Below are 144,179 nucleotides of genomic sequence, written 5' to 3'. Positions count from 1 at the left end.
CGCTGCCGGAATGAGCGGCGCATTTGCAGGATTTGCTTCAGCTGGCGATGATGCTGCTCGTGCAAATTATGTAATCACACCAACAAAGAGGGCTTACTAGTCTGGGGAACGAACGCCCACTAGCCAAAGCCTCATTAGCATAGGAAACAGTGACAGTAGAAATGATTTCGAAACCTTTTTTTCACTCAATAACAGTAGGGCTGGTTAGGCAGGGAATCTGCAAGGTCTATTGCCTGCTCTTATCACAGCCGTTCACCACACAGTGCCCCCATCTTGTAACTTACTATCCTGTTCTGGGCCGCCATTTTAGATTTAGCGGTTCTGGCCATCTCTGGATCTTCTGGCAGCAGAGGAAGATGATGTCTGTAAAAACGCAAAAAGAAGCACACACAAATCACAAAAAGCCGTTTTGCCACTAAACACGCAGCATTTGCGTTAAAACAAAAATAAAGAAAAAATTGTACACATAATTGGAATTGTCGCGTCTGAAACGACCAGATCTATAAAATTGTCACATTATTTAATCCGTATGGTGAACACAGTAAAAAAAAATAACACCAAAAATGTCGCTTTTTCATCATACTGACACACAAAAAATGGAATAAAAAGTTATCAAAATTACATATATAAAGAAAAATGGTATAAAAGAAAACTCAAAATTGTCCCACAAAAAGCAAGCCCTAATATAACTTACTCTAGAAAAAAATAAAACTTATAGCTCTCATAATATGGCGGTGCAAAAACAAATGTATTTTTGTAAAATATTGTTTTTAGTGTATAAAAGTAGCAAAGCATAAAAACTATATAACATCAAGCACGCAAAAAGAAATTAAAATTGCTGTTTTTTCTTCATTCTGCATCTAAAGAATTTGAATAAAAAGTGATCAAAAAAATGTTATGTGCCCCAAAATGAGGCTTCGCGCAAAAAATAAGCCCTCATGCAGCTGTGTTCACCAAACAATAAAAAAATACAGCTCCCAGAATTTGGCGATGAAAAAAATATTTTTCATAAAAAAGCATTTTACCCTGTGATGGCAGCAAAACATAAAAAATATATATAACGCTGGTTTCGCTATAATTGTACCGACCCAAGAATAAATCCACCTTATCTTTTATACCGCACTAGGAACTGCGCAAAAATAAGGACTATTGTACTGCTATTTTTTTGTTCATTCTACCTACCAAAAATCAGAATAAAACTCGGGTCACATTTATCCTGCACTCTCCATTGACCGCTTACATTGGGGTTTCCGCTTAACCCCTTCACCCCCAAAAGCCTGTTTTCACCTTACTGACCAGGCCAAATTTTACAATTCTGACCAGCGTCCGTTTATCTGGTAATAACTCTGGAATGCTTCAACGGGATCCCGGTGATTCTGAAATTTTATTTTGCTAACTTATTGTACTTCATGCCAGTGGTAAAATTTGTTCAATATGACTTGCGTTTATTTGTGAAAAAATCTGAAATTTTGCAATTGCAAACTTTTCATTTTTATGCCCTTATTACAGAGAGTTATGTCACACAAAATAGTTAATAAATAACATTTCCCACATGTCTACTTTACATCTGCACTATTTTTTGAAACTTTTTTTTTTTTAGTAAGTTAGAAGAGTTCAAAGTTGACCATTAATTTCTAATTTTTCCAACAGAATTTACAAAAACATTTTTTAGGGACCACATCACACTTGAAGTGACTTTGGGAGGCCTATATGACAGAAAATACCCAAAAGTGACACCATTCTAAAAACTGAACCCCTCAGGGTACGTGCCCACGATCCGTAATAGCAGTGCTGCGTCCAAAACGCTTTGTTCCATATTGGAAGCACAGTGGTGGGATTTATAGAAATCCCATGCCCACTGTGCTTCTATTTGATGCCGCGTAAACTCACCCGTGGCGCCGTTTTACGAGCCGCAGCATGTCAGCGTTTCCGCAACAGAAATTTCCCCAATAGAATGTATTGCATGCGTTTAATGAACACCTGCGTGATCTGTCCCAGCTTTTTGGATGCACCGAAAATACGTTGCGCCAAAAGCACTACTATAGCCTGATCGTGGGCACATAGCCTGAAAGTCCTCAAAACCACATTCAAGAAGTTTATTAACCATTCAGTTGCTTCACTGGAATTAAAGCAACGTGGAAGAAAAAAATTAACACTTTACTTTTTTTCACAAAAATGTTACTTGAGCCCCACATTTTATATTTTCACAAGGGTAACAGGATAAAATGTACCCCAAAATTTGTTGTGCAATTTTTCCAGAGTACTCCGATAGCCATGGCTGGCTCCAGTTTTTCGTGGGCCCCGGGCGAAAGAGTCTCATGGGCCCCTTTTACACATACCATGGTACACGATGCAGAGACACAGCAGACAAATGCACTGTAGGTATAGTACAATGCCAAAGATTTCACTTATTTCTTACATTACATGAGTGAGATCTATTGTAAATAGCTCAGAAACTGGTGAATTCCCGCAGCGCACAGTGCATGACTTGGGGGGATTCTAAAGTCTTCCTTTTACACCGGACAGTATAGTCCTCCATACAGTATTATGGGTACCACATATTCCTCCATACAGTATTATGGGCACCACATAGTCCTCTATACAGTATTATGGGCACCACATATTCCTCCTTACAGTATTATGGGCACCACATATTCCTCCATACAGTATTATGGGCACCACATAGTCCTCTATACAGTATTATGGGCACCACATATTCCTCCATACAGTATTATGGGCACCACATATTCCTCCATACAGTATTATGGGCACCACATATTCCTCCCTACAGTATTATGGGCACCACATAGTCCTCATACAGTATTATGGGCCCTATATATTGCTCCATGCTGAATAATGGACCCCATATAATGCTCCATACAGAAAAATGGGCACCATATAGTGCTCCATGCAGAATAATGGGCCCTATATAATGCTCCATACAGAATAAGGGCTTCCATATAATGCCTCATACAGTATAATGAGCCCCATATATTGCTTCATACAGTATAATGGCCCTATATAATGCTCCATGCAGAATAATGGGCACCATATAATACTGCATGCAGAATAATGAGCCCCATATATTGCTCCATACAGTATAATGGGCCCCATATAATACTGCATACAGTATAATGGCCCTATATAATGCTCCATACAGAATAATGGGCCCCATATAATACTGCATACAGTATGGGCCCCATATAGTGCTCCATGGAGAATGGGCCTCATATAATGCTCCATAGAGAATGGGCCCCATCAGTGGCGTACCTACTGGGGGGTAAAGGGGGCGTCACGTTGAGGGGCCCACCCTGTTAAGTAGAAGGCGACCGCGGCTCTCTGAGGTGACGCTGCTGTTCTCTTTCTGAGCTGAGACTCTGCAGGCTGCACAGCACAGCAGCCAAATGCAGAGTCTCAGTGCAGTGCACGGTGAGGGCTAAAGTGCTGCTAACCTGATCTTCTACAGGCTGGCAGCGCTGCGGTTAGCCCAACACCATCAGTGCTCTGATTGGTCCACGCTGGACCCTGGGTCCTAGTGAGCTGCTGCCATTAGGTTGTGCAACTTGTGCCAAGACAGGGCCTGGCCCGGACCAGTCACCATCACCTTCATATGGAAGTGCTGCTGGAACCAGTTTTTTTAGTTTTAAAATAAATGACAGCATATGATGTTACTGTGGAAGACAGTGGGGTGAATGTGAGGGGAAGAGGGGGAGCTGAATTGGGGTAGTGGGGGTGGGGGGTGGCGCTGGTGTTCTGAGACTATGTGCAATCTCATGTCATAGTTGCTGTCTGGGGAGGGTGGAGATAGGGAGGTAGGGGACTTAGGGCTCTGTCACATGTCAGGATCTCCGGTACGAGTGGTGACAGTTTCCACACGTACCGGAGACACTGACACACGCAGACCCATTCAAATCTATGGGTCTGAGCACATGTCAGTGTGTTTTCACCGACCGTGTGTCCGTGTGCTCCACACACTGACATGTCCGTGTTTTTGCAGATGCACGGTCCGCAAAACGTACCACACGGATTTTATTATATTATTCTTATTTTTACACAGGGACACTGCAGGAGCAGACACTACTACTACTCTCATCATTGTCACTGCTGGTGCTGATCGCAACGATGGCAGGGAACCATGATGAGGGCAGCGTTCGGCAGCGCAACCTGGACACTGATTCCCAGGCGCTCGTACGTGCAATCCTGATGCGGCACGCGGAATGCACACGGATGCACCATGTATAACACACACCGGCATGCGAGAAACTGATATCTCCATTACCATTTTTTCCGGCACCGGAAATATACGGGCATGTGAAACCGGCCTTATTATATTTACAGTTTAGGTCTTATTATAAGTCCCTGCCTGATAGTATAACAAGCCCCCACAAAGTAACCATGGCATGAGCTGTACAATATTTAAAGGGATTGTCTGGTCTAAATGTCCAAGTCTGCAGTTACTTTATGTGACTGCAGACTTGTGAATCCTCACATTGCACACACAGCACACTGTCTAAGCTCTCTGGTTCGGGGAGCGGGTTGTCATGTGACCTTAAGTATGTGATTTACATGCTCCTGGCCCCATACCAACTTCGCGGCCTCATTCAATACAAGTGTATTGAGCGAGACCGGAAACAGTCTAGTCGGAATGTGGCCAGGTGTATGCAAATCACATACTTGAGGTCACATGACAACCCGCTCCCCGAACCAGAGAGCCTAGACAGTGTGCTGTGCATGCAATGTGAGGATTCACAAGTCTGCGGTCACATAGTCACAGCAGACTTGTAGCTTCAGACTAGACAATCCCTTTAATAATAATTTCATAATAAGCAGCTTATTATTTGTATAAAGTTATTAAAGGGGTTGTGCGGGCTTGGGATAAAAATCTGCAGTCACTCTATGTGACTGCAGACGGGCAAATCATGACAGGGTGCGGTGCGCCTGCTGTCATGAGCCCCCAATTTCAACAGTGGGTTCGGGCGGTCATGTGACCACATGTATGCTATTTGCATATGTCGACTAAGTTCTCTCAATACAAGAGAATTGAGACAAGCTGTGAGAGTCTAGTGAACACATGCAAATAACATACATGTGGTCACATGACCACCCAACCACATAAGCAATGCTGGGGACTCATGGGTCATTATTACTGTACATGGGGGAATCAGTGGACATTATTAAATGTTAAGTGGGCACTTAAGAAGCATTATTGTTATAGGGGCACTTACAGTATTGTGGCCGTCAAAGGTGCAGCTGGGGCATTATTACTTTCTAGGGGCAAAATGTGGGCACTGTTTTCTAGGGAACTTGCACAGGGCAGTAATATTTTAAAGGAGTAGTTTTAGTATCTAGAGAGCACAAAGGGGGGATTTTACTTTGTAAGAGGCACAGTGTTAGCATTATTATGAGGGGGCACAGTGGTGGGCATTATTATTTGGGATAGTAAGAGGATCAGTAATAGGGACACATACTGCAGCAGCTCAGCATTGGGGTATCAGCAGGATGAGGGGTTTGTGCAAGTTGGGAATAGATGGGGATGGTGCTGTAAATGTTAGAAGCCTAATGTGTCTTTGTTGTGATCTCTGCAGATGAGTTGTGGCTGGAAAAGTCGTCATATCGGTCTGGGACAGGTAGAAAGATGGGAAAAGTGAATGACTCCAGCAGAAAGAACGTCACCTGTAAGGTACTATATATACTTGTACTGTAATCTCTTACATGCTCTGCAATACTGGTATCTTCTACTATATGGTCATCACAGTATGGTGCTAATATCAGCGTTAATCATTGTAGAAAGATTTCTTTTAGCAACAGCGCAGTCATCTGCTGAAGTTCTCCTACTTCCACTATTACGGTGCACCACCATATTTGTAATCAGGGTTACATAGTTAGGGGCCCACTCAGAAGTTTTGCCCCCCTGAAACCAACCCTTAGCTATGCCTCTGGGCCCCATATAATGCTCCATAGAGAATGGGCCCCATATAATGCTCCATAGAGAATGGGTCCCATATAATGCTCCATAGAGAATGGGCCTCATATAATGCTCCATAGAGAATGTGCCCCATATAATGCTCCATAGAGAATGGGTCCCATATAATGCTCCATAGAGAATGGTTCCCATATAATGCTGCATAGAGAATGGGCCCCATATAATGCTCCATAGAGAATGGGCCCCATATAATGTTCCATATAGAATGGGCCCCATATAAAACTCCAAACAGTATGGGCCTCATATAATGCTCCATAGAGAATGGGCCCCATATAATGCTACATAGAGAATGGGCCCCATATAATGTTCTATATAGAATGGGCCCCATATAAAACTCCAAACAGTATGGGCCTCATATAATGCTCCATAGAGAATGGGCCCCATATAATGCTCCATAGAGAATGGGCCCCATACAATGCTCCATAGAGAATGGGTCCCATATAATGCTTCATAGAGAATGGGTCCCATATAATGCGCCATAGAGATTGGATCCCATAGAATGCTCCATAGAGAATGGGCTCCATATAATGCTCCATACATTTTAAAAAAATAAATAAATACCTTTCATTGCTCGTGGCAGGTCGGGACTCCTCAGCGTTTTTTGGCTCTCTGCACTGTCAGAGCAGAAGGCGCGGTGTACTGACGTCATTGTGCCCTCTGCCCCTGACACATCAGAGTGTCAGAAGACATGGAAGACACCGGAGCTGCAGAGGATTGAGATGAGGTAAGCATAAGTGCCAGGGCCCTGAGCAAAGCATGGGGGTTCACTCGCGAACGCTGGCACCATGCTCCTCCGACTCACTGGCCCCATAGCGTACCATGGTCCCTGACGGTGAGTGAGCACCCCCGCTTGCCCAAGTGCTGATGCTGGCCCTGCCGATACCCCATAGGTGGGAGAAGACTACTGTATGGGCACATGGCAGGGCTCGGAAGGTAAAGAGCTCCGTTTGATTTTTTGAACTCAAAAATGGCTGGAATCGAGAGCGGACGCCATGTCACGTTTGGAAAGCCCCTGATGTGCCTAAACAGTGAAGAAACCCTATCAGTGACTTTATTTTGTAACTAGACCCCTCAAGGAATTTATCTTGATGTGTGGTAAGCACATTGAACCTCCACAATAAACACTATTTTATAGAAAAAATAATAATTTTTGCATCACTCTATTCTGAGAGCTCTAACTTTTTTATGTCTTTTCTGATGAAGCTGTTTGGCAACTTGCTTTTTGCCGGACAAAATGGCATTTTCAGCTATACCATTTTTATTTACATTCGTCTTTTTGATTGTCTTATTCCACTTTTTGTACGGCAGTATGATAAAAAAGCATAGTTTTTGCCTCTTTTTTAAAATATTTTTTTTATTGTGTTCACTAAAGGGGTTAACTAGTTTGACAGTTTTATAGGTCGGGTCGTGGCAATACCAAATATGTGTACTTTTTTTGTTTGTTTTTTTACATAAAAATACTTATTTATTGGTTTAATGTAATTTTTAATTATTATTTCACGATTTTTTTTTTATTTTTTTAAATATTTTTACAAGTTTTAAATTTTTTTTAAAAATCTTTCTACTTAGTCCGTCAAGTGGACTTTCACTTTGATCTCTGTTATAAAGCATGCCCGAGCATTACAGTGCTTTATCTGTCAGTGGTGCAGTGGTGCACTGACACAAGCCTCTTAGACCATAATCTGAGCATGGTCTAAGGGGCTTGCCATAGCCTGGATGTTGACCCAGATGTTGTCATGACGACCTCAGGTCACCATGGCAACGATCGGGCCCTCGCAATGACTTTGCAGGAGCGCGGATCGGAGGGGAGAGAGAGCACCCTACCTCTCCCTGCCTTCTAAATGATGTGATCAATATTAATTGCAGCATTTAGGGGGTTAAAGTGTCAGAGACCGCTCCTAGCAGTGAGAACCGGGTGTCAACTGTTATGTCAGATGAACACCCGGTGGCGATCGCGCGCACACAACTCCTGTGCGTGCAGAATCTTCAGGACATAGCCTTCCCTTCCATGACTTATGGATACAGTACAGACCAAAAGTTTGGACACACCTTCTCATTTAAAGATTTTTCTGCATTTTCATGACTATGAAAATTGTACATTCACACTGAAGGCATCAAAACTATGAATTAACACATGTGGAATTATATACTTAACAAAAAAGTGTGAAACAACTGAAAATATGTCTTATATTCTAGGTTCTTCAAAGTAGCCACCTTTTGCTTTGATGACTGCTTTGCACACTCTTGGCATTGTCTTGATGAGCTTCAAGAGGTAGTCACCAGAAATGGTCTTCCAACAATCTTGAAGGAGTTCCCAGAGATGCTTAGCACTTGTTGGCCCTTTTGCCTTCACTCTGCAGTCCAGCTCTCCCCAAACCATCTCGATTGGGTTCAGGTCTGGTGACTGTGGAGGCCAGGTCATCTGGTGTAGCACCCCATCACTCTCCTCCTTGGTCAAATAGCCCTTACACAGCCTGGAGGTGTGTTTGGTGTCATTGTCCTGTTGAAAAATAATTGATGGTCCAACTAAACGCAAACCGGATGGAATAGCATGCCGCTGCAAGATGCTGTGGTAGCCATGCTGGTTTAGTATGCCTTCAATTTTGAATAAATCCACAACAGTGTAACGAGCAAAGCACCCCCACACCATCACACCTCCTCCGCCATTCTTCACAGTGGGAACCAGCCATGTAGAGTCCATGCGTTCACCTTTTCTGCGTTGCACAAAGACATGGTGGTTGGAACCAAAGCTCTCAAATTTGGACTCATCAGACCAAAGCACAGATTTCCACTGGTCTAATGTCAATTCCTTGTGTTCTTTAGCCCAAACAAGTCTCTTCTGCTTGTTGCCTGTCCTTAGCAGTGGTTTCCTAGCAGCTATTTTACCATGAAGGCCTGCTGCACAAAGTCTCCTCTTAACAGTTGTTGTAGAGATCTGTCTGCTGCTAGAACTCTGTGTGGCATTGAGCTGGGCTCTAATCTGAGCTGCTGTTAACTTGCGATTTCTGAGGCTGGTGACTCGGATAAATTTATCCTCAGAAGCAGAGGTGACTCTTGGTCTTCCTTTCCTGGGGCGGTCCTCATGTGAGCCAGTTTCTTTGTAGTGCTTGATGGTTTTTGCAACTGCACTTGGGGACACTTTCAAAGTTTGCCCAATTTTTCGGACTGACTGACCTTCATTTCTTAAAGTAATGATGGCCACTCATTTTCCTTTTCTTAGCTGCTCTTTTCTTGCCATAATACAAATTCTAACAGTCTATTCAGTAGGACTATCAGCTGTGTATCCACCTGACTTCTGCACAACACAACTGATGGTCCCAACCCCATTTATAAGGCAAGAAATCCCACTTATTAAACCTGACAGGGCACTCCTGTGAAGTGAAAACCATTTCCGGTGACTACCTCTTGAAACTCATCAAGAGAATGCCAAGAGTGTGCAAAGCAGTCATCAAAGCAAAAGGTGGCTACTTTGAAGAACCTAGAATATAAGACATATTTTCAGTTGTTTCACACTTTTTTGTTAAGTATATAATTCTACATGTGTTAATTCATAGTTTTGATGCCTTCAGTGTGAATGTACAATTTTCATAGTCATGAAAATACAGAAAAATCTTTAAATGAGAAGGTGTGTCCAAACTTTTGGTCTGTACTGTACGTCCAAGGTTATGAAGGGCAAATCCCCCCAAAAAATGTGATTCAGATAGAACGCCCGACAGAGCTACACACTTATAAGGCAGATGGAGTCACTTTAGACTCAGTCTGGTCTCTGTTTCGGCAACGTCTTATCATTTTAAGTGTCTTTTTAGCGCACACATGTGGTCAACCACAGTTCTGTGCACGTCAAAAGACGGATACCATGAAACAGATGAGTCCAAAGTGTCTCCATCTGCCTCATTACAGTGAGTGGTTCCGTGGGGGATTTAGTTTATATCGCATTTTTGCGGGATTTACACGGAAACACCAACTTAAGTGCTCAGCGTAGAACACAAGAATGTGATCCCTCCTTACACTGAAAGCGACCAAAAATGTTATGTACCCCAAAATGTTACCAATAAAAACCCTAACTATCCTGCACAAAGCCAACCTCCACTCAGGTCAGTCATCTGTCACTGGAACTATAGGGGGTTCCCAAGTTTGTGGCAGGCACTGACATATTGCACTGCTGTGGCCGCTGCACTTTCCTCTTCCCCAGCAGTATAGGCATTTTCTCTTCCTCCTCAATGGAGGTGAAGTCTGGGAGGAGATCAGACAGTGTCCTGAAGTGAGTGTCCCTCACTGCTGAGTATTTGGGGCACCTCAGCAAGAAGTGGACCTCATTCTCCACGATCTCCTGGGGGCACTGCTGGCAGAGTCTGCGCTCTTCTGGCATGTAGTTCTGTCAGTGCCTCCCGGATTCGTTGAATAGACTGTGGGTGCTCAGTCTGTACTGGATCAAGATCTGTCGCTCTTTGGGGTTTGCTAGTTTCTCTAGCTATGGGGCCAGTTTGTATCCCTTCTGTAGGTTCTGGTATATCGTCAGTTCCTGTGATTTGTTTATGTCGTTCCTCCAGACACTGATATATTCCTCTTTGCCTTTGTGTACCATCTTCCGGATTTAACCTTTTGTCAGGCCATGTAGGTTGGTGGCTTGGTCAGGCTGGTTTGGGATGATTTGTGTTGGGGGTTCGTTCTCCTGGGGCTTCCTGATGTAGTGAGGCTTTGTGATGGTGGTTGCTGGGACTACTACTTTATAGATGAACCTTGAATGATATTGCCTTCTTCTGGGTCACAAGGTGTAATGGGAATATGCCCAGCTCTGCTCGGCAGGCGCTGTTTGATGTGCTCTGATGGACTTGGAGGAGCAGTTTGCAGATCTCTAGGTGGAATATTTCTGTTGGTCCAACGTCCCACTTGGATCAGTTTGGGTATGAGACTGGACCCTAGACTTCACTGCCATTCAGAAGGATTGGGGCAATGATCGTATCAAAGATTTTTAGCCAGATGGTTACAGGTGCCTTAAGATGGTAAGGACGTCCTCTAATGGCATAGAAGGCTTTGCACGCCTTGTTTTTCAGCAACTGTATGGCTAGCTTAAAGCTCCCTGATTGGCCGAGTTCAAGGCCCAGGTAGGTGTACTTGTTGGTTTCCGTAAGTAGACAGCTGAAGGGGGGGGGGGGTCTGCTGGTTTCTGCTTTCTTTTTTGGAACACCATGGTATTAGTTTTCTTCCGGTTGATTTTCAGTGCCCATGTGGTGCTGAAGGTCTCTAGGATTTTCAGATTATCTCTGTGTACAGTAGGTATCGTTTGGAGTCTCAAATGCGTTTCCATTTTTACTTAATTTATAGGACACCTACTAATTATCTGCTATCATTGCTCTGGAGGGAGGGAGGGCTTGGCTTCTATCTGTGTAAATATGCTTTTGCATGGGCAGCCATTTTAGGGGGTCTAGTGTGCACACATCTAACAAACGGTATTTTTTGCTTTTTTTAAAATGTTCCATGTATGCTCACTGTATGCTATTCTTTATTTCAGATGTCTTACAATAGCGAGGAATTTGTCCGTGAACTGATTGCGATGTATCGGTCCCTGCCCTGCCTTTGGCAGATTAAATCGGCCGAGTACAGCAATCGAAATAAAAAAGGGGAGGCATATCAGAAACTGGTTGCTCTCTTTAAGCAGCATAATCCCTGCGGGAAGGTGGATGAGAGTGTTGTTCGAAAAAAGATCCAGGGTCTACGCATCGTCTATAAAAAAGAGCTCAACTAGGTGGAGAAGTCAAAGAAGTCTGGTGCCGGCACAGATGAGGTTTATGTGCCCTCGTTATGGTACTATGACTTGCTTGGCTTCACCCGTGACCAGGAGCTACCTCACACAATGGTATCTTCGATGCGGCTGACCCTGGAACAAGACCCTGAGATCCCGACTGACACCCCTGTTGGAGATGTAAGTACCTTCTTTGCTTGCTTCCCTGTAAATAGCATTTAAACTTTGTATGTACATGCCATAGTTGAATAGAATATATTAACTAAGGTTTTACCTGCTTAATTCTGCAGTTTACAAAAGTTATCCTTTCCAGTTCAGATAAGTACACTCCTTTACTATTTTCGCCCCACTCAGTTCTCATACCGTTGAATGTCATTTCATATCCTGTACTGCTAGTTCCTCCCTTCACATTTGTTTCCAGTGCACGTTTACCCATGCTGGTCATGATATATCCAATGGCAACACATTTCTGTGGTGTGGTGCTTGATGTTGTAAAATAATTTTTGAGTTTAGCTTTAACATTAATTTTCTTTTCCCGCAGCAACATCAGCAAGGTCTGGCGACCACAAGAAGTGACGACATCCCGGGTAGTGAACCTAGCCTGGCTGAGGCTACTGAGGGGTCGAAGACTGTACCTCGGCGACTAATAAATTTGCGTAAAAGAAAGGCCACCTTGTCGTCATCAACAGATCTCATCTCTTCGGCAAAGCAAATTTTAATGCAGCAGACCAACACCAGCATGGACAGCTTTGCAAACTTCGCTGCTGATAGACTTCGGAAGCTGGATGACAGCCAGAGGATCTACGCCGAAAGGATGTCCTGGGTGCTCACAGCTCTCATAATCTCTGGCATCCACCTCTGCAACCAGGTAGCGCACCTCTGCATCTCTCCATGGTGTTGCCCGTCTCCTGACCTCCATGTTGCCGCCTCTCCTGACAAGCTAGGCCACATCAACGTCGTAAACCCCGCCCATGACGCATCAACGTCGCCCACAGGGACGCACTTATTAGAGGACGCTACTGCGTGCGCGAAGGAAGCGCCCTGAATTCAGAGTATCTCCCGGTCAGACACGGGAAGACTGGTGTGTTGGTGGTTTTATGTATGGATATATATCTATGTTTTTAGATAGGTATGCATACTTGTATATCTGTGACTATGTATGTGTATATGTAGGTATCTGTATATGTGTACGCATATATGTGTGTAGATTTGTGTGTCTCTGAAAATGTATGTGTATATGGATGTATCTGTATACATAGGAGTACACATATGTATATATGGGCCCTTACTACTGAAAGAATGAGAAACAAAGCTTTTGCAAAGTAAAACACACAGTTTATTAAACAAATCAGTACAAAAATGAAAGTAGTGTAATGTGAGTAGTATCCCACTATAAGTTCTGATGCTGCCAAGTAACAGCACCAGGACCGTTAAAATATTGGCTGTAGTTGTCTCGGTAGGTCTTCGCATCGTGGGTGTTTCTGCCGGGTCCCAATGGTTGAAGGCCTGCAATTGCGGGATCGTTTGCGCGCCATTCACCGAGCTGCACTTCCCCATTTGTTAAGGCCCACAGAGTCCACGAAGCCAGGTGGACAGTATGCCAATGCATCGCGCCGGCGAAGGAAGTTGTGAAGCACGCAACAAGCCAAAACAACTGAGTCTATTGATTCAAGCTTCATGTTAATAGGCGTGTGGAAAACTCTAAGCGATTGGCCATGATACCGAAGGCATTTTCTACAACCCGACGTGCCCTTGACAAGCGGTAATTGAAAATTCTTCTTTCCTCCGTCAGACTTTTTTGGGGGAACAGTTTGATAAGATTGGGATGAAGCGGGAAGGCCTCATCACCGACAAAAACAAAATTAAGGTTGCCTCTAGTCTCAGAGTTGGGAGGCTAGTGAAGGTCACAGTTGTTCAAACGCTCTCCAAAAAGTGTGTGCTCTAAAACACCACCATCGGAAACCCTTCCGTTCATGCCAACATCTACATTTATAAATTCGTAATTGGCATTAACAAGGGCCATCAGGATGATGCTGAAATAGCCCTTATAATTAAAGAAATAGGATCCGCTGTTCGGTGGTTGAGTGATCCGGACATGTTTCCCGTCCAAAGCCCCACCACAGTTAGGGAACTGCCAAAGCTGCTCAAAATCGGAGGCAATCTTTTTCCATTCCTCCTCCGTGTTGGGAAACTGCATGTAGCTACGTAGACTGTGGAAAATCGCATTACATGTCTCCGGAATTAGAACGCTGAGCAGGGTCCTTGAAGTGGCTGAAGAAAAATGCAAGTCTTGCAGTGAGCGTCCGGTGGCCAGGAATCGCAGCTTGTTTGCCAATCTTTCATCTGCTGGGATGGCAGCACGCATCGCTGTATCCTTCCGTTGAATAAGTGGAGTAATTCTTTCCAGTAAATGTATGAAGGATTCCTCTGACATCCACAGATAGTTGCGGAAATCATGAGGATTCTTCTCCTGAAGCTCTCTTACAAGTTGCATGTGGGACAAATCGGACCTCTTCTGCAGCCACTCTCTGGTCCACATGCGACGCTTTCGTTTGGAACGCCTCTCTAGCAACCGTGCCTCATCTTGACGCCGAGATTCCTCAACCAGCAATGCAGCAAACACAACAGCACACTGCGCATTGTTCATGATGGTGCAAACTGAAAAAAATAAAATGAAAAGATGAGAAAAGTTTCAAAAAAAATAAAGCAATTATTAAAACTGTACATGCGAAAGGTCATGGAAAACTGCATTCCATTCCGTTAGCGCGCTTACCAGAAAATGTGCTGTATGGGTGTGTGCACACGAGACCCCCTAAAATGGCTGCACATGCAAAAGCATATGTACACAGATAGAAGCCAAGCCCTCCCTCCCTCCAGAGCAATGATAGCAGATAATTGGTAGGTGTCCTATAAATCAAGTACAAATGGAAACGCATTTGAGACCCCAAACGATACCTACTGTACACAGAGATAGGTGTCAGAATAACCGTTGAAGAATAGATAAATCGATGTGGAGTCGCAGCCCAGAGAACTCTACTATGATCTGCAAACCAGCACGCAGTCAGGAATAAAGGACGGAAGCGCTACTATGTTGCCTTCTTTAAGGCAAGGCCGACTAATCAGAACGCAGTAGCGACCACCAATCGGAACTGAGGGGTGCGGAAAAGGCAACGCAAATGCACGCCTATGTGTCTCAGTTCTGAGTCGCCTACTAGGTCGTTGGTAAGGTGTCAAACGCACTGATGCATGCTACCCAGCGGGACCTCAACGGTCAAAAAAGGTCCAGGCCATTCCGACACGACCAGCGATCTCACAGCAGGGGCCTGATCGCTGCTTCGTGTCAGACGTAGCGAGATCGCTACTGAGGTCGCTGTTGCGTCACAAAACTTGTGACTCAGCAGCGATCTCGCTAGCGATCTCGCTTAGTGTGACGGGGCCTTAACTTGGAGGCCTTTCTTAGTTGGTGATAACAGCACGAGGTGATCAGCATAGAGCAGAAATTTCACCTCTGTGTCATGGAGGGCGAGTCCTGGTGCTGAGGAGGACTCCAGAGCCTGCTCCAGCTTGTTGATGTAAATGTTGAAGAGCGTTGGACTGAGGCTGATGCCCTGTATTACTCCTCAGTTCTGTTGGAAACAGGCCATCCTCCTTGCATTTACCCTCATGCTGCAGCTGTTCTCGGTGTAGGAGCTTCGAATAACATCATATGTTCTGCATCCTATTCTGCTCCCCAGCAGTTTTAGGACTAGCCCTGGGTGCCACACTGAGTCGAAGGCCTAATTGAAGTCTATAAAGCAGGCATAGATCCTCCCATGCTTTGTATTGTGGAAATGGTTCTTGATGAGGCTGTGCAGGGTGTAGATGTGGTCGGTGGTGCCAGGGATGGCGTCAGCACCCGGCGCACCCGGGCAAGTGCTGGGGTCCTGAGCAGGCAGAGGGGCCCACTGGCGGTCGCGCACCCCGCTGGGCTCTGGGCGGGGGAGAGCGGTTTCAGCACCCGCCCTTCCCCCCGCTTGCTCAGGGCCCCAGCAGCCGGATACCTACCTCTCCCCGTGCTTCTGCAGATCCGCTGTCTTCCTGGTGCGCGCTCCCTGTGACGTCTCAGGTCAGAGGGTGCAGTGACGTCTTTACACCACGCCCTCCCCTGAGCCGTCACAGGGAGCGCTGAGCGGGAAGACGCCGACAACGCTGGAGTCCGGACCCGAGCAGCAGGTAGCAGGTGAGGAGGAGGGAGGTGAATATTTGCTTTTTTTTTTAATGTATGGAGGCATGGGGCATTATAAAGAGGTGGGTGCATCCTGCATGGGGCATTATAAAGAGGGGGGGGTGGCATCCTGCATGGGGCATTATAAAGAGGGGGGGTGACATCCTGCATGGGGCATTATAAGGTGGGGAACAGCCTGCATGGGGCAGTATAAAGAGAGGGGGTGACATCCTGCATGGGGCATTATAAAGAGGTGGGGGGGTGACATCCTGCATGGGGCATTATAAAGATAGGGGGTGACATCCTGCATGGGGCATTATAGAGAGAGGGGGTGACAGCCTGCATGGGGCATTATAAGAGGGGGGGACAGCCTGCATAGTGCATTATGTGGGGGGAACAGCCTGCATGGAGCATTATAAGGGGGGGGCAGCCTGTATGGGACATTATGTGGGGGGTAACAGCCTGCATGGAGCATTAAAAGGGGGGACAGCCTGTATGGGGCATTATGTGGGGGGTAACAGCCTGCATGGAGCATTATAAGGGGGGGACAGCCTGTATGGGGCATTATGTGGGGGGTAACAGCCTGCATGCAGCATTATATGGGGGCCAGTATCCTGTATGGAGCGTTATAAGGGGACCGGTATCCTGTATGGAGCGTTATATGGGGGCCAGTATCCTGTATGGAGTTTTATAAGGGGACCAGTATCCTGTATGGAGCGTTATATGGGGGCCAGTATCCTGTATGGATCTTTATAAGGGGACCAGTATCCTGTATGGAGCGTTATATGGGGGCCAGTATTCTGTATGGAGCGTTATATGGGGGCCAGTATTCTGTATGGAGCGTTATATGGGGGCCAGTATTCCGTATGGAGCCTTATATGGGGGCCAGTATTCCATATGGAGCCTTATATGGGGGCCAGTATTCCGTATGCAGCCTTATATGGGGGCCAGTATTCCGTATGCAGCCTTATATGGGGGCCAGTATTCCGTATGGAGCCTTATATGGGGGCCAGTATTCCGTATGGAGCCTTATATGGGGGTCAGTATTCCGTATGAAGCCTTATATGGGGGCCAGTATTCCGTATGGAGCCTTATATGGGGGTCAGTATTCCGTATGGAGCCTTATATGGGGGCCAGTATTCCATATGGGGGCCAGTATTCCGTATGAAGCGTTATATGGGGGCCAGTATTCCGTATGGAGCCTTATATGGGGGCCAGTATTCTGTGTGGAGCGATTCACCGGTTTCTGAGCTATTGTGGAATTTACAATAGATATCACTCATGTAATGTATTTCTGGCAATGTAATTGGTGTGTTCAGAGGGTTTTGGAAGTCTTTGAATTTTTTCTCCATATCCTTCAGTTTATTCACAAACTCTTTGTGTGCCACATGCAGGTCATCACTTGGGATGTCTTTGTAAAGGTCCTTGAAGTACTTGAGCCATATGTTCCTGGTCTGGATATGGAGGTTGTAGCTTTTTCGGTTGGATCCTAGGTGGTTCCATAGTTCCCAAAAGCTGTTGTCTTCAATGGCATCTTGGCGTTGGAGGAGTTTTGTGGAAATGTGTTTTTTCTTTTTCCTTTTGAGGATGGATTTCTAATTTTGTTGTATTGTGTGGTAAGCTTCTCTCAGAGTGGGGTTGTTTGGGTCTCTGTGTTTTTTATTTGAGGTCGTTCTTAGGACCTTCCTTATAGCTTTACATTCCTTGTCAAACCAGTTGTTGGGATTTTCTTTAATCAACCTCTTGTTGCTGCATCTTTTTGGGTCGAACATTTCTGCCATGGCATAGAGTATGTTGTTAAGGTCCCTTACTGCTAGGTGTACGCCTTCTGCGTTAAGTTCATTCATGTAATTTTGGAAGCTCTGGAGCTTTTCCTTGATCTCTGGTCTGTTGATGGCATCTGTATATTTTGAGGCCAACATCTTGGATCAGTTGAAGGAAATAATAGTTTCCGACAACACATAGGGTATTACCGAATTCGGTAGAAATTGCACAATAAATTGTGGGTTCCATTTTTACCTATTAACCCTTGTGTAACTGACAAATTTGCAGCAAATACAAAAATGACATTTTTAGAACTAAAATGTTATATTTACACATCCCAATGTTATAAAATTCTGCGAGGCACCTGTCGGTTCAAAATACTCACTACACCCCTAGATGAATCCCTTAGGCAGTGAAGTTTCCAATATGGGGTCACCTGGTGGGGTTTCTGCTGATCTGGCACCTCAGGGGCTTGTCTCATGGACACACAATCTATAATAATAATAATAATCTTTATTTTTATATAGCGCTAACATATTCCGCAGCGCTTTACATACATTATCATCGCTGTCCCCAGTGGGGTTCACAATCTAAATTCCCTATCAGTATGTCTTTGGAGTGTGGGAGGAAACCAGAGGAAACCCACACAAACACTGAAAGAACATACAAGCTCCTTGCAGATGTTGTCCTTGGTGGGATTTGAACCCAGGACCACTGAACCACTGTGCTATTCAAACAATCAGAGTTCTAAAAGTCAAGTAGCGCTCCTTCCCATCTGATCCCTGCCGTGTGCTCAAACAGTAGTGTGCAACCACATATGGGGTGCTGCCATGTTCAGTAAAAATTGCATAACATATAATGGGATCCATTTTCTCATATTATCTCACGTGTAAATTATATATTTGGCACTAAAACAGTATTTTAGTGGAAAAAATAAATTTTTTTGTTTTCATATCTAAATGTTATAGTTTTGTGAATCGCCTGTAGGTTAAAAATGATCAATACACCCCTTTATCAATTCCTTGAGGGGTTTAATTTCCAAAATTAGTTCACTTATAGGGGTTTCAGCTGTTTGACCTGTCAGGGGCTCTGCAAATGCGACTTGGCATTAACAATCTATTCCAGACAAATTTATGCTTCAAAAATCACATAGCGCTCTTTCCTTTCCGAGCCATGCTATGTGCCAGTTTTTGTCACATATGGAGTATGTGTCATGTGAAAAAACAAAGGGAAAGGGAAAACGTATGTCAGCTCACCATGTAATAGCCAGACTCATCCAGTCCCAACGAAGTCTTGCAGCGGAGACTCCCAGGTCACGGGCTACCAAGGTTCAAGTAATGAGAAAGCAAGCAAAGATGTCTCCAGCAGGACCAGGGTTTAGCCGAAACGCGTTGGAATGTGCTGTACCTAAGAGCCGCTATATTGCTCATTCTGTAACTCATCCTTGGCTTTTATAATTTGAAATTAAAAGTGAAGTTTTACCAAGATATACAACAACCCTGGTCCTGCTGGAGACATCTTTGCTTGCTTTCTCATTATGTGTCATGTGTGTGTCAGATGTGACAGACAGTCGCCCTGGAGTTGTTTGCAGAAGATCTCTTTGTTTGGCATTACAGATACCTTCTTAGCTGTCTCACTCTAGGACCCAGCGGCTACCTCCCTCCAGCTAATTGACACCCAGGCCTGGCTGTTTCAATACTTGCTGTTTGATAGAGGGAGGTGCCGGTGATATTCACTTGTTCTCTTGAGAAGGCTTGGAGCTGTTGCGGTCTGCTTACTTTCTCTTTTGTGCTTGAAGGACGTTAGGAATAATCTCTCTGAAGTCGGCTCAAGCTAGGTTACTTTTCCTCGTGTTTGTTTCCCTTAATGTCTTTAGTTGTTAGTGACAGTATCTTCATGTTCAGAAGAAATTGCATAACAAATTTAGGGTTCTGTTTTCCCCTATTATCCACTCTGAAAATTTCAAATTTGGGGTGGGGATAAAACCATATTTTAGCAGAAAAAAGTAATTTTCATTTTCACATCCACGTTTTAAAAAGTTATGCGAAGCACCCATTGGTTCACCAAGCTCAACAAACCCCTAGATGAATTGCTTGATGGATCTAGTTTCCAAAGTGGGGTCACTTGTGGGGCTTTCTGCTGTTTTGGTACCTCCGGGGCTCTGCAAATGAGACATGATTTCTGCAATCCATTGTTGTCAAATTTACATTCAAAATACCAAATGTCGCTTCTTCCAAACCCTGTCGTGTGTCAAATAGAACTTTTTGACTACATGTGGGGTATCGCCTTGCTCAGAAGAAATTAGATAACAAGCCTTGCTGTCACCTTTTTTATATTACCCCTTGCAAAAGTAAAAATTTGGGGCTAAAGCAACATTTTCGTGCAAAAAAAAATGAACATTTTCAATGTGGAGACCAAATGTTATCAAATGCTGTGTAGTAGTTGTGGATTCAAAATGCTCACCATACCTCTGGATAAAATCCTTGATAGGTATAGTTTCCAAAATGGGGTCACTTCTAGGAGTTTTCTGCTGTTTGGGCACCCTAGGGGCCATGGAAATGCAACATGATGCCCACAATTTATTTCAGTCAAATTTGTGTTCCAATATTCAAATGGTGCTTCTTCCCTTCCGAGCCTGGCCCTTTCTCCAAACAGAGGTTTCTGAACACATGTGGGGTATCAGTGTGCTCAGAAGAAACTAGGTAACAAATTGTGGAGTTCATTTTCTTGTACTATTCCTTTTAAAGAAAAAAAATTGTGGCTAAAGCAACATATGGGAAATGGTGTTTGTACAGTATGACTAAGCTTTGAGCATATATACATTGAAAGTTCATCAAAATTATGATATTTTCACAAATAAACCCAAAACCTATCAATCTAAATTTACAACTAACAAAGTAAAATGTGTCACGAAAAAAACAAATCTCAGAATCACTGGGATACGTTGAAGTATTCCAGAGTTATTACCACATGAAGTGACACTGGTCAGATTTCAATTCTATGGCCAAGTCAATAATGTTAAAATTGGCTCGGTCACTTAAGGATTAAATTTCCCTCCTCCAGACTCGTTAACAGAACCAACATTTTTTTGGATGAGGGATGAAGAGTGCCGCATTCATTTATATTTGCATCTTTAAGACTCAAATACAAATGAATCTCTGAACGCGTCGGCACTTCCTGGGTGTCACGGGTGTGTCAGAGGTGAAATACAGTTGCCCTGCAGTTAGTTTCAGGAGATCTCTACATTTGGCCTTACAGACATCTTCTTGAGACTGTCTCTAGGACCCATGCTGTGTTTCAGAGGGAGTTGCCGCCGATATTCATTACTCCTAGTGAAGTCTTCAGTAAAAGCAGTAACTTTTCCTCTCTGGTGTTTGAGGATGTGTGCACATTTTTCTGGAGTCGACTAAAAGCTAAGCAATTTCCTTTTTGTCTTTAGAGTTCAGTGGAGATTGACTAGTGCTCATCTCCTCCCTTCCCTAGCCTTAGTTTAACACCAGGGAAAGGGGCAAACAGCAAAAAGGTAATGGTAGTTACTAGCCCTGATGTCAAGGAACATGCTCAACCGGACACAGCAGGCCCCCTTTTTTTAGAAGGAGGTAACACAAGTGCAGAATGAAGATAACGATAAAGTAGGGACTCACAAAATCGGGGGGACCCTTGACGGGGATTGCGAGCTTACGTATTTTGGCCAAAATATTAACTAATACCTCATATGATATTTTTGCACTTTTTTTATCTGATGGGGCGCAGCCAGGCCCTTTACTGGTGACCTTGTGAATTAGGGGCTGGCACCTCTGTGATGCACGGATAGGGTGCTGGGCATCCCGCCTAATCGAATAGTAGGGGCGTGTAATAGGATGCTGGCTAGGCACAGTGCTGCATGTGTGTGACCTGCACCTTATTCAAAGTTTCATCTGTGTGCAGTTTTAGTGCTAGGCAATCACCCCCTCCATGGAGTGAGAGGATGAGAGTGATTGTTCATCAGCATTCTGCACCTGTGTTACCTCCTTCTAACAAAAGGGGGCCTGCTGCGTCCTGTTGAGCATGTTTCTTGACATCCTGGCTGGTAACTACTATTGCTTTTTTACTGTTTTCTAATTTGATTTTGGAATTTTTAAAAAAATCTGTTTACTGTTCTGGCTGGGCTCTTTGTTTTTAAAGCCAGGGAAAGACAGGGCGAGGAATGCGATTGGTTAAGAGCCAATATAGGGTTGATAGTTGAGGCAGGGTGACACTAGACCAGACTAGGAGGTCTCCACTCCCCCCTTTCCCTAGTGTCAGGGCTCCCTTTCCCTCTTCCCACTGTGTTGCACTAAGTCTTTCTCACACCTTGCGTGACATTATCGCTGGCCGAGCACATTTTGAAAGGAGAAAAAAAGTAGAAAACTGACACTTTAGGGGAGGGGGAGGTTTCCTCAGTGTGTTTTTGGGCGTGAACCTTTTTTTTTCCTTTCTCCTTTGGTATGGGTTCAGTTGCAGAGCTCGCAGAGCGGCTGCACATGCTGTCTCTGGAGGTGAATGATGTCCGCTGTGAGGTACAGCAGCAGCATCAGCGGTTACAGGTCGCCAATGTGGGGTCTCTGCAGGTAGGCCTGTCCAGCCTGAACCCAAAGTTTCCCTCCTGGACAGGTTTTCAGGAGGTAGGGACAATTTGTTTGTATTCAAGGAGACATGCAAACTGTATTTCAAACTTCATCCTTACTCCTCAGGAAATGAGGAGCAACAGGTTTGAATTGTGATCGCTCTACTGCAGAGAGATCCTCAGTCGTGGGCGCTTTCTTTACTGCAGGACTCGTTTTTTTTCTCCAGTCTGTGGAGGGTTTTTCGGGGCTCTGACCCTCATCTATGATGACCCTGGCCGAGTCTACTTGGCTGAGTTTAGGCTACGTCGCCTTCAGCAGGGAATTGGTCAGTGGAAAATTAAAGTTCGGAATTCCGTAGATGGGCAACGGATTCCAAATGGAATGACTCAGCCCTTAGAAGTCAATTTTGTGAGGGGCTTACTGAAAGGTTGAAAGATGCCTTGGCAGTATATGAAACCCCTCAGTCCTTGCAGGCTGCCATGTCGTTGGCCATACGTCTTGATAGACAACTTTGAGATAGACAGGTGAGACCACCTTCTCCGGGGCCTTCTTGTGGGGGTTGTGTACCTCTGCCGGGGGAGCGGTCTGAGGGTGAACCAGTACTGGGGGAGGTGGAGGAACCCATGCAGTTAGGGGGTGTCTCTGCATCATACATCTCCCTGGAGATTCGCAAGATAAAAGGTGTATGTATTTGTTGTGGGAAAAAAGGACATTTTGATGGGACCTGTCCTTCAATTCCTAAACAAAAGGAGACTCAATTAACTCTTGGTAGTCTGGAGTTAGATAAACAAGGGGTGCATTTGAGGCCAAACTGCAGTTCCCGCTTTGTCCTGACAGCAGAGGTGGTGCTAGAGAGCAAAACCAAGAACATTTCTGTGTTTTTTGACAGTGGAGCCGGAGTCAGCATGGTTGATGCTGAGCTTGTGAAGACTCATGGTCTTGCTTGCTGTACTTTAGATAAACCTATTTCCATTCTTGCCATCGACTCGGCGCCACTTGCACAGAAAGCATTTACTCAGATTGTACATAATGTAAAACTGAGGGTGGGGTCAGTTCATTGTGAAATTATTCCTTCCTATGTCTTGGACAATCTTCCTACACCGATTGTTTAGGGTATTCCGTGGCTTGTTAAACATAACCCATTGGTGGACTGGCAAGCCGGGAAATTATTGAATGGGGAGATTACTGCCATGCAAATTGTTTAGATATTTCCCTTGCTACTGTCTCTACAGAAATATTACCTGCTTTTCTGTCTGGTTTTGAGGATGTTTTTTCTGAGAGGGGGAGTCAGGATTTTCCTCCTCGTCATGCTTAAAACTGTCCTATTAAACTGATCCCCGGAGCTTAACTACCGAAATCCAAACTGTATAATCTTTCTGGCCCTGAGAGATAAGCCATGAAGGATTTCATTGCAGAATGTCTGGAGAAGGGACATATCAGACCCTCATCTTCGCCCATGGCGGCAGGGTTCATCTTTGTGAAGAAAAAAGATGGCGGTCTACGTCCCTGTTTAGATTTCTGGGAATTACTTCAGATTACTTTCCACTATCCATACTCTCTCCCTCTGATTCCTGATTTGTTCAGTCAGGCTGTGGGAGCTAAGTTATTCTCCAAGTTGGATTTAAGGGGAGCCTACAATCTGGTTAGTTTCAGAGAAGGGGACGAATAGAGTTTGGTTATGCCTTTTGGTTTGACTAATGAACCTGCGGTATTCCAGCATTTCATAAATTATATTTTTCATCGTTTGGTGGGGAGGTTTGTTGTGGTCTATCTGGACGATATTTTGTTTTACTCACCTGATTTTGAGACTCATCGGGGGCATGTTAAGCAGGTGCTTCAGATGTTAAGGGACAACAAACTTTATGCCAAACTGGAAAAATGTGTTTTTGCTGATCAGGAGGTGCAGTTTTTGGGGTACTTGTTGTCGTCTTCAGGTTTTCGGATGGACCCGGAGAAGATCCATGCAGTCCTTGATTGGGAACGTCCCGAGAACCTGAGGGCTTTACTTATTTTTACTGGAAATTCATCCAAAATTACTCTGTAATTGTGAAACCCCTTACTGACATGACTAAGAAGGGGTTTGATTTTTCCAAATGGTCGGATGCCTCAGTTCAGGCTTTTTCTTCTTTAAAGAATCATTTTGCCACTTCACCTATACTCAGTCAACCCGATGTTTCCCAAACCTTTACTGTGGATGTTGTTGCGTCGGATGTCGGGATTGGGGCTGTGTTGTCTCAGGGTCCGTCCTCTGGTAAATGGCGTCCATGCGCCTTCTTTTCTAAAAATATTGTCTTCGGCTGAGAGAAATTATGACGTGTGTAATAGGGAACTTTTGGCGATCAAATTGGCTTTCAAAGAATGGCGACATTGGTTGGAGCGGGCTGTCCATCCTGTTACTGTTATTACTGACCATAAGAACCTGTCATATCTCCAGTCAGCTAAACATCTCAAACCTAGGCAAGTCAGATGGTCCCTGTTTTTTACTAGGTTCAATTTTGTTGTCACTTTTCGTCCAGGGGTCAAAAAATGTCAAGACTGATGCTTTGTCCCGGAGCTTCCCTGGTGGTAGTGACCATGAGAACCCTGCCCCGATATTACAGAAAGGGGTAGTCATTTCGGCACTGTATCCTGAACTGGAGGGTGAGGTGTTGGAGGCTCAGGGGGACGCCCCTGCCTCCTGCCCTTCAGGAATGGTTATTTGTACCATTACATCTGCACCACAAAGTAATTAAAGAGCATCATAACTCTGTGCTTGCTGGGCATCCAGGTGGTAAGGCAACCGCGGACCTCCTCTCTCGTCGTCATTGGTGGCCGGGGTTGCATCGGGATGTGATTGAACATATAGCTGCTTGTAGTATTTGCGCGCGTTCTAAGGTTTCGCATACCCGTCCGTCTGGTACTCTTCTTCCGCTACCTATTCTTAGTAGGTCATGGACACACATGTCCATGGATTTTATTACTGACCTACCGGTTTCTGCAGGCAAAACGGTGGTTTTGGTGGTAATAGATGGAGATAGAGGTTCAGTAAAATGGTTCCCTTTGTCGCATTGCCTGCACTTCCAAATCCCAAGACACTTGCTCAGATGTTCATAAATGAGATTGTGAAGCTTCAAGGGGTTCCCTCCGATGTGGTGTCAGATCGGGGGACCCAGTTTGTTTCCAAGTTCTGGAAGGCATTCTATTCTCGACTGGGGGTGCAGCTGTCCTTTTTTTCTGCCTTTCACCCTCATTCGAATGGTCAGACCCAGCGTGTCAATCAGAATTTGGAGACCTACCTAAGATGTTTCGTCTCCGAAAATCAGGAGGATTGGGCATCCTACTTACCGCTGGCAAAATTTGCCATTAATAATCATCGTCAAGAATCCACTGGCAGGTCACCGTTCTTCGGTGCATACGTTTATCACCCACAGTTTGGTACCTTTAGTGGGGGAGGAGCTTCAGGAGTTCCTTAGGCGGAATGGTTTGCTTTGCCGCTCTCCTCGGTATGGCAGGGTGTTCTGAGTAATTTAAAGATCATGGGAGACAGGTATAAAAGTATGGCTGATAGAAAACGCTTGCCAGGTCTGGACCTGAATGTGAATGACCTTGCGTGGTTGTCTACCAAGAATATAAGATTGAAAGTTCCTTCTTGGAAGCTGGGACTTAGGTTTATTGGTCCCTATAAAATAAACCGCCATCATTAACCCAGCAGCGTTTCGTCTTGAACTTCCTCAGGCCCTTAAGGTCCACAATGTGTTCCACAGGTCCTTATTCAAAAAGTATGTGGAACCTCTTGAGCCCTCACCTCTACTACCTCCCCCAGTAATAGTTCGTGGTAATCTGTGTTGCACAGCTTCTGGATACCCACAGTTGCAGTAGAAACTTCACAGAGCATATTAGATGGGATAACAAACTTTTACTTCTCAGAACATGAGGTAAAAGAAAAAACGCACAGTCACCCAGTACTGCACCAGGAAGTAAGAACAAAACAGAAAATACAAGAGAAACTTTTTTTCTTTTTACAATACAGTAAACAAGGAAACTTTACACAACATCGCCATCTACTCTCAGATCAGCACAAAGTCCTCCACACAAACAAAGAAGTCCACAACTGTTGCATATACCAACAACCTTTCTCAACAGTAAGGATTTATTCAGTCAAACTCAATTTCTTCATTAGTCTCTGATGTTTTTCAGCATTCAATGCCTGTGTGAAAATATCTGCTGTCATATCTTCAGTTGGACAATATTCTAATTTCAGGATTCCTTGTTCCTGATGGTCCCTCGAGAAATGATACTTCACATCAATGTGCTTGGTTCTTGGGTTAACTCTTTCCATCTGAGCAAGAACAAGACATCCCTGATTGTGCTTATTTATTTTTGTTGGTTCCAACTGTGCCTGTCCTAGGTCTGTTCGCAATTGTCTTAACCATAGAACTTCTTGACTCGCATGTGCTGCTGCAACATATTCTGCTTCTGTTGACGACAGCGTTACAATTGATTGTTTTTTACTAGTCGAACTAATTGGTCCACCTGAGAGAAAGAAAAGATAGCCACTGGTAGATTTTCTGTCAGTTGGATCTGCAGCCCAATCTGCATCAACGTATCCAGTTAAAATGCATTTATCATCACTTATAGGCAGTTTCAGTTTAACATTGCTGGTTCCTTACAAATAACGTATTACTCTCTTCACAGCATTCCAATCCGCTTTATTTGGCTTGGACACTTTTCTACTCAGAATTCCTACTGCTGCTGCAATGTCAGGCCTTGTAACAGTCGCTAGATACAGTAATTTTCCTATCGCCATTCTGCACTCTTCATTATTTGGTAACACATTTTTCTTACTACTCATCTCTTTAAGATAATTAGTTTCCATTGGAGACTTTGCTGGTTTTGCATCCTTCAATCCAAATGTTTTGGTTATGTCTTGAATCATGTGATTTTGATTAAGTAGGAAACTTCCATCTTCTTCTTTCTATCTGTATTCCTAAGTATTGTTTCACATTTTCCAAGTCTTTGATCTCGAAATGTTGATTCAGGATTTTTAGTATGTCCTCTTTATCCCTTTCTTTTTCAAAACAAACTAAAATGTCATCAGCATATATGAGTACATAGATCCATGTGTCCATTAGTCTTTTTGTGTACAGGCAAGGATCAGCTTTGCTTCTTTTAAATTTTTCATTTGTGAACACCTCCGTGATTTTATCATTCCACGATTTAGCAGCTTGTTTTAAACCGTATATACTTTTCTGTAATTTGCAAACCATGTTTGGGTTAATTTCATCTTTGAATCCTGGAGGTTGTTCCATGTAAATATCTTCTGTTAAACTTCCATTCAAAAATGCTGTCTTTACATCCAGATGTTTCAGTTCCATTTGTTTCATTGCTGCAACTGCAAACAAAGTTCTTATTGTAGTATGTTTGACAACTGGAGCAAATGTTTCATCATAGTCTTCTCCATATTTTTGAGAATAACCTTTAACTATGAGTCTTGCTCGGTATCGTTCAGCTGTGCCATCTGTTCAGTACTTTTACTTTAAAAACCCATTTACATCCTATAGCTTTTCTTCCTTCGGGTAATTCTGTTAGTGTCCATGTTTTTGAGTCATGCATGGATTTTATTTCTACTTATGTTGCCTCTATCCATTTATTGGCTTCTTCTTCAGGAAGTCAAGATATGTCTTCCCAAGAGGTAGGCTTATAAATTTTACTTGTACTTGCCTTGTATGAAAGGCGTATTGGTGGTTTTCTACTTATGTTGCCTCTATCCATTTATTGGCTTCTTCTTCAGGAAGTCAAGATATGTCTTCCCAAGAGGTAGGCTTATAAATTTTACTTGTACTTGCCTTGTATGAAAGGCGTATTGGTGGTTTTCCTTTGTTTTCTCTTATTGAACGTCTTGGTTCTGTGTCTGTTTGTAGTTGTTTCTCTTCACTTTCAGTATTCTGTTTTTATTACTTTCAACTTCTTTTTCATCAGATATTCCTTCAGCTATATCATTGCTGTTTTTCTCATTTTTTGTTTCCAGTGAAATCATAGTGTCTTCATTTAGATCCTCAATGAATGTCACACTGTTACTCACCATAATTCTGTCTGTTTTGGGATCTAGGATTCTATATCCTTTGCAATTTTCACTATATCCAACAAATATTCCTTCCATGGACCTATTTTGAAGTTTGGAACGTTTTCCTGTTGGAATGAATACAAAAAACTTTTAAATGATTTACACTTGGTTTCATACCTTGCCACAGTTCATATGTTTTTTTTTCAGTTTTCTAGAAAAAGTCGGTTCTGTAGATACAGTGCCTACAAGTAGTATTCAACCCCCTGCAGATTTAGCTGGTTGACACATGCGGAATTAACTTGGCATTGTGACATTTGTACTGTAGATCAGCCTGGAAGTGGGAAATGCACTGCAGCAAATTTTGTTTGTTTTTTTTTTTTGTTTTTTTTTAAAAACGTTAAAAGTTAATTCAGAGTGTCATTTATTATTCAACCCCTCAAACCACAAGAATTCTGTTTGGTCCCCCTAAAGTATTAAGAAGTAGTTCAGGCACCAAGAATAATGAGCTTCACATGTGTGGATTAAAGATCTCTTTTGCCAGCCTTTTCTGACTATTTAAGACCCTCCCCAAACTTGTGAACAGCACTCAGACATGGTCAACATGGGAAAGACAAAGGAGCATTCCAAGGCCATCAGAGACAAGATCGTGGAGGGTCACAAGGCTGGCAAGGGGTACAAAACCCTTTCCAAGGAGTTGGGCCTACCTGTCTCCACTGTTGGGAGCATCATCCGTAAGTGGAAGGCTTATGGAACTACTGTTAGCCTTCCACGGCCTGGACAGCCTTTGAAAGTGTCCTCCCGTGCCGAGGCCAGGCTTGTCCGAAGAGTCAAGGCTAACCCAAGGACAACAAGGAAGGAGCTCCGGGAAGATCTCATGGCAGTGGGGACATTGGTTTCAGTCAATACCATAAGTAACGTACTCCACCGCAATGGTCTCCGTTCCAGACGAGCCTGTATGGTACCTTTACTTTCAAAGCGTCATGTCAAGGCTCGTCTACAGTTTGCTCATGATCACTTGGAGGACTCTGAGACAGACTGGTTCAAGGTTCTATGGTCTGATGAGACCAAGATCGAGATCTTTGGTGCCAACCACACACGTGACGTTTGGAGACTGGATGGCACTGCATACGACCCCAAGAATACCATCCCTACAGTCAAGCATGGTGGTGGCAGCATCATGCTGTGGGGCTGTTTCTCAGCCAAGGGGCCTGGCCATCTGGTCCGCATCCATGGGAAGATGGATAGCACGGCCTACCTGGAGATTTTGGCCAAGAACCTCCGCTCCTCCATCAAGGATCTTAAGATGGGTCGTAATTTCATCTTCCAACAAGACAACGACCCAAAGCACACAGCCAAGAAAACCAAGGCCTGGTTCAAGAGGGAAAAAGTCAAGGTGTTGGAGTGGCCTAGTCAGTCTCCTGACCTTAACCCAATTGAAAACTTGTGGAAGGAGCTCAAGAATAAAGTCCACATGAGACACCCAAAGAGCCTAGATAACTTGGAGAAGATCTGCATGGAGGAGTGGGCCAAGATAACTCCACAGACCTGTGCCGGCCTGATCAGGTCTTATAAAAGACGATTATTAGCTATAATTGCAAACAAGGGTTATTTCACAAAATATTAAACATAGGGGTTGTATAATAATTGACCCACACTTTTATGTTTAAAATTTAATAAAATTCAACTGAGCAACATAACTTTTTGGTTTGTAAGATTTATGCTTCTGTTCATAAAACCTACTCTCGTTTGCAGTTTGAAGGCTCTAACTTATTTGCATCTTATCAAACCAGCTAAATCTGCATGGGGTTGAATACTACTTGTAGGCACTGTATGTAGCTGTCATTGCTGCTTCACCCCAATATTTCTCTGATAGTTTGGAATCTGTCAGCATGCACCTTATTATTTCAGTCAGAGTTCTGTTTTTCCTTTCTGCTACTCCATTTCGTTCAGGTGTGTAAGGAACAGTCTTTTGATGCTCTATACCATTTTTTCTTAAGTAGTTTTCAATTTGGTGTCCTGTGAATTCACCTCCATTATCACTTCTAATGACAATTGGCTTCCTCTGAAATTTGTTATTCGACTTTGTCACGTAGTCTACTAGTTTATTGAAAACTTTGCTTTTGTTCTTGATCAAGTATGTGACTGTGTATCTTGAGTAGTCACCTATAAATGGATGTCTGTGTCCTAGATGTCTATGCCACATGTGAATACAATTCTTGTGATCATGTGTACACAACTTCATCTGTTCCTTTAATGTGTAATGATATAATTGTTCATCTGCCTTGACATTGGTTATTACCTTGTTTCCTGCAAGGATTGTACACTCATCATCTTTGAATTTTACAGTAAGTCCTTTAGCAGTTAGACGTTTTACAGATAACAATCCTCCTTCTAATCCTGGAACATATAACACATCCTGTACAAGTATTTTTGAATCATGCCCAAACTTGTTAGAACAGTTTAGCATTCCCTATCCAACACCTTCTGCAGTTATTGTGCTTCCATCTGTAAGATAAATGGCTTCCTTCTTATTTAAATTAAGTTCAATAAAGAAATTTTTATTACTTGTCATGTGACTTGTTGCTCCTGAGTCAATAAACCAACCCAACGATGATTTCTTATCAGTCACTTTAAATGTGCCATTCCAATTATTTTCACATGAATCAGAAATTGTGTTTTTCACCTTCTGTGTATTCTCTTTATGATGTAATTTCTGTTGTTCTGCTTTCCATATAGTACAGTCTTTCTTTAAATGTTCTTTTTTCTTTTCACCTGAAATATTCTCTTGTCTCTTTATTATAGGGTCTTTTTGATTCTGTAGCTTTAAGAGCATTTCCATAATCTTTTTCAGTAGAAGAATCATTTGTTTGTTCTTTCCTTCTTTGATATTCATCTATGAGTCTGGTCTTCACAAACTCTAATGTAATGTCTGTTTCAGATCTTGTCTCTAGTGCATTTATCAAAGCAGTATATGAATCCTGTAAACTGCACAATAATATTGCTGCTTCATGGCTTTCCTTAATATCTTCACCAATTGATCTCAGCTGTGATATCACTTCCATAATAGAGAATATATGCTTCTGTATGTCATTGTCTGCACTTAGTCTCATACTGTAAAGCTTTCTTAGCAGAAATAACTTGTGATTTAAGCTGGGTCTTTCATGTAGCTTTCTTAGTGCTTCCCACATTCCCTTTGCTGTATCCTCATTCCTTATGTGGATTAATTGAGCATCATCCACTAATAGACTGATGGTAGCTCTTGCTTCTCTATTTTTCTTATCCCATGTCTGATTATCCTCATCAGGTCTAACTGTAGTGATTACTTCCCATAAATCATCTTTAGACAATAAGATTTCTACTTTGAACTTCCAGAACTGATAATTCTCACTATTCAGCTTAGCTACTGTGAGTTTTAGCTCTGTGCTACTTGTCATCTTTAACTTGTCTTACTTGTTTGGAGAGAATTGTACTGAAGAATTCTTCTGCATTCACCAGGGTCTTGCTGAGAGTTCTGGTGTCCTGGGTGTCTGGGGTCCTCGGTGCCTGGGCCCATAACCTGTTGCACAGCTTCTGGATACCCACAGTTGCAGAATAAACTTAACAGAGCAGATTACATGGGATAACAAGCTTTCACTTCTCAGAACATGAGGTAAAGGAAAAAACGCACAGTCACACAGTACTGCACCAGGAAGTAAGAACAAAACATAAAATACAAGAGAGACTTTTTTCTTTTTACAATACAGTAAACAAGGAAACTTTACACAACATCTCTATCTACTGTCAGATCAGCATAAAGTCCTCCTTCACACAAACAAAGAAGTCCACAACTGTTTCATATACCAATAATCTGGCATTTCAGATTTCAAGGATTGTAGATTCTTGTCTCCAACGTCGTTCTCTACAATACTTGGTGCACTGGAAAGGCTATGGTCCAGAGGAGAGGATGTGGGTTTCTGTGTCAGAGGTTGGTTCGATAATTCCACACCTCTTATCCTGAGAAACCTGGTCCTGTGTGTCCGGAGGCCACTCATAGAGGAAGGGGTACTGTCACGGGTGTGTCAGAGGTGACAGACAGTCGACCTGCAGTTGGTTGCAGAAGATATCTACATTTGGCATTATAGACATTTTCTTGAGGCTGTCTCTAGGACCCAGCGGCTACCTCTCTCTGGATAATTAACAACCTGCCTGGGTGTATAAATACCTTCTGTGTTTCAGAGGGAGTTGCCGGCGATATTCATTACTCCTAGTGAAGACTTCAGCAACAGCAGTACTTCCTCTTCTCTGGTGTTTGAGGACGTGTGCACATTTGTTTGGAGTCATCTAAAAGCTAAGCAATTTCCCCTGTTTGTCCTTCCTTTTTCTTTTTTGAGTTCAGTGGAGATTGACTAGTGCTCATCTCCTCCCTTCCCTAGCCTGAGTGTAACGCCAGCGAAAGACAGGGCGAGAAACGTGTGCGGCAATTGATTAAGAACCAAAATAGGGTTGATAGTTGAGGCTGGGTGACACTAGACCAGACTAGGAGGTCTCCACTCCCCCCTTTCCCTAGTATCTGGGCTCCCTTTCCCTCTTCCCTCTGTTTCGCACTAAGTCTTTCCCACACCTTGCGTGACACTGGGTGAGTTGAGCTCCAATCAGCTCCCTGACCCAATGTGCAGAGATGTGCTCATGCTGCTGATGTCACAGCAGCGCAATGAGGTCATCTCAACACCCTGCTGACGTCATTGCAGAGCACCATGAAGAAGGAAAAGCAAAATCCTGCAGCAGGTAATGACTCATAGAGCCAAAGATACTCGGGGGAGCCTTGGTATGGAGAATAGGGTGGGGACCACAGTATGGAGAATGGGGTGGGGGCCTCGGTATGGTGAATGTGATGATCCTTAGAATGGCGAATAGGGAGGAGGGCTCGATATAGATAAGGGGTAGCATGAGGGTGTTCGCTATGGAGAAGGGGTAGCATGAGGGGGCTTAGTATGGAGAAGGGGTAACATGGGAGGCTTGGAAAAGAGAATGGGATAGCATGGGCAGGCTCAGCATGAAGAATGGGGTAGTGTGGGGGCCTCAGTGTGGAGAATGATGTAGCATGAGGGGCTTGTTAAGGAGAATAGGATAGCATGGGGGCTTGGTATGTAGAAGAGGTAGCAAGAGATGAGAAGGCTTGGTATGGAGAAGGTATATCATAGTGGGGTTTGTCATGGAGAATGTGGTAGCATGGGGAGGCTTGGCATGAAGAATGGGGTAGCATGAGGGGGCTCGGTATGGAGTATAGAGTTGCATGAGGGGGCTCGGTATGGAAAATGGGGTAGCATGGGGCCTTGGAATGGAGACTGGAATAGCATGAGGGAGTTCTGTATGGAAAATGGGGTAGGAGGGGTAGTATTCATGTGGCATTATAATGACAATGTTATTTTTAATGGTACCATTTCTGGATGTGATGTAGAAGACCGGAAAAGACGAAAGTCTGCAGAGACGAACTGTGGATGTGAAAAATCATCATGGAGTCAGGTACTTAGATCTAATGTGCATTTACATTGGTCAGTTCCAGCCTTTAAATGATCGCTGATCTGCTATAAGAAGCCGATCAGCAGTCGCATAATAACCTGTTTAGACAGGATGTAATTTTGCTTTCATGTGCACAGAATGAATATTAACATGATCATCCTGTGCACAAAGAAAAGCACTGTTCTCAGCAGTACATGTGTACAAAGGACATTTAAAGGGAGTGTTTCTGTTAGAACCCTCCTGTTTGTTTTTTCCATCTTGTATTTTGCGGTCACGTGACCTTCTGCCTTTATATTCCAGCTCCGCCCTTTCGGCTGTGCTGGATTCAGTGTTTGACTGTTTCTCTAGCCAGGTGCTTCGGTGCCTTTCTCTGTCAGTTCACTTGGTCCTTCTGGGACCTTTGGTACCTTTTTGTCAGTTTGTCTTTTGGTGTTCTGCTTCTCTGTTTAGGAGGTGTCCCATTTTTTGTCCCAGTCCTTAGTTCTTTTAGGGACCCCTCCCCTAATGCTATAGGTCTTCGTTCAGACTAGCCGAGGACTAAGGCGGATCTGTTCGCTAGGAACAGGCAGCCCGCTACATCGTAGGGATTCAGCTTAGTCTTACTGTAGGGACAGCTTTCCCCTATCTTTCCTTAGTTCATGTTGCAGATCATAACAGTTTCACTCCCAAAATGCCAATTAATTTGCATACCCATTTCTATTGGAGACATAGCCCAAGTTATAATTTATTATTTAATTTTTTAGATGCAAATGAGGGCGCTTATGTGCACCCTTGGCTTGGCTTATTATTTCTTGTTGGACAATTACACCCTACCAATTTCATATTAAAGTCAGTCCCTTTTCTTGATTGACAGAGGTCCTTTGGTAATGCTGCAATATTGTACTCATTAATGTGCAGAAACTCTGAATAATATCCTTTGCTTCTATGATCAAGAAGTTGAATAAATAAAGTCCACGTCTCCTTTATACACGGAAAGTGTACATGTGACTACTCCATACTTCAGAGAGACGAACCCTTTGAATATTTACTCACTGCCAGAACAATAAGACATGCGGTTTTTACAGTGCTCCACTAATAAGCTCACGTTTATTAAGTTTTCTCGAATCAGATTGATATATTGATGGGCATAATCAATTTGATCTTTCAACTTTTCTCCCAAAAACTGCAGAATTTCTAAAGTAGACCAATGTGTATCCAGGTGCCGGTGGAGCAGATGCCAAGAAGCTGACAGGACCTTGTCATATTGTTGAGTGGAAAAAGCTTCAAGAATATGGTTTGGGAGATCACTGAGGCCTGCTATATACAAATTCAGTCCATGTAACTCTTCTAACAGTTTGGAGGGAAGGTGAGCTTTCACGTGCTCATAGGGATGAGCTAATGAACTTTCTGTCTGTTTTGAGGAATCCACAAACCTGTATAAAAATACTTAATGTAGAATCTTTGTGCACTGGTTTCTGATTTCTTCAGCCTCATTGCGAATGTTATTTACATGTCCAAAGTCAAAAGAAACAGACTTTGCTTATCTTTCAGGTGCATTTATTTTTTACCACAGCAATCCAAACAGGAGATAGGTGGATTCCACAAGTGAAGTCCCAGTCACCCACTGAAAGCCAAAAACCTCTACGTTGTTGGCCGGGGATGGATCAAGCTTCAATAAGAGCCTTTGTAAGCAGCCAGCCAGCACCTTTTAAAAAGGTCTAGTGCTAATCAGTCCAGAACCCTGAAGGACCAACTGCGGATGCATCTACAGTAGTGATGAGCGAGCGTGCTCACAACTGCTCGGCACTCGCCTGGACATCTCACTGTTTGAAATGCTCGGCGAGTACTTCCTGGATGCTCGGGCGGGAGCTCGAGTCCCTGATCCAGATGTTTGACGCTATTTAAACAGCGAGTAAACATACGGGGATTGCCTGCCAGTCACTGAAATGCAGCAGCCATGCTGGTTGTGGCATGACAGTGATTGGCTGGCCGCATAGCATCATCAGGTTTATATAAGAACCACTAAGCCTATGCTCGTCACAGTCTACCCTTCAGACAGGCAGGGTAGGGAGAGCTGCAGCTGAGTGAGGGAGAGAATTGGCGGTTTATTTAGTGAAGTATTCCACAGAAATATATATCTAAACTGACAGACCTTCTAATAACTAATCGAGATGCATATCAATTCTGGTGAGAGCAGGAGTTAGGCAGGCATAGTTTGTGGATAGCGTATAGAATAGAATATGGTCCATTGCACGTTCTGTCTGCTGCTATTACTGATATCCATAGCCCTAGATATCAGGGCTAATATTCCTTTTGCTCTGAATCCTGATTATTTGCTTGAAAAGCAATATAATACACCATATTTACTACTCCATTTGCTTGTTAGCAGCATTTAGCCAGCTTTGTTTGATTTTAGTAGCATTGCTGTATTGTGGAAGCAGAGAAACCATCATCTCAGGTGATCCGATAATAATGCAGTAATAATCCTGACTTTTTTGGAAACGTGACAAGTATTATACTCCATTTAAAGTCTGCCAGCTGTGTGTTGTTCAAACCTATTCACACTTGGTTGCTGACCAATGCCATGCCAATAAGGCCACTGCCTAAAACCGTGATCCGATATTACTGCGGTAATAATCCTGACATTTTTGGGAGCATGCCAAATATTAAACTCCATTTAAAATGAGCAAGGCGTGTGGCAAGGGACTGGAAAGTGGACGTGATGGTGATGGTGCACGCTAAGGCCGAAGACTTGGGCAAGCTGAAATTGTGCCTGCTGAGGGAGCACAACAAGCACCCACATCATGTCGCTCTATCTTCCTGTCCCACTTTGTGGATGGCCGCAGACACCACTATTGAAGCCAGAGCAGTGTGAAAAGGTTGCTGGTTGGATAGCAGATAATGCTTCCAGTTTCTTTGCCACCACCACCACCCTGTCTTTCACACAGTCCAGTCTCAGTAGCTGTGAGTCTGGACCACATATTTCTCACCCTGATCCTCGTTCCTCCCACCATGCCTGGTGCCCAGTGACAAGTGGTTCCAAACTTGGGCAGTCCGAAGCGCTGTTCACTTTTCCATTTATAGATTAAGGCCTCTCACCCGGCCCTCTTCAAGCCGTGCAAGAGGAGATTGCATGTAGCAGCCGCAGTCACATGAAGGCGACGGTGGGAAAGTGCAATCACTGTCGCAAGAGGTGAGTGATGATGATGAGACACAATTGCCAGCAAGTCAGGAGGAGGCCCAGGGTGTATACGTGGAAGATGACGTGGTGGAAGATGAAGTCACAAACCCAACCTGACAAGGTGACATGTGTGACCTGTCATTGCACACTTGCAACCACCTCCATCAGCGTCCACGTCCTTGTTTCAGCGCAGCATTCAATTGTCCCTACCCCAGTCCTTTGAACGCAAGTGCAAATAAACTGCCACATTTCTCAAATGCTTGCACTTGAAATGTTGCCTTTTAGGCTCATGGAGATGGAATCTTTCTGCAACCTCATGGCGGCAACCGTCCCTCGGTAATCGGTCCCCAGCCACCACTATTTCTCCTTGTATGCCGTCCCCACCTTACACACGCACGTGTCAAAGAGCATTAGCCGTGCCCTCACCAACGCAGTTACTGGGAAATTTCACCTAACCACGGACACGTGGACAAGTGCCTGTGGCCAGGGACGGTACATCTCACTGACGGCACACTGGCTTAATATAGTGGAAGCTGAGACACAGTCGGACCCTGGGACGGAACAAGTCCTCCCGACGCCAAGGATTGTGGGCCCTGGGTCAATCCGGGTTGTGTCCACATTCTACAGCACCTGCACCTCCTCCTCCTCTTCAGCCTCCATCTCCAAAATGACCACATCAGTCAGAAGCTGGAAGCACTGCAGCACTGCCTCAGCCAAGCAGCAACAGGCTGTGCTGAAGCTAATGTGCTTAGGTAACAAACTGCACAACACTGCACAGTTGTAGATAGCTGTAACAGAGCAGGCACATCTGTGGCTGTCACCACTGAACCTACAGCCAGTCATGTTCGTGTGTGACAATGGCTGGAAACTGATGGCAGCTCTGAGGCTTGGCAACCTCGCACAGGTACCTTGCCTGACCTATCTGCTCAACTTAGTGGTGGATCTGCCTGAGCAGTTTCTGACAGTATGCCGCGTGTTTGCCCATTTCAGAAAGTTACCTACAGCTTCTCTTGACCTCGCCGTGCTTCAGCAGCTTCCAGCTCATCGACTGGTGTGCGATGTCACCACGCGATGGAACTCAACGTTTCAGATGTTGGTAAGGACTTTTGAGCAGCAGAGGGCAGTAGTTGAGTACCAGCTTTAACACGTCCGTCGGAATTCAGGTCAGCCTCTGCACATAAGAGCTGATGACTGGGCATGGATGTCTGACATCTGTGCTGCACTACAAAACTTTGAAGACTCCACCAAGATGGTGAGCGGTGATGACGCGATAATTAGCGTCACCATCCGTCTTCTCTGTCTACTGAAACGCTCGATGCTCACAATTAAAGAGGAGGCATTACAGGCAGAGCACGATGAGATAGAGCAAGGAACTATACAGGGTGATGCCACACAACCCAGCCTCATATCAACGCGAATTGGGTGATAATGAGGAGGAGGAACAGGAGCTGTTTTCCTACACTACAGACGGTACTACCCACACAACAATCAAACCGTCTGTTCAGCGTGGATTGCCTGAGGAGAGGGAGAACGAGGAGGAGGACCAGGAAAAGGATGAGGATGGAGAGCATGGACATTCGTCCTCTTGGTCAAGACAGGGAAGTCTTGGCTGTTGGCAATCTGGCACACATGGCTGACTTTATGTTCCGCTGTCTTTTCCGTGACCCTCGCATTGTATGCATTTTTTTCAACACTAGTTACTGGTTGGTCACACTTCTAGACCCATGCTACAAGAAGAACTTTTTATCTCTTCTTCCCGTGGTGGAGAGATCTAATAAAATGTTGCAGTACCAGAAGGCCCTTGTTGAAGAATTCTTAAAAAAATTCCCATCTCAAAACGCTGGTGGCAGATGTCACAGTTTGTTGGACAACCAAGGAGTACAGGCGAGGGAGACACAAATACGATGCAGCAGAGACAGGGGAACACTGTCAAAGGTCTGGGACAGTTTTCTCATCCCCTCCCAGCGCCCAGGCCCTGATGCGGAGTACTCTGACAAGTAGGGAAAAGTTTTGGAAGATGCTGAAAAAGTACCTTGACGACCGTACCAACGTCCTCCATGATTCCTCTGTGCATTATAACTATTGGGTATCCAAGCTGGACACGTGGAATGAACTGGCTGTTAGAACCCTCCAGTTAGATTTTTCTATCTTGTGTTTTGCGGTCAAGCCCTTCTGGCTTTGCTGGACTTCAGTGTTGTTTGACTGTCTTTCTAGCCAGGTGCTTCGGTGCCTATCTCTGTCAGTTCGCTTGGTCCTCTGGGACCTCTAGTACTTTTTGTCAGTTTGTCTTTTGTTCTCTGCAACAACTTCTGTTTAGGAGGTGTCCCATTTTTGTCCCAGTCCTTAGTTCATTTAGGGACACCTCCCTTAATTCTATAGGTCTTTGTTCAGACTAGCCGAGGACTAAGGCGGGTCTGTTCACAAGGACTTGGCAGCCCGCTACATCGTAGGAATTCAGATTAGTCTTACTGTAGGGACAGCTTTCCCCTATCTTTCCATAGTATACGTTGCAGATCATAACAGTAAGTCCAGACAAAAAAAAACAAAACTAAAAGGAAAGAAATTCGGTGATCAGTATGGTTTCCGTCCAGGATTTGGCTCAGGGATTGTCTCTGGAGGTGGCCGAGCTTCAGCAACACGTGAGTAGCTGTCCTGGAGCGCATTTTGTCGAACCCAAGGTAGGACTGCCTGATGTTTTTTATGTTAAACAGCAAGATTTTTTTTCCTTTAAAAATGCTTGTTTGTTATATTTTCGTTTGAGACCAAGATCCTTTGGGAATGAATCACAGCGCATTGCTTTTATTATGTCACTTCTGCGCAAAGAACCACAGGGGTGGGCCTTTTCTCTCCAACCTAATGATCCGTGTTTAAGTTCTGTTGAAGAATTTTTTTCTGCTATGGGGCTATTATATGACGATCCTGATCGAATCTCATCTGCTGAATCAGAACTTAGACGTTTGAATCAGGGGTCTGATGATGTTGAAAATAATTGCACACACTTCAGGAGATGGGCCTCAGAAGTTAAATGGAATGATTCTGTGTTGAGATGTTTATTTCTTGCTGGTCTGAGTGAAAGGTGTAGCGTCGGCGTCCCTGCCTCCTGCTAGGCAGGGACGCTGTTCCCCTCACCTCTCCTCTCCGTGCCCGGCGTCTTCCTCCCGCTCTGCTGGCAGCGCGCGCTGCTTCCCGGCCACGGTGCTTAGAGCGCGCTCCCCCTCTCTTAATGGGGCCGCGCGCGCCGTCCTAAGGAGTCCCCGGCCAATGGCCGGAGGACTTCACCATATATAAGGCACCTCCTCCAAAATAGAGGTGCCCGAGCAATGCTGTTGCAAAGCCTTCACTCTGCTTCAGTCCTCAGGTCCCGCTACCAGTTACCTGCCAGATTCCTGCTTGATACCTGCCTGATATCCGCTTACCTGCTTGCAAGCCTGCGGTCCGACGGTCTGCCTTCCGACACCTGTCAGTCTGTCTATGGACCAGCCTGCCCGCTCACCTGGGAGCGCTCACCTGCTACCTGCCTGCTAGCCTACCTGGAGGCTCTGCCGTCACTTGCCGTGACCACCTGCCTGTCCAGAGACTCTTGCCCGCTCACCTGGGAGCGCTCACCTGCTACCTGCCTGCTAGCCTACCTGGAGGCTCTGCCGTCACTTGCCGTGACCACCTGCCTGTCCAGAGACTCTTGCCCGCTCACCTGGGAGCGCTCACCTGCTACCTGCCTGCTAGCCTACCTGGAGGCTCTGCCGTCACTTGCCGTGACCACCTGCCCGTCCAGAGACTCTTGCCCGCTCATCTGGGAGCGTCCTCCTGCTACCTGTCTGCTAGTCTACCTGGAGGTTCTGCCGTCACTTGCCGTGACCACCTGCCTGTCCAGAGACTCTCGCCCGCTCTCCTGGGAGCGCTCACCAGCCACCTGCCTGCTGTCCTTCTACCCAGAGACTGCCCCTGTCACTTGCCGTGACTACCTGCCTTTCTACCCAGAGACTGTCCCTGTCACTTGCCGTGACTACCTGCCCTTCTACCCAGAGACTGTCCCTGTCACTTGCCGTGACTACCTGCCCCTCTACCCAGAGACTGTCCCTGTCACTTGCCGTGACTACCTGCCCCTCTTCCCTGGGAGCCACCCGCTTCCTTACAAGGACCGCCCCCTTGTATAGTTGCTCAGAGGTTCCACCTCCCAGACCCGTTACAGTTTGCTCGGGCCATGGAATCCGGTGGCACCCAAGCTCCCTTGCTCTCGGACCTATGTCATGAACTGTCCCGTCAGAGGTCCCAACAGGAGTCCATCCTGAGTCACCTGCGGAATGTCAACTCTCGCCTGGACACTCTGACTGCTCCACCAGCAACCACCACTAGTATCATGACTCGCAACCCGGCAGCGCCGCTGCCCACCAATACCATGGTATTCTGCCCCGGACCCCGGCTTTCTGCACCTCCTCGCTTCGGAGGTGACTCCGCTCAAGCTCGGGGCTTCATAAACCAGTGCACCCTGCACTTTGAACTCTTGTCCCACCAGTTTATCTCCGACCGGTCCAAAGTAGCCTTTATCATGTCCCACCTTACCGGGGAGGCTCTGGCTTGGCTAAACCCTCTATGGGAGAGAGGAGACCCCCTGGTGTCCGACCTGCCAGCCTTTCTCACGGCTTTCCGGAAAGTCTTCGACGCACCCGGACGGAAGACCTCATCCGCATCGTCTCTGCTACGCCTCCGTCAAGGAAATCTCACCGTGGGCCAATATGCCATACGGTTCCGTACCCTTGCTTCGGAGCTGGCCTGGGATAACGACGCTCTGGTGTCTGTCTTCTGGGAGGGTCTGTCCGGCCGTATTAAAGATGAACTCGCCGGTCGGGACATTCCTACCACTCTCGACGACTTAATAACACTTGCCACCCGGATTGACATCCGGTTCCAGGAGCGCGCCAAAGAGGTCACCCGTGAGAGGAGGTTTCCACGTCTAGCCCCTACCTTCCAGAAACCCGTCACTCCCTCCGTTACTCCCCAGGCACACTCACCTGAGCCTATGCAGGTCGACTAGACCAAGATGGTCAAAACCCGTCAAGACTTACGCCGTGCCGAGGGGAGCTGCTTCTACTGTGGCAGTAAGGAGCACCGGATCCGTTCCTGCCCAGAGAGGTCGGGAAACGCCTGTGTCTGGGATCGCTCAGAGAGGTCGCCCTAGACAAAAGTAAACCCTCTCCATCCCTGATGCTGTAAGTCTCTATCATCTGCGGAGAGAACCGCTATTTCTAACTGGCTCAACTTGACTCAGGAGCTGCTGGAAATCTCATCTCTCAATCCCTGGTAGAGAAGTACCGCATTCCCACCAAACCTCTGGCCGTACCTTTATCTGTCGCCGCCGTGGATGGGGGCCTCTTACCACATCCCATCCAACTCATCACCGAATCTCTAACTCTACAGGTGGGAATGCTGCATTCTGAGAGCATCTCCTTTCATGTTCTGCCTGGACTCTCTCACGCACTCTTGCTAGGCCTACCTTGGCTCCAGAAACATGCACCCGTGCTTGACTGGCAGACCGGAGAAGTCCTTCGCTGGGGACAGGACTGCCATAAGACTTGTCTAGTTCCCGTTCATCCTGCTCGTCCTTCTCCTACCCCAGTCAATCTACCCGGTCTACCGGTTCCCTATTGGTCTTATGCGGATGTCTTCAATAAAAAAGAAGCAGAGACATTACCCCCTCATAGACCATACGACTGCCCAGTCGACCTGATACCCGGCTCTACTCCTCCCCGTGGGCGTATCTACCCTTTATCCGCTGCAGAGACCCGGTCCATGTCAGAATATATTGAGGAGAATCTGGCCCGGGGATTTATCCGGAAATCTACCTCCCCGGCGGGAGCAAGCTTCTTCTTCGTCAAAAAGAAGGACGGCTCACTCCGTCCATGTATAGATTATAGAGGCCTTAACCAGATTACAGTGAAGAATAAATACCCCCTCCCGCTCATTCCTGAATTATTTGACCGTCTGAGGGGGGCTAGAATCTTCACCAAACTGGATCTCCGTGGGGCGTATAACCTGGTCCGTATCCGTCAGGGGGATGAGTGGAAGACGGCATTCAACACCCAGGACGGCCACTATGAGTACCTTGTAATGCCCTTCGGTCTCTGTAACGCTCCTGCCGTCTTTCAAGAGTTGGTCAATGACATCTTCCGTGACCTTCTCTACTCCTGCGTGGTGGTGTACCTGGACGACATCTTGGTCTTCCTACTCACCGGAGGGATGTTCGTCAGGTCCTGCTCAGGCTCAGGCAGAACCACCTCTACGCTAAATATGAGAAGTGCATCTTTGAGCAGACCTCTCTTCCATTTCTGGGCTACATAATCTCTCAGACCGGCCTACAAATGGATCCTGAGAAACTGTCTGCCATCCAGAAGTGGCCCCGACCAGAGGGGTTGAAGGCTATTCAGCGGTTCCTGGGCTTCGCCAACTATTACCGCCTCTTCATACCGCACTTCTCTTCCCGGACTGCCCCTATCTCTGCTCTCACCCATAAGGGCACTAATCCCAGAAGATGGCCGCCCGAAGCTGAGGAGGCCTTTCTTTCCTTAAAACAGGCTTTCTCCTCCGCCCCGGTGCTGCATCGTCCGGACGGCAACAAACAATTCTTCCTAGAAGTTGACGCTTCCTCCTCCGGAGCCGGGGCTTTACTTACCCAAAAGTCATCTTCCGGAAGAATGGTAACCTGTGTTTTTTTCTCCAAACTCTTCTCCTCTTCTGAGCGCAATTATTCTATTGGGACCGAGAATTGTTAGCCATTAAGCTGGCACTGGATGAGTGGCGTTACCTGCTCGAGGGGGCTCTTCACCCGGTAATAATTTACACGGACCACAAGAACTTGGCTTACCTTCAGAGCGCCCAGAGACTTAACCCGCGCCAAGCCCGGTGGTCCTTGTTTTTTGCCCGCTTTGATTTTGTTCTTCATTTTTGCCCGGCAGACAAAAACATCAAAGCTGACGCCTTGTCCCGATCCTTCCTGGTATCTGATCTAGAGGAGGAACCTAAGCACATCATTGATCCCGCCAGAGTAATGCAAGTGGCCTCCGTGAATCTAAATCGTCTCCCTCCCGGTAAGACGTTCGTAACAGTACCTGATCGGAAGAAGGTCCTACACTGGGGTCACTCGTCTAAGCTAGCTGGCCAAGCCGGTCAGAAAAAGACCCTCCAGCTCATTACCCGGCATTACTGGTGGCCTACCCTGCACAAGGATGTAATAGACTTTGTTTCAGCCTGTGTGTCCTGCGCCCGCAACAAAGTTCCGAGACACCTGCCAGCCGGTCGCCTCCTTCCTCTTCCAGTACCTGCTGCCCCGTGGCAGCATATTGCTATGGACTTTATAACGGATCTCCCTGTCTCTGCCGGTTGTACGGTCATTTGCGTGGTCGCTGATCGCTTTTCCAAGATGGCGCACTTCATTCCCCTGCGGGGTCTCCCGTCTGCACCCGAACTGGCTAAAGACTTTATCCGCCACATCTTCCGTCTCCATGGCCTGCCCCTCCACATCGTGTCAGATCGTGGGGTTCAGTTCACCTCACGCTTCTGGAGAGCCACATGTAAGCTGCTTGACGTCACTCTGGACTTCTCCGCTTACCATCCACAGTCCAATGGTCAAGTGGAGCGGATCAATCAGAACCTGACCAGTTACCTCCGGCACTTCGTTAATGCCCACCATTCGGACTGGGTGGATCTCCTACCATGGGCCGAGTTCTCTTACAATAATCACGAGAGCGAATCTTCCTCCAAATCCCCGTTTTTTGTAGTCTTCGGTCAGCATCCTCGGATCCCATTTCCCGTCTCCACCTCGGTGGACAATCCGGCTGCGGAATCTCTCATTAGCGAATTCTCCTCCATTTGGGAGAGTACCCGATCCGCACTCCTTCAGTCGTCCGAGCGGATGAAGAAACACGCTGACAAAAAACGCCTGGATCCTCCACAATTCCGTCCTGGAGATAAAGTCTGGCTCTCATCCAAATATGTCCGGCTCAAGATTCCTTCCTACAAGTTAGGGCCTCGGTTCATCGGCCCACTGGAAGTTATCAAACAAATCAATCCGGTGGCCTATAAATTGAAACTCCCGGCCAACTTACGGATCCCTAACTCCTTCCATGTATCTCTCCTCAAACCCGTGGTACTTAACTCTTTTTCCAAGTCTACAGGTACGCCCCCTGCTCCGGTTTCCGCTGAGAACGAGTTTGAGGTAGAGAACATTCTGGCCACCAAAAGGGTAAGAGGAAAAACCTTTTTTCTGTTAGATTGGAAGGGGTTTGGTCCTGAGGAGAGAACGTGGGAGCCCCGGGAGAACATCCATGCCCCTCTCATCCTTGATAAATTTCTCTCTGGCCTAAAAAAGGGGGGGCCTAAAGGGGGGGGTACTGTAGCGTCGGCGTCCCTGCCTCCTGCTAGGCAGGGACGCTGTTCCCCTCACCTCTCCTCTCCGTGCCCGGCGTCTTCCTCCCGCTCTGCTGGCAGCGCGCGCTACTTCCCGGCCACGGTGCTTAGGGTGCATGCGCGCGCGCGCTCCCCCTTTCTTAAAGGGGCCGCGCGCGCCGTCCTAAGGAGTCCCCGGCCAATGGCCGGAGGACTTCACCATATATAAGGCACCTCCTCCAAAATGGAGGTGCCCGAGCAATGCTGTTGCAAAGCCTTCACTTTGCTTCAGTCCTCAGGTCCCGCTACCAGTTACCTGCCAGTCACCTGCCAGATTCCTGCTTGATACCTGCCTGATATCCGCTTACCTGCTTGCAAGCCTGCGGTCCGACGGTCTGCCTTCCGACACCTGTCAGTCTGTCTATGGACCAGCCTGCCCGCTCACCTGGGAGCGCTCACCTGCTATCTGCCTGCTAGCCTACCTGGAGGCTCTGCCGTCACTTGCCGTGACCACCTGCCTGTCCAGAGACTCTTGCCCACTCACCTGGGAGTGCTCACCTGCTACCTGCCTGCTAGCCTACCTGGAGGCTCTGCCGTCACTTGCCGTGACCACCTGCCTGTCCAGAGACTCTTGCCCGCTCACCTGGGAGCGCTCACCTGCTACCTGCCTGCTAGCCTACCTGGAGGCTCTGCCGTCACTTGCCGTGACCACCTGCCCGTCCAGAGACTCTTGCCCGCTCACCTGGGAGCGTCCTCCTGCTACCTGTCTGCTAGTCTACCTGGAGGTTCTGCCGTCAATTGCCATGACCACCTGTCTGTCCAGAGACTCTCGCCCGCTCTCCTGGGAGCGCTCACCAGCCACCTGCCTGCTGTCCTTCTACCCAGAGACTGCCCCTGTCACTTGCCGTGACTACCTGCCTTTCTACCCAGAGACTGTCCCTGTCACTTTCTGTGACTACCTGCCCTTCTACCCAGAGACTGTCCCTGTCACTTGCCGTGACTACCTGCCCCTCTACCCAGAGACTGTCCCTGTCACTTGCCGTGACTACCTGCCCGTCTTCCCTGGGAGCCACCCGCTTCCTTACAAGGACCGCCCCCTTGTATAGTTGCTCAGAGGTTCCACCTCCCAGACCCGTTACAAAAGGGTTAAGGATTTGCTAATTGCATTCCCTGCACCTGAGACTCTGCAGGAAGCTATGCAGTTAGCTGTTCGTGTGGACAGGAGACTGAGGTCCAGGGCTAATGTTGTAAAAACTCCTGTAACTTCAGGTCCTAATTCCCAGAAAATCTGCTCTGACAGCGGAGAACCAATGGAGGTTGGGGCGATGTCACTCAGCTCTCAGGAAAGAGATCGGAGATTCGCCGAGGGTTTGTGTCTTTATTGTGGTAAAGCTGACCATTTGATTAAGTATTGTGAGCGTCGTTTAAGTAAAGAAAAAAAAAAGGTCAGTTACGCCCGTGTAGCTTGTTTACGCTCTGCAGGAGTGTTTCTTTCTGGGAGTACTACTCTGCAGGGAGATTTGATTGAATTTCAGGTATTTGTGGATTGTGGTTCAACACTTAATGTGATTGATGAAGGGTTTTTGGAAAACCTTAAATTGAAATCCAAACCTTTGTCATCACCTATTTCTGTGGTTGCAATTGATAACACTCCTTTGACATGTATTACTCACAAGACTGCTGCATTTCCTCTCACTATCAATGGAGGTCACCAAAAAATTTTGGACTTGGTTGTTTTGGATAATTTGCCCTCTCCAGTTTTAGGTTTGCCTTGGTTAAAACTGCACAATCCTTTATTGGACTGGTCTACTAATGTGATTAAGTCTTGGAGTCCGAAGTGCTATGATAAATGTTGTAATGGTCGCATTGCGGCTGTGGAAAAAGGGGAATTACCGGTACCTATTCAAGATTTTTGGAGGGTTTTTTCAGAGGATGAGTCACAAGTTTTACCTCCTCATAGGGATTATGATTGCGCCATTGAGTTTGTTCCGGGTGCTACTCTTCCCAAAAGTCGCTTGTTTAATCTGACTATCCCTGAAAGAAAGGCCTTACAGGAGTACATACAGACTAGCCTGGCTGCTGGTCACATTAGACCTTCTAAGTCACCTGTGGCAGTTGGATTCTTCTTTGTTAAAAAAAAGGACGGCGGTTTACGTCCATGTCTGGATTTTTGTGAAATTAATAAGATTACCATACGCAATTCCTACCCATTGCCGTTAATTCTTGACTTGTTTAACCAGTTAGTGGGAGCCAAGTGGTTCTCCAAAATTGATCTCCGGGGGGCATAAAATTTGTTACGTGTGAAGGAGGGTGATGAATGGAAAACTGCTTTTAACACTCCGGTAGGTCATTTTGAGAATCTGGTGATGCCTGTTGGTCTTACCAATGCACCTGCATTTTTTCAGAACCTTATTAATGACATCCTGAGACCTTTGATTGGTAAGAATGTGGTTGTGCATTTGGATGACATTTTGATTCATTCACCAGATCTCGAGTCCCATTGGCAGAGTGTACGTGAAGTTTTGCAGTTATTGAGTGATAATTCACTCTTTGCTAAGCTGGAGAAATGTGAGTTCGCTGTGCAGAAAATTAGTTTTTTGGGCTACATTGTCTCCAGCGAGGGCTTTGAGATGGACCCTGTGAAGGTTCAGGCTGTGCAGGAATGGCCTAGGCCTATTGGTTTGAAATCTATACAGAGATTTTTGGGTTTTGCCAATTATTACAGGAAATTCATTAAGAATTTTTCTGCAATTGTTAAACCTCTAACCGATCTCACCAGGAAAAGTGCGAATACGGCCCAGTGGACTACTGAGGCCATTGAAGCGTTTGAGTATCTCAAAGAGAGGTTCAGTTCTGCCCCTATCCTTATGCAGCCTGATGAGACTAAGCCTTTTTTGGTCGAGGTCGATGCTTCATCAGTGGGGGTCGGAGCAGTTTTGTCTCAGGAGAAGAAGGGTGGAGTACATCCTTGTGCCTTCTTTTCGAAAAAAATTTCGGAAACCGAACTGAATTGTGATGTTGGAAATCAGGAGTTGCTGGCTATTAAACTTGCGTTTGAACACTGGCGTCATTTTTTGGAAGGCGCTAGATTTCCTATTCAGGTTTTCACAGATCATAAGAATTTGATCTATCTGGATGCTGCCAAGCACTTGAATGCCCGTCAAGCTAGGTGGGCACTTTTTTTTTCTCGGTTTCATTTTTCTGTTACCTATATCCCTGGTACTAAGAATGTTAAAGCTGATGCTTTATCTCGCAGCTTCTCTCCTACGGTCGGTGCTGAGTAGTGTTGAGCCACCCCCGTAGTGTTCGAGTTCGGTTCGGTTCGTCGAACACCCGTGTGTTTGCCGAACTGTTCGTCGAACTGTTCGTCGAACACCTTCGAACACCGTTAAAACCAATGGCAGGCAAACAAAAACACATAGAAACACATAGAAAACACCTTCAAAGGTGTCCAAAAGCTGACAAACTGCTCAGAAGACATAACTAACACATGGAAAAGTGACAAGTACATATAGTCATGCGAAAATAAAAGAGGTGGAGGAGTAAAAGGAGGGGGAGACACAGATATAGGCATGTCATGCCCTTCTAAAATCCAAAAAGTGAGAAGCCGACACGGCCAGTCCGCTCCTGCCCGTGCCACCTCCGTGTCGCCAGGTTTATGCCAGAGCCGCGGTGAACCCTGATGGCCAGCCCCCCTCTCCCAATACTGGTGCCTGTCCGCTGGTGGGTCGAGCGAGCCCCCCTGTGGTGGAGGCACAGTGTATTTGAATGAATACACTTTAAATCCATTTACAAGGATCTATTGGAGGGCAAGTCTCATGCCAGCAGCCGCGTAATTCCAGCTCCAGTAGCGTCCACTAAAGCTGCTGCAGTTAAAAAGCTTTTATAAGGATCGAGCTCGGCTGTCCACCGCAAGGCATCCTACTGCCAGTCCCAGCCCCTATGCCTTGGGGTGCCTCATGATGCTCTTCACTGAGTATCCCGTGGTCCCGAAGCATTTCCTTTGAAAAAATGAAGTGTCCAAACTACAGGTGGTGTAGCTTGCTTAACAGCCGGGATAATCCGCTGACTAGCAGACCCTGCTACTAGGCACAAAGTATTTCCTGGGCTAGATGCAGTTAAAAATTTGTAATTAGATACTCTCGTTGGATGCTGAGAAAGTATTCCATAGAGTCTCCTGGCACGCCATATATGATTCTCTTAAAAAGCTTGGGGTAGGGGTCTAGGGGACCCTTTTATAGTCAAAATCACGGCCCTGTATCGCAATACGTCACCTAGGCTGAAGATAAATGGAACTGTAGCACCCTGAGGGCTCGGTTGCTACAGAGGTATTGCACCTCACCCAGAGGTGTGATATCTCACTCTCAGGTAAGGATGTAGTGTGGATCAGGACCCGACACCTGCATGCATTACACCACATTGCCGTGGGGCAGGGCGACCAATATGCCCCTGAGATGGGCACGACAGTCCCTGTCCCTGGCTGGAGTGGGGGGAGGGAACACTGAGGAAGGGGAACCCTGTAGTGCAGGAGCAGGGAGGAAGCAGTTCCTGGGTGCATTGAGAAGGGAGTATAAAAGGTGGGCACCATCTTAGTTCAGTGCAGAGAAGTCTGAGCAGAAGTGGCAGGGAGCAGGGGCTCTGCATGAGCTCTGCTCCGGAGGCGGGCCTAGTAACAGAGGCCCAGGCCTGGAAGAGGGAGAAGGAAGGAAGAGGAGCGGAGAAGGCTCCAGGAACGAGGAACGAAGGGATCTCAGGGGTGCGGACGGGCGAGTCGCCACCGCACGCCAGAATCCACCTGCGTGGAGGGGTCAGGCCAAAGGGGGAGACCGGTCCCCGAAACTAGTGGAGGCAGGAAACGACCCTCAGCTAGAAACAGGAGGCTGTGACATTTTATGTGGCGCAGCCCCTCGCTACACCCGCTAGGAAGGCACCACATAGGGTCAGGGAAACTGGCGCCAAGTTTACCAAGAGGAGGCCCGAGGCAGCCGGACAGAAGGGTTGGTAAGAAAGGCCAGACAAAGGACACACAAAGGGGGTCCTGTGAAGCACTCCAAAGTTATCTGGGAGTTGTCTGAGCCCCTCACCTGGTGAGCACAGTACGACGTGGGCAGCCGTTACCTGCAGACGTGGTCTGGATAATAAGAACTGTGAGTAAAGGCCCTGGACTGCATCACTGACTCCGTGTCATTACTGCTGCTGCCCTGCACCATCACCCCCATCCTCCGCATACACTGCCCTGAGGCTATACTCCTCCCGTGGGGAGTTATGCTACGCTCTGCTGCACCCACAACACCAGCCTCAGCGGTTTGCCCTGGAGCGGCGGTTCACTCTGACCGCAATCCACGGGTGGCGTAGTCGGACATTTAAACATCAAAACCACATAAATAGTTCCGCCACTGGTTTGACCGCCCTGAGCCACGGAACCGGGTTGCCGCCACGGAGACTACAACCACCAGCATCCACCAAAAAGGGTCCGGCTCCGGGTGTCCCAAGGCCCAGGGGGCGCGTCAGAACATTTTCATCACCTTTCACAGTCACCAATGGGACAAGGCAGGGATGTTCTCTGTCCCCTCTCTTATACATCCTAGTGACGGAGTACCTGCTCTCATCAATTCGCCATAACCCCAATATTAGGTGGATTGAGGTGGGAGGCACCGAGTACAAGTGCTCTCTATTTGCTGATGATGTCCTAGTATATATCACTCAATCACATATATCCATCCATGCTGTTATGGCTGAAATAGATCACTTTGTTACATGGTCAAATTTTAAAATCAATGCAGCGAAGTCTGAGGCCCTCGATGTCTCCCTCCCCAAATCCATATAGGATTCCATCCAGTCCAACTTTCCCTTTGCCTGGCCCTCACAGGGTATCAAATACTTAGGAATTCCTATTCATAGAGACCTCTCCCATCTATGTTATCTTAATTTTGGGCCCTTTATTGAACAACTCCATACAGACCACGGTTGGCAAGTTAGAACTGTAAGATTCACTATGTGAACCACTGGTGTTTTGTGGAAAAGCACATGTACACTGTGTTCCAAATTATTATGCAAAAAGTCTTTAGGAGTGATAAGGGAAGAATTTGTTTGTTTGTCAGTTAAACTCATTGATGGTGATGTGTGTCAGGGCTCTTTATATCACTGTAAGCAATTGCAGACACCAGTGCTAATTAGTTTGGCAGGTGTGTCCAATGAAAGGCAAGACTACTTAAGAAGGCTCTCTCACATTATTCAGCAGCCTACATTTTCTGCCAAAATGGGAAAGAAAAAGGATGTGTCGGCTGCTGAGAAGCAACAAATTGTGGAGTGTTTAGGTCAAGGCATGACTACAATCAACATTGTGCGATGATCAGGATGAAGTGTCTTGGCAATCAAGAAGTATGTAGCTGATTCACAGTACACACGTGTGCGTGCTGATAAGGGCAAATTGAGGACTCTTTCCTACAGGCAATTACGTCAGGTTGAAAGAGCAGCGGCAAAAAAGCCTTGTCATAGCAGCAGACAAGTTTTTGAAGCTGCTGGTGCCTCCAACGTCCCCCGAACAACAAGATGCAGGGTCCTTCAGAGGTTTGCAGCTGTGCATACGCCATCCTGTCGACCTCCTCTATCCACTTCACACAAGCAGAAACGGCTCCAGTGGGCCAAACATTACATGAAGACTGATTTCAAAACTGTTTTGTTCACGGATGAGTGCCGTGCAGCGCTCGATGGTCCAGATGGATGGAGTGGAGGATGGCTGGTTGATGGACACCCCACGCAAACACGGCTACAGCGCCAACAAGGAGGAGGTGGAGTAATGTTTTGGGCTGGAATCATGGGGAGAGAGATTGTCGGCCCCTTTAGGATCCCTGAAGGCGCTAAAGATGAACTCCATAATGTATGTGGATTTTCTCAAACAGCACTTCCTACCATGGTTCAAGAAGAAGAACCGTGTATTTCACAGCAAGATCATTTTTTTGCATGATAATGCACCATCTCATGCTGCACATAAAACATCTGCATCTCTGGCTGATATGGGCATAAAAGGGGACAAACTTATGGTGTGACCCCCATGCTCCCCTGACCTCTACCCCATTCAGAACCTTTGGAGCATCATTAAAAGGAGTGTCTATGATGGCGGGAGGCAGTTCACATCTAAGCAACAGCTCTGGGAGGGTATTCTGTCCTCATGCAAAACAATTGAAGCAGAAACCATCCAAAACCTGACAAATTCAATGGACGAGAGAGTTCAGAAGCTCCTTTCGAACAAGGGGTCCTATGTGAAAATGTAACATCACCTAGAATAAAGTTTTGAGTTGAAAACTGTTTGATTTCAGTTTCTAACAACCTGCTAATGCTTATAATTTCAAAAATGACCATTTTTTTGGTCTTTATTAAAATGAAAAGGTTGATCGAAAAGTTTGGGGGATCTAAGAGTGTGGCAACCCAGTAGTCATGATTACTTCGAATTCTGACAATATGAGGGTCATGCTGCAGGTAGTGCAGCAAGAAGACACTTATGTGTCTTGCGCATCTCGGAGCCCCAAAATTATTTTCCGGGCTAGATGCAGCTAAAAATTATTTTTAATTTTAAATCTGGTGGAGCTTATTATAGATGGCCTAATAGGATCAGTGCTGCACACTGCTACAAAGCCCAAATTATTTTCCAGACAAGATACAGATAAACATGATTAGTAATTTGAAAGCTTAAAACGGTTGGTAGGGTGATTTTAAACAATCATCAAGCTTTTACTCTCCCCAGGATGACACAGGGGTAGAAAAGTCGTTTCGGATCCATGATTTGTTCATCTTTATGAACGTGAGTCTGTCTACATTATCAGTGGAGAGCCGCGTGCGCTTATCTGTCAGCACACCACCAGCAGCGCTGAACACACATTCAGACAGAACGCTGGCTGCGGGGCATGACAAGATCTCCAAGGCGTAAGTGGCTAGCTCCAGCCATTTATCCAGATTGGAAGCCCAAAAAGAGCAAGGGTCCAGTGACACAGTCGTGGCTTCAATGTTTACTTGGAGATACTCCTGTACCATCGTCTCTAGGCGTTGACTATGTGTCAGACTTCTTGTCTCCTGTGGCCTTGCAAAGGATGGGCTAAAAAAGTGGTGAAATGATTCCGCAAAATTGATGTTACCAGCAGATACTGTGGTTCTGTTACGGTTTGAGTGCTGAACACTTGACGGTCCCACGGTTGGCAAGTTGGAACTGTGAGATTCACTACGTGCACCACTGGTATTTTGTGGAAAAGCACATGTAAGATTCTGCAACAGTCTCTGCTGATACTCCTGCATGCGTGCATCCCTTTCTATGGCAGGAATAATTTCTGCAAATTTACTTTTGTACCGGGGATCTAACAGTGTGGCAACCCACTAGTCAGGATTATTTCTAATTCTCACAATTCGAGGGTCATGTTGCAGGTAGTGCAGCAAGAAGGCACTCATGTGTGTTGCGCATCCAGGAGCACCAAGTCCCTGTTGTGTTGGTGGCGAGGTAACAATCATGCTTCCTTCCTCTGTCCTCTCCCCCCAACCTCGCACAACAGAAATGTGATCAAGGTCTCCCTCATCTGATGAGTCTTCCATCAGTTCGTCCTCCACTTCTTCCTGGGCTCCTGCACCTTCCTCACTAGTTTGGCTGCTACCATGCGCCCTGGTAAAACCATCTCCCCCACCCTCACATGCCTGCCGCCTTGGTGCTGCCGACCGTCTGGACCTTGCAGATGTTAGCCCTTCCGCATACAACTCCTCCTCCTCTACTTCCTCCACCTCCTCTTGTGCCACCACCTGACTCCGAATTCTGTTTAACATGTGCTCCAGCATGTAAATCACCGGAATAGTCATGCTGATAATGGCATCGTCAGCACTAAACATCTTCGTCGCCATTTCAAAACTGTGCAGAAGGGTGCATAGGTCCCTGATCTGAGACCACTCCTCCAGCGTGATTTGCCCCACCTCTGAATCTCGTTGGCCCAGGCTATACGTCAGAACGTATTGCACCAGGGCTTGTCGGTGCTGCCACAGTCGCTGCAACATGTGCAGAGTTGAATTCCACCGGGTAGGCACATCGCATTTTAGCCAGTGAAGTGGCAGGCCCAACGACTTCTGTAGAGATGTAAGTCGCTGAGCTGCGGGATGCGAACGGCGGAAGTGAGCACACAGCGACCGTGCCCTCTGCAGAAGGCCATCTAGTCTGGGATAGTGGGCTAAAAATTGCTGGACAACCAGGTTCAACACGTGAGCCATACAAGGCACGTGTGTGACATTGCCCCGGCAAAGGGCCGCACCCAAGTTTGCAGCATTGTCGCACACGGCCTTCCCTGGTTTCAGGTCCAGTGGAGACAACCATTCATGAAATTGGTTCTCCAGAGCTGACCACAACTCCTCAGCTGTGTGACTCACATTTCCCAGACATTTCAATGTAAAAACCGCCTGATGACGTTGAGCCCTACTGTCAGCATAGTAAGGAGGTGTGCAGGATCCCTTCTGCGCAGTTAGAAAGCTTGTGGCATGACCAGACAGGCTTTGGGTGCAGGTGGAAGACCGAGAGGAGGTTGAGGAGGCAGAAGCAGTGGAGGAACTTTGACATAAAGAGGATTGACGCACAACTCGTGGGGACGGCAAGACTTGGACAGCAGCCCCTTGTCCTGCTGTCACCATAGTTACCCAGTGCCCAGTCAGCGACATGTAACGCCCCTGTCCATGCCTACTCGTCCAAGTGTCTGTGGTGAAATGCACCCTGTCACACACAGAGTTTCTCAAAGAAGCGGTGATGTTGTGTGCGACATGCTGGTGGAGCGCAGGCACACCTTTCTTTGAGAAGTAGTGCCGACTGGGCATCTGGTACTGGGGCACTGCGACGGACATAAGGTCTCGAAAACCCTCTGTGTCCACCAGGCGGAAAGGCAGCATTTCTGTAGCCAAGAGCTTGCAGATGGTGAAATTCAACCTCTTAGCTTTCTCATGGCTAGGAGGAAATGGTCTTTTACTTGTCCACATCTGAGGGACCGAGGGCTGGCTATTGTGCTTAGACGGGGTTGATAAGGGTGTCCCCGGCAAACTGCCGGTCTGTGAGGAAGATGCAGGCGGACATGTTAGGTTGCCTTGATCCAAAGGTGGTGCTATCGATGTCGGACAGCGCTCAACACCAGCTGGTGTTACCACCTCCAAAGAAAATGATGACCTGCCAATCACGCTGGCTGTTGCGGGTAAAGAGGTGGGAGGTCTGCGCCCCAAAACAGGTGTGACTGCTGTCCCCCCAGTCACAGAGGATGAAGAGGCCGCGGGTGCACAAGATATGGCAGACGGTGGTTGGCCCGGCCGGCTAGGCCGCATTGTAGCACACTGAGCTTCCCACTGCAACTTATGCTTCATGTCCATGTGCCGGTTCATGCATGAAGTACTCAAACTATGTATTTTTTGGCCTCTACTTAGCTTTTGCTGACAAATGTTACAGATAACACGAGTTGGGTCATCTTTATCGATCTGAAAAAATGCCCAGGCTATGCAAGGCTTAGCACCCATGCGACCTGAAGAGCCACCACGACTTGTGGTGAGAGGCAGAGTTGTGTTTGAGGATGCAGTTGTTGACGTGCTTCCAGTACTACGTCTCTGTCCAGGAAGGCGCAACCTGACCTCGTCGTCACTAGCATCTTCCTCCACCTCCTCTGCTGACCTCATCTCTTGGCTGACTGTGGGTTGACAGTAAGTGGGATCTCCAACCTCATCATCATCACCCTGTGCGTTATCACACCCGTCGTCCTCAGAGCCAACCTGTTCCTGCCCTGACAAAAAACTAAAGTTGTCGCTCCAATCAGGTATTTGAGTCTTATCATCGTCTTCCTCATTGTCTCCACCAACAGGAGTTACAGTTTGGGAATGAGGGTCTACATTATGGTCAGAACCTTCTGCGTCTGGTCCTGGATCCGACTCATAAAGATTCTGGGCATCAGTGCAGATCATTTCCTCGTCTGGATTCACAGAAGCGCTGGAGTCGACCTCTGATTCCCAGGCTATAGTATGAGTAAACAGCTCTGCAGACTCAACCATCTGTTCTACCTCATACTCAGACGGGCAGCTGGAGATTTGGGAGCTGTGAGGAAGCAAGTGCGATTTGGGTGACACCTTTGAGGACTGGAGTATTTGTGATGTTGAAGTTGATGTGGAGGAGAGCCCACTTAAAGGAGCACTTGATATCCGTTGAAGCACCTGCTGTTTTTGTGCCTCATCTGGAATTTGTAGCGATTGGCGTGGCCGTAAGAAAGGGATCTTATCACATTGTCCGCTAAAAGAAGTAGACATTTTAGTTTGGCTGGAAGATGGTCTTTCTTCTGCAGATGTTACTGTTGCTTTAACACCTACCCCACGGACACAACCTTTTTTCCCCTTCCCAACACGCCTATTCCCCTTTCCACCAGCAGTAGGCCTTTTTCCACTCATTTTGGTGGTTAACTAATTCACAACTCTGGAGTTGTTTGCACAAAAAAACAATGGATGGTAACCGAGCAGAGCTGAGTGGCCAAACTGTGGTATTAGGCCAAAACTATTGGCTGGGTTAGATGCAGAAAAAAATATATTCAGTTTGCAACCTGATGGAGGTCAGTATAGATGGACTAATACAACAAGTCCCACACACAGCTAGAAGCCCAAATATTTTTTCAGAGGTAGATGCAGAAAAAAATATATTCAGTTTGCAACCTGATGGAGGTCAGTATAGATGGACTAATACAACAAGTCCCACACACAGCTAGAAGCCCAAATATTTTTTCAGAGGTACTGTAGATGCAGATAAAAATTAGTTTTAATTTGCAACCTGATGGAGGTCAGTATAGATGGACTAATAGAGAAAGTCCGACACACTGCTAGAAGGCCAAATATTTTTTCAGAGCTAGATGCAGAAAAAAATGATATTCAGTTTGCAACCTGATGGAGGTCAGTATAGGTGGATTAATAGAACAAGACCCACACACAGCTAGAAGCCCAATATTTTTTCAGAGGTAGATGCAGAAAAAAATATGTTCAGTTTGCAACCTGATGGAGGTCAGTATAGATGGACTAATACAACAAGTCCCACACACAGCTAGAAGCCCAAATATTTTTTCAGAGGTACTGTAGATGCAGATAAAAATTAGTTTTAATTTGCAACCTGATGGAGGTCAGTATAGATGGACTAATAGAATGATGCTATGCCCAAAAGATTTTACTTCACTAGGTGCAGTAAAAAAATTGGTATTCTATACACAGGTGGTATATCTTGCAACACAGATAGGCTACTCCACTGACTAACACACTCTGCAATAGGCCAAAAAGGATTAGCTTTGCTAGATTCAGCCAAATGCTGTGAAAAAAACTTGCACAGCACTGGCACAGACCTGCCTGGCAAAAACTGATAGGAACTGATGTAACCTAGTCCTGAAAAGGACTCCAATTACAATTAGTCTTTACTCCCACAACCTATCTATTTAAGAGCACAGACCTCCCTGATAAAAGTCGTAGGAAATGCTGTAACCTAGTCCTTAAAAGGACTGCAATCACAACTATTCCCTACTCCCAAGCTATCTGTATATTTGTGCGAAAATTGGCTTGAAATTAACAAGGTATAGCGCACACAGCAACAGCGGTGCCGTCTAACACGCAGCTGCAGTAGTGAGAAAATGGTGGCGACGGGGAAAATGGCTTGGTCTTATAGGGCAAGGACATGTGACATACACTGCCAATGACACATGCCCTTGCTTGTGTGAAAAAAAGCACTTCGCTCCGTGTGTGCGCTGCTGATAGGCTGACAGATTGCACCTCCCCACTGCAAATGCGGGAAAGAGAAAAAAAAATGGAGATCTTCATTGTTCCTGCAGAGATCCATCCCCTGCCCCTCCCCCCACCCCGCTGTACACTCAAACTGCGTATTAACATTAATTTTCATCATTACTGAGAAAAAATCCAGTTATGATTTTGGTGCACGAACAGTTATCGAACATAACCTCGAATAACCGAATTTTTATCAAATTGTTCGTGTTCGCCGAACGGCTCGAACACCGCCCAAAACAGCTCGAATTTGAGATTGGCAAACAGTTCGAGTAGAACAACGCTCATCTCTAGTGCTGAGGAGAAGCAGAGCATTTTGCAGAAAGGAGTTGTGGTGGCGGCTTTGGACTCCGTTTTGGAGAATGGGATTCTGAATGCTCAAGATGATGCTCCATCTAACACTCCCCATGGTAGGTTGTTCGTGCCTAGAGCCTTTAGGAGAGATTTGTTTGTGGAGTGTCATGAGTCTCGGTTGGCAGGTCATCCAGAAGTTTCGGAGACTAAGAGACTTATCAGTCGCAGTTTTTGGTGGCCTGGATGGCAGAAGTAAGTCATCAAGTGGGTGCGTCAGTGTACTGTGTGTGCTACGTCAAAGGCTTCACATACTCCTGCTGCGGGGTTGCTTTGCCCTCTGGAGGTTCCTAGTGTGCCTTGGATGCATCTCACTATGGATTTTATTACTGATCTTCCTGTGTCCGAGGGTGTTACTGTCATCTGGGTGGTCGTGGACCGTTTTAGCAAGATGTGTCATTTGGTTCCATTCATTAAGTTGCCCAGCGCCAAGACACTCGCTAAGGCGTTTGTTAAGGAGATTGTCAAGCTCCATGGCGTTCCCACGGATATTGTTTCTGATAGAGGACCTCAGTTTTTGGCTCGCTTTTGGCGTGCTTTTTGTGACAGGTTGGGAGTCCATTTGTCATTTTCATCTGGTTATCATCCAGAGTCGAATGGACAGACTGAAAGAAAGAACCAGGATGTTGAACAGTTTTTGCGTTGCTTTGTGGCAGACAATCAAGAGGTGTGGTCTGAGTTTCTGCCTCTCGCAGAATTTGCTCTTAACAATCATACATCCTCCTCTGCTGGGTGTTCTCCTTTTTTTTGTTGTACTGGGAGACATCCATCTTTTGGTTCGTTCTCCAAATTGGGGTCGGCGGTGCCGGAGGAGGAGAATTTTTCCGGTGATTTGGAGAGAGTTTGGACTAATGTACGTTGTAACCTGCAAGAGGCTAACAAGAAGTCCAAGAAGTATTTTGACAGGAAACGTAAAGAGGATTTGTTTTCTGTGGGTGACATGGTTTGGTTGTCCTCGAAGAACCTGCGTTTGAGGATTCCCTCTAAAAAACTGGGTCCTAAGTTTGTGGGGCCATTTAAAGTGCTTCAGGTTGTTAACCCGTCTGCAGTTAGGTTGGATGTCCCTACTTCCTGGAAGATTAATCCTGTGTTTCATGTTTCCTTGTTGAAAACGGCTGACGTATCTAATAGGGACGCCACTGTCACAGTTCCTCCTGTGGTGGAAGACGGCGAATATGAAATTTCTCGTATTTTGAATTCTAGATGGCATAGAGGGAAATTACAGTATCTTGTCTCCTGGAAGGGTTTCGGTCCCGAAGACAACTCCTGGGTAAGGACGGATGATGTCTCTGCTCCTAGGCTTGTTAAAGTTTTCCACAGGAGGTTTCCGGATAGGCCTGGGCCTGGAGGATCCTGAGGATCCTCATAAAAGAGGGGGTACTGTTAGAACCCTCCTGTTAGTTTTTTCTATGTTGTGTTTTGTGGTCACGTGACCATCTACCTATATATTCCAGCTCCGCCCTTCTGGCTTTGCTGGACTTCAGTGTTGTTTGACTGTCTTTCTAGCCAGGTGCTTCGATGCCTATCTCTGTCAGTTCACTTGGTCCTCTGGGACCTCTAGTACTTTTTGTCAGTTTGTCTTTTGTGCTCTGCAACAACTTCTGTTTAGGAGGTGTCCCATTTTTGTCCCAGTCCTTAGTTCATTTAGGGACCCTTCCCTTAATTCTATAGGTCTTCGTTCAGACTAGCCGAGGACTAAGGCGGGTCTGTTCACAAGGAACAGGCAGCCCGCTACATCGTAGGGATTCAGCTTAGTCTTACTGCAGGGACAGCTTTCCCCTATCTTTCCTTAGTATACAGTATGTTGCAGATCATAACACTGGCACTCTAAGCCTTGGAGTTCCTGGCCAGCCCTGCAGCTAGTGTTTTGTCAGAGCGCGTTTTTAGTGCTGCCGGGGGAATTATAACTGATAGGCGCATCTTATAAAAATGAACAAGGGCTGGATTGGGCCAGACTTCTCAACACCACTGGATGATAGTAGCAGAACATAAAGTCAAATCCCTTGGGGTTTTTGGGGGGTCTATTCCCATTAACCTCTTCACACTCAGACATAGACAAAATCCTGAAGCGTATACCTATTTTATGTTGTCCTTCTACTCCTTATCCTCCACTATCATATCACCATGGTGACTGTGATGCAACACCCACATAATTTTTTAAGGGTGTTTATGATGCCCGTAGGGAATATTTTTAGAGGCACTGCGCTGGGACAAGGAAGTGGACTTGGTTGCTGATGATGGTGGTTACAAGTGTTTAATGACAGGTGCAGGGCGGGAGGCATCTTCGTCTGCGCCATGGACAGGGGTTTGGCGTGCATGCACAACAGCAGAACTGGCAGTGGTGTCACCCTTAGACATTGTTTCTGGACCCTGGCATTCGGCCCAACTAGACAGGTGCTTTGCTGTCATGTACCTGAGAATTCTGGTGGTGGTCAGGATGGTAGTTTTGCTGCCCCTGCTGATTCTGGCATGGCACACGTTTCAAATGGCCTTTTTGGGGTTAACTTGACAGTCTTTGGAAGACTTAACAGTTGAACTGGCAACTTCCCTCATATTGGTGTTCTGGGGAACAGTTGCCCACCTTGTGTCTGTGACCACCCCACTGCTTATTCCTGCCTGTTGTGGTGCTACACCTCCCTCCTCCTCTGTGCTGCCCTCCTCGCTATGCACATCACCTTGCCAGGTTTGGACAGTGACTTCATCGTCCACCACCTCGTCATCCACATACACACCCTAGGCCTCCTCCTGACTTGCTGGCAATTGTGTCTCATCATCATCACCCACCTCTTGCCACAGTAATTGCACTTTCCCACCATTGTCTTCGTGTAACTGTGGCTGCTCAAATATATGGGCATCGCTACATGCGATCTCCTCTAGCCCCGCTTGAGGCGGACCGGGCAAGAGGCCCTAATCTATAAATGGAAAAGTGAACAGCTCTTCGGAGTGTCCAAGTGTGGGATCAGTTGTCTCCAGGCACTCGGCATGATGGGATTAAAGATCAGGGTGAGGAATATGTGGTTCAGACTTATGGCTACGGAGACTGGACGATGTGGAAGACAAGGTAGTTTTGGTGGCAAACTTACTGGAAGCATTATCTGCTATCCAACCAGCAAACTTTTCACTCTGCTCTGACTTCAACAGTGGTGTTCCACGGCCACTTACAAAAATGGATACGAAAAGTAGAGTGACATGATGTGGGTGCTTATTGTGCTCCCTCATCAGGCACAATTTCAGCTTGCCCACGGCTTCGGCCTCTGCGTGCACCATCACCATCACGTCCACTTCCCAGTCCTTTGATATGTGCTTTGACCATTTTAAATGGAGTATAATCTTTTTCACAGTCCCAAAAATGTCAGGATTATAACTGCTGTAATATCGGATCATGTCTGGTTACCACAGTTTTAGGCAGTGGCCTTATAGTATTATATTGGTCAGCGACCAAGTGTGAATAGGTTTGAACAACACCCAACTGGCAGACTTTAAATGGAGTATAATATTTGGCACACTTCCAAAAATGTCAGTATTATTACCACAGTAGTATCGGATCACGTCTGATGACCACGGTTTTAGGCAGTGGCCTTATAGTATGGTATTGGTCAGCGACAAAGTGTAAATAGGTTTGATCCACACACAACTGGCAGACTTTAAATGGAGTATAATATTTGTCATGCTCCCAAAAATGTCAGGATTATTGCCACAGTATTGTCGGATCACGTCTGATGACCACGGTTTTAGGCAGTGACCTAGTAGTATTATATTGGTCAGCGACCAAGTGTGAATAGGTTTGAACAACACACAACAGGCAGACTTTCAATGGAGTATAATATTTGTCACGTTCCCAAAAATGGAATATTACCACAGTAATATCGGATTACTTGAGATGACGGACAAGTTTCTCTGCTTCTACAATACAGCAATGCTATTAAAATAAAACAAACCTGGCTGTATGCTGCTAACAAGCAAATGGAGCTGTAATAATTATGTATTATATTGCTTTTCAAGCAAATAATCAGGATTAAGAGCAAAAAGAATATTAGCCCTGATATCTAGGGCTATGGATATCAGTAACAGCAGCAGACAGAATGTGCAATGTACCCTATTTTGTTCTATACACTCTCCACAAACTATGCCTGCCTAACTCCTGCTATCACCAGGATTGATATGTATCTGGATTAGTCCTTAGAAGGACTGTTAGTTTAGATGTTTATTGCTGTGGAATACCTCACTAAATAAACCACCAATTCTCTCCCTCACTCAGCTGCAGCTCTGCCTGCCTGAACTGTAGACTGTGACGAGCATAGGTCATCGAGTCTTATATAGACCAGATGACGCTATGCGGCCAGCCAATCACTGTTACGCCACAACCAACATGGCTGCGGAATTTCAGTGACTGGCAGGCAATCCCCGCATGTTTCTTTGCTGTCTAAACAGCGGCAAACATGTGGGCGCGGGAACTCGAGCTCCCGCCCGAGCATCCAGGAAGTACTCACCGAGCATCTCGAACAGTGAGATGATTGGGCGAGTACCGAGCAGTTGCGAGTACACTCGCTTATGTCACGCCTCTGTTGTTGGATTACTTGGGGCCAGGGGCTCCTGCCCTGTCCTTAACGCTAGGAATGCTTTGCTATCCCTGCTCCCCTGATTACTTCTGATGGTGAAGACACCGGGGCCACATACCTTGCTGAACTCCTGAATCAGCCCTATATCTGTCTCTTGCACCACTCAGGAAAGTGGGGAGTAATAGTGTATGGATATATACAAATCAGACTAACAGGGGTGGACGTACAGGGATAAATGAAAATACCAATCACACAAGTATGCACTCACAGACAACAGAGAGGAACACCAGGGAGAAAAGTAAGGAAAACTAAATATGATAGGATGAGGAGTTACACGCAGCCAAAAGACCAAGCAACAGTCACAGATCAACACTCCAAATGCCTCTACCAATAAACGACACTTCCACTCCACACCAGGCAGTATGAAACTAATGCTGGCAATCCAGATTGCCAGAGGTGAGTATCATGGGTGGACCTATCGCCGGTGCAGCTATACTGGGGCCCAGAGGTGGAGAGGGGCCCTTGCCAGGCGATTAATACTGAGGGTAATCTGGCCTGCTTCTCGGAGCCCAAGGCTTCAGGGGCCCATGGCCAGATTGCCCTTATCATGTGCGGTGGGCAGCGAGCGATCCCTGCTGCTTTTCTGTCTACAGGACAAAATGGCAGCAGAGCTGAGGGAATCCGTCCTCTGCTTCCTCTCCCTGACACAGGCATGCATGGCTTGATGATGTCAGCATGCAATGCATGCCTGTGTCAGAGAAAAAGTTACAGGCACCGAGGGTCATTGATGGTGACTTTTATTCCATTTAATATCTCTCTAGTAGCGCAATTACCCACAGCAATGAATGGTTGTTAAAGGAGAACATAATATCGATATTTTAATATAATATTCTCCTTTTATCTGATTCTGAACAGTTGACTAGTTTCCCACATTTTTCCTAAGAGGGTTAGACAAAATGGACAATGCAGAAAAAAATTATTTTATTGTGCAAAACAAAGATCTGTCTAGTGAAACCTTTTCTTATACTACTAATTAAGTAGCCGAAAATGTTTCTAATGTCCGAATTCCCAGTGATTTGGCACAAAGAATACCACATGGCTTGAGGGTAAACTTGCAATCAACAATGTTTAAAGATAATGACAATTTTTGTAAAAGATTCGAGCAAGGTTTAAACAAGTGCTCTTTCGACTTGATGACTTTTACTCTCACTAATGTACAGCAGTCTATTGTTACTGTTAAGGAACGTGTTCAAACATCTGAAACACAGCTATCCACCGAGGACTTTCATTCTGCTCCTCGTATAAATTTGACTCGTTTCAATTTGATATGGATTTACAAAGGTTTTTTAGATTTATGAGACTTAAAGTTCATTTTAATCATAAGGAAGTTAATGTACGAGATAACTCTCAATCCATTCCCACTTCTCTTAGATTACAGGACTTTAATCTTCGTGTTAAAAGCCACTTCATGCCCCCCAAGATATATCCTCCTATCGAGACTTTTATTGAATTAGTTGGGAAGCCCAAACCCTTAAGGATGACATTAATAGAGGTAGATTACATTGCCCAACTAACATGACAACTCTAGAGAAACAATCTCTTCATACACTTATGAGAGAGAAAGACCTGACTATTAAGCCTGCAGACAAGAGGGGAGCAATTGTTGTTATGGACCCTAGTGAATATATTGGGAAAGTCATGAGACAATTATCTGATGCTCATGTTTATCAACCATTGAGTGGTAATTAGTGTTGATCGAGCACTAAAATGCTCGGGTGCTCGAAGCTCGGGCTGAGCTCGCCGTGATACTCGGGTGCTCGACCCGAGCAACGAGCCCAATGTTAGTCTATGGGAGACCCGAGCATTTTTGCGGTGGCACACCCGGCAATCTTTTAAAAGCCTAACAAGTGCCCAAAACGATAGTGACAGTGCTCAAATGACATGGAGACAGCATGGGGATCGCCCCAGGAAGCATTTCTGACCCCCAGGTCACTGCTGTCAACAACGTGGTCAGAGGTATTAAGCCACTTTTACGGGCTCACAATAAAACGTTCAAAAACTAAACTGAAACTTTTTTCCTGTGAAATATGTTAAGGAATTTCTTTTTCAGGGTAAAAACTTGTGTATAATGTAAAATAAATAACCAAAAACAAAAATACTCCTCCACACCTTGGGCTATGTTCACAAGTAGCATTTTTTATGCGTTTTTGCACTTTTGTATTGCTTTCAACTGTGACAAATGCATTCACCGGGAAATGTCATTTTAACATTTTACAACCTTATCTGGCCATGTGCTGTGTGACACATGCATAAAGTGCTGAAAAGACATGGGAACAGCATGGGGAAGACCCCTGGAAGCATCTCTGACAACCAGGTCACTGTCTAAAAGTGTGCCCATCATAAGTGATCCTTGCCGCATCAGAAGATGCAGACTTGCAACTATCCCCATGCAAGTTCTAGTCCTAGGGCAGTTTTCAATTGTACCTCCCCCATTCCTTGCAATACAAGCGCAAGTATGCAGCCTGACACCCACCCACCCCCAGGCTGCAATACTATACTGCTTGCTTGCTTGCACTTGAAATTGGGCCTTTTAGGCATGTGGAGGCGGAATCTGGCCGCCACGTCATGGCTGCGTTGGCAGCCTGGAATCCATACTCAGTCCCCAGCCGCCCGGCGGCCGGGTGTTCATGCTCAGTCCCCAGCCACCCCGCGGCCGGGTGTCCACACACGGTTCGCAGCCGCCTGGGGGCGGCCGGGTGTCCATACTTGGTCCCCAGCCACCCCTATTTGTCCCAGTAACCTTTCCCACACTTTTCTTAGCCTGGCCTGCTTTAGGGCAGCATTGGCCGAGCCTACTAGACAACCAGACTCCTCCGGTGGGACCTGGCTTCTCCATCAGGGGAGTTGAGAGTGCCAAGGTGAGGAGCATGATGAGGATGATAGAAGTTAGCATCTGCTTTGTTTTATTGGAATGCAAGCGCATGTATGTAGTAGCGGCTAGGCCTGAGGTGGTCAGCGTTTTGGCGCATATCCTACCTCCGAGGATTGCTGTATGTTTTCCTGCTACTATCCAAGTTCTATGACTCCCGTTAAAACAAAGCTTCAGGTGATAAATGATGGATGAGGTAGTGGCAAAGGAGAAAGAGCAGGAGGAACGGGGACCATTCACATCAATATCAGGCCAGTCAACCAGATATGTCTTGTAGGATATGTTTCTGTAACAAAAGGAGCGGTTCGGCTACACAGTTATTGGGCATACAGTGAGTGCAATGCCTACCAAAAATTTCGAGGCACTCCAATGCCCCTTGGAAATGACATGGAGGTCAGAGGGCCTTAACTAAACCTTTTTTTTCCATTTATAGCAACTGGGTCTCCTGTGCACTGTTGGCCTAAGCAGTGAATGGAAGGCTTTCCAAAAATTATGAGGAACTGCAATGCCCCTTGTAAGAGCCATGCAGTACAGCATATTACAAACATAAGTCCCATTATTGGGGAGTGGGTCTCCCATAGTATTTGCTTATGCCTTCCAAGCAAAAGCTTCCAAAAATTAGGACGGAGCAACTTGCAATGCCCCTTACAAGAACCATGCAGTACAGCATATTACAAACATAAGTCCCATTATTGGGAGTGGGTCTCCCATAGGATTTGCTTATGCCTTCCATGCAAAAGCTTCCGAAAATTAGGACGGAGCAACTTGCAATGCCCCTTACAAGAGCCATGCAGTACAGCATATTACAAACATAAGTCCCATTATTGGGGAGTGGGTCTCCCATAGGATTTGCTTATGCCTTTCAAGCAAAAGCTTCCAAAAATTAGCACGGAGCAACTGGCAATGCCCCTTACAAGAACCATGCAGTACAGCATATTACAAACATAAGTCCCATTATTGGGGAGTGGGTCTCCCATAGGATTTGCTTATGCCTTCCAAGCAAAAGCTTCCGAAAATTAGGACGGAGCAACTTGCAATGCCCCTTACAAGAGCCATGCAGTACAGCATATTACAAACATAAGTCCCATTATTAGGGAGTGGGTCTCCCACAGTCTTTGCTTATGCCTTCCAAGCAAAAGCTGACAAAAATAAGGATGGGGGAACTTGCAATGCTGGCACCCTGGTGGTATAGTGGTTGTGGAGGCTGAGGATAAGGAGAAGAACATAAAACCGCCGAAATGAGGAAGCGTATACCCATGTGTGGGTGTGAAGCGGTGCATGTGAATACACCTAGCAAAATAACACAGTGGATTTGACTTTATGTTACTCTGCTGTCATTTGGTGGTGATGAGAAGTCTGGCCCAATCCAGCCCTTGTTCATTTTGATAAGGGTCAGCTAGTCAGCATTGTCAGATGACAGGCGAGTGCGCTTATCACTTATAATTCCCCCAGCGGCACTGAAAACACGCTCCGATAACACGCTAGCGGCAGGGCAGGCCAGGACCTCCAAGGCGTACAGAGCGAGTTCATTCCAAGTGTCCAGCTTGGATACCCAATAATTAAAAGGCACAGAGGAATCACGGAGGAATCACGGAGGACGCTGGTACGGTTGGCAAGGTAATCCCTCACCATCTTTTGAAACTTTCCATTCCTTGTGAGAGTACCCCGCGCCTCAGGGCCTGTAAGCTGGGCGGGAGTCAGAAATCTGTCCCAGAACGTTGACAGTGTTCCCCTGCCTCTGCTGGATTGGAGTTGCATCTCTCTCGCCTGTACACCTTGGTTGGGCAACGAACTGTGACCTCTGCCGCTAGCGTGTTCAGATGGGAATTTTTTTAAGAGTTCTGCAGCAAGGGCCTTCTGGTACTGCCCCATTTTTGTAGACCTCTCCACCTCAGGAATAAGAGAGTGAAAATTCTCCTTGTAGCGGGGGTCTAAAAGTGTCACCAACCAGTAATGACTGTCACCCAACATTTTGATAACGCGAGGGTCACGGTTAAGGCAGCGTAACATAAAGTCAGCCATGCGTGCCAGACTAGTAACGGGCAAGATTTCCGTGTCCTCACCAAGATGACGACTGACCATACTCTCCTCCTCCTCCTCCTCCCTGTCCTCAGGCCACTCACGCTGAACCGACGGTATGACACTTGTACAGGTACTACCGTCTACAGCGCATGATAGCAGCTCCTGTTCTTCCTCCTCCTCCTCCTCCCCTCCCTCATTGTCCCCCAATGCACGTTGGGATGAGATGAGGCTGGGCTGTGTGTAATCGCCTACTACGGCTTCTTGTTCCATCTCATCATACTCTGGCTGCAATGCCTCCTCTTTAATTCTCTGCAGAGAGCGTTGCAAAAGACAGACAAGTGGGATGCTGACACTAATGATGGCGTCATGGTGGCCTCCTCAAAGTTTGTCAGGATGGTACATATGTCAGACATCCAGGTCCACTCCTGAGGTCTTATGTGTGGAGTCTGACCTGAATATCGACGGCCTTGTTGCAGCTGGTACTCCACAACTGCTCTCTTCTGCTCACAAATCCTTTGCAACATGTGGAGGGTAGAGTTCCAACGTGTGGGGACATCACACACCAGTCGGTCTGCTGGAAGCTGCAAACGCTGCTGCAACACAGCAAGGGCGGCGGAAGCTGTAGCCGACTTGCGAAAATGAGCTGAAAGGCGGCGTACTTTCACGAGCAGATCTGGCAACTCGGGGTACGATTTAAGAAACCGCTGAACCACGAGGTTAAGCACATGAGCCAGGCATGGTACGTGTGTGATCTCACCTCGCCTCAGAGCCGCCACCAGGTTACGGCCATTGTCACACACGACCATGCCGGGATGTAGGTTCAGCGGTCTCAGCCACAGATCTGCCTGCTCTTTCACAGCTGTCCACAACTCACAAGCAGTGTGAGGTTTATCACCTAAGCTTAGGAGTTTCAGCACAGCCTGTTGCCGCTTGGTGGAGGCAGTACTGTAGTGCTTCCAGCTTGTAACTGATGTGGTGATATCTGAGATGGAGGCTGAACATGAGGAGGAGGATGATGCGCAGGAGCTGTACACTGTGGGGGCAACTATGACTGACATAGGGCCCGCAATCCTCGGTGTGGGGAGGACGTGTTCCGTCCCATGTTTCGACTTGGTCCCGGCTTCCACTATGTTTACCCAGTGTGCCGTCAGAGAGATGTACCGTCCCTGGCCACAAGCACTTGTCCACGTGTCCGTTGTCAGGTGGGCTCTCCCAGTAACTGCGTTGTTGAGGGCACGGCAGATGCTTTGGGACACGTGCTTGTGTAGTGCGGGGATGGCACACCGGGCAAAATAGTGTCGGCTGGGGACCGAGTACCGAGGGACCGCCACCGTCATAAGATTGCGGAAGGATTCCATCTCCACCTGCCTAAAAGGCAGAATTTCCAACGCAAGCAGTCGTGAAATGTGCGAATTTAGGACTGTGGCCTGTGGGGCGTTAGCTGCGAATTTCCGCTTTCGTTCAAAGGTCTGAGATATGGACAATTGAACGCTGCGGTGGGACGTGGACGTGGACGTTGATGCTGATTCTTGAGAAACTGCCATAACAAGTGAAGACTGAGAGTAGGGGGCATCTTTACATGCAGTATGGACAGGGGATTGCCTTGCACACACAACAGGGGGTTCTATTGCACGCACAACAGTGGAAGAAGCAGTGGTGACACCCGCTGACACTGGTCGTGGACCCTGGATTTCGCCCCACAAAGTCGGGTGCTTTGCTGCCATGTGCCTGATCGTGCTGGTGGTGGTCAGGCTGATAGTTTTGTCACCCCTGATGATGCTGGCATGGCAGGTGGAACAAATGGCCTTTTTGTGGTTATCAGCAGAGTCTTTAAAAAAATTCCAGACTCTGGAAGACCTACCGCTTGTACTGGCAACGTCCCTCGTGTTGGTGTTACGGGGAACGGTTGCCCGCCTTCTGTCTGCGGCCACCACACTGCTTCTTCCTGCCTGTTGGGGTACTCTGCCTCCCTCCCCCTGTGTGCTGCTGGCCTCACTCTGCATGTCCTCCTGCCACGTTGGGTCAGTTACTAAATTATCCACCACCTCCTCCACTTCCACTTGCGCACCACGATGCTCCTCCTCACTTCCTGGCAATTGTGTCTCGTCATCGTCCACCTCTTGTGACAAATTGCCAGCGTCGACTTCCTATGGCCGTGGCTGTTCAAATATTTGGGCATCGCTACATGTGATCTCCTCTTCCACCACTTCAAGCGTATCAGGCGAGGGGCACAAATATGGAAATGGACCAGTGAACAGCTCTTCAGAGTGTCCAAGTGTGGGATCAATTGCTGTCTGACGACACTCCACATGGTGGGAGGAAGGAGCATCAGGGTGAGGAGGAGTATGTGGTCGAGACTCACGGCTACTAAGAGTTGACCGTGTGGAAGACAGACCGGAGGTGGTGGTGCCCAGGTAACTGGAAGTATTATCTGCTATTCAATTAATAACCTGTTCACACTGATCAGTTCTCAATACTGGTGTTGTTCTGAGAAGATGTGGTTGTTGGTTGTGGCACATTTTCACCTTGGCCACGGCCCCGTCCTCTGCACGAACCATCACCAGAACGTCCACTTCCACGTCCATTGCCACGCGCCTTGCCCAATGTAAAGGAAGTAAAATAGCTTACACTTGCACTATCAATGGAAAAAGGGTAATGAAAAGTAGATTAGAACCGTGGAAGAGGAAAACCACAGTTCTATTTCTCTGGCCTACACCCGACTCTTTTAAACAATCTAAACAATCAGGGAGAAAATATTACTGTTTTTCTTTACGTAAAAAATAACAAAACATGAATAATAGAGATTTTTTACCGTGGGATGGCAAAACCACAGTTATTGTTTACTTGGGGTATACCAGACTTTTTTAAATATATAGATTTGCGGCTGAACAGTGAGCGACACACACAAACTGTGTTTTTTTAGATACCAAAGGCCCAAAACTGGATAGTACAGAGATTTGACCTGTGGAACTGCAAAACCACTCTGAGATTTTTCGGGCCTGCACCAGACTATTTTCAACAGATATATTTTTGTGTCACAACCATCAGGAGACACTACTGTTTTTGTTTACGTAAAATATACCAAAACCTGAATAATAGAGATTTTTTACCGTGGGATGGCAAAACCACAGTTATTGCTTACTGGGGTATACCAGACTTTTTTAAATATATAGATTTGTGGCTGAACAGTGAGCGACACACTCAAACTGTGTTTTTTTAGATACCAAAGGCCCAAAACTGGATAGTACAGAGATTTGACCCGTGGAACTGCAAAACCACACTGGGATTTGTCGAGCCTACACCAGACTATTTTCAACAGATATATTTTTGTGTCACAACAGTCAGGAGACACTGCTGTTTTTCTTTACGGAAAATATACCAAAACCTGAATAATAGAGATTTTTTACCGTGGGATGGCAAAACCACAGTTATTGTTTACTGGGGTATACCAGACTTTTTTAAATATATAGATTTGCGGCTGAACAGTGAGCGACACATTCAAACTGTTTTTTTTTAGATACCAAAGGTCCAAAACTGGATAGTACAGAGATTTGACCCGTGGAACTGCAAAACCACACTGGGATTTGTCGAGCCTACACCAGACTATTTTCAACAGATATATTTTTGTGTCACAACAGTCAGGAGACACTACTGTTTTTCTTTACGGAAAATATACCAAAACCTGAATAATAGAGATTTTTTACCGTGGGATGGCAAAACCACAGTTATTGTTTACTGGGGTATACCAGACTTTTTTAAATAGATATATTTGCAGCTGAACAGTGAGCGGCACACTCCAACTGGGTTTTTTTAGATACAAATGGCCCAAAAGTGGATAATACAGAGGTTTGAACCATGGAAGTGCAAAACAACACTTCTGTTTCTCTAGCCTACACCTGACTATTTTCAACAGATATATTTGTGTCTGAAAAATCAGAGACACGCTTTTTTTGGGGGGGGGGGGGGGGACGGACACCAAAAGGTTAATAAGACGGGTATTTGTACAGTGTGAAGGAGGAAAAAAACAAGAGGATTTAGATGAAAAAAAAAGGATTTTTCCTGTCCCCTGAGACCTGGAGCGAAGTCCAGCAATTTCAGCAACAGGAGCAGCACACAGGACTGTAATGCAGCGTTTGCTGGTATAACCACTGCGTCTTCTATACAGCCTGCCTGCCTGATATCTGGGATGGATATTAGTCTTGAGAAGGACTGTTTGTTTGATCTGGCAGCCTTTACAGACGCTACACTAACTATTTCGCAGTTTATATCTCTCCCTAAATCAGCAGCGCTGTCCCTACACTGTCTGATCTGCAGCGACTGTGTCCAAGATGGCCTCGCCCGGTTTTAAATACTCGAGTTGACGCTGTGCAGCCAGCCAATCACTGTAATGCCCACAACCAACATGGTTGAGGCATTACAGTGACTGCCTGGCAATCCCTGCATGTTCATTGGCTCTGTAAAGAGCGCCAAACATGCAGGGTGGAGACCCGAGCTCCCGTCCGAGTAACCCGGAAATGCTCGGTAGTCGCCGAACATCCCGAGTAGCGTGATGCTCGGGCGAGTACCGAGCAGTGTCGAGCATGTTCGCTCAACACTAGTGGTAATCCCACTGGTAAATTAACAGCTAAAATAAAAGCAACACTTGACACTTTTCTCCTGGACCATGCCATAGACAACAAAATGCATGAGTTCTTGAATAACACCCTTCCCATTACCCCGGTTTTTTATGTTTGCCACAAAATCCACAAACGGCTTCATAAACCACAGGGACGTCCCATTGTAGAGTCCACGGATTCTCTGTTGGCTCCTCTGAGTATGTTACTAGAAAAAATTCTATCTCCCCTGATCAAATCCACTAAGTCATATATTTTAGACACAGGAGATTTTATCAATAAGTTCACACGATTAACTGATGTCCCTACATCGTCTTGGTTGGACACTTGGGATGTGATCAGTAGTGTTGAGGGAGCATGCTCGACACTGCTCGATACTCGCCCGAGCATCACGCTACTCGGGATGTTCGGCGAGCACAGAGCATTTCCGGGATAATCGGGTGGGAGCTCGGGTCTCCGCCGTGCATGTTTGGCGCTCTTTACAGAGCCAAGTGAACATGCAGGGATTGCCAGCCAGTCACTGTAATGCCGCAGCCATGTTGTTTGTGGGCATTACAGTGATTGGCTGGCCGCACAGCGTCACCTCGAGTATTTAAAACCGGGCGCCGCCATCTTGGACACAGACGCTCCGGATCAGACAGTGTAGGGACAGCGCTGCTGAGCTAGGGAGATATTTTTGCTGCGAAATAGTTAGTGTAGGGTCTGTAAAGGTTGCCAGAACAAACAAACAGTCCTTCTCAGGACTAATATCCATCCCTGATATCAGGCAGGCAGGCAGGCAGGCTGTATAGGAGACGCAGTGGTTATACCAGCAAACGCTGCATTACAGTCCTGTGTGCTCCTGTTTCTGAAATTGCTGGACTTAGCAGCAGGTCTCAGGGGCCAATAAAAATCCTTTTTTTTCATCTAAATCCTCTTTTATTTTCCTCCTACACACTGTACAAATACCCGTCTTATTAACCTATTGGTGTCCCCCCCCCCCCAAAAAAAAGTGCGTCTCTGATTTTTCAGACTCAAATATATCTGTTGAAAAGAATCTGGTATAGGCCACAGAAAAAGAAGTGTGGTTTTGCAGTTCCATGGGTAAAATCTCTGTAGTACCCAGTTTTGGGCCTTTGTTATCTAAAAAAAAAACAGTTTGAGTGTGTTGCTCACTGTTCAGCCGCAAATCTATATTTTTAAAAAATCTGGTATACTGCAGTAAATTAAAACTGTGGTTTTGCTGTTCCACGCTAAAAAATCTTTATTATCCTCCTTTTCGCATTTTTTGCAGTAAAAAAAAACAGTAGTGTCTCCTGAGTGTTCTGACACAAACATATATCTGTTGAAAATAGTCTGGTATGTGCCTGACAAATCCCAGTGTGGTTTTGCAGTTCAACGGGTAAAATCTGTGTAGTATCCAGTTTTGGGCCTTTGGTATCTAAAAAAAACAGTTTGAGTGTGTCGCTCACTGTTCAGCAGCAAATCTATATATTTTAAAAAGTCTGGTATACCGCAGTAAATTAAAACTGTGGTTTTGCTGTTCCACGCTAAAAAATCTCTATTATACTGCTTTTCGCATTTTTTGCAGTAAAAAAAAAACAGTAGTGTCTCCAGAGTGTTCTGACACAAAAATATATCTGTTGAAAATAGTCTGGTGTACGCCTGACAAATCCCAGTGTGGTTTTGCAGTTCAATGGGTAAAATCTGTGTAGTATCCAGTTTTGGGCCTTTGGTATCTAAAAAAAAACTGTTTGAGTGTGTCGCTCACTGTTCCGCCGCAAATCTATATATTTTAAAAAGTCTGGTATACCGCAGTAAATTAAAACTGGTTTTGCTGTTCCATGGCAAAAAAATCTCTATTATCCTGCTTTTCACATTTTTTGCAGTAAAAAAAAACAGTAGTGTCTCCTGAGTATTCTGACGCAAAAATATATCTGTTGAAAATAGTCTGGTGTACGCCTGACAAATCCCAGTGTGGTTTTGCAGTTCAACGGGTAAAATCTGTGTAGTATCCAGTTTTGGGCCTTTGGTATCTAAAAAAACAGTTTGAGTGTGTCACTCACTGTTCAGCCGCAAATCTATATATTTTAAAAAGTCTGGTATACCGCAGTAAATTAAAACTGTGGTTTTGCTGTTCCACGGTAAAAAAATCTCTATTATCCTGCTTTTTGCAGTAAAAAAAAACAGTAGTGTCTCCTGAGTGTTCTGACACAAAAATATATCTGTTGAAAATAGTCTGGTGTACGCCTGACAAATCCCAGTGTGGTTTTGCAGTTCAACGGGTAAAATCTGTGTAGTATCCAGTTTTGGGCCTTTGGTATCTAAAAATAAAAACAGTTTGAGTGTGTCGCTCACTGTTCAGCCGCAAATCTATATATTTAAAAAAAGTCTGGTATACACCAGTAAACAATAACTGTGGTTTTGCCATTCCATGGTAAAAAATCTTTGTTATTCAGGTTTTGGTATTTTTTTCCATAAGTAAAAACAGTAATAGATTCTCCCTGATTGTTCTGATTGTTTAAAAGAGTCGGGTGTAGGCCAGAGAAATAGAACTGTGGTTTTCCTCTTCCACGGTTCTAATATACTTTTTATGACCCTTTTTCCATTGATAGTGCGAGTGTAAGCTATTTTACTTCCTTTACAATGTGCCAGGCTCGTGGCAAGGGACGTGGAACTGGACGTTCTGGTAATGGTGCGTGCAGAGGACGGGGCCGTGGCCAAGGTGAAAATGTGCCACAACCAACAGCCACATCTTCTCGCTCCCACTTCTTGACCGAATTACTAGGGAAGCACAGAACAACACAAGTATTGCGAACTGATCAGTGTGAACATGTTATTAATTGGATAGCAGATAATACTTCCAGTTACCTGGGCACCACCACCTTCCGGTCTGTCATCCACACGGTCAACTCTTAGTAGCCGTGAATCTCGACCGCATACTCCTCCTCACCCTGATGCTCCTTGCTCCCACCATGCCGAGTGTCATCAGACAGCAATTGATCCCACACTTGGACACTCTGAAGAGCTGTTCACTGGTCCATTTCCATATTTGTGCCCCTCGCCTGCTACGTTTCAAGTGGTGGAAGAGGAGATCCCATGTAGCGATGCCCAAATATTTGAACAGCCACGGCCACAGGAAGTCGACGCTGGCAATTTGTCACAAGAGGTGTAGATGACGAGACACAATTGCCAGGAAGTGAGGAGGAGCATTGTGGTGCGCAAGTGGAAGTGAAGGAGGTGGTGGATGATCTAGTAACTGACCCAACGTGGCAGGAGGACATGCAGAGTGAGGCCAGCAGCACACAGGGGGAGGGAGGCAGAGTACCCCAACAGGCAGGAAGAAGCAGTGTGGTGGCCGCAGACAGAAGGCGGGCAACCGTTCCTCGTAACACCAACACGAGGGACGTTGCCAGTACAAGCGGTAGGTCTTCCAGAGTCTGGAATTTTTTTAAAGACTCTGCTGATAACCCCAAAAAGGCCATATGTACCACCTGCCATGCCAGCATCAGCAGGGGTGACAAAACTACCAGCCTGACCACCACCGGCATGATCAGGCACATGGCAGCAAAGCACCCGACTTTGTGGGGCGAACCCCAGGGTCCACGACCAGTGTCAGCGGGTGTCACCACTGCTTCTTCCGCTGTTGTGCGTGCAATAGAACCCCCTGTTGTGTGTGCAAGGCAATCCCCTGTCCATACTGCATGTAAAGATGCCCCCTCCTCTCAGTCTTCACTTGTTATGGCAGTTTCTCAAGAAACAGCATCAACGTCCACGTCCCACCGCAGCGTTCAATTGTCCATATCCCAGATCTTTGAACGAAAGCGGAAATTCGCAGCTAACGCCCCACAGGCCACAGTCCTAAATTCGCACATTTCACGACTGCTTGCGTTGGAAATGCTGCCTTTTAGGCTGGTGGAGACGGAATCCTTCCGCAACCTTATGGTGGTGGCCGTCCCTCGGTACTCGGTCCCCAGCCGACACTATTTTGCCCGGTGTGCCATCCCCGCACTACACAACCACGTGTCCCAAAACATCTGCCGTGCCCTCAGCAACGCAGTTACTGGGAGAGTCCACCTGACAACGGACACGTGGACAAGTGCTTGTGGCCAGGGACGGTACATCTCCCTGACGGCACACTGGGTAAACATAGTGGAAGCCGGGACCCAGTCGGACCTTGGGACGGAACACATCCTTCCCACACCAAGGATTGCGGGCCCTATGTCAGTCAGAGTTGCCCCCACAGTGTACAGCTCCTGCGCATCATCCTCCTCCTCCTCATGTTCAGCCTCCATCTCAGATATCACCACATCAGTTACAAGCTGGAAGCACTGCAGTACTGCCTCCGCCAAGCGGCAACAGGCTGTGCTGAAACTCATAAGCTTAGGTGATAAACCTCACACGGCTTGTGAGTTGTGGACAGCTGTTAAAGAGCAGGCAGATCTGTGGCTGATACCACTGAACCTACATCCAGGCATGGTCGTGTGTGACAATGGCCGTAACCTGGTGGCGGCTCTGAGGCGAGGCGAGATCACACACGTACCATGCCTGGCTCATGTGCTTAACCTCGTGGTTCAGCGGTTTCTTTAATCGTACCCCGAGTAGCCAGATCTGCTCGTGAAAGTATGTTGCCTGTCAGCTCATTTTCGCAAGTCGGCTACAGCTTCCGCTGCCCTTGCTGTGTTGCAGCAGCGTTTGGAGCTTCCGGCACACCGACTGGTGTGTGATGTCCCCCACACGTTGGAACTCTACCCTCCACATGTTGCAAAGGATTTGTGAGCAGAAGAGAGCAGTTGTGGAGTACCAGCTGCAACAAGGCCGTCAATATTCAGGTCAGACTCCACACATAAGACCTCATGAGTGGACCTGGATGTCTGACATATGTACCATCCTGACAAACTTTGAGGAGGCCACAAAGATGGTGAGTGGCGATGACGCCATCATTAATGTCAGCATCCCACTTGTCTGTCTTTTGCAACGCTCTCTGCAGAGAATTAAAGAGGAGGCATTGCAGCCAGAGTATGATGAGATGGATCAAGAAGCCGTAGTGGGCGATTACACACAGCCCAGCCTCATCTCATCCCAACGTGCATTGGGAGACAATGAGGGAGGGGAGGAGGAGGAAGAACAGGAGCTGTTATCAAGCGCTGTAGACGGTAGTACCTGTACTAGTGTCATACCGTGGGTTCAGCGTGGGTGGCCTGAGGACAGGGGGGAGGAGGAGGAGGAGAGCATGGTCAGTCGTTATCTTGGTGAGGACATGGAAATCTTGCCCATTACCAGTCTGGCACGCATGGCTGACTTTATGTTATGCTGCCTTAACCGTGACCCTCGCGTTGTCAAAATGTTGGGTGACAGTCATTACTGGTTGGTGACACTTGTAGACCCCCGCTACAAGGAAAACTTTCACTCTCTTATTCCTGAGGTGGAGAGGTCTACAAAAATGGGGCAGTACCAGAAGGCCCTTGCTGCAAAACTGTTAAAAAAATTCCCATCTGAACACGCTAGCGGCAGAGGTCACAGTTCGTTGACCAACCAAAGCGTACAAGCGAGAGAGAGGCAACTCCAATCCAGCAGAGGCAGGGGAACACTGTCAACGTTCTGGGACAGTTTTCTCAGACCCTCCCTTCGGACAGACCCTGAGGCGCAGGGTACTCTCACAAGGAGTGGAAAGTTTCAAAAGATTGTGAGGGAGTACCTTTCCGACCGTACCAACGTCCTCCATGATTCCTCTGTGCCTTTTAATTATTGGGTATCCAAGCTGGACACTTGGAATGAACTCGCTCTGTATGCCTTGGAGGTCCTGGCCTGCCCTGCCACTAGCGTGTTATCGGAGCGTGTTTTTAGTGCCGCTGGGGGAATTATAAGTGATAAGCGCACTCGCCTGTCAACTGACAATGCTGACAAGCTGACCCTTATCAAAATGAACAAGGGCTGGATTGGGCCAGACTTCTCATCACCACCAAATGACAGCTGAGTAACATAAAGTCAAATCCACTGTGTTATTTCGGGAAGTGTATTCCCATGCACCGCTTCACAACCACACATGGGTATACGCTTCCTCATTTCTGCTGTTTTTTGCTCTTCTCCTTATCCTCAGCCTCCACCACCACTATACCACCAGGGTGACCGTGGTCCTTGTTGCCATTATTGAAAGTTCCTCCGTCCTTTTTTTTGTCAACTTTCGCTTGGAAGGCATAAGCAAAGACTGTGGTAGACCCACTCCCCAATAATGGGAATAATATTTTTAAGATGCTGTACTGTATGTCTCTTGTAAGGGGCATTAAAAGCGTCTTGTTATACCACTCTGACCTCCACTTCTCTTCTGAGGGGCATTAAAAGCGTCTTGTTATACCACTCTGACCTCCACGTCTCTTGTAAGGGGCATTAAAAGCGTCTTGTTATACCACTCTGACCTCCACGTCTCTTGTAAGGGGCATTAAAAGCGTCTTGTTATACCACTCTGACCTCCACGTCTCTTGTAAGGGGCATTAAAAGCGTCTTGTTATACCATTCTGACCTCCACGTCTCTTCTGAGGGGCATTAAAAGCGTCTTGTTATACCACTCTGACCTCCACGTCTCTTGTAAGGGGCATTAAAAGAGTCTTGTTATACCACTCTGACATCCACGTCTCTTGTAAGGGGCATTAAAAGCATCTTGTTATACCACTCTGACCTCCACGTCTCTTGTAAGGGGCATTAAAAGCGTCTTGTTAAGCTACTGGGACCTCCACGAGTCTTCGAACGGGCATTGCATTTCCTCCTAATTTTTTTAAGCTTTTGCTTGGAAGGCATAAGCAAATACTATGGGAGACCCACTCCCCAATAATGGGAATAATGTTTGTACTATGCTGTACTGCATGGCTCTTGTAAGGGGCATTGCAAGTTGCTCCGTCCTAATTTTTGGAAGCTTTTGCTTGGAATGCAAAAGCAAATACTATGGGAGACCCACTCCCCAATAATGGGACTTATGTTTGTAATATGCTGTACTGCATGGCACTTGTAAGGGGCATTGCAAGTTGCTCCATCCTAATTTTTGGAAGCTTTTGCTTGGAAGGCATAGGCAAATACTATGGGAGACCCACTCCCCAATAATGGGACTTATGTTTGTAATATGCTGTACTGCATGGTTCTTGTAAGGGGCATTGCAAGTTGCTCCATCCTAATTTTTGGAAGTTTTTGCTTGGAAGGCATAAGCAAATCCTATGGGAGACCCACTCCCCAATAATGGGAATAATGTTTGTAATATGCTGTACTGCATGGCTCTTGTAAGGGGCATTGCAAGTTGCTCCATCCTAATTTTTGGATGCTTTTGCTTGGAAGTCATAAGCAAATACTATGGGAGACCCACTCCCCAGTAATGGGAATAATGTTTGTAATATGCTGTACTGCATGGCACTTGTAAGGGGCATTGCAAGTTGCTCCATCCTAATTTTTGGAAGGTTTTGCTTGGAAGGCATAAGCAAATACTATGGGAGGCCCACTCCCCAATAATGGGACTTATGTTTGTATTATGCTGTACTGCATGGCTCTTGTAAGGGGCATTGCAAGTTGCTCCATCCTAATTTTTGGAAGCTTTTGCTTGGAAGGCATAAGAAAATCCTATGGGAGACCCACTCCCCAATAATGGGAATAATGTTTGTAATATGCTGTACTGCATGGCTCTTGTAAGGGGCATTGCCAGTTCCTCATAATTTTTGGAAAGCCTTCCATTCACTGCTTAGGCTAACAGTGTACAGGAGACCCAGTTGCTATAAATGGAAAAAACGATTTAGTTAAGGCCCTCTGACCTCCATGTAATTTCCAAGGGGCATTGGAGTGGCTCAAAATTTTTGGTAGGCATTGCACTCACTGTATGCCCTATAACTGTGTAGCTGAACCGCTCCTTTTGTTACAGAAACATATCCTACAAGACATATGTGGTTGACTGGCCTAATATTGTTGTGAATGGTCCCTGTTCCTCCTGCTCTTTCTCCTTTGCCACTACCTCATCCATCATTTATGACCGGAAGCTTTGTTTTAATGGGAGTCATAGAACTGGGATAGTAGCAGGAAAACATCCAGCAATCCTCGGAGGAGGTAGGATATGTGCCAAAACGCTGACCACCTCAGGCCTAGCCGCTACTACATACATGCGCTTGCATTCCCAGAAAACAAAGCAGATGCTAACTTGTATCATCATCATCATCATGGTTCTCACCTTGGCACTCTCAACTCCCCTGATGGAAGCCAGGGCCCACCAGAGGAGTCTGGTTCTCTGGTGGTCTCGTCCAATGCTGCCCTAAAGCAGGCCGGGCTAAGAAAAGTGTGTGGGGGGAAGTTGACAGGAGAAATAGGGGCGGCTGGGGACCGTTTATGGACACCCAGCTGCCCCCAGGTGGCTGGGGATCGTGTGTGGACACCCGGCCGCGGGGCGGCTGGGGACCGAGTATGGACACCCGGCCACCCCCTGGCGGCTGGGGACCGAGTGTGGACACCCGGCCGCCGGGCGGCTGGGGACTGAGTATGGATTCCAGGCCGCCAACACAGCCATGACGTGGTGTCCAGATTCCGCCTCCACATGCCGAAAAGGCCCAATTTCAAGTGCAAGCAAGTAGTATGGTATTGCAGCCTGGGGGTGGGTGGGTGGCAGGCTGCACACTAATGCTTGCATTAAAAGAAAACAAAGCAGATGCTAACTTGTATCATCATCATCATGCTCCTCACCTTGGCACTCTCAACTCCCCTGATGGAGAAGCCAGGGCCCACCAGAGGAGTCTGGTTCTCTGGTGGTCTCGTCCAATGCTGCCCTAAAGCAGGCCGGGCTAAGAAAAGTGTGTGGGGGGAAGATGACAGGAGAAATAGGGGCAGCTGGGGACCGTTTATGGACACCCGGCTGCCCCCAGGCGGCTGGGGATCGTGTGTGGACACCCGGCCGTGGGGCGGCTGGGGACCGAGTGTGGACACCCGGCCGCCAGGCGGCTGTGGACTGAGTATGGATTCCAGGCCGCCAACACAGCCATGACGTGGTGGCCAGATTTCGCCTCCACATGCCTAAAAGGCCCAATTTCAAGTGCAAGCAAGCAGTATGGTATTGCAGCCTCGGGGTGGGTGGGTGGTTGGCTGCATATTTGCGCTTGCATTGCAAGGAATGAGGGAGGTACAATTGAACAGTGCCCTGGGACAAGAACTTGCTCGGGATAGTTGCAAGTCTGCATCTTCTGATGCGGCAAGGATGACTTCTGATGGGCACACTTTTAGGCAGTGACCTGGGTGTCAGAGATGCTTCCAGGGGTCTTCCATATGCTGTTCCCATGTCTTTTCAGCACTTTATGCATGTGTCACACAGCACATGGCCAGATAAGGTTGTAAAATGTTAAAATGACATTTCCCGGTGAATGCATTTGTCACGGTTGAAAGCAATACAAAAGTGCAAAAACGCATTAAAAAAATGCTACTTGTTAACATAGCCCAAGGTGTGGAGGAGTATTTTTTTGTGGGGGTTATTTATTTTACCTTATACACAAGTCTTTACCCTGGAAAGAAAGTTCCTTAACATATTTCACAGGAAAGCAGTTTCAGTTTCGTTTTTGAACATTTTATTGTGAACCCTTAAAAGTGGCTTAATACCTCTGACCACGTTGTTGACAGCAGTGACCTGGGGGTCAGAAATGCTTCCAGGGGCGATCCCCATGCTGTCCCCGTGTCATTTGAGCACTGTCACTATCGTTTTGGGCACTTGTTAGGCTTTTAAAAGACTGCCGGGGGTGCCGCCGCAAAAATGCTCAGGTCTCCCATAGACTAACATTGGGCTCGTTGCTCAGGTCGAGCACCCGAGTATCACGGCGAGCTCAGCCCGAGCTTCGAGCACCCGAGCATTTTAGTGCTCGATCAACACTAGTGACCAGCCTATATACTTTGATTCAGCATCACAAAGGGATCGATGCAGTGAGGAGGCTACTCATGACTACTTGTATGGAAGATAGAGTTATTCAGTTTTGTATCCAATTATTGAATCTGGTATTGAAAGAGAATTTCTTCATGTGAGGTGATGATTTTAACTTACAAGTACAAGGAACTGCGATGGGATCCAATATGGCCCTGCCCTATGCTAACTGTTTACATGGCTGACTTTGAAGAAAATTATATCTATATGAATCATCTTTTGCTTGATAATGCCATGATTTAGCTGCAATATACTGTATAGATGATATTTTTTGCGTTTGGCGTGGCACGTTGGACTCCCTGCAGCTCCATGCTGATTTGAACACTATTTGGCCTGAATTACAATTCTCAATTCATTATGACTTGTGCACGGTTCGCGTTCTGAATACAAATGTCATTAAAACCTCAGATAATACTATCAAAATTGATCTTTTTGTTAAACCTACAGATCGCAACAGTTTGCTATTATTTTCTAGTAATTATACGAAATCAACTAAGGAATCCCTTACTAGATCACAGTTCATGCGGGTCAATCGTATTGTTTCAGACAATACAGTACGTCAAATTCGGCTGTCTGAGATGGAACAAAAATTCTTACTCAGAGACTATTAAACCAGAGTCGGTCACCCGTTATACATACCCGTTCTGACAAGACAAAGAGAATTCCTTTTACTCATATATACCACCCGTTCATGTATCGATTGCACAAGAGCATTCAAAAATTTTGGCATTTACTTCCAGCTAGCTATCCCGAAATTGAACAATTTAAACATCCAATCTTATCTTGTTTCCATCGACCCAAGAATATTCGGGACAATGTAGTGCATGTCAATATAGGTTCCTTGAGAAAGACGCCAATACAAACCTTTCTATGAACTCAGAAAAAAGGTACATTCCCATGCCTACACTGCCCGCAAAGTAGCAATATACAGCGGGGTGATACTTTTTTCCACCCCTTTACCGGGATTAGAATTCAAGGTTTTTTTACTTGTGATTCTTCTTTTGTAGTGTATGCGATCAAATGTCCTTGATGGTCTCGTATATGTTGGTGAGACAACCTAACATATACGAGACCGCATATCTCAACACAAGTCGAGTATAAGATGTGGGAAGACTTATCTCCCCTTACCTTACCATTTTAATTTAAAGAAGCACTCCTTAGAACAAGTCAATTTTCAGGTTCTGGAACATGTACCACCGTTAATACGTGGGGATAATAGGATTCAGGCATCAAAACGTTGTGAAGCTTTTTGGATCCATACGTTGGATACTTTGGAACCTCGGGGTCTAAATAGAGAGTATGAGTTATCTAGCTTTCTGTAAATTGTATTAATTATTGTTTTTTCTGTTTCAGACACGTACTACTTGATTCCTTTCTCTGGAACGGCATGAAATCACATTTCTTCTCCTAGAACCTTATTCACTCCTGTGGGTGATGATGTTGTCTGTTGATTAATGCTAGATATCACCTACTCCTCTCTATTTTCTGCTCTTCCTTTCTTTTCTTTTATTTCAATCTAATACTACATTGGGTAGTGATCGGTATATTTCCCTAAATTATTTTTTCTTATATTATTTTTCCCCCTTTTTCCCTTAGTCTAGTTTATCCCTTAAACATGTGTTACTATATTTCTCTTACTAATACCATTGTTAGCCAAAGGTCTACGCTTTATGAACAGCTGTGATTCCATTATATATATATTCCCCATTCATTTTAACTGCCTTTACCTATTTTTTTCTTTTCTATTTGGATCTGGGTTATTGCAGATCCAATAACATGACTTCCGTGTTTGCGATCATGTGACCTGATCACATGACCAGAAGTGAGTCATGCAGGTCCTTTTGCTCAGATTCCATTGCAACTAATGAAACAGGAAGTGGCCGATTGGCAGATCCTTGTCTCATTACACGGTTGCGTCTAGTCGCAGTTGATTTTTTGTGGTCCTCACTTTGGCCACTCCAATCTAGACTCCTCACTGCTGAACTGTCTAGATCGGAGTTGATCTTTTGAGGTTCTCACATTCTCCTCTCCGACCTAGTGCTTTCAGTGCTGAGGCGTCTAGATCGGAGTTGATCTTTTTTGCTCCTCGTTTTAACAGTTTCACTCTAGACGCTTCAGTGCTGAGGTGAGTAGATCGGAGTTGCTGGAGTGAGGGCCTCAAGAGAACAACTCTGACGTATATGTGGCACCCCAGGGGTCTGGTTGCCTCTGTAATAGAAATATTACGTCTGAGAGCAAGTGGGAGGTTTCCTGGTCAGGAGCCCTTAAGCATGCAACACCTCCTGCCCAGTCCCGGGAGGGGAGGAATCTGCCCTTATAAACTGGGTCTGGGGTGGGGTTAGTCAGACAGTCAGAGCCTGGAGACAGTTCCAGACACAGGGAAAGTGACAGCAAGGAGCTCTGTAGGAGCTAGGAGCAGAAGACCAGGGGCTGGAAGCTGAGCAGAGCTCGCCCTGGCAGAAGAATATAAGAACCGGACACCGGAGTCCGAGGCTGCGGGGATCCTTAAGTCCAGCAGCCGAAACCAGCCGGCAGGGGATTCCAGGTCCTCTGGCCATAGAAGCCCAGAGGCTCAGTCACAAGGAAGGGACCAGCACCGCCATCGATGAAGCGGAGGCTATCAGAAGGCCCCAAGTCACCAGCCATACGGGTGAGCACCACACGGTATACTCAAGGACGTGGGCTACTTACACTCGCTTACAGCAAGGTAGCCAGGAAGAGTGCAGACAGACGGGGAGGCCTACAACTCCACCTGGCCAGGGAAGTCCCTGCTTGCTCACAGACTGACCAGGCCCCTTATGCTAGCCAGTACTCCCAGGAGGGTCTGCCTTAATATCATCAGTAAAGACCCTGAACTTCACTGCAAAGACTCTGAGTCGTTTCTGCTTTCTCACCGCATACAGCACTACTAGTACTGGGACGCCCGTGCACCATCACTCCCATCATCCACATTCCCTGCCCTGAGGCTATACTCCTCCCGTGGGAAGTTATCCCATCCTTTGCTGCGCACACCACACCAGCCTCAGCGGTCTGCCTCGCAGCGGCGGTACACCCTGACCGCAATTCACGGGTGGCGTAGTCGGACAATTAACCTAAAACCCATAAATGACTGCCACTGGTTTGACCACCCTGAGCCACGGGACCGGGTCGCCGCCACGGAGACTACAACCCCCAGAGACCCGGCTCCGGGTATCCCACACACGTGCACACTAGGCCCAGGGGGCGCGTCATATACAGTTCAGCACTGACACCACTAGATCGCAGTTGATTCCAGGATACTCTCATACACTCTGCAATCTAGATGCCTCTTCTGGCTTTTTATTGTTGTTTTAATGCTTTTAATGGAATTGCTCATATTTTTAATGGAGCAAACATCACAGGTCAGACAGGATTTTTTTATGCACTGTTATATATTTTTTGTATTTTTACACTTTTATACTTTGTGTTTGGGCAAAATTCTTTTTTTTTCCAGATTAATAAAACTTGCATTGTCACTTTTTGTAATATAAACAATTACACTCAGCACTGATTATTCAGTTTTGCCAGAATGTGACTTTTCCCATTTGTCCACAGCCCTGTCCGCAGCACCGACATAGTGAAGAGTGTGCGGAGCTCCACGGGGAGAGGCGTAGAAGAGCGCCTCCGACAGTCACTATAATATACAAAACAGAATATATACAGTACAGACCAAAGGTTTGGACACACCTTCTCATTTAAAGATTTTTCTGTATTTTCATGACTATGAAAATTGTACATTCACACTAAAGGCATCAAATCTATGAATGAACACATGTGGAATTATATACTCAAAAAAGTGTGAAACAACTGAAAACATGTCTTATATTCTAGGTTCTTCAAAGTAGCCACCTTTTGCTTTGATGACTGCTTTGCACACTCTTGGCATTCTCTTGATGAGCTTCAAGAGGTAGTCACCGGAAATGGTTTTCACTTCACAGTTGTGCCCTGTCAGGTTTAATAAGTGGGATTTCTTGCCTTATAAATGGGGTTGGGACCATCAGTTGGGTTGTGCAGAAGTCTGGTGGATACACAGCTGATAGTCCTACTGAATAGACTGTTAGAATTTGTATTATGGCAAGAAAAAAGCAGCTAAGTAAAGAAAAACGAGTGGCCATCATTACTTTAAGAAATGAAGGTCAGTCAGTCTGAAAAATTGGGGAAACTTTGAAAGTGTCCCCAAGTGCAGTTGCAAAAACCATCAAGCGCTACAAAGAAACTGGCTCACATGAGGACCGCCCCAGGAAAGGAAGACCAAGAGTCACCTCTGCTTCTGAGGATAAGTTTATCTGAGTCACCAGCCTCAGAAATCGCAGGTTAACAGCAGCTCAGATTAGAGACCAGGTCAATGCCACACAGAGTTCTAGCAGCAGACACATCTCTTCAACAACTGTTAAGAGGAGACTTTGTGCAGCAGGCCTTCATGATAAAATAGCTGCTAGGAAACCACTGCTAAGGACAGGCAACAAGCAGAAGAGACTTGTTTGGGCTAAAGAACACAAGGAATAGACATTAGACCAGTGGAAATCTGTGCTTTGGTCTGATGAGTCCAAATTTTAGATCTTTGGTTCCAACCACCGTGTCTTTGTGCGACGCAGAAAAGTTGAACGGATGGACTCTACAGGAGGTGTGATGGTGTGGGGGTGCTTTGCTGGTGACACTGTTGGGGATTTATTCAAAATTGAAGGCATACTGAAACTGAACCAGCATAGCTACCACAGCATCTTGCAGCGGCATGCTATTCCATCCGGTTTGCGTATAGTTGGACCGTCATTTAGTTTTCAACAGGACGATGACCCCAAACACACCTCCAGGCTGTGTAAGGGCTATTTGACCAAGAGGGAGAGTGATGGGGTGCTACGCCAGATGACCTGGCCTCCACAGTCACCAGACCTGAACCCAATCGAGATGGTTTGGGGTGAGCTAGACCGCAGAGTGAAGGCAAAAGGGCCAACAAGTGCTAAGCATCTCTGGGAACTCCTTCAAGATTGTTGGAAGACCATTTCCGGTGACTACCTCTTGAAGCTCATCAAGAGAATGCCAAGAGTGTGCAAAGCAGTCATCAAAGCAAAAGGTGGCTACTTTGAAGAACCTAGAATATAAGACATATTTTCAGTTGTTTCACACTTTTTTGTTAAGTATATAATTCCACATGTGTTAATTCATAGATTTGATGCCTTCAGTGTGAATGTACAATTTTCATAGTCATGAAAATACAGAAAAATCTTTAATCATGAAAATACAGAAAAATCTTTAAATGAGAAGGTGTGTCCAAACTTTTGGTCTGTACTGTTTATATATATATATATATATATATATATATATATACACACATACACGCAGGAATGTCTGGGGTTACTGGAGGACACTCCTGGTAATGTACAGGGCCACTAGAGAGCACTGCTGGTAATATATATGTAATGTCCTTAAAACTAGTCAAAATGAGGCTCCGTATTGTGTGTGGCCTCCACGTGCCTGTATGACCTCCCTACAACGCCTGGGCATGCTCCTGATGAGGTTGCTGATGGTCTCCTGTGGGATCTCCTCCCTGACCTGGACTAAAGCATAGGCCAACTCCTGGACAGTCTGTGGTGCAACGTGACGTTGGTGGATGGAGCGAGACATGATGTTCCAGATGTGCTTAATCGGATTCCGGTCTAGGGAACGGGTGGGCCAGTCCATAGCTTCAATACCTTCATCTTGCAGGAACTGCTGACACACTCCAGCCACATAAGGTCTGGCATTGTCCTTCATTAGGAGGAACCCAGGGCCAACTGCACCAGCATATGGTCTCACAAGGGGTCTGAGGATCTCATCTCGGTACCTAATGGCAGTCAGGCTACCTCTGGCGAGCACATGGAGGGCTGTGCGGCCCTCCAAATAAATGCCACCCCACACCATTACTGACCCACTGCCAAACCGGTCATGCTCAAGGATTTTGCAGGCTGCAGATCGCTCTCCACGGCATCTCCAGACTCTGTCATGTCTGTCACATGTGCTCAGTGTGAACTTGCTTTCATATATGAAGAGCACAGGGCTCCAGTGGTGACTTTGCCAATCCTGGTGTTCCGTGGCAAATGCCAAGCTTCCTGCACGATGTTGGGCTGTGAGCCCAACCCCCATCTGTGGACGTCGGGCCCTCATACCACCCTCATGGAGTCGGTTTCTAACTGTTTGAGCAGACACATGCACCTTTGTGGCCTGCTGGAGGTCATTTTGCATGGTTCTGGCAGCGCTCCTCCTGTTCCTCCTTGCACAAAGGCGGATGTAGCGGTCCTGCTGCTGGGTTGTTGCCCTCCTACGGCCCCCTTCACGTCTCCTGGTGTACTGGCCTGTCTCCTGGTAGCACCTCCAGCCTCTGGACACTACGCTGACAGACACAGCAAACCTTCTTGCCACAGCTCGCATTGATGTGCCATCCTGGAGGAGATCCCACAGGAGAGCACCCTCAACCTCATCAGGAGCATGCCCAGGTGTTGTAGGGAGGTCATACAGGCAGGTGGAGGCCACACACAATACTGAGCCTCATTTTGACTTGTTTTAAGGACATTACATCAAAGTTGGATCAGCCTGTAGTGTGTTTTTCCACTTGAATTTTGGGGGAGGCTCCAAATCCAGGACTCCATTGGTTAATAAATTTGATTTCCATTGATGATTTTTGTGTGATTTTGTTGTCAGCACATTCAACTTTGTATAGAACAAAGTATTCAATGAGAATATTTCATTCATTCAGATCTAGGATGTGTTATTTGAGCGTTCCCTTTATTTTTTTGTGCAGTGTATATATAGTACAATGCCACAGATTTCACTTGTTACAATGCAATAGCTCAGAAACCAGTTAATCCTTGCAGCGCACACTGCAGACCGGACAGTATAGTCCTCCATACAGTATTATGGGCCCCATATAACACTCCATGCAGTATACTGGCCCCTATATAACACTCCATACAGGATACTGGCCCCCATATAACGCTCCATACAGGATACTGGCCCCCATATAAAGCTCCATACAGGATACTGGCCCCCATATAATGCTCCATACAGGATACTGGCCCCCATATAAAGCTCCATACAGGATACTGGCCCCCTTATAACACTCCATACAGGATACTGGCCCCCTTATAGCGCTCCATGCAGGCTGTCCCCCCCTTCACCTAATGCCCCATGCAGGCTGTCCCCCCCACACACACATAATGCCCCATGCAGGCTGTCCCCCCCCACATAATGCCCCATGCAGGATGTCACTTCCCTCCCCCACATAATGCCCCATACAGGATGTCACTCCCCCCATATAATGCCCCATGCAGGCTGTCCACCCACACACACATAATGCCCCATGCAGGCTGTTCCCCCCCACATAATGCCCCATGCAGGATGTTCCTTCCCCTGCCACATAATGCCCCATGCAGGCTGACCCCCCCACACACAAAAATTCCCCATGTAAGCTCCCCCCCACATAATGCCCCATGCAGGATGTCACTCCCCCCATATAATGCCCCATGCAGGATGTCACCTCTCCCCCCATATAATGCCTAATGCAGGATATCACTCCCCCCATATAATGCCCCATGCAGGCTGTCCACCCCACACGCACACATAATGCCCCATGGAGGCTGTTCCCCCCCACATAATGCCCCATGCAGGCTGCCCCCCCCCCACATAATGCCCCATGCAGGATGTCCCTCCCCCCCACATAATGCTCCATGCAGGATGTCACACACCCCCATATAATCCCCCATGCAGGCTGTCCCCCCCCACACACAATGCCCCATGTAGGCTGTTCCCCACACACACACACAATGCCCCATGTAGACTGCCCCCCCCCCCACATAATGCCCCATGCAGGATGTCCCTTCCCCCCACATAATGGCCCATTCAGGATGTCACTCCCCCCATATAATGCCCCATGCAGGATGTCACCTCTCCCCCACATATAATGCCTCATGCAGGATGTCCCTCCCCCCCCACATAATGCCCCATGCAGGATGTCCCTTCCCCCCACATAATGCCCCATTTAGGCTGTCCCCCCCCCACACACAATGCCCCATGTAGGCTGTCCCCCCCACATGATGCCCCATGCAGGATGTCCATTTCCCCCCACATAATGCCCCATGCAGGATGTCACTTACCTCCCCCACATAATGGCCCATTCAGGATGTCACTCCCCCCATATAATGTCCCATGCAGGCTGTCCCCCCCCACACACAATGCCCCATGTAGGCTGTCCCTCCACATGATGCCCCATGCAGGATGTCCCTTTCCCCCCAACATAATGCCACATGCAGGATGTCACTTACCTCCTCCACATAATGGCCCATTCAGGATGTCACTCCCCCCATAAAATGCCCCATGCAGGCTGTCCACCCACACACACATAATGCCCCATGCAGACTGTTTCCCCCCACATAATGCCCCATGCAGGATGTTCCTACCCCCACCACATAATGCCCCATGCAGGCTGACCCCCCCACACACAAAAAATGCCCCATGTAAGCTTCCCCCCCCCACATAATGCCCCATGCAGGATGTCACTCCCCCCATATAATGCCCCATGCAGGATGTCACACCTCCCCCCATATAATGCCTAATGCAGCATATCACTCCCCCCATATAATGCCCCATGCAGGCTGTCCCCCCCACATGCACACATAATGCCCCATGCAGGCTGTCCCCCCGCCACACGCACATAATGCCCCATGCAGGCTGTTCCCCCCCACATAATGCCCCATGCAGACTGTCCCCCCCCCACATAATGCCCCATGCAGGATGTCCCTCCCCCCCCACATAATGCCCCATGCAGGACGTCACACACCCCCATATAATCCCCCATGCCCCCACACACACACACAATGCCCCATGTAGGCTGTTCCCCACACACAATGCCCCATGTAGGCTGTCCCCCCTCACATAATGGCCCATTCAGGATGTCACCCCCCCATATAATGCCCCATGCAGGATGTCACCTCTCCCCCCCATATAATGCCTCATGCTGGATGTCCCTTCCCCCCACATAATGCCCCATGCAGGATGTCCCTTCCCCCCACATAATGCCCCATGTAGGCTGTCCCCCCCACACACAATGCCCCATGCAGGCTGTTCCCCCCCACATAATGCCCCATGCAGACTGTCCCCCCCCCCACATAATGCCCCATGCAGGATGTCCCTCCCCCCCCACATAATGCCCCATGCAGGACGTCACACACCCCCATATAATCCCCCATGCCCCCACACACACACACAATGCCCCATGTAGGCTGTTCCCCACACACAATGCCCCATGTAGGCTGTCCCCCCTCACATAATGGCCCATTCAGGATGTCACCCCCCCATATAATGCCCCATGCAGGATGTCACCTCTCCCCCCCATATAATGCCTCATGCTGGATGTCCCTTCCCCCCACATGATGCCCCATGCAGGATGTCCCTTTCCCCCCACATAATGCCCCATGCAGGATGTCACTTACCTCCCCCACATAATGGCCCATTCAGGATGTCACCCCCCCATATAATGTCCCATGCAGGCTGCCCCCCCCCCACACACAATGCCCCATGTAGGCTGTCCCCCCCACATGATGCCCCATGCAGGATGTCCCTTTCCCCCCACATAATGCCCCATGCAGGATGTCACTTACCTCCCCCACATAATGGCCCATTCAGGATGTTACTCCCCCCATATAATGCCTCATGCAGGATGTCACCTCTCCCCCATATAATGCCTCATGCAGCATGTCACCTCTCCCCCCCATATAATTCCCCATGCAGGATGTCACTCCCCCCCATATAATGCCCCATGCAGGATGTCACTTCCGCCCCCTCGTATAATGTCCCATGCAAGATGTCACCTCTCCCCCCCATATAATGCCCCATGCAGGATGTCACTCCCCCCATATAATGCCCCATGCAGGATGTCACTCCCCCCCCATATAATGCCCCATGCAGGATGTCTTCCCCCCCATATAATGTCCCATGCAGAGTGTAACCTCCCCCCCATATAATGCCCCATGCAGGATGTCACTTCCTCCCCCATATAATGCCCCATGCAGGATGTCACTCCCCCCATATAATGCCCCATGCAGGATGTCACTTCCCCCCCATATAATGCCCCATGCAGGATGTCACTTCCCCTCCCATATAATGCCCCATGCACGATGTCACTCCCCCCCATATAATGCCCCATGCACGATGTCACTACCCCCCCATATAATGCCCTATGCACGATGTCTCCCCGCCCATATAATGCCCCATGCAGGTTGTCACTCCCCCCAATATAATGCCCCATGCAGGATGTCACTCCCCCCCATATAGTGCCCCATGCAGGATGTCACTCCCCCCCATATAGTGCCCCATGCAGGATGTCACCTCTCCCCCCATATAATGCCTCATGCAGGATGTCACCTCTCCCCCCATATAATGCCTCATGCAGGATGTCACCTCTCCCTCCCATATAATGCCTCATGCAGGATGTCACCTCTCCCCCACATATAATGCCCCATGCAGGATGTCACTCCGCCCATATAATGCCCCATGCAGGATGTCACTTCCTCCCCCATATAATGCCCCATGCAGGATGTCACTTCCTCCCCCCTATAATGCCCCATGCAGGATGTCACTCCCCCCATATAATGCCCCATGCAGGATGTCACTTCCCCCCCATATAATGCCCCATGCAGGATGGCACTTCCCCTCCCATATAATGCCCCATGCAGAATGTCACTCCCCCGCATATAATGCCCCATGCACAATGTCTCCCCACCCATATAATGCCCCATGCAGGATGTCACTCCCCCCCATATAATTCCCCATGCAGGATGTAATTCCCCCCATATAATTCGTCCATACAAAAAAAATTGAATACTCACCTCACTACTCACCTCTGGACTCCTCATCCGCACTGGCTTCTTCCCACTCTGCGCTGTGATGGCTCAGGAGAGGGTGCGGTGTAAAGACGTCACCGCACCCTCTGATCTGGGAGACGTCACAGTCAGAAGACACGGAAGAGACCGGAGCTGCTGCGGAGGCACGGGGAGGGGTAAGTATTGTGTCGGCTGCCGGGGCCCTGAGCAAGCGGGGGAGGTGGCGGGCGCTGGCACCGACACCGCACCGCTCACTGCTCTCATAGCGTGCAGGGGTGCCCGACGGCGAGTGGGACCCCCCCTGCATGCTCAGGGCCCCGGCACTTGCCCAGGTGCGCTGGGTGCTGATGCCGGACCTGAGAGAAAGTGTCAACCTTTAAATATTATAGTCATTTGCTGTTTGAAGCATGTTTTCTGGCAGAGAATCCTGTAACCCCTTCTAGTAAATATTATTAATATTTATTTTTATAGCGCCATTCATTCCATGGCGCTTTTCATGTGAAAGGGATATACATAGCACAAACAATTACAATAAATTTTGAACAATACAAGTCGGCGACTGGTACAGGAGGAGCGAGGACCCTGCCCGCAAGGGCTCACAATCTAGAGGAGATGGGTGAGGATACAGTAGGTGAGGGTAGAGCTGGTAGTGCAACAAATGGTGGAGCGAGGGTTACTGCATGTTGTAGGATTGTCGGAAGAGGTGGGTCTTCAGGTTCCTTTTGAAGCTTTTCATGGTAGGCGAGAGTCTAATATGTTGGGGTACAGAGTTCCAGAGTAAGGGGGATGCACGGGAGAAATCTTGTATACGATTGTGGGAAGAGGAGAAAAGAGGGGAGTAGAGAAGAAGATCTTGTGAGGATCGGAGGTTGCGTATAGGAAAGTACTGGGAGATTAGGTCACAGATATATGGGGGAGACAGGTCGTGGATGGCTTTGTATGCCATGGTTAGGGTTTTGAACTGGAGTCTCTGGGCAATGGGAAGGGATTGACAGAGAGGAGAGGCCAGGGAATAGCGGGGGGACAGGTGAATTAGTCAGGCAGCAGAGTTTAGGATAGATTGGAGGGGTGCAAGAGTGGTAGAAGGGAGGCCACAGAGCAAGATGTGGCAGTAGTCAAGGCGGGAGATGATTAGGGTGTGCACTAGTGTTTTTGCAGATTCGTGGTTGAGTAATGTGAGGATCTGGGAGATACTTTTGAGTTGGAGTCGGCAGGAAGTGGAAAGGGCTTGGATATGTGGTTTAAAGGAGAGGTTAGAGTCCAGGGTTACCCCGAGGCAGCGGGCTTGCGGGACTGGGGAGAGTGGACAGCCATTGACTTTGATGGATAGGTCAGTTGGGGGGTTGAGTGAGACGGTGGAAAGATGATGAATTCAGTTTTGTTCATGTTAAGTTTTAGAAATCTGTCAGAGAAGGATGAGATAGCGGACAGACATTGTGGGATTTTGGTTGGTAGGGAGGAGATATCGGGTCCAGAGAGGTAGATCTGTGTCATCAGGATAGAGGTGATACTGAAAGCCATGGGACTCTATGAGATGTCCCAGGCCGAAAGTGTAGATAGAGAAGAGCAGGGATCCTAGACCTGAACCTTGGGGGACACCGACAGATAGGGGCGAGATGAGGAGGTGGTGTATGAGTGGGAGACACTGAATGTCCTGTCTGTTAAGATCCAAGATAGGGCCAATCTTTTATGCCAAGAGAAGAGAGAGTGTGTAGTAAGAGGGAATGGTCCACTGTGTCAAAAGCAGATGACAGGTTCAGGAGGAGGAGGACAGAGTAGTGTCGCTTGGATTTGGCAGTTAGTAGGTCATTGGTGACTTTAGTCAGGGCAGTTTCAGTGGAGCGGTGCGGTGCAGTCAAAAGTCAGATTTAAGGCAAGCAAAGAGGGAGCAGGCGGAGAAGTGGGAGGACAGTTCAGAGTGGACATGTTGTTCCAGTAATTTTGAGGTGTAAGGGGAGAAGTGATATGGGGCGGTAGCTAGTCAGAGAGGATGGGTCAAGGGAGGGCTTTTTGAGGATGGGTGTGATCGAGGCATGTTTGAAGCATGAGCGGAAGACACGAGTTGTTAGTGATAGGTTAAAAAGGTGGGTTAGGGGTAAGACTGTGGTGAGGTTAGGGATGAGGTGGGACGGGATTGGGTCAAGTTCACTGGTGGTGAGATGTGATTTGGAGAGTAAAGAGAAGAGTTCATCGTCCGTATTGGTGGAGAAGCTAGTTTTGGAGGAGGATGGTTGAGTAGGTATGAGGAGGGGCTGTGGGGACTTTAGGCAAAAGCTTTGTCTCATGGTGTCAATCTTCTGCTTGAAGAATGAGGCAAAGTCTTCAGCTGAGATGAGAGGGAGGAGGCGCTGGGGGACAGAGGAGAGAATTGAAAGTTTTGAATAGCTGTTTAGGGTTGTGAGACAGGGAAGATATGAGAGATGAGAAGTATGTTTGTTTTGCTGCAGTAAGTGTGGACTTGAAGGTAGTGAGGGACTGTTTGAATGCGATGAAGTGATCGTTGGAGTGGGACCTTTTCCATTTCCACTCAGCAACCCTGGAGGCCCTTCGCAGTTCTTTAGTCAGGTTGGTATGCCAGAGTTGCCGGTTGAGTTGGCGAACTGTGGTATGTGTGAGGGGGAATTGAGAGCTGCAGCTGTTGTGGTGTTATATAAAGTGGCAACAGCATTTGCATTGTGTTATGAACTTATGCCTGTGAGAGGGAGAAGGGATTCAGAGAGTGAGTGTAGGTCAAGGTGTTTGAGATTAGGTTCAGTGTACAGTGCATCTTTGTGAGTGGGGGCTGAAGACCATTGAGCAAGGCCGAAGGAGGAGGTGAGGGATAGAAGCTTGGAGACAGATGAGTGGGAAGTGTCAATGGGGATGTTGAAGTCACCCATGATGATAGTGGGGATGTCAACGGAAAGGAAATGAAGCAGTCAGGTGATGCAGTCGTGGCTAGTGCTGGGGGGTGGTAAATGATGGCCAGTTGGAGGTTGGAGGGGGAGTAGATGCGCACACAGTGCACTTCAAAGGAGGGGAGAGTAGTGGAGGGTGGCAGTGGGGTATGGGTGAAGGAGCAGTTTCCTGACAGGAGAAAGCCTACTCATCCACCATGCTTGCCATTGGAGCGAGGGGTGTGAGAAAGATGGAATCCACCATACGAAACTGCCGCTGGGGAGGCCATGTCAGAGGGGGTGAACCAGGTTTCAGTGATGCAGAGGAAGGAGAGTTTGTTAGTACTGAAAAGATCATGGATGTATGAAAGTTTGTTGCACACGGAGCAAGAGTTCCATAGAGCTCCTGTTAGTGGGACTGGGGAGTCGGGGGCTGGGCTGATGGGTATAAGGTTGGAAAAGTTGCGAGAGTTTGTGGCAGATCGTGGATATGATGTGATTATCTATCTATAGCCATCTCTTTTACACTCCAGTTATACTCATTGCCATGTAGTTTATCACTGATTGGTATAAGTGTGTTTATATCTGAGCCCTATCTATGGGTTATATGGCCAGGATTATTTTCATCATATGAGACTTAGATTGACTCTTCTTGGCCATTTGTTATTTGCAGTGCAGCATCATTTGATGGTAATATTATAATTGGGTACCATATACTGCCATGCACATTGCCACTTTAGCACTGCACTTTATCTTGTATTGTGTCAAGCACTTTATGTGTTTTTGGATTTTATGAAGTTAGATTTTAGGGTGTTATTTTTAGACAATAGAGGCGAGATCAAACCCCAAATCACTAAAGTGGAAGCCTACCAAACATGGCAAAGACCACTGTCGAAGAAGCAAGTTAGACTCTTTATGGGAATTGTGGGATACTACAGGAGGTTCATCCCAAACTTTGCCATGATGACCGCACCCCTGATTGACCTCCTTAAGGGGCCAAAATCAGCCATGGCAAAGTGGACTGCAGAGGCAGAGATGGCCTTTCAAGAAATGAAAGTGGCTCTGTGTATGCAACCGGTTCCGGTTGCCCCCAACTTCAAGAAAGAATTTATACTCCAAACAGACGCCTCAGATGTCAGTTTAGGAGCAGTCCTTTCCCAGGAGATACACGGGGAGGAGCACACTGTTCTCTACCTGAGTGTCACGGTTCGACCCCTCACTGTGTCTGGGATGCAGTTACTGACAGCTCAGCTGTCCAATCTTGTACAGGGGCGTGCTGGAGCTGTCAGTACTGTGATTGACAGCTCGACCATCCAATCTGGTACAGGGGCTTGCAATAGCTGTCAGTGTGGTGATTGACAGCTCGGCTGTCCAACCTTAGACTGGGAGGCACTTGCTATCTTCAGGTGTTTATTATTCCAGTTGAATGCCTGGCTACTTAGCTGAGCTGTTTCCCCAGATCTCTGTCAGACGTACATTCAGCTAGTGTGTGGTTTGTTCTCTGTGCCTTGAGTTCTGTTTATTGATTTTCTGTTGCCTGACCTTGGACCTTGTTCTGACCATCCGTCTGTTTAACCCCCTCTGCTCTGATCTTCTTTCCTCCTGGTATTCTGATCTATGGAATGTTACCTGACTACGCCTTTGCCTCTTCTGTTTATGAGGTACCCTTCTGGCTTTGACTTCGGACTCCTTGACTATCCCGTCTCAAGGCCTGGCCATGAAAAGTGACTCAGCGTCACACTGAGTAGGAACTGTCCTCATGCGAGTAAAATTATTCTGTCATAGAGAAGGAGTGCTTGGCCATAAAATAGGCAGTGGACACGTTACGGTACTATCTGTTAGGATGAAAGTTTAGATTGGTATCCGACCATTCCCCACTCAGATGGATGAGGTAAACAAAGAGGAGAAATGCTAGAGTCATCCACTGGTTTTTAGCCCTATAGAATTTCAACTTTCATGTAGAACATAGAGCAGGCAAGCTACATGGTAATGCCAATGCCCTCTCAAGAGTACCCTGTCTCATAGTAGAAGGTGCCAAGCCACACGGCTTTAGGCACAGAGGGGAGGTATGTAAGGAGCTAACGGATACATAGGGAGGTATGTATCACAGAGATGGCTGTCCTCTGTGATGTAACCCGGAATGTTGCTCTAGTGCATGTAAGCACTAAGACGACTGTTTGGTGCACCTGGGGCCGGGTTACGGGTATTTAGAGAGATGGGCGGGTCTACCTACCCACATACTTCACCTCTGGGTGTGGTTAAGATATAAATTGGAGACCGTTGTTTGGCACATGGTCTGTGTGTTTGGAGGGAGAAGGCCTCCTGTGTGTTGTGGTCTCCCAACTGAGCCAGTGAACTGGACGCTATACAGCCTGTGTGCCCACAGGACTGGCTAACCAGACACTTTGCCTTAAGGACTCTTTACTTTGTTTTTGCCTAAACTAAAGGCTGTCTTACTTTTGCTTTTGCCTGGCTTATGAAGTAATAAACCGATATGGACATTTAAAGGAACATGCTTGCTGTTTGTCTCCCAACGCATCCAAGTAATTAGAAGCCCCACAGCAGATTTACCTCATCTAATGACAGTCATTGGGGGAAAATATGCACTGAGACTAGTGTCTCCGCTACAGAAATTGACATGCTGCATCTCGTAAACCCGCACCACGGGTGAGTTTACGCAGTATTAAAAAGAAGCACAGTGGGTATGGGATTTCTATAAATCCCATCCACTGTGCTTGTAATGTAGAACGTAGCGTTTTGGACGTGGCGGAAATACCCTGTGTCCAAAACGCTGCTATTCCTGATCATGGGCACGTACCGTAATCCTGAAAGCACAAGGGAAAGGGACCAGGCACCACATTTCAGCAAGGGTCATTTATTTTGAATGACCTTGATTTAACTCTTCCTTATACATGAAAGAGTATACAACCCATACAACAGACCGGACGCATCGCTATGGAGACCGGGGGACATCAGAAGGTAAGTATAATCTTTATTTTTTATTTTAAATTCTTTTTTTAACAGTTTCTATGGTACCTGGGTCTGGAGGAGAGCCTCCTCTTCTCCAAACCCAGGTACCATCCACACATAGAATCGCATAGTATCCGTGTGTGCAAATGTGCTGACACGGATATTATGCGGTTCAATGCAAATCAATGGCGGCGATTACGCTGCGTGTCCGGAAAATTAATGGACATGCTGCGTATTTTTCCGCAATGATAATCCGCAGCGGAAATTTCCGCAACATGTGCACAGCACATGCGGATTATCATTGGGGACCATGGGGCACGTATTACCAAGCGTTTTTTACGCGTTTTCGCTGTGGAAATTCCGCGGCAAAAAAGCTTGAAAAACACATAGTGGGCACGCAGCCTTACGGATCTTTCTTTTCTAAATTCTGCTATTTGGTGCCATCTATTTGCTAAGTTGTACAATTACATATTTTTAATTTTTTTTAATAAAATTGTATATTTTTTATATAAAAAATAATTTTTATTACTTTGGTTTGTTTGAACTAGTTTTTATTTGATTTTGTATGAAATGGTGCTTAACCTAAATTTACAGTCCTATATTCTAGAGTACGTTCTTCTCGTTATAAATTCTGTACTCAAACTTGTTGCTAATATTTGCCCCTAAATGGTATCAGTAAAATCGTCAGCTCACGGCATAAAAAAATAAGCCCTCACACAGTCCTATAACCCGAAAAATGAAGATTCATACTGCCAGGTCAGTTTTACCAGATCGTGAACATGGTAAATAGAAAACCCAAAAAACAATTGTGGAATTGCACTTTTTTTGCAATTTCAACACACTTTTTTTTTTTTTTTTACAGTACACAATGTGGTAAAATGAATGGTGTCATTCAAAATTACAACTCATCCTTCTAAAAACAAGCCCTCTTACGGCTATATGGCTCTTGGAAGAAGGGCCGAAAAAATTGAAAATCGCCCAGGGGTGAAGGAGTTGTCTGGCCTTGGGGTAAACTCTATAATCAATGCATGTGCACTGTGAGGATTCTCCGATGCTGGGAGCAGGTGGTCATGTGACTGTAAAGATATGATTTGCATACTTCCCACGACATTCCCACTAGATGTGTCACTTCCATTGAGCGAAGTATCCTCTGTCTAGTTGGCATGTGACAGCATGTATGCAAATTTATGCATGTAGGCAGATTTTGGAAAATCTCAGTACAACATTGCAGCGCAATCACATGTTGTGAACATACCGTTAGACGAGACCACATATCACAGTTGGATGCATGCAGCCGCAGCCCTGTCCACCATGATGCCCAATTTTTGACTCACTTATCCTTGCTTGCCTTCCAAAGAAGGTGTTATACGCTTCCAGTGTCACTAGGGAGACAAATGACAAAGATGTTTTCATTTGAATTACGACATGGTCAGCCTCAACGTGTGCCATGCTGCCTAAGAAGCAAATGCTTCATTTCTTTGTGGGACCAGCCACGATGCTTTGGCTTACAAGTTTTTGTACCCCTTAGATTGAATTCGGACTTTTGTATATCATGGTCTGAGTATGGGCTGGAACACATGGACGGGCCGCAAGTCTCCTGACCTAAACGTGATAGCTTCATAGCTATACATGGGGCTGGTGAGTTCGGGTCAGGAGACATCACACCAGTACAAACATTGCATTCTGTACTCGGACCATGGTACATGGACACCTGAATTTGGCCTTAGGCCGTATCTACTGTACAAGTCCGTATTTGGTCCATACACTCTCTTTACACGTTATGGACCCAGTCATTGACATCAGTGAGTTTGGACATTTTTTTTGTAGAACAATGGACTTTATTCAAACGGCCATAGACTGTTCATTAAAAAACAACCAGCATATACTGTATACGTGCCAAACCAGGTATCCCTTATAGTCCAATTATTGTTGTCTAGACGTGTATTGTACAAATTGTATTTATTCGCAATCAAATCAGAGCTAACTGCACCAGAGTGTCTGAGTCTGCATTATGCCAGTCCTTGCTCATGTTCTTCTCTAAGTACTTACATCTGGGGCCTGAACCCCCATCATGAGTGCACTGCCCCAATCACTAGGCAGCTGTTTTCTGCAGACACGCAGGGCTTCCCTGTCCATGTCTGTGTGATGGCGTGCCCTATGTGTGTATCATATCTGTGTTATGGAGTGCCCGGTGTGTGTATCAAATTCGTGTGATGGTGTGCCCGGTGTGTGTATCATGTCCTTGTAATGGTGTGCCCGGTGTGTGTATCATGTCCGTGTGATGATGTGCTTGGTGTGTGTGATGGTGTGTGTATAATGTCCATGTGATGGTGTGCCTGTGTGTGTATGATGTCCGTGTGATGGTGTGCCCGGTGTGTGTATCATGTCCGTGTGATGACGTGCTTGGTGTGTGTGATGGTGTGTGTATAATGTCCATATGATGGCGTGCCCGGTGTGTGTATAATGTCTGTGTCATGGTGTGCCCGGTGTGTGTATCTTGTCCTTGTGATGGCATGCCCGGTGTGTGTATCATGTCTGTGTGATGGCGTGCCCATTGTGTGTATCATGTCTGTGTGATAGTGTGCCTGGTGTGTGTATCATGTCCATGTGATGGCGTGCCCGGTGTGTGTATTGTGTCCGTGTGATGTCGTGCCTGGTGTCTGTATCATGTCCATGTGATGATTTGTGTATTATGTCTGTGTGATGGTTGTACCGGTGTGTATGATGTCCTTGTGATGGTGTACCCGGTGTGTATGATACCCATGTGGTTGTTGTACCCGTTGTGTGTATCATGTCTGTGTGATGTGTACCTGGTGTTTGTATGATGTCTGTGTGATGGTGTACCCAGTGTGTGTATGATGTCTGTGTGATGGTGTACCCAGTGTGTGTATGATGTCCATATGATGGTGTACCCAGTGTGTATGATATCCGTGTGATGGTTGTACCCAGTGTGTGTATGTTGTCCATGTGATGGTGTGCCCGTGTGTGTATGATGTCCGTGTGATGGTGTACCCGGTGTGTGTATGATGTCTGTGTGATGGTTGTACCCGGTGTGTGTGTATGATGGCACCCTGTGTGTGTCTGGAGAAGATCATTATCTCTGTGTAGGTAACCGTGAACATTTGAGATGTTCGGGCCATTGTTACTACATCTGTAGCGTCCACTACAGTCTCGCTGCATTTACAAATTTGTTAATACACAACAGAAAAGAGGATGTAAATGTTTGTCAGTTACATGTGGTTTCACGTGGATCTGTTTTTTTTGTTCCGATAACTTGTTTGTTGTGTATGTCATTAAGTTACTGAAATTTCTTTAAATCAATTTTTTAGGTGAAAAAAAGCTCCAAATGTATTAACCCCTTAATAACCTATGATGAAGATTTTCGCCACAGATCTCTAAGAGCTGTATGAAATGGACTCAGGAGCAGAGCCCACTTCATACGCAGCAGATGCCGGCTGTGCTGCATAGCCAAAAACTGCCTGTAACTGCAGCAACCAGAGTTTGTTCCGATCGCTGAAGTTTATCTGTTTAAATGCTACTGTATGGCAACACAAACCAGTCTTTTTTTTTTTTCAAGGTTCTGAATTTTTCTTATAACTACTAAAATATAAAGAAACCCAATAAGGGTATGTGCAAATGTCCAGTATTTGCAGCAGAAAAATCTTCTGCAAATACCGGAGTGTTGGTAGTAAAAATGTTTGCTAAAATACACATGTTTTGCTGTGGTTTTTCATGGGTTTTCTTCCCATTCATTTGAATAGGTGAAAAAATGCTGCAAAAACTCTGAAAGAATTGACATGTTGCAGATTTCAAACTGCTTCAAATCTGCGAAGAAAAAATAAGGAGTGTGCATGAGACTTCAGCCATCTCATCCACTTTGCTAGAACAGTAAAATGATGTGTTTTGTCCACAACAAAAACGCACAGAAAAAACACAATGTGTGCACATACCCTGAGTTTGGTATGGGCGTAATTGTACTGACCTGGAGAATTATATTGTCAGGTCATTTTTACAGCAGAATGAATACAGTAAAAAATGCAATTCCATTCCTTGTACAGAGCACAATGCCTGGACCATTCGTTCGATCTCCGGACCTAAACTCAGCAGCCCCATGTAAGCTTATAAGGTTTAATGCAGGTTAAGGGACCAGCAATTGGACTTAGGCTACTTGACACCTCCCTTCTGACATTACATGTGCCTTTTCCATTTGTAGAAACAAACAAATGGAATTAATGTTTTAGATGAATTCATTGCATAACTAATAAGAATGGAAGCAGAGGGCCCCATTAATTATTGTGGGGTGTCTGGGTCCTCTATGTTTCTGTATTTAAAATGGAGAAAAGAGCATCATGCAGATTCCATCCAAAAACTGAACATAACAAAATCCAGAGGCACCTAATAATATTCAATGGGGTCCCTCTGCTTCCATTGGTATCAGTTATGCAACAGTGCAAGAGATCCATTTTAGATATTTAGGCTATATTCACATGCGTTTCTTTTTTGCCGCTTTTTTTTCCATGGCGGCGGATGAAGGGTTGATGAGGGAGGGCATGGTGAGGGCACTGTTTCAGCCCTTCAGCTATCTTGGTCCATGGGCCAGACTGGGACAGCTAGGGAGCCGCATGTGGCCTGTAGGCCGCGCTTTGGCCAGGTCTTGTGTAGACAGTAGTTTTGTGTGCAGACAGACTTCACAGTGTATCATCTCTACCTTAATAAAAAGAATCAGTCGTCTGAGATAAGAAAATATCTACAGTATAGCATTATGTAATTTTTAAAGTTTGCTGATATTAGATCATTACATTGTTTCACTTACATAGATGTGATCTTCTTCTGAACATCATTTATCTTCTTTTGAATATAATCTTTAAAGAAGTTGTCCACTTGTTACACCCACGCCGCCTATGTTCAGATAGGGGCGAGACGGGTTTCATGAATTCTTTGGAATCCTGGGGGAACTGTTACTCAGGGCGACCATAGGCTGCAGCTTCTCTCAGGCACACATATATTCAATTGCTGTCCAGACACATCCGACAAGAGTCTTCATAAACAGTTGAACAGTGGAGTTTATTCAAGTACGACCAGTACCATTTAACTTTTTGAAGAAACAGCATATTCAGCAGCACAGATTAAATTTCATAGCAGCATATTTCTATGCATACACAACCACAGGCTTTTCCTTCACAAGGACACAAAAGTACTCAGCATTCTTTATCCTGCATGGAGATGGAGGGGGAGGGTTTGATGGGGGAGATGATCCCTGTGACACAATTCCTTCCAGACCTTATCTTCCTGCCCGATAATACCCTGCACTGTTAGTTCAGGGAGTTTATCTGACCTGTGTTTAGCTTTTCTCCTGATCTGAATCCTGTTCAGTTGCCTTCTGTCAGATACAGCTAACACATCACCTTTCTTTTCGACTTCAGCCAGACTACAATAACAAGTTCCCACAATCCCCCTTGGGCTCTGCTAAAATACTCTCTGTCTCCTGTGACTGTGTTAACCCCTCCAGTTGCTGGATGGTTCTGAAGCACAAGACTTCCTATCTCCTGTGCTTGTGTTACTTTTAATAGTTGCTGGATGATTTTGAAGCAACAGCACTACTTCTGCATGTCACACTCTTTCCTCCTTTTTGAATGTCGTTTACTTGTAAACCGATTTTGGTCCACATAAAGTAGTATTCTACCAATTATCTGATCTTCCTGTTGTGCTCTATGGATTTTTCTTTTTGTTCTCTCGCTTTTACACTGGTTTCCACTGTCAACAGACACTACAATGGTGTGTCTTAGTCTTGATAAGCTTGTAGTGCTCTCAATTGCTTCCAGACTGACTTCCTCTGAGCATTCCTGCATCCTCCTAATGTTCTAGTGGCATTCTCGACAATCAGTCAGCATCCGCATTGCATTTTCCTCGCCTGTTCTTGATACTGAAATTGAAGTCAGCTAGTTCAGTGACCCATCTCTGACCTGTTACATTCAGTTTGGCTGTAGTGAGGACATAGGTCAAGAGTTGTTGTCAGTGCATACCTCAAACTCTTTGCTATAATAGAGGTAATCTCTAAATAGTAATTCTTCTCGACATCTGTCAAAGTTTTAGAACCGTAACCGTTGACTCTCAATTTTCCATCTTGATGCTGATACAGGGCAGCTCCCAGTCCAACTTGAGAAGCGTTACAATGACGAACAAATGGTAAATTGAAATCAAGATATCCCAAGATGGGTGGTTTTACCAGGTAATCTATTAGTTCTTCCAATACCTCCTGGTGGTCTGCTGTCTAGAGAATGGGCTGTTGGGACGAAACGGCGTTGGTTCTTTTAATAGGTCCTGCCTGTGTTCTTCTTTTTCTCCATGGGTGTTGTTGACTCTGTCCTCCCTCCCCCCCAAGAGGAGGTATAGTGGGGTGGCACTACTGCAAAAGTTCTGAACGTAAGTACGATAGTAGGAGAGGAATCCTAAGATCTTCCTCAACTTCCCGAATGCAACGACAGAATACAGCCTATATCAGAGTCATCTTTAGAGAAAGCATGACACTCCTCTCTCAGCATCTGTTTTGCTGTCGCTATATCTTTAGCACAAAAGTGTTCCAGGGGTACTGGGGGATCCCAGGACCCCGAGGTGGGTCGTGTAATTTTCTCCCCTGGGCAACTCCTGTTCCTTGGTGGGGAGACTGAATTCACGGTAGACCCCTGGGCGGGTCTCTCAGTGGCTGGATATACCGTTTTAACGGTTTCGATGTGACCTAACACAGTCTTTGGATCCAGTCTAATTTTGTGTTTCATAGTATTCATCACCGGCACTGTCACTCGAGCAAACCCACCAGTAGGAATTGTAAGCACAGTCTCACCTTGAACTAAGCCTTCCAGAAGTTCTGAGGAGTCTTTTGACATAAACAGTCTTTTCTGAACTTTTCTTCCTGGTTCTACCCGGACTCCATGCCTCACCCCCACCATTTGGTTTGCAGGGATGATGGTTGGGAGCCAGCCTACCTTGACTTCTGTTAGGTCCATTGTATTCTGTACTTTCTTTACTCTATGAATCACATTTTCCGCCACGGCGTTGGGTATGGCGAGTGATGTGGCAATTGCATCCACCACCAGCGTCCCTGACTTGTGTTTCGTAATGACCTCACTGATTACATTATAGCCCAGGATATGATCCTGTGCCACATTCTGATCACTGGTCACAAGAAAAGGTACCAAAAGCTCAATGGTGTTGCTGGTCTTCGTGGCCTTGAGTTTGAAAGTCACTTCCACCCAGCCTATGAAAGGAACTTCGGGCTGTTTGACGGCTTGCCGTGTAGTTCCACTGGCCCTAAGAGTTCTTTTAGCGACCGAAGGCAGGTATGTGGTAGGTAGCACCTTCTCCATTCTTCATTTAAAAGGCTCGCTTGGGCTCCTGTGTCCCACAGTGCTTTTACCAGCAGTCCATCTAGCTGGCACTGTATAAAACACCTTTCACCAATTAGGCTGATGAGGCTATCTCTACTGACCGAGGAATCCTCCTCCTATGAGTACATCGTTTGACCTCCGCCCTGGGCATTAACTAACTGATGCCCCTGTCTCTCTTGCAGCTGTTGTAAACGGGAACACAGTTAGGGATAGTGCTGACGCAGCCGTTTTACTTCATGCGCCTTTCTGGGGGTTGTAGAAATTTTGCTTTGCTTCTGGGGCCTCCTCCGTGTCGCGGTTACCAGTCGTCCCACACTGGCAACCTACTGTCTTTTAACCCAAACGACCGTGACCATTGGCACTCCTTGGCATAATGTCCTTCCACACCACATCTTAGACAGTGGACACATACCGTACTCTGATTTGATGAATGGCAGGCTTCACAAGCTGGGTATCTTCTGTTTTGGAACCAACTCCTGGGTCTGAGAGATACAGGTTCTGGCCTGGAACGAATCAACTTTTTCACCTCAATCAGCTCAGCTCGCAGTTCTCCTATTACTTCCTCCCAGTCAGCACTGGCTATCCTCTCTTTTATTGGTGAGTTAAGGTTCCCTCTCGGAGGTGGCACTGGACGGTCTCCATGATGATCTCCGGACTGTCTACCGGGGGTCTCCAACTTCAGCTGACTCATTTTGGTGATTTTAGGAGCAGAGCCTTTCTTTAACTTCTGTTCGCTCTCTGACTCCCAATATTCTAGGTACTGTTTCAGCTGCAACTTGATGTTTTTGCTGATTAACCCGGTTCCCAATGATATCAAGAACTTCTTCTGGACTAGTCCAGCATCAAAGTTCTCCTCCGCTTCTACGTCTCTAAATGCAAACAACAGTCTATCTTTAAGTTCAATCGTTCTGAACAAGAAACTTTGGGGTGATTAATTATTTTTCTGTGAGATGTTAATGAGTCGGTGGAACAATTCTGAAGCACTCTCTTCTTTATAGTGCCCTTTTAAAATCATCTTCAGCTGTGGCAAGGTCAATTGACTCATTAGTGTTGAGCGATACCTTCCGATATCGGGAAATATCAGATTGGATCGGACCGATACCCAAAAAATATCGGATATCGCCGATTCCGATACCAGAAACCAATGCAAGTCAATGGGACACAAATATCGGAATGAAAATAAACCCTTTCTTTCCTTGTAAGTTAATTCTACATGAAGGAAAACAACTAAGAATAATGTAGAATGTATTAAATGAAAAGCCGGCAATTCAGCAGCGGCATACACCGGTACCCGACAATTTAGAACAGAAAGAATAGAGCATCACACATAGATTAGATAGAAACATGTCAGTCACATATATAAGAAATACAGTGACAGTGTTGCTTACTGTACTTGTCATTTAGTGTTAAAGGATTTATTAAAAAAAAATAATAGTGTTTTCATGCACCGTCTCTTTAAAAAAGCCGGCCAGCAATTCAGCATCGATACCCGACAATTTAGAATAGAAAGAATAGAGCATCACACATAGATTAGATACATAGAAACATGTCAGTCACATATATAAGAAGTACAGTGATAGTGTTGATTACTGTACTTGTCATTTAGTGTTAAAATAAAGGATTTATTAAAAAAAAAAAATTGGCGTGGGGTTCCCCGTAATTTTAGTCTCTAGCGGAGGTTAAGCAGACGGCTGGGGCAGATGTTTGAAGCCTGGGAAGGTGGTAATATCCACGGAGCTTCCCAGGCTACTAATATCAGCCCCCAGCTGAATACCTAGCCTTTACTATCTATTAAACTGGGGGACCACCAAAAAAATGACGTGGGGTCCCCCCTATTTTAATAGTTAGCAAAGGCTAGGCAGACAGCTGGGGGCTGATATTAATAGCCCAGGAAGGATGCCATGAATATTGGCCCCCTCCCAGGCTAGAAACACCAGCCGTCAGCTGCCCCAGAAATGGCGCATCCATAGGCGCTCAGCTGCGATCCAGCCTGTCATCTCAATGCCATCCCAGCGTGGGAGAATTCTCCTGCTGAAGCGCTGAGCGCAGGAGAATTTTCCCACGCTGTCAGTGACGTGCATGAGGTGAGCTGAGTTCATTGGACATGACCTCGGCTCATCTGGATGCCGTCACACCCAGACACTGCAGAGCGCAAGCATGCCTGCGCTTCTCAGTGTCTGCAGCATGGCAAGCTGGATGGCAGTTTTCGGCTGCGATCCAGCCTGTCATGTGAATGTAGCAGAGCTGGAGCCGTCGTGGGAACCATTGAAAGGTAAGGATGATGTTGCTTTATTATTTTACTTTTATTGCAGAAGACATTGGCTTCAGCTGGAATGGGCGTGATGGTAAGTATGGTTTAATTTAGAACAATAAAGAATTGTGTGTTTATTTCAATTAAAGGACTTTATTCTGGGTGTTTGTGGTTTTTTTTAACTTTGACTATGGGGTTAGTAATGGGGGTGTCTTATAGACGCCTCTCCATTACTAACCTGGGCTTGATGTCAGCTGGCATTATAAGCTGACATCAACCCCAGCCTTATTACCCCACTGCCACCGCTACAGGGCAGTGGGAAGAGCGAGGCTAAGTGCCAGAATTGGCGCATCCTCTGGATGAGCCATTTCTGGGGCGGCTGACGGCTGGTGTTTCTAGCCTGGGAGGGGGCCAATATTCATGGCACCCTTCCTGGGCTATTAATATCAGCCCCCAGCTGTCTGCCTAGCCTTTGCTAGCTATTAAAATAGGGGGGGACCCCACGTCATTTTTTTGGTGGTCCCCCATTTTAATAGCTAGTAAAGGCTAGGTATTCAGCTGGGGGCTGATATTAGTAGCCTGGGAAGCTCCGTGGGTATTACCCCCTTCCCAGGATTCAAACATCTGCCCCAGCCGTCTGCTTAACCTCCGCTAGAGACTAAAATTACGGGGAACCCCACGCCAATTTTTTTTTTAATAAATCCTTTATTTTAACACTAAATGACAAGTACAGTAATCAACACTATCACTGTACTTCTTATATATGTGACTGACATGTTTCTATGTATCTAATCTATGTGTGATGCTCTATTCTTTCTATTCTAAATTGTCGGGTACCGATGCTGAATTGCCGGCCGGCTTTTTTAAAGAGACGGTGCATGAAAACACTATTATTTTTTTAAATAAATCCTTTAACACTAAATGACAAGTACAGTAAGCTGAGCGCTGCCATCCAGCTTGTCATCCTACAGAGACACTGCAGAGCGCAGGCATTATGGGAACTTCCGATTCCGGTATTCAATATTCTAAAAGTATCGGAACTCAGTATCGGAACTCCGATACCGCGAATATCAGTCGATACCCGATATTTCAGTATCGGAATGCTCAACACTACTCTTCATTTCCAGCATACTACGGATGTTCAGTCCTGGGCGGATTGCTTTCACCACCCCCTCCACGATCTCATCTGTCTGGTAGACATTCTGTAATCCTGCATCGATCTAGTGCAACAAGTTCATATAAGACAGTTTCTCTTTCTGTTCACACTCTCCAATCTGTCAAAGGATCTTTAATTCTTTCCTTATGGTAATTTGTGGTGTAAGAGAGGGCTGACTTCCTGATTTATCTAACCCGAGCAGGCTAAAGGTTCTATCTGAGTCTGTCACCCATTCAGAGGTTTTGGTCGATTCCTGCAAGGCTTTTGTTATGGCTTTGAATCCTTCTTTCAATTCCTGTAGTTCTGTCAGGGGACGGGGATTCCCTCATTTGATAATTGGTGCCGCCTATCCATCCTCCAACTTCAACCCGGTTAGAAACTGTTCCTGGAGGAACCTCCCCATGATGTCTTCAGCTTCTTTCGCCCCCAGCTCATCCATTTTTGCATTAATGTCAGCTAAGAGTTGCCTGCGGTTTTGTGCTTTAGAAATCTGTTCTTCTCCATCTACAAATTGACGGCCAAGCACCGCAGGTAAAGACTTCCGGCCGTTGGCCACTGCCGCCAGCACCAATAACAGCTGATCGGTGGAGGTGCCACGTGCGGGACCCCGGCCGATCATACATTAATGCCCTATCCTTAGGATAGGGCATCAATGTGAAAGTAGTGGACAACCCCTTTAATTACAGCAAGTATGTCCACACTATAGTACAAGGAAAACACATCAATGTGTATGTTAGATAAGGGTTAAACTAGGACTTTTGTAACACTAGTAATTGATTTGAGCTATTAAAAAAAATGTCCCAACTTAGTTCTCCCCTCTCCACAATACAGGAAACAAGCTGCTGATTGCTGAGGATCCGTCCGCTGGAGCCTTCAGCTCTGAGAAGTCCTTGTAGGATCGAGCCGCAGTGACGCCTGTGCACCACAACACCATACAATGAAAAGAAAGACTTTTACCTGTGATTCCCACCTGAAACTGAAAGACAAACAACGAATTAGAATTATATTTACTGAATTATTTAAGAAAAGTCACTCAGTTGCAGTGGATGAATTATTTTTAGGTCGTATTCACACTTCATTATTTTCCTCATCTGCACAAAACCAAACCAACTAATTTTCATTAGTGATTTTCATTAGTGTGCTGCATCCAGTTTTCATCTTTTTTTTGCTGTGTGGCTGTTTTTGTCATCAGTATGTCATCCATTTTTCTTGTATGCAAAAAAAAAACTGATGGAAGTTTCCCTTGTTTTTCCTCGTAATCAGGAGTAGTATTGTTACCCCTTGTGACAGAGTCACTGGTATGATATATGAGGAGAGGTATGTGTCGCACAGGTTGCTAGCCTGTGTGAACTGAAACCAATCAACTTTATGCCAGCATATTATATGCTGGGGGTTAACTCACTTAAAGGGTGTGGTTTTATGGGAATGACATAGAGATGGGAGGGAAGTCATTCCCCATACCTCCACCTCACGATGTGGCTGACCAAGGTTTAAATGCTCAGTTTCCATTTTTTTTCTGTTGTTGTGTTTGGAGAGGCAAGGTCTCCAAACTAGACAGCCATAGCTCAGGAAGGAGCTGAAGGACTATAACCGGTGTGGGCGAACCACACACACACATATGGACTATGCTATTGTTTATCTTTTGTTTTGTTGTCTTGCAAGAAAGGCCATGTTTATTTTGCTGGAGCTGCAGGGCTCAGGGTTCCTGAGTCTACTTCTGAAAGCGGCCAAGTGAGTCATCTTGCCACACCCTCGATAAATCATTTGTGAGGTCACATCTAGAATACAGGATCCAGTTTTGGGTTCCACATTTTAACAAGGATATTTAGAAGTTAGAGTCAGTTCAAAAGCGGCAAGTAGATTATTATATGGGATGGAAGGCCTTTCATATGATGAGAGGTTGTAAAAGTTGGGCTTGTTTAGCTTACAAAAAAGACATCTCAGAGGAGATCTGATTTACATGTATAAATACATGAGTGATCAATACAAAGGATTGGCAGATGACATTCTTCCATACTAAGGGCCAGGGGGCACTTATTACGGGTGGAAGAAAAGTGATTCCGGCGGCTAAACAGGAAAGGGTTCTTTAAAGTTACAGCAACCAGACTGCGGAGTGCCTGACCACAAGAGCTAGCAATGGCAGACTCTATAACAGTTTTAGTACAAGGACAGGATACTTTCCTCAGTACATGTAACATTGTGGGTTATAAATAATTTAGTGGCAGAAAATGTATTATTGATGGAGAAAGGTTGAACTTGATCGACTTAAGTCTTTTTTAAACCTATATAACTATGTAAATATATTTCAGTCAATGGGTGAGTTTGGTCCACAATTCACCCCAAAGCTGACATGTTACTAGCTCCATCTATAATATAACGCTACAAGCGTCCCTCTGTCTAAAGCCTCTATAGACTGCGCATGCGTGACGCACTTGCGCAGTCTGGCTCCAGACAGAAGACCGCATCCAGCCATTACAGGTAAGAGGTGCCGCGGTATGTGTAGTCATTGAACGCATACCGCAATCTCTGGCACCATAAGGACATACTTACTTGGCTGGGAGGAGCGTTGCCGCGGCGCCTCTGTTCAGGCCGGAGGCGGAATGTGGCATTGGAATCAGCGCATGCGCATGGCACACTATTCATCCATTTTCAGTGTGTCTTCAACAAAATGGCGCCGGACAGCGCGGTATGAGCATGTGCATACATCGGTGCCACACTCCTCCCCCAGCCTCCGGCAGAACGGGACGCAGCGCTGGAGCACAGGGAAGAAAGGTGAGTAAAAGTGTGTTGTTGTTTTTTTTTGTGTGCAGCGTGATGGGGATGAGGGTGTACCATGCATACCAGGATTGGGGATGAGGGTGTACCATGCATACCAGGATTGGGGATGAGGGTGTACAATGCATACCAGGATTGGGGATGAGGGTGTACCATGCATACCAGGATTGGGGATGAGGGTGTACCATGCATATCAGGATATGGATGAGGGGGGCCATACATACCAGGATAGGGTTGAGTGGCCATGCATACCAGGATAAGGGATGAGGGGCCATGCATACCAGGATAGGGGATGAGGGGTACCATGCATACCAGGATTGGGGATGAGGGTGTACCATGCATATAAGGTTATGGATGAGGGGGGGGCCATACATACCAGGATAGGGTTGAGGGGCCATGCATACCAGGATAGGGGATGAGGGGTACAATGCATACCAGGATTGGGGGATGAGGGGGGCCATACATACCAGGATAGGGATAAGGGTGCCATACATACCAGGATAGGTATGAGGGGTGCCATACATACCAGGATAGGGAGGAGGGGTGCCATACATACCAAGATAGGGAGGAGGGGTGCCATACATACCAGGATAGGGATGAGGAGCCATGCATACTTGGATTAGGGATGAGAGGGTACCATGCATACCAGGAATAGGGATGAGGGGGTATCATGCATACCGGATAGGGATGAGTGAGTACCATGCATAACAGGATAGGGATGAGGGGTGCCATGCATACCAGGATTAGGGATGAGGGGGTACCATGCATACCAGGATTGGGGATGAGGGGGTGCCATGCATACCAGGATTAGGGATGAGGGGTGCCATAGATACAAGGATAAGGATGGGGAGTGCCATGCATACCAGAATTAGGGATGAGGGGGGCTTACATACTAGGATAGGGGAAGAGGGGTGCCATGCATACCAGGAAAAGGGGTGCCATGCATACCAGGATTGGGGAAGAGGGGTTACCATGCATACCAGGATTGGGGATGAGTGGTACCATACATATCAGGATACGAATGAGAGGCCATACATACTAGGATAGGGATGAAGGGGTACCGTGCATACCAGGATTGGGGATGAGTGGGTGCCATGCATACCAAGATAGGGGATGAGGGGTGCCATGCATACCAAGATAGGGGATGAGGGGTACCATGCATACCAGGATTGGGGATGAGGGGTGCCATGCATACCAGGATTGGGGATGAGTGGTGCCATGCATACCAGGATAAGGATGAGGGGTGCCATGCATACCAGGATAAGGGATGAGGGGTGTCATGCATACCAAGATAGTGGATGAGGGGTGCCATGCATACCAGGAATGGGGATGAGGGGTGCCATGCATACCAGGATAAGGATGAGGGGTGCCATGCATACCAGGATAGGAGATGAGGGGTGCCATGCATACCAGAATAGGGGATGAGGGGTGCCATGCATACCAGGATAGGGGATGAGGGGTGCCATGCATACCAGGATAGGGGATGAGGGGTGCCATGCATACCAGGATAAGGGATGAGGGGTGCCATGCATACCAGGATAGGGGATGCGTAAAATAATACTTCTTTCTGTATATTTTTCTCTATCGAGGACTTCTCAAAATATCAATATCACGATATTCTTATATAAAAAAATGTATCGATTTATTCTTGGATTGTCCATTAAAAAGAATTATTGCAATAGGTACATAAAACAATTATATAGTTACAGAGTAATTGTCCATTTGTCCATAATTAGCTTAATAGTTGAGATTCACCCATCTTTTCCTGGGATCCTGGCTGTGTCCAGCACGTGTGTCCGCATGACACCATGTGTTCGGGTAAAGAACGTGTTTCCTTGGGCCTACATCAGCAGCTGGTTTACACACAGATCCTCCTTCTGTGTCCTGTGGAATGGCAAGCCACCCCCCCTGTCTCTAACATGGGCTTTTATAGGCCCTGTTATTTTGTATATGGTAGTGAACTAAAAATACACACACAAATAGTGCTTGTCAACTAGAAACGATGGCTGATGCAATCTGTATGGTACACAATTCAGAATTAAGAATAAAATGAATATCCATAATTAATATTTAACAGGATGAGGGGTGCCATGCATACCAGGATAGGGGATGAGGGGTGCCATGCATACCAGGATTGGGGATGAGGGGTGCCATGCATACCAGGATTGGAGATGAGGGGTGCCATGCATACCAGGATAGGGGATGAGGGGTGCAATGCGGATAGGGGATGAGGGGTGCAATGCATACCAGGATAGGGGATGAGGGGTGCCATGCATACCAAGATAGGAGATGAGGGGTGCCATGCATACCAGGATAATGATGAGGGATTCCATGCATACCAGGATTGGGGATGAAGGGTGCCATGGATACCAGAAAATGGGGTGCCATGCATACCAGGATATGGATGAGGGGTGCCATGCATACGATGATAGGGATGAGGGAGGCCTTGCATACCAGGATTGGGATAAGGGGGTAACATGCATACCAGGATTGGGGATGAGGGGGTACCATGCATACAAGGATTGGGGATGAGGGGTATATTGCATACCAGGATACGGATGAGGGACCATACATACCAGGATAGGGATGAGGGGGCCATACATACCAGGATAAGGATGAGGGGTGCCATGCATACCAGAATAGGGAAGAGGGGTGCCATGCATACCAGGAAAAGGGACGCCATGCATACCAGGATTGGGGATGAGGGGGTACCATGCATACCAGGATGGCGGATGAGGGGGTACAATGGGGGTACCATGCATACCAGGACTGGGGATGAGGGGGTACTATGCATATCAGGATTGGGGATGAGGGGGTACCATGCATACCAGGATTGGGGATGAGGAGGTACCATGCATACAAGGATTGGGGATGAGGGGTACCATGCATACAAGGATTGGGGATGAGGGGGTACCATGCATACCGGGATTGGGGAGGAGGAGGTACCATGCATACAAGAATTGGGGATGAGGGGTACCATGCATACAAGGATTGGGGATGAGGGGTACCATGCATACCAGGATAGGGATGAGGGGCCATGCATACCAGGAAACGGAGGAAGGACCATGCATACCAGGATTGGGGATGAGGGGTGCCATGCATACCAGGATTGGGGATGAGGGGTGCCATGCATATCAAGATAAGAGTGAGGGGTGCCATGCACACCAGGATAAGGATGTGGGGTGCCATGCATACCAGGATAGGGGATGAGGGGGTGCCATGCATACCAAGATAGGGGATGAGGGGTGCCATGCATACCATGATAGGGGATGAGGGGTGCCATGCATAAAAAACATAGGGGATGAGGGGTGCCATGCATACCAGGATAAGGATGAGGGGTGCCATGCATACCAGGATAGGGGATGAAGGGTGCCATGCATACCAAGATAGGGGATAAGGTGTGCCATGCATACCAGGATAAGGATGAGGGGTGCCAAGCATACCAGGATTGGGGATGAGGGGTGCCATGCATACCAGGATATGGATGAGGGGTGCCATGCATACAAGGATAGGGGATGAGGGGTGCCATGCATACCAGGATAGGGGATGAGGGGTGCCATGCATACCAGGATAGGGGATGAGGGGTGCCATGCATACCAGGATAGGGGATGAGAGGTGCCATGCATATCAGGATTGTGGGTGAGGGGTGCCATGCATACCAGGATTGGGGATGAGGGGTCCCATGCATACCAGGAAATGGGGTGCCATGCATACGAGGATATCCATGCATGGATGAGGGTGCCATGCATATGAGGATAGGGATGAGGGAGGCCTTGTATACCAAGATAAGTATGATGGGAGCCTTCCATATAAGGATGAGGGGTGCCTTGCATATCAGGATGGGGATCAGGGGTGCAATGCATACCGGGATGGAGGGGTGCCATGCATACCGGGATGGAGGGGTGCCATATACCAGGATGGGGGATATTAATTGAATCAGGGGACATCTATAATATAACCAGGGATGTGTCCTTCTGTCCGAAGCATCTATAGACTGCACAAGCGCGACACGCCTGCGCAGTCTGGCTCCAGAGAGAAGAACGCATCCAGCCGTTACAGGTAAGAGAAGTATATGGCGCCAGAGATCAGAGTACAGTCATGGCCAAAAGTATTGAGAATGTGACAAATAGTAATTTTTCCAAAGTTTACTGCTTCATTTTTTGTAATGGCAATTTGCATATACTCCTGAATGTCAAAGAGTAATCAGCTTAACAGCAATTACTGTACTTGCAAAGTCAATATTTGCCCAGTAAATGAACTTTAACGCCCAAAACACATTTCAACATCATTTCAGTCCTGCCTTAAAAGGAGCAGCTAACATCGTTTTAGTGATTGATCCATTAACACAGGTGTGGGTGTTGATGAGGACAGGGCTGGTGATCAATCAGTCATGATTAAGTAAGAATGACATCACTGGACACTTTAAAAAGAGGCTGGTTCTTGGTATCATTGTTTCTCTTCAGTTAACCATGGTTATCTCTAAAGAAACATGTGCAGCCATCATTGCACTGCACAAAAATGGCCTAACAGGGAAGAGTATCGCAGCTACAAAGATTGCACCTCCGTCAACAATCTATCGCATCATCAAGAACTTCAAGGAGAGAGCTTCCATTGTTGTCAAAAAGGCTCCAGGGCACCCAAGAAAGACCAGCAAGCGCCAGGACCGTATCTTAAAACTGTTTCAGCTGCGGGATCGGACTACCAGCAGTGCCGAGCTTGCTCAGGAATGGCAGCAGGCTGGTGTGAGTGCTTCTGCACGCACTGTGAGGCGGAGACTCTTTGAGCAAGGGCTGGTTTCAAGGAGGGCAGCAAAGAAGCCACTTCTCTCCAGAAAAAACACCAGGGACCGACTGATATTCTGCAAAAGGTACAGGGAGTGGACTGCTGAGGACTGGGGCAAAGTCATTTTCTCTGATGAATCCCCTTTTTGATTGTTTGGGACATCTGGAAAACAGCTTATTCGGAGAAGAAGAGGTGAGCGCTACCACCAGTCTTGTCTCATGCCACCTGTAAAGCATCCTGAAACCATTCATGTGTGGGGTTGCTTCTCAGCCAAGGGAATCGGCTCACTCACAGTCTTGCCTAAAAACACAGCCATGAATAAAGAATGGTACCAGAATGTCCTCCAAGAGCAACTTCTCCCAACCGTCCAAGAGCAGTTTGGCGCCCAACAATGCTTTTTCCAGCATGATGGAGCACCTTGCCATAAAGCAAAGGTGATAACTAAATGGCTCATGGAACAAAACATAGAGATTTTGGGTCCATAGCCTGGAAACTCCCCAGATCTTAATCCCATTGAGAACTTGTGGTCAATCATCAAGAGACGGGTGGACAAACAAAAACCAACAAATTCTGGCAAAATGCAAGCATTGATTATGCAAGAATGGACTGCTATCAGTCAGGATTTGGTCCAAAAGTTGATTGAGAGCATGCCAGGGAGAATTACAGAGGTCTTGAAGAAGAAGGGGCAACACTGCAAATATTGACTTGCTGCATTAACTCATTCTTACTGTCAATATAACCTATTGGTACTCATAATATGATTGCAATTATATTTCTGTATGTGATATAAACATCAGACAAACACTAATAAAAACCAGAGGCCAGCAGATCATGTGAAAATATAATTTTGGTGTCATTCTCAAAACTTTTGGCCATGACTGTATGCGTAAACACTGAATGCATACTGCGAGTTCTGGCGCCATACAGTACAGACCAAAAGTTTGGACACAGCTTCTCATTTAAAGATTTTTCCGTATTTTCATGACTATGAAAATTGTACATTCACACCGAAGACATCAAAACTATGAATTAACACATGTGTAATTATATACTTAACAAAAAAGTGAGAAACAACTGAAAATATGTCTTATATTCTAGGTTCTTCAAAGTAGCCACCTTTTGCTTTGATGACTGCTTTGCATACTCTTGGCATTCTCTTGATGAGCTTCAAGAGGTAGTCACCGGAAATGGTCTTCCAACAATCTTGAAGGAGTTCCCAGAGATGCTTAGCACTTGTTTGCCCTTTTGCCTTCACTCTGCGGTCCAGCTCACCCCAAACCATCTCGATTGGGTTCAGGTCTGGTGACTGTGGAGGCCAGGTCATCTGGTGTAGCACCCCATCACTCTCTCACTTGGTCAAATAGCCCTTACACAGCCTGGAGGTGTGTTTGGGGTCATTGTCCTGTTGAAAAATAAATGATGGTCCAACTAAACGCAAACCGGATGGAATAGCATGCCGCTGCAAGATGCTGTGGTAGCCATGCTGGTTCAGTATGCCTTCAATTTTGAATAAATCCCCAACAGTGTCACCAGCAAAGCACCCCCACACCATCACACCTCCTCCTCCACGCTTCACGGTGGGAACCAGGCATGTAGAGTCCATCCGTTCACCTTTTCTGTGTCGCACAAATACATGGTGGTTGGAACCAAAGATCTCAAATTTGGACTCATCAGACCAAAGCACAGATTTCCACTGGTCTAATGTCCATTCCTTGTGTTGTTTAGCCCAAACAAGTCTCTTCTGCTTGTTGCCTGTCCTTAGCAGTGGTTTCCTAGCAGCTATTTTACCATGAAGGCCTGCTGCACAAAGTCTCCTCTTAACAGTTGTTGTAGAGATGTGTCTGCTGCTAGAACTCTGTGTGGCATTGACCTGGTCTCTAATCTGAGTTACTGTTAACCTGCGATTTCTGAGGCTGGTGACTCGGATAAACTTATCCTCAGAAGCAGAGGTGACTCTTGGTCTTCCTTTCCTGGGGCGGTCCTCATGTGAGCCAGTTTCTTTGTAGCGCTTGATGGTTTTTGCAACTGCACTTGGGGACACATTCAAAGTTTTCCCAATTCCTGACTGACCTTCATTTCTTAAAGTAATGATGGCCACTCATTTTTCTTTACTTAGCTGCTTTTTTCTTGCCATAATACAAATTCTAACAGTCTATTCAGTAGGACTATCAGCTGTGTATCCACCTGACTTCTGCACAACACAACTGATGGTCCCAACCCCATTTATAAGGCAAGAAATCCCACTTATTAACTGGAGGGGGGCGGCACATAACAGCATGGGAGTGGCACATAACAGCATGGGGGCTGCAGATAACAGGATGGGGGAGCATATACCAATAAAAATGTTTGCCACCCGAGCATAGAACGGGGTCAATAGCTAGTAGAATATAAGGGGCGGGGAAAAAAATAGACCGCACACCTGGTACAAAAACAAAAATGTGAATAAGCCCTTTCTTTCCAACATTACTATACAGAGACTTCCTTACACACTTATCAGATCTGATCTGGCATTCAGGTTTTGGCTGTACTGTAACTACTTGAGTGCAGGGGTGTTGCATCCATAGCAGCAGAGCACACGGCCGTGAGTTCAGTAAGGCCGTACTGGGCTCTGCCATTAAAGGGAGGCTGGCATGACAGGGTTTAAGCCGGGAATTAAGTTAAGGATATGTACTGAGGTGCAGGTAGGGTTAAAAGAAGTATGTGGATGAGTTGGGACATAGGGATTGGTGGGACTGAATTGGTGGGAGGAGAGTTTTGGAGGGGTAAGGTGGAGACCTTATAAAGTCCTAACCAGGAAGGACAGGCAGCCATTTTAGGTTGCCCTACTGAGAAGAGCAATATCCCCAGAAAAAATATATATATTTTTTCCTCTTACTGGGCAAGATGGAAGCTGTACTCCAGCAGCTTAGGAATGCAGCAGGGGTCCTGGGTCCAGATGGCCTGCAGGCAGCAGTACAGAGCCTGCTCCAGGGGGATGGGGCTGACAATGTCCAGTCCCCCCTTGCGGTTAGACAGCCGCGGAGGACTAGGCCTCCGGCGCGCCTGAGCCCAGAAGTTACCCCCAGGGTCCAACGCCGCATTAGGAGCCCCTCCAGGGACCCTCCAGCCAGGGCTGCAGGCCGGCTTGCTGCCTCCCGCCGCACCAGGTCTGGGAGGAATCCAGCTATGCGGCGGGGCCTACAGCAGGGGGAGGAGTCGGCCTCCCTCTCAACACCAAACACGTCATCGGGCACCGGAGTTGGAGCGGCGGGTTCTGGGGAGCCGCAAGGACCAGCTCGGCAAGGTGAGTGCAGTGGCCTGTACAGAGCTGGAAGAGAACGGAGGTCCCAGTCCGGGGCCTCTCGGAGCCGGGAAGAGAGTGGGCGGCAGCCGGCCGGCCCCGCCCCCAACAGCCTCACTTCGGCTGCAGCAGCGCAAGGCCACAGCCTGGTGGTTGCGCAGAGTAATCCCTGTGACGGCCGGTACACAGCTGGCCCCGCCCCCGTCACTACAGCGCTCCATCATTGCCCCCTTTGCTTAGCCTGGCGGCGCTGCAAAGCACAATTTTAAGTGGGCAGCATCCCGCTAGCCTTGCCCCTCCACTGTCCCCTTAGGATACCAGCCCCAGCCCACCGATAGAGGTGGGCAGCATTCGGCTGGCTCTGCGCCCTTCATCCCAATCTCGGACGGAGCTGCAAGAAGTCCTGCACCTCCATTGGATGGAGGACCACAGCTGCTGGGGACTCAGCACTCAGGCAGCTAGGTGAGAACACACAACATTTTTTCAATAGTCCTCCGCTACCTGTAAATAGTGAGTTAAGGGATATGTATGGGGGATTTGGGTCAGGGGTTAGCCAGGGTGGCGTTGGCGGTGGTGTTAACTTGTTATTACAGGGGCTAAAAGAATTGGTGGCGGTACTCATACCTGGGGGTATTAATAGTGTGGCTTCACCTTCAGCAGCATGGGTAGGCGTTCCAGGTTTAGGTTTAAGTGGGGGAGCAAGCAATTATAGTTCAGCTTTAGGGGGCACAGGCTTGGGGGTGTTAGCATCCGCACCAAGTTCATGATTGGGGGCAGGTACTTCGGGAACGGCTTTGGGTGGCACTGGTTCAGGTGTGTCATCATCACGATTAGGAGAGGCTGCGGAAATTAATGATGGAGGCACTGCTACAATTTCAGTGCCTTTGGGGGGGTGCTAAGACAGATGACACAATTAGGCTTGATGATTCAGCAAAGGGCGAAGTGCACATGTGTTTTGAGGGGCCACTGGGGGCACACTTAAAACAGGAAGTTAGAGAAAAAATATGGAAAATTGAATATGTGGACATTTTTTCTCTGTTACCAGTTGAGTGCTTTAATTTGGATAGGCTGAAAAAAGATGACTCAAAGAAAGAGGATGAGGAAAAGAGAAGGTACCGATTAATTCCGCGTACCTTCTCTAATTGGTTACTGGCATCTGCGATTTTGGCCAGTGTTATTGGGGAAAAGGCACCAGAAAATTGTTCAGCACTTTTTTGTTTTATGGATACTATAGGTGAGGCTTATAGGGTGTATGGTGGGCAGGGATGGTTACGGTATGATGAGCAATTTCGTCAGCGTTGGGACTGTTATAGCAGAAGATGAGGCCCCTTAAAGTTCAAAGACCCCATCTATGCTGTATAAGTCTGACAGTTATTTTAGGTCAAAACAACAGCAGCTGTATGTTCCTTCCTTATATCAATAATGTGTCCTTGGAAGAAGATAAGTTATCCTTCCTAGCCAGATACGCCTAATTAAAAATGTTTGAAGGCATAAGAGAACAGAAACTAGTTTTCTTTTTTTGCTTACATAGTTAAATTGTATAATCGAACCATATATGGTAAATCCATTTCCTGCCTTCTGGGTGCATATAAACCCTACGCTTTGTAATAAAGTTTAGAGCTTGCTGACACATACATCTTGTCCTGTGTCTCACTCTCTCCGATATCGTAATCCAAGGATAGAAGACCCAGAATGCAGTGACGTCAGCTGGCGCCTGAACAGGGACCTTGAGTTAATCTACCCAGGGGTGCTCAACCGGTCCGAGACGTGGGACGAGTGAAGCTCTCTGTTGGTGATATATACAGCGCTGAGGTAAGAATAACTGTTATATTCTACCTAATTATATCACTACATAGAAGAGACTCCCTCACCCCCGAGCGGTCGGCTCCCCAGGTAATTCACAGATTGTTGTCTGGCTCAGGTCCCTTTGAACCAGTAGAATCCCTCAGATAAAATGTCAGTCCTGCCTTCTATCCTTTGGAAAACTTAAGAATGAAAGTATGGATCCGATGATTATGTTGTGGGTGTGTCTCGGGATCAGTGTTTTTGGTCTGTTTTTCTGGTTGGCGTATAAGTCCTGGAGGGCAAGTAGTGGAATGGTTCAGAAACCTTTGTGGCCCATTGTCTAAGTGACCATTGTCTAAGTGACTGAGGAGTCTACTCTAAGTGAGGAGAACCGAAAGAATGGGGAACCAAAATGCCAAGGAAGGCATTACTGCCAAAGACTTAGTGGTACGCAGAGAAGGGAAACAGGCACTGATTGGTATTGACAAAATATTGTGTAAAGCGGGAATGAATGAAAATGGAGAGATGAATGGAGAGAAATGGAAATCCTTCTTTAACTCCAATCATGGATGGCTGAAAGATAAAGGTCTGTTAGAGACAGTGGATGTATGGATGAATGCATGCGCTTATTTTGAAGGAAAGATTGAAGAATTAGGAGACGGATGTTACAGACTGACAAAAACCGGAATGCCAGATTTTCCTCCCTGCCCGCCCCCGACGTCACCCCCACCCCAGTACTAGAATTCTCAGGAACCCAATTGTTGGGTTTGCCCCAGATGTGGACAGCAGAACTACTTGACAGTTGACATCTGTGTGGCATGCGGAGGACCAAGACCCCACCCAGCTAGTCTATTCCCAATGAGGACGGTAGTTGTGCCAGGAGCACCGGGAGCAGCAGCAGCGGGGGGGACGCAGTTGTTCCAGGTCAGGAAGCTCGCACAATGTTAATGTATAGACCATGGAGTCCTTCAGAGCAGTTGGCGTTGATCTCCCAACTGCCAGACCCATCCCAGTCCCCCATGGGTTTCGCTAGAATGATCACCACCATACAGGATACGTACCATGCCACTAGAATAGATCTGCAAGGGGTAATTGAGGGGAAATTGGCAGATGAAGCTCGGTATGACAGACTGACGGACGAAACTTATAAACAATATGACAGTAGAAAGAGCCCTGATGTTGCAGAGGCTAATGATGCAGCAGCCGGGGTTCTGTACGTAAAAGCGTTGGTAAAAGCATGTAAAGATAGGCAAGCAGAAAAGCAAGTTACACTAGAAGATAGAGTGCAGGGGAAGGAGGAAGATCCTAAGGATTATTTCTATGCACTAAAGAAAACCTGGTCAGAAATGGGGTTCAACCCCGGGAATAGGACTAGTGAGAGGGTATTAGCAAGTGCTTTCATGAATGGACTAAAGAAGGAGATTGCAGAGAAAGTAAAAGCAAGTAGACCAGACTGGAGATCAGTGAAAGCAGAGGATTTGGCTAGAATAGCCCAGGGGGCACAGCATGACATAGCGCAGGCAAAGAGAGCTGCCAGAGTACACATGGTAGAGACTGCCCCTAGAAATAACAGAGACAAAGGACGGACTGCAGGAGGGGGACAGAGACTATGTTACGGATGTAAAAAGCCAGGACATTTTAGAAAGGACTGTAGGACCAACCCGTATCCAAATGCTCAGAGTACGGGTCCTCCAGCTGACCAAACAACACCCCCATAGGATAAGGGTAGCTTGCACATGAACCCCCTCATCTCCTTACCCCCAACTCCCAGTTGTATAGTGCAGGTGAAACTACCAGGGGGACATGAAATCGATTTCCAAGTAGATACGGGGGCCGACAATTCAGTAACTACGCAGGGTGATTGGCCATACACTGACACTGATTTTTCACATCATGTCATTGCCACCCCCTTCAATTCCCCGTCTGTCCTGCTCTCTGTCACTAAGAAAATTCCCCTGCAAATTCAAGGAGCTACTGTACATAGCCAGCTCATGGTATCGCCCCGAGGCCAATGTAATCTATTGGGAAATTATGTGTTGTCCCAATTACAAGCACATATTGAATATCATCCCCATGGCACTGTCACCATGACCCCAGGTTTAAAACCAAGTACCCTTTGCAAAATTATGTCACTAGATATTGCCAGTATAGAAGAGACAAATGAGTTTCCCCCGATATTGGAGCATGCTGTGCCACATGATTTTTGGGCCTCAGACAAAACAGATGTTGGTAGGTTAAGAGTTAAACCAGTAATGGTAAAATTAAAACCAGGAGCAATCTTACCTCAACAGAGGCAGTATCCCCTTAGCTCAGCTCAGGAGAATGCCATAGCCCAGCAAGTCCAAAAATTACTACACAGGGGAGTCCTAGTCAAAACCCAGTCCCCTTGCAACACTCCCCTGTTCCCAGTAAAGAAAAAGAGCGTGCCAGGACAACCAGCCACATATAGAATGGTCCATGACTTTCGGTTGGTTAACAAAGCCACAGAACTTCTAACACCAGTTGTGCCCAACCCGCATACTCTTCTGTCACAGATACCTTCTAACTCTCTTTGTTTTTCAGTGGTCGATTTGGCAAATGCATTTTTCAGTGTACCATTACATCCTGACTGCCAGTACTTGTTTGCTTTCACATTCTAGGGTAGTCAATATACATGGACAGTGTTGCCACAGGGTGCCCAGAATTCACCCACAATGTACACTGCAAGTCTGCAGGAAATACTGGAGGGATGGTCTGAACCACATATCGTTGTTTTGCAATATGTTGATGACCTGCTCATTTGTGCCCCTTCTAGGAAACAATGTCATAGTGCAACTATATCGCTTATGTTGTTTCTCTATCACGCTGGCTGCAAGGCATCGAAAGATAAGCTTCAGTTTTGTAAATCTTCAGTCACCTTTTTTGGACATTGCATTACACCAGGAGCCCGCCATTTGACTAATGCACGCAAACAAGCAGTACAGGCATTCACCGTCCCTAACAATGTTGCAGCCCTCAGAACTTTTCTTGGACTGGTCTCCTATTGCAGACAGTGGATTCATGCCGTCTCTATTTTGATGCAGCCCCTCTATGACTGTCTTACTCCAACACCTTTTGTACTAACACCAGAGGCAATAGACTGTTTTTATTCTCTCAAAAAACGTAATCTGGCCGCTCCAGCTTTGGGTACCCCTAATTATGAGCTCCCATTTACTCTGTACCTTCATGAACAAGCTGGACATGCAGCAGGAGTTTTAACTCAAACACACGGTGATAATCAGAGACCTGTTGCCTATTTTAGTGGCAGATTAGATGCGGTAGCCAGAGGTGCACCATCCTGCATACGTGCTCTGCATGCTGTTGGACTATTACTCCATAAATCCGCAGACATTGTTCTAGATCATCCGCTCACCGTGCTAACACCTCATGATGTCTACACTATATTGAACCAAGTGCAACCCGCTCACCTCTCAGCAGCACGTCATCTTAGGTTACAATGTGCACTGTTAATGCCTCCCAATGTTTCTTTACAGAGGTGTACTACTTTGAACCCAGCAACTTTGTTACCTCTCTCGGATCTAAAGGAGGGGTCAGGTACTGTGCTTTTTAAGGAAGATCCAAGAGAGGAAGTTCCTCATGACTGTGTACAAATGATGGCACAAGAAACGGCAGGTTTACCTACTGTATTTGAACATGAATTACAAAATGCAGATTTTGAATTTTTTGTAGATGGATCCCGTCACCAGGATGATTCAGGTACTTTCCATACTGGATATGCAGTCGTCTCCCTCAATGCAATAATCAAGGCAGAACCAATGCTCCCACACCAGTTGGCTCAAGAGGCCGAAGTTAGGGCCCTAACCGAGGCCTGTAAACTAGCAGAAGGTAGTATTGTTAACATTTACACGGATTATAGGTACGCATTCGGTATAGCGCATAATTTTGGTCCCATATGGAAGTCAAGAGGTTTCCTGACGGCAGCAGGACACCCCATTAAGAATGCTGATGCGGTCCAGCAGTTAATTGATGCACTACAACTACCCAAAAAAGTAGCCGTCGTAAAGGTAAGAGCACATACCAGACGCACCGACCAGGTGAGTAGAGGAAATGCGATGGCAGATGCAGCGGCAAAAACAGCAGCCTGTAAGCCGCAACAAGGGCCAACAGTATGTCAGTTAAGTGCCCCTAAAAACCCCTTTGTGTCGGAGGACATCTTATCCCAAATGCAGGCTCAGGCTCAAAAGGAGGAGGTTGATAAGTGGTTAAAGGAAGGTGCATGCCTGAATGAAGCAAATGGGGTATGGGGGAAAGGGACACGACGATGCCTTCCAAGGGCACTGTAGGATTAAAAATAAGTTTTAATGCCACTTCAGGAAGCAGTGATGCCTTTAAACCTTCCCTGTTGGAAAGATATCTACACACTTCTAATTGGGTGAATAATGTCTATTTTAAAAAAATGGGACAAAAGATACCTGTGCCATCATACCTGGCAATCTACAGTGTAACGAAAGCTCAAGTTATCAGAAAGGTGCACCTACGTGTGGCAATCCTGATGCTGGCTATTGTTCCCCTATAGGTCAAGGGCCTGGGTGGTGTATGATGTCAAATGTTTCTAAGTTTGTAGATTTAGTTCACCGTTTAATACTGCAACATTCAGCATTATGGAATCTCCCCTCATCCATGTATTGGGTATGTGGAGACAAGGCTTTCAAGTGGCTCCCAGTAGGAGTAACAGGAACTTGTACTTTAGCCAGATTGACACCCGCAACTTATATTGTTACTCCAGACCAGCTAGATCCTTTGTCTATCCCAAAACATACACTGCATAAGCAATCAGCAGACAATAAAGAAAGACCAAGTGGGAGACCCCATATAGTTCAAATGGGAGGGGTAAACAAATTTTTCAGTGCATTGTTTATATACCCTATGTTGACACAAATGTGGGATAAATTAGTAGAAGCTACAGACTATCTTGATGATCAGATTTGGGATATTTTAGAAGTAGTTAACGGATCTCTTGCAGTACAGAATCAATTGATTATTGTCAAGAACCAACATACCCTTGTACTAGATTATTTAACAGCAGCACAAGGAGGGATGTGCCAGATAATAGGACCTGCATGCTGCCATTACATAGACAATTCTAGTGTACTGACGCTGAAGCATAAGTTAGAAGACGTTGTAAAATTAAGGAAGCTTTATGATGAGGCCAACCTCAAGAATCAGGATTCTTGGTGGGCAAACACCTTTTCCTTTCTAAATCCCGCAAATTGGTTTAAAGGTATCGGTGGGTGGTTGGCTGGTATAGTGCAAGCTATTTTTCAGGTTTTGCTAATGTGTCTTGCAGTTTATTTAGTTTTTAAGCTTTTTCTAATGTGTATTCAGTGTTGTACTAAAAGAAAATATAGAGATTCATATTGATAAATGAAGGAACAAAAGGATGGAATGTTATAGCAGAAGATGAGGCCCCTTAAAGTTCAAAGACCCCCATCTATGTTGTATAAGTCTGACAGTTATTTTAGGTCAAAACAACAGCAGCTGTATGTTCCTTCCTTATATCAATAATGTGTCCTTGGAAGAAGATAACGTGTCCTTCCTAGCCAGATACGCCTAATTAAAAATGTTTCAAGGCATAAGAGAACAGAAACTAGTTTTCTTTTTTTGCTTACATAGTTAAATTGTATAATCGAACCATATATGGTAAATCCGTTTCCTGCCTTCAGGGTGCATATAAACCCTATGCTTTGTAATAAAGTTTAGAGCTTGCTGACACATACATCTTGTCCTGTGTCTCACTCTCTCCGATATCGTAATCCAAGGATAGAAGACCCAGAATGCAGTGACGTCAGCACCATATAGATATCACCTTATGGCTAAAGGTTAATGCTCCCAGCAGGTCGGGGCAGGGAAACCAGTTCTTTCCAGGGAACACCAGGGGCTCAGGACAATCTGGCACTAGGTGGCCATGCAAAGGGGGTTGGGTTTCTCATTCAATGAAGGGGTTTGTAGATTCGGAGCTAAGTGCAAATTTAAGCACGAGTGCTCCGCTTGTGGAGGAAATCATGGTGCTTCAAAATGTTTTAGGGCAGGAAAGCAAAAAGGAGGAGATAGTTCTTTAAAAAAGGGGTGACGCCAGTGCGGCTGGTAGAGATGAGTCATTTTCTAAGTAGATACCCGAATAGAGACGGCGATCCTGCTTGAGGAAGGCTTTCGAGATGGTTTTAGGATTCAGTTTGTGGATCAAAAAGTTAGGTTTTCTACAAAAAATTTTAAGTCGGCTTTGGAGTAGTAGTAGAAGTAGTAGTGTCAGAAAAAATTGAAAAAAGAAGTTTTGTTGGGTCGCATGGATGGTCCTTTTTCGCTAGTTCCACTTAAGAATTTTAGGCTGAAAAAAGGTAATTAGCTGATATCACCTGATACTCACAGGAATCCCAGGCTCACGGATTAGTGTCCAGCATACACTTGCAAGGATATATAAAGAAGATAAAATCCGGTGCCACATGCGATAAATCCATTTATTCCAAAAATAAAAATCACAACATGTCCCTAGGAGGGGAACAACTGGAATTTTAGGGTGTCACCGTTGGGTGTAGTACCCAAAAAGGAGCCAAACTAATTCAGGCTAATTCACCACTTGTCCTTTCCAAAGGGCTTGTCGGTGAACGACGGCATAGACCCGGAGTTGTTCTGTAGTTTACACTTCGTTTGATGCAGCAATTCAGTGGGTGAGGTTGTTTGGAAAAGGGGCACTGTTAGCAAAGACTGACATTGAAGCAGCATTTAGACTGATCCCGGTGCACCCCGACAGCATGCACCTGTTGGGCTGTTTTTGGGACGGGGGATTTTTTGTTGACCGTTATCTTCCGATGGGATGTTCATTATCTTGTGCTTATTTTTAATCATTTAGCACTTTTTTGGAATGGGTTGTAAAGGATGTTTCAGGGGTTAAATCCCTCATCCATTACTTGGATGATTTTTTGTGTATAGGCCCGGCAAATCCAGGGGAGTGTTCATTGTTGCTACACACTATGGAAGGAATAGCCCAAAAGTTTGGGGTTCCGTTGGCAGAAGAAAAGACAGAGGGCACAGTTACGGAGTTAAGTTTTTTAGGCATAGTTATTGACACATGCGCTATGGAATGTAGGTTACCACAAGAAAAGTTGATGGATATCATGGCAAAGGTTAGGAAAGTTAGAGAACTGAAAAAAATAACGCTAAGAGCGTTACAGTCCTTGCTTGGTAAATTAAATTTTGCTTGTTGCATTATGCCAATGGGCAGGGTTTTCTGTCGAAGGTTAGCAGCCGCTACAGCTGGAGTTAGGGCCCCACACCATTTCATAAGGCTAAAAAAGGAATTGAGAGATGACTTGCGAATCTGGGCAGAATTTTTGTCAACGTATAACGGAAAATCTTTGTGGATGGAACCAGTGGTTAGTGCCGGTGAGTTGGACTTATTCAAAGACGCAGTGGATCAGACCGGTTTTGGAGCATATTGCCAGGGCAGCTGGGTTTTTGATAAATGGCCAGAAGAATGGTTTGCTCAGGGCCTTGTTAAAAACCGAATATTGCTCGAACTGTTTCCCATTGTAGTCTCATTGTCAATTTGGGGTGACAGGTTCAGGAATAAAAAGTTATAATTCGTCTCTAATAATATGGCGACTGTGTGCGCGATCAATTCCTTATCCATGTCATCTCCCCCAGTGATTAGAGTCATACAGCGATTGGTATTATTGGGCTTGTCTTTGAATGCATGGGTGGTGGCAGAGTTTTTTCCAGGATCGCAAAATACGATTGCTGATGTTATCTCTCGTTCACAGTGGGAGCAATTTTGGAAGTTGGAACCTTTGGCAGAGACGTCGGGTCTGAAATGCCCAGTGGAGTTATGGGATCTGCCATTCGAGCAACAAGGGGATTGATTTCTTCATCGTTGGCAGGCAGGACATGGTCAACGTATTCGTTGGCTTGGAAGTTCTGGGAGGAATGGAAGGTATCCCTAGGTGATAGTGTTGGAGCAGAGGGTTCGTTATTAGTGATGAGCGAGCACTAAAATGCTTGGTTGCTCGAAGCTCGGGCTGAGCTCACCGTGATACTCGGGTGCTCAACCCGAGCAACAAGCCCAATGTTAGTCTATGGGAGACCCGAGCATTTTTGTGGCGGCACCCCCGGCAGTCTGTAGAAAGCCTAAAAAGTGCCCAAAACAATAGTGACAGTCCTCAAATGACATGGGGACAGCATGAGGATCGCCACAGGAAGCATTTCTGACCCCCCCAGGTCACTGCTGTCAACAACGTGGTCAGAGGTATTAAGCCACTTTTACGGGCTCACAATAAAACGTTCAAAAACGAAACTGAAACTGCTTTCCTGTGAAATATGTTAAGGAACATCCTTTCCAAGGTAAAGACTTGTGTATAAGGTAAAATAAATAACCAAAAACAAAAATACTCCTCCACACCTTGGGCTATTTCACAAGTAGCATTTTTTATGCGTTTTTGCACTTTTGTATTGCTTTTAACCGTGACAAATGCATTCACCGGGAAATGTCATTTTAACATTTTACAACCTTATCTGGCCATGTGCTGTGTGACACATGCATACAGTGCTGAAAAGACATGGGAACAGCATGGGGAAGACCCCTGGAAGCATCTCTGACACCCAGGTCACTGCCTAAAAGTGTGCCCATCAGAAGTCATCCTTGCCGCATCAGAAGATGCAGACTTGCAACTATCCCCGTGCAAGTCCTTGTCCCAGGGCAGTGTTCAATTGTACCTCCCCCATTCCTTGCAATGCAAGCGCAAGTATGCAGCCTGCCACCCACCCACCCCCAGTCTGCAATACCATACTGCTAGCTTGCTTGCACTTGAAATTGGGCCTTTTAGGCATGTGGAGGTGGAATCTGGCCACCACGTCATGGCTGTGTTGGCGGCCTGGTATCCATACTCAGTCCCCTGTCCACGCTTGGTCCCCAGCCACCCCGCAGCCGGGTGCACACAAACGGTCCCCAGCCGCCCCTATTTGTCCCGGTGAGCCTTATACACAAGCGTGCATACCAAAATATTACCTGTGCCCTCCTCAGTGCATTTAGTGGGAAGGACAGCCTAACCACAAAAACGTGGACAAGTGAATGTGGCCAGAGATGGTCCATCTCACTGATGCCTTCACACTGGGTTAATATTGTGGAAGCCGGGACACAGTTGGACACTGGGATGCAACACGTCCTCCAGACTTAGAGGATTGCGGGTCCTGGGTCAATTAGGCTTCAACACAAAGTTCAGAAGGTAGACAGCAGCAGTGGTCGGCACTCTACACAACGAGTAAATTATTCATGATCATGAGGCCATCCATCTCCTTAGCTTTCTGTTCCTGGGAATGCAAGCGCATATACAGTACAGACCAAAAGTTTGGACACACCTTCTCATTTAAAGATTTTTCTGTATTTTCATGACTTTGAAAATTGTACATTCACACTGAAGGCATCAAAACTATGAATTAATACATGTGGAATTATATATTTAACAAAAAAGTGTGAAACAACTAAAATATGTCTTATATTCTAGGTTCTTCAAAGTAGCCACCTTTTGCTTCGATGACTGCTTTGCACACTCTTGGCATTCTCTTGATGAGCTTCAAGAGGTAGTCACCGGAAATGGTTTTCACTTCACAGGTGTGCCCTGTCAGGTTTAATAAGTGGGATTTCTTGCCTTATAAATGGGGTTGGGACCATCAGTTGTATTATGCAGAAGTCTGGTGGATACACAGCTGATAGTCCTACTGAATAGACTGTTAGAATTTGTATTATGGCAAGAAAAAAGCAGCTAAGTAAAGAAAAACAAGTGGCCATCATTACTTTAAGAAATGAAGGTCAGTCAGTCCGAAAAATTGGGCAAACTTTTAAAGTGTCCCCAAGTGCAGTTGCAGAAACCATCAAGCGCTACAAAGAAACTGGCTCACATGAGGACCACCTCAGGAAAGGAAGACTAAGAGTCACCTCTGCTTCTAAGGATAAGTTTATCCGAGTCATCAGCCTCAGAAATCGCAGGTTAACAGCAGCTCAGATTAGAGACCAGGTCAATGCCACACAGAGTTCTAGCAGCAGACACATCTCTACAACAGCTGTTAAGAGGAGACTTTGTGCAGCAGGCCTTCATGGTAAAATAGCTGCTAGGAAACCACTGCTAAGGACAGGCAACAAGCAGAAGAGACTTGTTTGGGCTGAAGAACACAAGGAATGGACATTAGACCAGTGGAAATCTGTGCTTTGGTCTGATGAGTCCAAATTTGAGATCTTTGGTTCCAACCACCGTGTCCTTGTGCGACGCAGAAAAGGTGAACGGATGGACTCTACATGCCTGGTTCCCACCGTGAAGCATGGAGCAGGAGGTGTGATTGTGTGGCGGTGCTTTGCTGGTGACACTGTTGGGGATTTATTCAAAATTGAAGGCATACTAAACTAGCATGGCTACCACAGCATCTTGCAGCAGCATGCTATTCCATCCGGTTTGCGTTTAGTTGGACCATCAATTATTTTTCAACAGGACACTGATCCCAAACACACCTCCAGGCTGTGTAAGGGCTATTTGACCAAGGGGGAGAGTGATGGGGTGCTACGCCAGATGACCTGGCCTCCACAGTCACCAGACCTGAACCCAATCGAGATGGTTTGGGGTGAGCTGGACCGCAGAGTGAAGCCAAAAGTACCAACAAGTGCTAAGCATCTCTGGGAACTCCTTCAAGATTGTTGGAAGACCATTTCCGGTGACTACCTCTTGAAGCTCATCAATAGAATGCCAAGAATGTGCAAAGCAGTCATCAAAGCAAAAGGTGGCTACTTTGAAGAACCTAGAATATAAGACATATTTTCAGTTGTTTCACACTTTTTTGTTACGTATATAATTCCACGTGTTACTTCAGAGTTTTGATGCCTTCAGTGTGAATGTACAATTTTCACAGTCATGAAAATACAGAAAAATCTTTAAATGAGAAGGTGTTTCCAAACTTTTGGTCTGTACTGTATGTAGTAGCGGCTAGGCCTGAGGTGGTCAGCGTTTTGGCGCATATCCTACCTCCTCCGAGGATTGCTGGATGTTTTCCTGCTACTATCCCAGTTCTATGACTCCCGTTAAAACAAAGCTTCAGGTGATGAATGATGGATGAGGTGGTGGCAAAGGAGAAAGAGCAGGAGGAACAGGGACCATTCACATCAATATCAGGCCAGTCAACCACACATGTCTTGTAGGATATGTTTCTGTACAAAAAGGAGCGGTTCGGCTACACAGTTATAGGGCATACAGTGAGTGCAATGCCTACCAAAAATTTCGAGGAACTCCAATGCCCCTTGGAAGTGACATGGAGGTCAGAGGGCCTTAACTAAACCGTTTTTTCAATTTATAGCAACTGTGTCTCCAGTACACTGTCGGCCTAAGCAGTGAATGGAAGAGTCGTGGAGGTTAGAGGTAATTAAAAACAACATTTCAATGCCCCTTGGAAGAGCTGTGTAGTTCAGAGTGGTTTAACAAGACGGTTTTAATGCCCCTTGGAAGAGACGTGGAGTTCAGAGTGGTTTAACAAGACGGTTTTAATGCCCCTTGGAAGAGACCTGGAGGTCACAGTAGCTTAACAAGACGGTTTTAATGCCCCTTGGACGAGACGTTGAGGTCACAGTAGATTAACAAGACGGTTTTAATGCCCCTTGGAAGAGTGGTGGAGGTTACAGTGGAATAAAATGACAATATCAATGCCCCTTGGAAGAGACGTGGAGGTCACAGTAGCTTAACAAGGCGGTTTTAATGCCCCTTGGAAGAGACATGGAGTTCAGAGTGGTTTAACAAGATGGTTTTAATGCCCTTTGGAAGAGACATGGAGGTCACAGTAGCTTGACAAGACCGTTTTAATGCCCCTTGGAAGAGACGTTGAGTTCAGAGTGGTTAAACATGACCGTTTTAATGCCCCTTGGAAGAGACGTGGAGGTCACAGTAGCTTAACAAGACGGTTTTAATGCACCTTGGAAGAGTGGTGGAGGTTACAGTGGAATAAAAAGACAATATTAATGCCCCTTGGTGGAGACGTGGAGTTCAGAGTGGTTTAACAAGACGATTATAATGCCCCTTGGAAGAGACGTGGAGGTCACAGTAGCTTAACAAGACGGTTTTAATGCCCCCTGGAAGAGACGTGGAGGTCACAGTATCTTAACAAGACGGTTTTAATGCCCCTTGGAAGAGACGTGGAGATGACAGTAGCTTAATAAGACGGTTTTAATGCCCCTTGGAAGAGACGTGGAGTTCAGAGTGGTTTAACAAGACGGTTTTAATGCCCCTTGGAAGAGACGTGGAGTTCAGAGTGGTTTAACAAGATGGTTTTAATGCCCCTTGGAGGAGACGTGGAGTTCAGAGTGGTTTAACAAGACGGTTTTAATGCCCCTTGGAAGAGAAGTGGAGGTCACAGTAGCTTAACAAGACAGTTTTAATGCCCCTTGGAAGAGATGTGGAGGTCACAGTAGCTTAACAAGATGGTTTTAATGCCCCTTGGAAGAGTGGTGGAGGACAGAGTGGTTTAACAAGATGGTTTTAATGCCCCTTGGAAGAGACGTGGAGGTCAGAGTGGTATAACAAGATGGTTTTAATGCCCTTTGGAAGAGACGTGGAGGTCACAGTAGCTTAACAAGACGGTTTTAATGTCCCTTGGAAGAGCCATGCAGTACATCTTCTTAAAAACATTATTCCCATTATTGGGGAGTGGGCCTCCCATAGTCTTTGCCTATGCCTTCCAAGCAAAAGCTGCCAAAAATTAGGACGGAGGAACTTGCAATGCTGGCAAACAAGAGCCATGCAGTAGAGCATATTAAAAACATTATTCCCATTATTGGGGAGTGGGTCTCCCATAGTCTTTGCCTATGCCTTCCAAGCAAAAGCTGCCAAAAATTAGGATGGAGGAACTTGGAATGCCCCGTACAAGAGCCATGCAGTACAGCATATTAAAACATTATTCCCATTATTGGGGAGTGGGTCTCCCATAGTCTTTGCCTATGCCTTCCAAGCAAAAGCTGCCAAAAATTAGGACGGAGGAACTTGCAATGCTGGCAACACGGACCATGGTCACCCTGGTGATATAGTGGTGGTGGAGGCTGAGAATAAGGAGAAGAGCAAAAAACAGCCGAAATGAGGAAGCGTATACCCATGTGTGGGTGTGAAGCGGTGCATGGGAATACACCTCCCGAAATAACACAGTGGATTTGACTTTATGTTACTCTGCTGTCATTTGGTGGTGATGAGAAGTCTGGCCCAATCCAGCCCTTGTTCATTTTGATAAGGGACAGCTTGTCAGCATTGTCAGTTGACAGGCGAGTGCGCTTATCAGTTATAATTCCCCCAGCGGCACTAAAAACACGCTCCAATAACATGCTAGCGGCAGGGCAGGCCAGGACCTCCACGGCGTACAGAGCGAGTTCATTCCAAGTGTCCAGCTTGGATACCCAATAATTAAAAGGCACAGAGGAATCACGGAGGACGCTGGTACGGTCGACAAGGTACTCCCTCACCATCTTCTGAAACTTTCCACTCCATGTGAGAGTACCCCGCGCCTCAGGGCCTGTAAGCTGGGCGGGTCTCAGAAAACTGTCCCAGAACGTTGACAGTGTTCCCCTGACTCTGCTGGATTGGAGTTGCGTCCCTCTCACATGTACGCCTTGGTTGGGCAACGAACTGTGACCTCTGCCGCTAGCGTGTTGAAATGGGAATTTTTTTTAACAGTTCTGCAGCTAGGGCCTTCTGGTACTGCCCCATTTTTGTAGACCTCTCCACCTCAGGAATGAGAGAGTGAAAGTTCTCCTTGTAGTGGGGGTCTAAAAGTGTCACCAACCAGTAATGACTGTCATCCAACATTTTGACAACGCGAGGGTCACGGATTAGGCAGCGTAACATAAAGTCAGCCATGCGTGCAAGACTGATAACGGGCAAGACTTAAGTGTCCTCACCAAGATGACGACTGATCATGCTCTCCTCCCCCTCCTCTTCCCCCCTGTCCTCAGGCCAGCCACGCTGAACTGACGGTATGACAGCTGTACAGGTACTACCGTCTACAGCGCATGAAAACAGCTCCTGTTCTTCCTCCTCCACCTCTCCCTCATTGTCCCCCGATGCACATTGAGATGAGATGAGGCTGGGCTGTGTGTAATCTCCCACTACGGCTTCTTGATCCATCTCATCATACTCTGGCTGCAATGCCTCCTCTTTAATTCTCTGCAGAGAGCGTTGCAAAAGACAGACAAGTGGGATGCTGACGCTAATGATGGCACCATCGCCACTCACCATCTTGGTGGACTCCTCAAAGTTTGTCAGGATGGTACATATGTCAGACATCCAGGTCCACTTATGAGGTCTTATGTGTGGAGTCTGACCTGAATATCGACGGCCTTGTTGCAGCTGGTACTCTACAACTGCTCTCTTCTGCTCACAAATCCTTTGCAACATGTGGAGGGTAGAGTTCCAACGTGTGGGGACATCACACACCAGTCGGTGTGCCGGAAGCTGCAAACGCTGCTGCAACACAGCAAGGGCGACGGAAGCTGTAACCGACTTCTGAAAATGAGCTGACAGGCGGCGTACTTTGATGAGCAGATCTGGCAACTCGGGGTACGATTTAAGAAACAGCTGAACCATGAGGTTAAGCACGAGCCAGACATGGTACGTGTGTGATCTCGCCTCAGAGCTGCCACCAGGTTACAGCCATTGTCACACACAACCATGGCTGGATGTAGGTTCAGCGGTCTCAGCCACATATCTGCCTGCACTTTCACAGCTGTCCACAACTCACAAGCAGTGTGAGGTTTATCACCTAAGCTTATGAGTTTCAGCACAGCCTGTTGCCTCTTGGCGGAGGCAGTACTGCAGTGCTTCCAGCTTGTAACTGATGTGGTGATATCTGAGATGGAGGCTGAACATGAGGAGGAGGAGTAGGAGGATGATGCGCAGGAGCTGTACACTGTGGGGGCAACTCTGACTGACATAGGGCCCGCAATCCTCGGTGTGGGAAGGATGTGTTCCGTCCCAAGGTCAGACTGGGTCCTGGCTTCCACTATGTTTACCCAGTGTGCCGTCAGGGAGATGTACCGTCCTTGGCCACAAGCACTTGTCCATGTGTTCGTTGTCAGGTGGACTCTCCCAGTAACTGCGTTGTTGAGGGCACGGCAGATGTTTTGGGACACGTGCTTGTGTAGTGCGGGGATGGCACACCGGGCAAAATAGTGTCGGCTGGGGACCGAGTACCGAGGGACGGCCACCGCCATAAGGTTGCGGAAGGATTCTGTCTACACCAGCCTAAAAGGCAGCATTTCCAACGCAAGCAGTCGTGAAATGTGCGAATTTAGGACTATGGCCTGTGGGGCGTTGGCTGCGAATTTGCACTTTCGTTCAAAGGTCTGGTATATGGACAATTGAACGCTGCGGTGGGACGTGGATGTTGATGCTGTTTCTTGAGAAACTGCCATAACAAGTGAAGACTGAGAGGAGGGGGCATCTTTGCATGCAGTATGGACAGGGGATTGCCTTGCACGCACACCAGGGGGTTCTCTTACACGCACAACAGCGGAAGAAGCAGTGGTGACACCCTCTGACACTGGTCGTGGACCCTGGGGTTTGCCCCACAAAGTTGGGTGCTCTGCTGACATGTGCCTGATCATGCTGGTGGTGGTCAGGCTGGTAGTTTTGTCACCCCTGCTGATGCTGGCCTGGTAGGTGGTACAAATGGCCTGTTAGGGGTTATCAGCAGAGTCTTAAAAAAAATTCCAGACTCTGGAAGACCTACTGGTTGTACTGGCTACGTCCCTCGTGTTGGTGTTACGGGGAACGGTTGCCCGCCTTCTGTCTGCGGCCACCACACTGCTTCTTCCTGCCTGTTGGGGTACTCTGCCTCCCTCACCCTGTGTGCTGCTGGCCTCGCTCTGCGTGTCCTCCTGCCACGTTGGGTCAGTTACTAGATCATCCACCACCTCCTCTTCTTCCACTTCCGCACCACAATCCTCCTCCTTACTTCCTGGCAATTGTGTCTCGTCATCGTCCACCTCTTGTGACAAATTGCCAGCGTCGCCTTCCTGTGGCCGTGGCTGTTCAAATATTTGGGCATCGCTACATGGGATCTCCTCTTCCACCACTTCAAGCGGAGCAGGCGAGGGGCACAAATATGGAAATAGACCAGTGAACAGCTCTTCAGAGTGTCCAACTGTGGGATCAGTTGCTGTCTGACGACACTCGGCATGGTGGGAGGAAGGAGCATCAGGGTGAGGAGGAGTATGCGGTCGAGACTCACGGCTATTAAAACTTGACCGTGTGGAAGACAGACCGGAGGTGGTGGTGCCCAGTTAACTGGTAGTATTATCTGCTATCCAATTAATAACCTATTCACACTGATCAGTTCACAATACTGGTGTTGTTGTGTGCTTCCCTAGTAATTCGGTCAAGAAGTGGGAGCGAGAAGATGTGGCTGTTGGTTGTGGCACATTTTCACCTTGGCCACGGTCCCGTCCTCTGCACGCACCATCACCAGAACGTCCAGTTCCACGTCCCTTGCCACGCGCCTTGCCCATTGTAAATGAAGTAAAATAGCTTACACTCGCACTATCAATGGAAAAAGGGTAATAAAAAGGAGATTAGAACCGTGGAAGAGGAAAACCACAGTTCTATTTCTCTGGCCTACACCAGAATCTTTTAAACAGATGTATTTGTGTCTGAACACTGAGCGAAACACTCAAACTGTTTTTTTTTATGTAAAAAAGGCCAAAAAGTGGATAATACAGAGATTTGAACCGTGGAACTGCAAAACCACAGTTATAATTTCCTGGTGTATACCAGACTTGTTAAAATAGATATATTTGTGTCTGAACAGTCAGCGACACACTCAAACTGTTTTTTTTTATGGAAAAAAGGCAAGCAGGTTGATAACACCCAGATTTGAACTGTGGAAGAGGAAAAACACAGTTGTATTTCTCTAGCCTACACCAGAATCTTTTAAACAGATATATTTGTGTCTGAACAGTCAGCGACACACTCAAACTGTTTTTTTTTTTATGGAAAAAAGGCAAGCAGGTTGATAACACCCAGATTTGAACCGTGAAAGAGGAAAAACACAGTTCTATTTCTCTGGCCTACACCAGAATCTTTTAAACACATATATTGGTGTCTGAACAGTCACAGACACACTTAATTTTTTTTTTTGGGGGGGGGAACATACCAAAAGGTTAATAAGACGCGTATTTGTACAGTCTGACTGAGGAAAAACAAAACAGGATTTAGATGGAAAAAAAAGGATTTTTCCTGGCCCCTGAGACCTGGGGATAAGTCTAGCAATTTGAACAGCAGGAGCACACAGGACTGTAATGCACTGTCTGTTGGTATAACCAGTGCGTCTCCTATACAGCCTGCCTGCCTGATATCTGTATAATGTATAAAAACCAGGTACGCGCGTCGGGCTCCTGGCACCACTCCATTTCTTCCCCCCCCTCCACTCTGACTGTGCTTGTCTGTCAGGTAATTACCTATGATTTTGTATATTGTTTCGGTACCTGGTTTTTATACATTACTCTTATGTTTTTACCTTGCCATCTTACAGGTGGTAGGTCCCCTTGTATGGGGTTCCCCACTAGAGATTGTTCTTATGCTTATTCTATATATTCATATTTATGATTGATATATACATATACATGTACTCTTTGACTACGGGCATTTGTGCAATTTCGTCTATTCCAGGCACCGCTGTTACTATCTTTATACTTGTATGCGCCTGACCCTCTAGCATTTTTTCCATCTAGTCACCCCCTCTTGTCTTTTACTTATATTTTTTTCTTTACTTTTGTTTTGATTCAATAAATATACTTTTTCTTGCAATGTTATGCTGGGTTGTCCTCCTTTTTTTCTAGGTTTTTCAGCTTGCTTTTTGGACGGGTGCTTGTCATGTGACTAGCCATCCGCCCATTTTTCCTTTGTTATCTTTTTTGTATGGCAGTATCTCTGTTATTACTATTTCACACTATATATCTCTCCCTAACTCAGCAGCACTGACCCTACACTGTCTGATCCCGGGCGACTGTGTCCAAGATGGCAGCACCCGGTTTTAAATACTCGAGGTGACGCTGTGTGGCCAGCCAATCTCTGTAATGCCAACAAACAACATGGCTGCGGCATTACAGTGACTGGCTGGCAATCCCTTCATGTTCATTGGCTCTGCAAAGAACGCCAAACATGCAGGGCGGTGACCCGAGCTCCCGCCCGAATAACCCGGAAATGCTCAGTGCTCGCCGAACATTACGAGTAGCGAGATGCTCGGGCGAGTACCGAGCAGTGTCGAGCATGCTCGCTCAACACTATTCGTTATTACTGGTAGGTCATTGCTGGGAGTAAGGGTGGTCGTTATCAAAAATCAACAGGTTTGTGGCGGGTCTAACATTTGGCTTCAAGGTCAGGGGTTTGAATGATTTGACAAAATCTTTTCTGGTTTTACAAGCACTAAAGGGATGGAGGAGAAGCTGGAAGGTATCCGATAGAAGACGGCCGGTGTCATGAATTATTATTACTCCTGGGTAGGCAGGTGGAGGGAGCTTGTAGGTCTCAGTGGGAGATTTGTTTATTCAAATTGGCCTTTTCTTTGGCCTTCTTCACAGCGCTCAGGTTGGGAGAATTTATTCAGCCCCTCAAAAACAAAAAAGGGGGGGTTGTTGAGAGAGGATGTGGACTTGTATGAGGATAGGGTTGAGTTAGTGATCCGTTAATCAAAAACAGACCAAATTGGTAGAGGCCACAGGTTGGTGATTTTTTGCATCGCTGGGTCAGCAATGTGCCCAGTAAGGTGTTTGAGGGAGTTTGGTCAAACTGATGGGGGACCTAGTGCTCCTTTGTTGGTACATGAAGATGGATCATTTTTGTCTCGTTTTCAATTTGTCACCATATTTCGGCATGGTTTGCAGTTAGGAGGGGTAACACCGGTGGATTATAGTGGTCAGTCCTTCAGAACTGGGGCGACTACTGAGGCTGAGAGGAGAGGGTTAGGTGAGGACATGGTGAAGCGAATTGGCAGGTGGGAATCTGCCAGATTCAGGTCTTATGTGCAGTTAAACAGTTTGTGAGTTTTCGTGTTTAAAAAAAAATATATATATATATATATATATATATATATATATATATAGTACAGACCAAAACTTTGGACACACCTTCTCATTTAAAGATTTTTCTGTATTTTCATGACTATGAAAATTGTACATTCACACTGAAGGCATGAAAACTATGAATTAACACATGTGGAATTATATACTTAACAAAAAAGTGTGAAACAACTGAAAATATGTCTTATATTCTAAGTTCTTCAAAGTAGCCACCTTTTGCTTTGATGACTGCTTTGCACACTCTTGGCATTCTCTTGATGAGCTTCAAGAGGTAGTCAACGGAAATGGTTTTCACTTCACAGGTGTGCCCTGTCAGGTTTAATTTTATAAATGGGGTTGGGACCATCAGTTGTGTTGTGCAGAAGTCTGGTGAATACACAGCTGATAGTCCTACTGACTAGACTGTTAGAATTTGTATTATGGCAAGAAAAAAGCAGCTAAGTAAAAAAAAAAGAGTGGCCATTTTCATTACTTTAAGAAATGAAGGTCAGTCAGTGCGAAAAATTGGGAAAACTTTGAAAGTGTCCCCAATTGCAGTTGCAAAAACCATCAAGCGCTACAAAGAAACTGACTCACATGAGGACCACCCCAGGAAAGGAAGACCAAGAGTCACCTCTGCTTGTGAGGATAAGTTTATCCGAGTCACCAGCCTCAGAAATCGCAGGTTAACAGCAGCTCAGATTAGAGACCAGGTTAATGCCAGAGTTCTAGCAGCAGACACATCTCTTCAACAACTGTTAAGAGGAGACTGTGCAGCAGGCCTTCATGGTAAAATAGCTGCTAGGAAACCACTGCTAAGGACAGGCAACAAGCAGAAGAGACTTGTTTGGGCTAAAGAACATAAGGAATGGACATTAGACCAGTGGAAATCTGTGCTTTGGTCTGATGAGTCCAAATTTGAGATCTTTGGTTCCAACCACCATGTATTTGTGCGACGCAGAAAAGGTGAACGGATGGACTCTACATGCCTGGTTCCCACCGTGAAGCATGGAAGAGGAGATGTGATGAAGGGGGGTGCTTTGCTGGTGACACTGTTGGGGATTTATTCAAAATTTAAGGTATACTGAACCAGCATGGCTACCACAACATCTTGCAGCGGCATGCTATTCCATCCGGTTTGCGTTTAGTTGGACCATCATTTATTTTTCAGCAGGACAATGACCCCAAACACACCTCCAGGCTGTGTAAGGGCTATTTGACCAAGAAGGAGAGTGATGGGGTGCTATGCCAAATGACCTGGCCTCCACAGTAACCAGACCTGAACCCAATAGAGATGGTTTGGGGTGAGCTGGACCGCAGAGTGAAGGCAAAAGGTCCAACAAGTGCTAAGCATCTCTGGGAGCTCCTTCAAGATTGTTGGAAGACCATTTCCAGTGACTACCTCTTAAAGCTCATCAAAAGAATGCCAAGAGTGTGCAAAGCAGTCATCAAAGCAAAAGGTGGCTACTCAGGGTGTAGCAGAGGAAGGTTTAAATGGTCAGTCACTATTGTTTCCTGTGTGGAGTGTGTGGTCTGGAGATTGCAGTCTCCAGGCTGTGTTGGGCTGAAGCCAGAGAACAACACCGGAGTACTAGTGTTGCTGTAACTTCAAAGTGCTATCTGCAGCCGGCAAAGCCTCGCTGGCTAAAGGACTCTTTTATACTTCATCTTTTGTTTTCCCGTTAACCCCGAGGGGGACTGTTTATTTTGATGGGACGCTGCTGGTGTTTATGCCACACAAATAAACCCACAAGAAGTTTACTCAAACAAATAGTGTGTCCTGTGTCTGCCTCTGGAGAGCAGAGCAAGTCGTTTTACCACAGTTGGTGTGAGAGTACGTGCAAGATACCAGGAACACGTGTACTTGCCACAGAGGTAGATGTCCTAGGTGAAGGCTGCAGCCAGCCAGAGTAGTCCGGAAGCCAGCCAGAAAAGTCCGGCAGGATGGAGGAGCTCATTAAGCACCTGGTGCAGAACCAACAACAGATGCACCAGCAGCACTTGCAGAGCCAGCAAAGCATGCAGCAGAGCCAGCAGAGCATGCATCAGCAGCACCAGGAGATGACCAAACTGTTGCTGCAACAGATCCAGTAGCAGCAAAAGGCGCAGCAGCAGAGGAGCAGCAACAGCAGATATAGATTGTGGTGGACGCCATCCAGGGCAGAGCGACCACCCCACCCCCAGGTTCGACTGATGACTCACACGTCAGGAAGGCGGTAAGATGGGCCATGCAGAAGATGACCCCCAGGGATGATGTAAAAGCCTTTCAGAAAGTCTTTGAGAGGGTGGCTGATCGGGAGAGACTTCCACCAGAACAGTGGGCAGAGGTTCTGGCACCATATTTGTTGGGTGAACCCCAAAAGGCATATTACGACTTGGCACTGCAGGACACCAAGGAATATACCAAGCTAAAGACAG

The 144,179-nt window shown here is 46.5% G+C and overlaps 1 long non-coding RNA gene and 1 pseudogene across 1 annotated transcript; one reads left to right on the top strand and one right to left on the bottom strand.

Moving 5' to 3' along the window:
- The first annotated feature begins 5,629 nt into the window (after nucleotides 1-5,629).
- LOC141198535 (uncharacterized) lies at nucleotides 5,630-13,846 on the top strand. The gene is made up of 4 exons (XR_012270482.1): nucleotides 5,630-5,680; nucleotides 6,564-6,707; nucleotides 11,496-11,906; nucleotides 12,017-13,846. It is a non-coding gene; the product is annotated as an uncharacterized lncRNA (long non-coding RNA).
- A 20,735-nt stretch (nucleotides 13,847-34,581) lies between these two features.
- Nucleotides 34,582-121,699, bottom strand: LOC141198536 (protein MMS22-like; annotated as a pseudogene).
- Between the last annotated feature and the right edge of the window lie 22,480 nt (nucleotides 121,700-144,179).

This window comes from Phyllobates terribilis, unplaced genomic scaffold (assembly GCF_046119375.1).
Source record: "Phyllobates terribilis strain yellow unplaced genomic scaffold, ASM4611937v1 Scaffold_95__1_contigs__length_6072419, whole genome shotgun sequence".
NCBI lineage: Eukaryota > Metazoa > Chordata > Amphibia > Anura > Dendrobatidae > Phyllobates > Phyllobates terribilis.
This window is presented reverse-complemented; position numbering and strand designations above follow the sequence as displayed.